The sequence below is a fragment of the Cololabis saira genome, chromosome 14, assembly GCF_033807715.1.
Source record: "Cololabis saira isolate AMF1-May2022 chromosome 14, fColSai1.1, whole genome shotgun sequence".
Classification (NCBI taxonomy): domain Eukaryota; kingdom Metazoa; phylum Chordata; class Actinopteri; order Beloniformes; family Belonidae; genus Cololabis; species Cololabis saira.
Genome location: NC_084600.1, coordinates 22,217,517 through 22,327,162, shown reverse-complemented (window position 1 = coordinate 22,327,162; position 109,646 = coordinate 22,217,517). Strand labels below are relative to the sequence as shown.

At 40.1% G+C, this 109,646-nt stretch overlaps 3 protein-coding genes across 3 annotated transcripts; 1 reads left to right on the top strand and 2 right to left on the bottom strand.

The window, feature by feature from the left end:
- Positions 1 to 3,630: 3,630 nt before the first annotated feature.
- LOC133460347 (vacuole membrane protein 1-like) lies at positions 3,631 to 61,946 on the bottom strand. The gene is made up of 11 exons (XM_061740969.1): positions 61,850 to 61,946; positions 61,334 to 61,472; positions 55,685 to 55,775; positions 54,316 to 54,426; positions 35,791 to 36,033; positions 32,773 to 32,904; positions 24,778 to 24,858; positions 24,280 to 24,396; positions 20,808 to 20,869; positions 5,470 to 5,572; positions 3,631 to 4,151 (listed from the first exon to the last, which is right to left on the bottom strand). Exons 1-11 carry the CDS (start codon positions 61,920 to 61,922, stop codon positions 4,008 to 4,010), a joined length of 1,296 nt encoding a protein of 431 aa, XP_061596953.1. The 5' UTR covers positions 61,923 to 61,946; the 3' UTR covers positions 3,631 to 4,007.
- Positions 61,947 to 66,829: 4,883 nt separating this feature from the next.
- Positions 66,830 to 68,166, top strand: ptrh2 (peptidyl-tRNA hydrolase 2). Its single transcript, XM_061740165.1, has 2 exons — positions 66,830 to 66,894; positions 67,440 to 68,166. The coding sequence occupies exons 1-2, from the start codon at positions 66,854 to 66,856 to the stop codon at positions 67,963 to 67,965; spliced, it is 567 nt and encodes a 188-aa protein (XP_061596149.1). The 5' UTR covers positions 66,830 to 66,853; the 3' UTR covers positions 67,966 to 68,166.
- Positions 68,167 to 69,189: 1,023 nt separating this feature from the next.
- On the bottom strand, positions 69,190 to 105,234 carry cltca (clathrin, heavy chain a (Hc)). Its single transcript, XM_061740164.1, has 30 exons — positions 104,907 to 105,234; positions 95,414 to 95,621; positions 92,261 to 92,529; positions 91,857 to 92,018; positions 91,632 to 91,745; positions 91,189 to 91,362; positions 87,983 to 88,180; positions 87,664 to 87,864; positions 87,065 to 87,217; positions 86,799 to 86,921; positions 83,970 to 84,107; positions 83,702 to 83,866; positions 83,381 to 83,561; positions 82,388 to 82,551; positions 80,528 to 80,653; positions 80,295 to 80,437; positions 79,205 to 79,439; positions 78,793 to 78,915; positions 78,557 to 78,702; positions 78,267 to 78,450; positions 77,975 to 78,167; positions 77,571 to 77,728; positions 77,210 to 77,482; positions 76,763 to 77,080; positions 76,458 to 76,589; positions 76,251 to 76,361; positions 75,984 to 76,154; positions 75,547 to 75,768; positions 73,031 to 73,106; positions 69,190 to 70,452 (listed from the first exon to the last, which is right to left on the bottom strand). The coding sequence occupies exons 1-30, from the start codon at positions 104,946 to 104,948 to the stop codon at positions 70,319 to 70,321; spliced, it is 5,037 nt and encodes a 1,678-aa protein (XP_061596148.1). The 5' UTR covers positions 104,949 to 105,234; the 3' UTR covers positions 69,190 to 70,318.
- Positions 105,235 to 109,646: the final 4,412 nt, after the last annotated feature.

The window sequence follows — 109,646 nt, the reverse complement described above, 5'->3', positions numbered from 1 at the left end:
TTCGAAGCTTTGACACCACACCTCTGCATATTATTTATTTATATTCAACTAAGAAATGTCTGGCCTTTGGTGAGTATTTCTAGACCATGTGATCTGCTCTCCTACTCTGCTATGGACCAATATGACCCTCCGGCTGCTACTCACAAAAACAAAAGACCTTAATGGGAGGTTGAATTCAAAAAAAAGAAAAGAGTGGAGGGAGGGGGGGATCCACATGGTCAGCATAATTTAATGAGACAGAGTGTGAAAGGAACTAAGTGGATAACCAAATGCAGAGTGGGCTTGTGGGTGGGTGGTGGATGAAGTCAGTAATATTTCAGCATCCCCTGGTGGTTAGCCTGCTGACAGGGGAGGGGGGGTGGAGTGAAAGACAGTGAGGGAGTTGGTGAGTGCAGGGGGCGAGTGGGTGGGACGATCACCGTGCCAAAAATTCAACCAGGCCCGGTGGATTAAAGTGTAGTATATGTGAAGCATATGGAGAGATCAGAGAGGGGAAGAGAGGAAGGACAAAAGCAGAGGCTTTTATTCAAATATCAGTCCACTGGCCTGTTTAGACAGGCAGGATTTGCATGCTGGGTTTACAGCCAGAGCCCTGGGGCCGGGCAGAGACGGGGTGGGTGGAGATAGCCGTCTTCATGTTGCTCTGGGTGTGGCTGCTCTGTGAATGGGACCGAACTCAGCACAGGTCACACACACACACGTGACCTCAGGACAAGAGATCACGCTGTGTTCACATGCATCAAAGTTCCTGTTTTTTTCCCCTTTCATAACCAAACGAAACTGATGAGGTCTGACACCTGCTGCATGGAAAACTGAAAAACTGTAAATGTACATTTACAGATTTATTCAAGAGTAGATTTTTTTTCCCCCTAATCGGTTGTTGTTTTTTTAAAGTAACTATTATGGCATATAAATATAGTTTCATATATATTGCTTCAAGCTGACTGGGAGTAAATATGTATAAGAAGGATCCTCAAATGGTTTAATGAAGTACACAAAAGAGCAATTAACTTATCTCAATTATTTACTAAAGCTAGTACCAATTCTCTTTGTCTTTACAAGTACTGAGTCTTGATAACTGTATAATTCAGGACTGAGATGACCTTACTTGGAATCTGAAATGGAGATGATGTCAGTCTAAAGAGGGTAAATCAGTAATGTGATAACTGTTTGGATGTGAAACATTAGACGTGGAAATTAGAGTTGTGATGGACTCACTATCCTCCTCGTCCCTCTTTCTTGGCTGACATGTGAGATTCTTTGGAGGCTCGAGGGTCAACATGGACCCAGAGTCATCACGCAATGAACAACGACACCAGTCCTCTTTTCAACAGACTTTATTAATACTGAAATCAGAGAAAAAGTTTGCATTGCATACATCTTTGAAACATCCAAGCTACATACATATATCAGATAAGATATACAGACGCTCTCAGGGGGAAATATAAATGGAATTTCGAGACAAACATGCACATACACTTTCAGACGCTCATACCAAAATGGGGCTCCCTTATGGAACAGGACATCCTGAAACTGCCAAGAAAAACATTCCTTGTGCCAACAAACCATTCCAGTGTTATCCAGTGATTTTGCTTTCATGATCAAGAAAAGGTTTGACTCTTTCGCTATAGGCTAGAAAAAGATGAATTTCAAATTAAACTGAAGTATTGTTGCTACTTGTCAAAGTGATGATTTTCAGCTTTGCATAATTACACATTTTTGGCCTGTAAAAAAAAACACACTCAGCAGAGTTGTTCCAATGAAATGCAGTCTCCTGCAAAAAAAGTGAGTATTGAGCAACAGAAGAAAGTTCTCAGTACAACAGAAGAGGGAAGTGTAAAAGGGAAGGGGGAGCTGGGGGAGCACTTTGTGTACTATACCTAGGACTGGGTGTCACGATGGGATGTGTTGCAATAAGGTGTGTACTGTCTGGATTCTCTGGATTTTCAAGAGGACAGAGCCAACTCTCTCACAGACTCGTACATATATGCAGCAGTAAACCACTGACATCACCCCCTCTGCGTTTGCAAAAATACACAGTTCCCCACATAAAGCCAAATGAAAACCCTCACGGACGTCTGCGTGAAGGAAATAAACAAAAGACCTACGTCTACGGTGTTTCACAAGCGGTTGGGATAAAGGGAAGTGACATCTCAGCACACACACACACCTCTGAATGGGAACTGATGCTAAATGAAACAATGACGCTAACAGAAGGCGGACAAAACAGGATGCTGGTCAGATGAAAGAGCCCGAAATGTCAGACAGCCTACAGACTGTTGTCGCCTTGCAATCTTAACAGCCAACACCAGTCTGATAAGCTATCTGACAGGCCGAGAGAGTGACGGACATACCTGAGACATGTACATGTTCATGTACAAAAATGGATCAAACAAAAAGTCAAAAAGAAACAAAACAAACAAAAAAGCAGAATCCTAGTCCTACTTACCATGACAGGAAAAAAGGGAAGATGTGAATGTTCTAGACTGGAGCTGGTGCAGAGCACAGGGTTCAGTTCACTCAACAGTACCCCTCTGTTTTGAATCTACTCGAGTGATTCGTCTCCTGGCTTCGTGACTGGGGCAGTGCAACGAGTTCATTTGAAGGTTCAGCTGAGGTAACGGCACAGGCGCTTTTCACTGCGTGCTTGAGAGCCCCCCCCCGCCCCCTACTGCTAGAGCCTGCTCTACTGCTCACAGCTCTCAGTCCTGCAAAGCACAGCAGCGGTGCAGAGAGGGAGAAGAAAAATAGCGCATTTCATTAGCAATTACGGGTAAAGGAAGGTTCTGAATACACGAACAACCAGCTGACATTATCCTCGGATAATTCCCCTTCTCTGAGGGAATAGAGGCTTTACGACAACGACAAAAAAAGATCCGTAAACGAGTGAAGGCGAAGAACAAGACGACAGCCTCTAACTTAAAGAGAACCGCTACCATCTCCCTCACTAAGACTGCCAGGCGGTGATCTATCATCGAGGCACAATCTGCTTCAATCCGCGAAAGACAAAAGAAAAAGAAAAAGAAAACAAAAAAACAACAAATGTGGCTGCCACGGAAACGCAAACCCACTGTCTCCGTCTCCCTCTCCGTCTCACCCGCAGGCACGCGCACACACAGTTGTAGATCTGATTCAGAATATAGCTGCATCTGGTAAAGTAGCCCCTGGCTGACTCATGCGCTCTCTTCCTGGAAGCAGAACAATGAGGGCAGACAAAGGGACCAGCGGGGAGATTCACGGCTGATTTATCATTTTTCATCGGAGGTACTACGATGCGCTATACTTGATACGCGATTAAAAAAAAGTGGTCTTCTAAAAGCAGCATGTACGATCGTCCCCACAACGACTGACTGCTACGGTAAGCCCACATGTGATGGCTGCGAGGACGACACTGTAAATTACAGTCCTGTTACATGTCTTATGTAACCACAGCTAATGTAGAGCAACAACCTACAAGACTGTAATAAATACATCGAGTCTTATAAATAACCTACCATACATAAATTATAAATAGATAAATAAGTTATTTTAGCTGCTTTTAAAAACACAGCACGATTAAAACAATCCTATCCTGCTACGGTAAAGTAAATTAAAATCATTAAATGGACATAAAATGATGTTACGTTCCTCTATTGGAAAACACAGCAGCTTAGCGCTACACTGGGGAGACTTATTCCCAACAGTTTCTTCTCACGTGCTCCGCAACTACTAAAAGGACCAAAAGAGAACATTTTACACACTCTCACACATCACAGCAAACACCTACCTTCTAGAAAATCAAATAAAAGCAATAAAACTGGAGAAAATCGCTAAGCGGGGAAAAGGCTTCTTAAAACAAGTAACTGGAAGTCCGAGTTGAACTTAAACGAGGGTTGATATTTTTCTTCTGAAAATGGTGGGGTGTAAGCCAAGAGGAAGAGCACATTTGAGGAGAGGAGTTGTGGAAACCTGGAGGAAGGAGGGGAGGCTTCTGAAGTTGAAGGTCAAGCGTGATCTCTCGCCGGCCTTCACTCCATCTTGCCCTGCGAGTACTTCTCCTGCTGCCTGCGCTTGGCGTAGCTCTGCGCCATGGAGTTGACAATGGAGCAGACAAAGAAGCATACCATGATGACCACAACCTTCTCGAAGAGCCACGACAGCCAGCTCTCCTCCTGCCAGGAACCGCACAGAGAACACAGGGGAGACGAGAAGAGTTCAGTCGGCGCGCTGACTGGGGGGGGGGGGCACCCCCGGTTACCCCCGCACCCCTGCTCTCCCCTCTGCTCCTGATGCTGTAGGCGAGGTGGGGATCCAGCTCCATGTGCAGGACAGATAGAGATCAGGGGTAATAAAACACGCGGCAGCCCCCACCGTCCTCCCTCCGAACGCCCCCACTGACCCCAGCCTGCAGCCTGCCTCCACCGAGTTAAATTGCCTCGCTTCTCTCCAGTAACTGCTGGAGGCTCAAGTTACAAGAAAAAAGGAACATTGTTCTAGAAAATGCCTTAATCTGTCCTTGTGCAACTCGGAATCTATGCTTTTTTTTCCTCTCTCTTCTCTTTCCTTGTAAGCACATAAAAAAGAAAAATTGTTTTCAATGAATCACGTAAGTACAAGAGGAGGGGGGGGGTGAGAAACACAGAAGACGGAAAGAAGCTTTGAAAAAGAAATAGGCTTCAGCTACAACTGGCTCTTTTTGTTCTAGACATGGTGGTGGTGGGGGGGGTTGATGGATTGTCACTAGCGGGGGGGGGGGGGGGGGGGGCACTCTGGTCTACAGTTAGTGCTGGGTTCAGGCGGGGCAGTGAGTGCAAGTGTGTGTGTGTGTGTATGTGGCACATAGGGGAGTGACCACACTCACACACACTCTCCCAATTGGTAAGATGGAGCATGAGTCAGCACGCCCCGTGCTACAGTAGTACAGTTCAATATAGCGAGTGAAGCCAGAGCCCACACTGGCCCCTCTCCTCCTCCCTCCGTTTCTCCTCCCTCCCTTCCTCCCTCCCTCCCTCCCTCCCTCCCTCCCTTCCTCCCTCCCTCCCTCCCTCCCTCCAAGCCCGCCCAAGGCAGTGCAAACCCACTCTGTCATTGTGGCCCTCAACAAGCCTCTGTAATTTACTGTATCACTACAGCGGACAGCGAAACCTATGACCTGCCGGCTTCCAACTGTAAACGAGTGGAGAAAAAATTCATTTCTGAATTGAACCTGTTTTAAGAACAGCATCGAAAGCATGTGACGCGGGCAGAGCAGGTGAAAGAGTACGATGTTTCGTGGCCCGTGACAGAAAAATGGGTCAAAGATTAAAAAATGAGCAGTCACGATAAAGAAGAGAAACAGATAACAACAACAAAAACAACACACAAAAAAAAGTGGAGGGAAAAGGAGCAGAAGAGGCTAAAGTAAAAGGGGCCACATTCTTTACTTGGCGCGCACATGTGATCAAACAGAAAGTGTGAGCTGTGGGGGGGGGCTCAGGCCCCTGTACTCACAGTTGGGATACCCTCTCCGGTGCGATGGTGCATCTTGGCCTTCTGGGCCTCCAAGTACTCCCTGAAGGGCTTCTGCAGTGCCGCACCCAGCAGTGGAACAGCCCTGTTTCCACCAATAGAGGAGGGTGGGGAGGTTGGGGGGGACACAAAAAGAGGGAGGGGGGGTACAAATCACGTCACATCATTGTTACTCACCAGCCCAAGGGCAGCAACAAAGGGAGACATGCTGTCCTATCTCCTGTACAGTGTCGGCCCGCTTCCTCTCTCCGAGGAGAGAGAAAGACGGAGAGGGCAACGAGTGCGATCCGTTCATTGCTCATCCCCACAAACACGCAAACACACACACACACACACACACACACACACACAGACAGACAGAAAAAAAAAAGAAAAAAGGACAGACTGTAACACGGCTTACAGGGAAATTAAAGAGACACCCAGAAACCAAAAAAAGGAATAAAAAGAAAATATCAAAAATGAAATCAGAATGAAAATAAAGTTGTCTGGTCCTCATACAGCAGCTGCGGCAGCAGCAGCGGTAGTCTCACACATTCTCCTGCTCTGCTCTGCTCTCCTCTCTGCTCGTACACACATACTCGGCTTCCTCTCCCGCTCACAAACACACACGCACGCACATCGGTGAACCCGTTCAACTCCCCTGCAGTGCCTCCTCTGCCGCTGCAGCGAGGAGAAATGAATGACTTCTCAGAACTCTCACATTTATCACTATCGGTTCCTGTAAGAACTGGTTTCAGCCAATTAATGAGGAAGTGAGTCGTACCCCGAGCTGTGTCATCACTGGCTGAGACCTGAAGGGATGGCCCACAGGGGGAGGGCACTGCTGTAAGACGGCCCATATTAGGAAACCCTTTACAAGATTTAGCCACAAAATACAAGTATACTACTGAGCCCCCTTTCCCTGCCCTCTTACACACACACTCACAGAGGGAAAAAAAGACACACACACACACACACACACACACACACACACACACACACACACACACACACACACACACACACACACACACACACACACACACACACACACACACACACACACACACACACACAGCGAAGAATTCCCTAGAATAGCGAATCAGTGACCCATCCCGGGCTGGAGTTAGTGATTAATCACTAAACAAATACATACTAAAGAGCTTCACTAATTTTCTTTTGTGGCTGCACTACTCCCCTGAGCTTTTGTTTCAACACATTCCCCGTCTTCCTCTTCTACATCTTTTGTTCATATCGGAGAGAGGTATCATCAGAGCTCAGAGAAACATCAAAGATTTTAGGGCAGGTTTGCGTGGGCAGCCATGTCACAAACGGTTGACTTTATGGCTGATAACTTTCTCTGAAGGAGGCAAATCATTTCCGTCCCTCCCCACCTCCACAGACAAAGATACATGAAGGCACACCTATACTATGGCGAGGGGGGGAAAAAACTGTTTGTGTTAAATGATTGCATCTAAAACAAGGAAGCATTTAAGTAATGATTAACTTAAAACAGGTAATGATATCCTAAATCTGAAAGGCCATAAAGCAGACGGAAAGTTTAAGAAAGCTGAACTCTTTAGGGTGAATAAAATGTATTTGAAAAAAGGGAAACAAGGATTAGTAATTTTTTTTTTCGTTCTTTCTTTTCTCTTTTTGGAGGGAAACGTAGACTATCACGTCCCATCCCCCAGTTCAGTAAATTCCTAACACCTCCACACACAGAAACTTAAAAAATAATAATATTGAACTCAGATGACAGACTAAACAAGAGTTTACACACAAATACATACTACAAAAAGCACATTAGAGACGAACGGGTTCAGCATGTAAGGCTCCACGGGCAGGAACAAAGAGCGAGAAGAACAGCGTTCAGAAATGGCGGGCGAATCATCTCCTACACGATGAGCAACACTGAGTCATGAGCCTGCATGGGCAAATCCACCAACAAAGAACCTCAAAGCTACAAGTCTAAAGCAGAAAGTACTGCCACACAGCCAGGACTGCATCCTGCTCTTTCTTTTGAATATCTGCTTTTCTGGTTTTGGGGAATATATTTTCACTTTTCGCTGAGGTGTTTGAAAATGGTTGGATTTTAGGAATTCCTACTGTAACTGTGTTCAGAATTTTCCCGTGAGTACCTGAGCTGAACATCTTTCCAGGTGTAAAAGAGGTTCATCAGATTATCTCTTTTGCAAGTCTGACATGACATTAACTTCCTCTTTGGTGGATTTTCCTTTCTTTCTTTCATCTTCTGGTCACCTCTGCATGCATTAAACACATGTAGAACACAATAAATGTTTTACAATAACTGCTGTAAAGGTTTGTGCTCATGTTTAGTAAAAAAGGTGGAAATTGAATCTTTTAATTTATTTGAACAGATAACAGAGGGGGAAATCTAGGATTGTTCAGATGTCACTGATGTTTGGCAAACAAAAAAATGGCTAAAATGTTATGGTCCATGTAGAATTAAAATAACAACTTTTCAGCTGTATCTCTTTGACCATAAACAGAAATGTATTGGCTTTGAAAGATAATTTAAAGAAAATGCAGAACTTTTTAAAAAGTATCCAGCCAAAATTTTCAGTTCTAAAATACCCTCCTAATTTTTCCATATAAGGTATGTGTTTATGAAAAAATAACTACTTAAATTCTGTGGTGATGCAGATTAAGCAAAAAAAGCTGTATGCTGCTTCAAATGTGGTCCTCTAAAAGTCAAAATGCTTAAACTCTAATCATATCAAATAAGGTGAAAAATCTGCAGCACATGTTCCATAAAATTACATTCAATATGAAGCTTTTGTTCCTTCATTTTCTCATCATTTCATCCTTTAAATGAAAGAAAGTAGTAGCAGATTTTTCCATAACTTAATTCGGTGTATTGCTTTTTATGATCATAAAACACTCCTGGTTATTTATATAACAATCCTCTGTAAGTGTTTGCATCAAAAAATAAAAAATTAAAATGATAAGATTTATTATCAGGCATAAAAATACATGTATATTGCTGACGTGAATGTGTGTGTGTGTGTGTGCGTGTGTGTGTGTGTGTGTGTGTGTGTGTGTGTGTGTGTGTGTGTGTGTGTGTGTGTGAAAAAGAGGGTGCTCAATTCCTCCTCAAAAGTACAAAAAAAAAAGAAAAAGAAATTAATGGATGGTGGAAAAGGGTAATAATAACAACAAGGAAAGCCCTGAAATGTTTTACAACAATAAAACCCTGCATGTGTGGATCCTATTAAACTTTAACAGTTGTTCTGCAATTGATTAAATTACTTCCAGAAGTTTTACAAAAAAAAAATGACAAGGGCTTTCACAAAGGTACATACATACTTCTATAAATTAATCAGCCACAACATAATGCTTAATATTGTGGCATCATCTTAGAAATAAACTGTGCAGGAGCTAATTTATCCACATATCAACACTGCACCGAGCAAATGTAAGCAGATCAAATAACAGTCAGGAGATTTTCATTTTATCTCAATACTGAAATTGCACCTCATTTTGTTATTAATCACTGATGTGTAGCGGACAGAAAAGGCATACTTTTATTTATTAATTTATTAACCAAATTGAAAAAAAAAAAAAAAACTTAGAGTTTTTTGCATAAAAAATCCACAAAAAGGGGGAAAAAAATAAAATCTTTGCAGTGTTGTAAAAAAAGTATTTTAAGAAAATCGACATGCAAAAATTGACGAGATGAGATAAGAAACTCAGTCAGCTGCTTTTCACTGATGATTAGAAACAGTTTGGTTTTGTCTGGAAATTTGAATTCAAATAAAAACAGAGCATTTGCCACCCTTTCACACTTCCTTCGTCAACACCTGCACCATCTGTGAGCATAATTACAGGGGAGAGCACCACCTCATCCAGGGAGACAATCAGATTAGCCCAACTAAAATTTGATCAATATTTGTGAACATGTGCAGCTCTCATCCAGAGGTTCAGGAAAAGTCAGGGCACCACCGCCCTCCTACAATACCAGCAGAGAAATCACTTTTTCCAAATACTCAGTGCGGTCGCACACTGCATCTGTGTAACATAAGCATGTGGACAAAATACAATAGTGTTTGACAATTTGTATCAGTGTGTTGTGAAATTCAGCAGGGCAGCTTATTAGTGGCCTTTACAGTCAAATTCACTTCTAAATTAATGCATCAAACCAACAGGGCACAGAGTATTCAGATTTGTGAAAGAAATTATTCAATTAATCAGTTAAAATACACAAATAATACTGCATATGAGTTATTCATGTACCGTTACAAACATTTTATATTTTCAAACATTAAATGTACAGTACTAAAATACCACTAAATATTTGAGGCGTGGCAAAAAAAAGGAAAATGTATTAATGTTAAAAAAAATATTTATAAATATGAAAATAAGCACACTGAGGAAATCAGAGTTTAGTATAACTTTTGTCTCACCTGATTTTCTGTCCTATTTTATTCCAATCCCAAAACTCAAACAAAAAGTAAATAAATAAATAATTAAATGCATGCTATCACAGTGCTTGTACGTTCAAATGGTATAGATACAAAGCTGCATCTTGTGCATTAAAGTAGAACATTTGAAAAGTCTAAAAAAGTTTGCTGTAGGAATAAAATCACCTGTGTTTGAGAGCGGGCTCATTAACAAAGATTTCAAATGTGATCAATAAGGACGAAAGACGCAGAAGGATGAAGGTTTTAGGTGAAACGAGGAAATAAGGCGGGAAACCCCCAAAAACATGCTTCCTGTCTCGATAACCAGTCTGAAGGGTTAATTTGTGACCAACATCTCAGCCTCTTATTTTTTAATTGACTATCATTTCCTGCTGCTGATCTTGGAGAGTGCAGCATGTTCAGACGTCCTGTGTTCGCTTTGTGAAAACTGAATTCCACAGGCCGTGAGTCAGAGGTGACCTTTGACATGTGTGCCCCTTCTGACAGCTGCCACCTTCAGTAGTCCTCCATAAACACTCGTGAAATTCATCATCTCTTGTTCTTTATTTTAATGAATTCCCAAAAACACACACACACTCTCACAAGATGAGACATGCAGGCACACACACACACGTGCCTTGACGTCCTGGGCAGGGGAAGACAGAGAACAAAAGCTCACATGACGGCCAAACCCTGGCCAGGTCCAACAGGTTACGACATCATCACAACAACTGGCTTAGGCAATAACTGGTGTTACCCAATGCGCCACAGGGCCATAGCTCACACCTAACACAACATTGTGACACACATACACACAGTGTGGTAGGATGGTGCTCTGACCTGTGGTACTAAAACTGTGACCTCTTCAACATCTCGGTGCAAAACCCCTTTCTTTTTTGTGGGTTCATGGTTGAATACATTCCGGCTTCAATTCCATTTGATTAAATTTTTGAAATTATTATATAATGCAATTGGGGTGTGAGTGTGTGTGGGAGGAATTTGTTTTACTTTAAAGTCAGGAAAATTTAGATTCACGTGCAAATGTTGAAAGGTAATATCTGTCTGTGTGTTTGCCTGTGGGTGAGTGTCTGTTCCTCCTCCAGTTCAACCAGGCTTTTTTCCCAATGACTTCACCACTAAAACATGGAGCCCACTCCTGCACGGAGATCCCCCTGCCCTGAGTGTTTATCACATCCTTGCTCCGCAGCCATCTGTGTTCAGCCAGCAAACACACTCACTCACACACACACACACACACATACAAATATACAATATGTCATATACACGAGCAGGGACACATGCATTCCTCCTGGGTGCCCACGGAGCTGCCACATGAACAGGGGGACGTCAGCTGTGTACGTTTCCTCTCACTCTTCTGACAGCCGCAGGAAACTACCTTTCAATCTTCAAGATCAGCCTATGTTTGGGTCAGCGTGCCCACACAGACCCTCTCAGGGTGGGCGTGGAGGAGCCGGGTCACTGGGTAACCACACCTGGACCCTTCCGTTTGTGCAAAAGCATTGCTTAGTGACTCAGATTCAACAGGAGACACATCCAGACAAGTCATCCTGAACGGCAGCAACAGGCAGGCTTGAAATAGAGGAGGAGGCAGATGAACAGAAAAGGACAAAGAGATGTAGGGCACCACTGGTTATTTATAATTTAACACCATTTGTTAGTCCTACAGGGTACGTTTTGGTTGAGAAAGTCCGACTAAGAATGCTGAAACATACTGTAGGCGAGGGGTTAGATGAACATATGACACATTAAATGTGATGAATGGACCATAGAAACAAGGTTACAGGGTGGAAAAAGACTGGAACGTGGAATAAATGAGAACTGTCCCATAAATGCATTGTATTTACGTCACTAATCCTACACAGTGGGTTATCCACTGAGCACAAAACTGTGACTGTGGGACTGAATTTTCAGAATACAGTACGCTGCATGACTGTATTGAGGCCGTGAGGCGCGTCATATATGCAATAACATACTACTCCTACAACCGCACAGGTTACAGTAGTGAGTTCCCGGCCGCATGTTGTACATCCTCCGCTTTCAAATCTGCTCTATTTGCTGCTCAAGCGAGCGTTTTTAACAACAAGAAAGAACTACGTTTCAAGGCAGAAAACAATATCACATGTATGTGTTTTTGCGATGAGCAAAAAATAGTTTGAACATCCAAACATGATCATTTTGACTTACTTTCTGATTAACTGCTTAGACGGGTATATCTGCAGACTTCTGTTTGAGTTTACACGCTGCAGAGGTTGTGGTTAGAAAGCTGAAAAGTGAAAGTACCTCACGTCTGACGATGTGCAATTCAATGTTTTAATAAAGTGAAATGACAGTGGAAATATTGAAAACACACTAAAGGATATAAATACATTACTGTCCCATAAAACACTTGTATTATGTGCATGTGACTTATGTTGGAGGTCTCATTCGGATAATAGCACACACAAACGCACCACAGCCTCATCATAGTATAGCTACAATAATCCTAAATGCTTGTCCTTGTTTTCAGGCTGACACCCAACAGAGTGGTGGTTGTTCACGCCCACTGACAATAAAGTGAATATTTACAGAAAGAATGATCCCAAACAAACCTCTTTTTAGTATCTGGCCTCCATCGCTATGATTTGCTGCTGCCGCTGCTGAAAACAGGGCTGACAGAGGACAACATGTCTGTTTTGACTGAGGTGTGATTGATGCGGAGCTGGGAGTGGGAGGGGTCCGGACATCTGCCCAGCTGGCCTCTGAGTCAGGGCTTGTCTGGAGTGACTCCTCACACACAACATAGACACATATCCTCATGACAACTACAGCAAACATTAGGGCGGCCGTGGGATTTACAAAACAATCCACTTCAGTGGAGGATGTTGATGAAGCGGGTGAAGTTACGCCGTGCTCCCCTGATGAACGAGCCGCTCTAAACATGTATGAATGGCTTTCTTTAAACAGCATACGGCCCATTTGCTATATGCTAGAAATTGCAGCGCTTGGCCCTGAGCGTGTGCAGGAATTGTTTGAGAGAGCAGCATATGTGGTGTGGCACAGAGTGTGATACGAAACAAAGGAACCGAGGATGAATAAGGCAGGAAGTGCTGGGAGACAAACTGTGCCGGAGAGGCACATAATACGACACCAGACCTGGAACACACATCTGACCTCTCTCTCTCTCATTGTGTCTTTCTCTCTCCCACACAAAATTACTTGGTGAAGCTACAATTATGTTCAGTTCTTTGTGTACCCCTTCTAAGTTCTTCAGTGTGCCATTAACTGCACAAATAGGCCTGCAGTACACGATCCGAACAATAGGTCTTCTTGCAAGATTGAATATTATTCTAAATAGCTGTAGTAAGACCTTTCTGGCTCGCAGTCAAACTTGTTACTGCCTCTGCGTTTCTGCCAGAGCTCGGGGGGCCAAGGTAATCAGAATTGAAGTGGATGAGATGAGAGAACGGACGCCCCGCTGAGCCTCGCATTAAACTTAATGATGCCATATTAAAAGTCAGTTGCTGCCCACCCTGCCATACCTCACTTGCTGTCTTACCCCGGTTGCCTCTGATCCTGTCGCTCAGTTCGCGGCCTCCGGCTGTGTTCGGGGAGAGTATGGGTCATGGGGATCAATGGCACCTTTGTCACGGTGCTCTCAGGTGACCAGAGCACCCAGTGCCTAACAGGATCAAAAATACTCCCTTCCTGCACACTGGGTTAACAGGAAGAGTTTGCTCATAAGGCTCTACGACGACCATGTATATGAGCAATGATGTTTGCAAATGACTTAGCTTTAACATTACGCATAATAGAGAGAAACATCCCTTTCACTCTGTTCAGGTGAAATCCATCACTGTTCACAAACTAAATCAATCACGTATGATGCAAAAGATGTTCATTGATAAAAAAAAAACAAAACCAAAAGCAAAGATTAAAAAAAATCCCCTCCTGCAAGGTGATTTTTAGATCTCACAGTCACTTAAAACAAAGACAAGACAGAAAAAGAAGAAGTCAAGATCGGTGAATTTCAGTAGAAAGAAAACTGTAACTCACTTTTTCCAGTTCACTAATTTTTACACGCACAGAAATAATTGCACTACTGTGAATAGTTTAACTTGCATTAAACTCAGCCTTTTTACTTCTCCAGTAACCCATGATTTTTTAAGTTTAGTGAAGAAAAAGACACAAGAAGCAAAAAGATTAAATTATCAGTAGGCTTATTACCAAACGTGGGAATTACAAGAACATGTTTAACGAGAGTTTTTACTATTTGACATGAAAGTGAGACTTGGACTGAAACAGAAATACATGAACTGATGTATTCTTTCTGCAGCAACACCCAGAGGGCTCACTCAAGCACCAACCGGCCTGCCCTGACCTGTGATTCTCCCTGCGGCCTCCTCCTGAGCGGAGCAGCCTGCTGTGTGCTCCTAATGTTGACAGCCTTCTAATGCAGGAACAACCACCTGGAAGCCCATTGTGCTGGTAATGGACTCCTGTGCTGGAGATGAACTCGCATGGAAATGGGTGCATTCTCATGGAGACGTGCTGGGCTCCCCCCCTCGGACCCAACACACTGGTCACTACTGGAGAAGATTTTCAGGTCTTGATTCTTTCCTACTGCATGTCAATGCCATTCTCCCCATGGGGCTGACAGCGATGGTCCCTCCGATGACATACTATATTAAGATTTATTAAGCTCCAGACAACATATGGAGAATGGCTGACTCAGTTAAGATAATGGATAATCTGAAATACTGCTGTGAATACAGGAGATAAGATACTGTAACAGAAAACCTATGTTGTCGCTCATTATATGAGTTTTTCTTTCTCTCTTTTCCATATTCTCATCAACAGAATTTCCCTTTAAGTTTACAGACACTAAACCCAATCCTTCTGCAATCACTGGCAACAGGGTTCCTGCAGATAAGAAGTCACAAATATTTCAACTGAACCATCCAACAGGCCTCATCACTGTTTTCTCATAGTTCGGGGAGACTCTTGTTTTGCTTTTCCCCCCTCAGCTGAATAAGTGGCACATATCAGATGAAAAAGTTCAGCTGAAAGACAGCATTTAACAACAGATCAAATGAGGAACCGATGGACTCAGACAGCATGCAGAACACAGCAGAGGTCTCCGAGTCCTTGCAGCATGCAGCGGCTGATTTCTGAGTGCTTCCTGCTTTATATCATCACCTTGCTGGCTGACAAAGCCCCCACAGGGATAAGAGAGAGCAGGACAGGGAGGATTGGGCACAAAAGAGATAAATCTGTGGCCCCCTGTGTTATATGAAGCATAGCAGCAGGGCACCAGCCATTCTCTGGAGTGTTTCTGGGGTTATCAGCCTCACTAGTATGTTGTTAATTAAAAAAAAATAATCCAGAGCTGCATGTTGTGAGTCAAATCACTGGTAGTAAGTGTTTATATAGGACTTTCTTTTCACAAATTTTAAATCAATTTCAAAATTTACTGAAGAAAAAAAACTGTGTGGCTATTTAGGAGATGTTTTTGTGGAAGTTTCTTCAAATAAATTACAGCATTGACTCTTAACTGTCTGCAATCTTTTTTCATGTTGTTTTTAAAAACCTTTTTAACTCTCAGTTTGCAAGTTTTTCCCATGGTTAGACACACTGCACATGCACAAGAGGACACATCTGTGGATTACTCACAGGATGCAAAAACATTCAACAAGTTTGATCAGACGCACAGAGCCACACAACTCCGTTATCTGCTTGTGTTATCAGACCAAAAGGCATCTGAAGAGCGTTTTACTCTGACTCTGCGACTGTTAAAAACATATCCATCTTCATTGTGAGTATACTGCTGCTGAGCATAGATGTTTACAGGAGATTTAATTTAAAAGTCCGACATCCATTTGCTATATAGGCACATATTTGGTTCTACAGTATTTTAGAAAAATCCTCAAGCTGCGATGTCCAACCTGTTTTTGTTCCAGCGAGTAATAATAAGAAAAACTGTTGAAAAATGCTTAACAGCTATTGAGTAATCATTAAATTATATTACTTCGTATTCTACTGTGTTTATCTGTGTTTGATGAAGCATTAATGGAAATTCTGAGTTACTTATCTTCTGCTGGATCAAAAAAGGTAATTTATACATATTGACTTTTACTTTCCAACTGGTTAAATTACTCTGAATTTGGTCATTTTTGTAGACATTTTAAAGAGGTGATGAAAATAGCAATAAACTGTAAATCGTGATGATGTCCACGCCTCAGATCCTAACTTGTTCTGTTAGATTGACATTTAGTAACCTCACGTTTAGTAACACACTGTCCTCCAGGGAAAAATAACTTCTCAAATTTAAAAAAGTGCTGATGTATGACAGAAAAACTAAAATAGCAGTAAGAATAGGCTTACTTTTGAAACAATGCAGCCAGACAAAATATAATTATCATAAAGAACAGCTCATAAAAATGTTAAAGTGCCAAAGCAATGAAAAAAAATAAAGTTTGCTTATTCTAAGTTTTGGCAAATTTGTGAACTCAATGTGCTAAGTTCATAAGATAACAATCTTTTATCAAAAAATCAAAGGAATAGGAAGCAAATAAAAGTTTTATGCCGCATTTTTGTATACTTTATTTTTATATGATAGCACCAGCTTTGCATAAGTTATATTTTCTAAATGAGAAAATGTACATTTGACTGAACTTTTCAGCACCTGTAAATGCACACTCAATAAAACCCCATAATTCATTATCACTGAAACTTAAGGTACGGTTGGTTGTTAAAAAAAAAAAAGGTTACTGAAGAGTAAAATTAGGGGGGATTTACCATGTAAAGTTTATCATAAACAGCAAGTTCTAATGAACTCAAATTTAAAAAAGGTTACTGTGTATTATCAGGAAGCTCAGATGCTGATCGAAATAAAAACAAAAATCTAAAAAAAAAATATTTAATAAAAACAATTAAAAAATAAAGCAAACAATTTTTTCAAAATAGTTGTAAATAGTTTAGTAAATATCAGGTTTAGGTGAAAATGTGAAATTATTCATGAGAACAATAATGTCTAAAACACAAAAGCCTCACAGGTAACAGCAGGGAACCTCTGTGTCTCTGTGTGCACTAACTAGTTCATCTATAGGAAAAGAGAAGGAAATAAAAGTTGTTTTGGAGTGTAGTATTGGGTTATATCATGTGAGCATGAGATCACCAGAGTCAAAGTCCAACGGCCGCTTCAGTCACTCACAAACACCAACATGCTCATCTCAGGTCACAGCGACTGAACCCAGAGCCAACCAAAATAAATACAGCCTAACAATTATAAACCCACAATTAAAACACAAGTTGTGCATTATTTAAAACCATTAAAGCATCCACATCTTGAAAATGAATCTAACAACAGAAATGAAAATAGGAATAACATTTAACTGCTAAAAGAAACACTTTGCAAGACACAACCAAAGAATCAGTGAACACATACAAGAAATAAACCAAAAAGCAAATTAAACCAAAAATCTAATTAATCTGGAGTTACAATTTTAATTTGTTTATTGTAGTTTATGCAATGACAAAAAACTGGAACTACACAAGAGAGAATATATGTATGTATATGTATATATATATATATATATATACATACATATATATATATATATATATATATATATATATATATATATATATATATATATATATATATATATATATATATATATATATATATACACACACACACACACACACACACACACACACACACATATATGTAGAAATACAAATGAGAGCGCATCAGTTTTCAAAATTGTCAAAAGTTCAAAAGTACTTAAAAGTATTAAAAATGTATTAATTATTAATGTAAATTGATGGGAGGTAAAATTCAGGGAAAACACTGAGGCTCAGAAAAAATAGTGAATATGACATGAGGAGTTGTGGAAAAGCCAATTTTTCTTTTATTATATGGACTCAAAGGATTCAAATGAAAAATTGGTTGTGTGTATGTGTGTGTGTGTGTGTGTGTGTGTGTGTGTGTGTGTGTGTGTGTGTGTGTGTGTGTGTGTGTGTGTGTGTGAGTGAGTGTGGTGTGTGTGTGTGTGTGTGTGTGTGTGTGTGTGTGTGTGTGTGTGTGTGTGTGTGTGTGTGTGTATGTGTGTGTGTGTGTGTGTGTGTGTGTGTGTGTGTGTGTGTGTGTGTGTGTGTGTGTGTGTGTGTGTGTGTGTGTGTGTGTGTGTGTGTTGCTCGTGAACATCCGTAAAGGTTTGGTGTGTGCAGGCAGATGCAAATCTACGCTCAAACGCAACCGCAGGTGCCTACCTCGATGTGAGAGTAACGGTGACTTTAATTTTTTCAATCATCTTAACAGCTAACTGTGGTCTGTCAGAACGAAAGGGGTTAAAGTGGAGAGTCTGTCACCCATTCATAAGGTGATATGTGACTGAGAGTGAGAGTGACACACAATTGAAGATGGAAAGACCTAAATGAGGAAGGAAGCTGACGGTTGACAAGTTGTAATGAGGGAAACTTCCTATAGAGAAGAAGCGAGGAGAGAGTCAGACTGAAACCTGCCAATAACCAATCATCGGTTGCGTTGAGCCTGCGGCTCAATGAGCTGCGACTGCCATAGGTTGCATTTCTTTTACAACACACTCTCATATATAAAGGTGAAAATAAAATATATGCACATGCATGAATTGTTAAAAGCTTGACTGGCCTAGTCCTCATTTTGAGCATAAAGGTGCCTGCAGAAGAGAATAAAGTGATTATGATGACCTTTAAACCCAGGAGAGAATCGCTCAGATCAAAGATCGGATTTGTAAAAACGTCCTGCTCAGGCTGCAGTTGTGGCACATCCACACCCAGAGACGTTTGCCAAACACATACAAATAAAATAAAGCTAACTCAAATTAAACAAATCGAAAATGCAATGCTATTTAATAAAACAACAAGATAATGTAACACAGGTCAATTAGTTGTCATTAAAAGATCAAGGCCAAGATCTTAAATGATCATCCTCAAAGTCACAAATTAAATCCTGTTTTGAGGATTATTCCATGTAAAAGGAGCAAAACCCTGAATTTGTTTTTGTGTTTTTTCGCCCCCCCAGTCGAGTGTGAGCTCTGGGCAAGAGATAGCGTCAATAAATCCTGACAAGACAATTAATCTTAGCTTCATATTTTTAGAAAAACATAAGTCTGTTAAAAATCGAAGAAGCAATCCAAGAACAGCATCATAAATAAGAACATGGCAGTGTCTGAGTCTACAGGTTGTCAAAGCTGACAATCCGACCTGAGAACACGATACGCAAAGATGTAGAAAGTTTGAATGATTGTGATAAACCTCAGTGCTTTGCGACAGTTTCTCTAGAAAGTACTGAAATGATGCATGTATGTAAAATAAAATAATAGGCCGAAAGGAGGGACAAGACTTTATCTTTCCTCAAAAACAATCTAAACTTTTTCTCCCAAAAAAGAAAAAGAAAGAAAACAAACAAACAAAAAATGTATTACATTCCCAGTATTTATTTGAATTTTGAAACAATCTAAATACCTTAAATAGAGAAATAAGTGGAAGATTCAGGAGTTTCAATTTTACAAGTTTAGTTTGTTGTTTTTTTTTATTTGGAGAAAAACGTTTTTACGAAAAAAAGAAGATAATGTTAAAAATATAATCATTAAAAAGAGCAAAGGCAGACTTCTGAATTTCTGATTTGATTATATTCTTCTGAAATAATCTCAGAAGCAGCCAAAATGCTAAAAGACACCATGACAAGACGGCGAGCTGATGCAATCTTGTCTCCTGATTTCAGCACAGCGGGCGTGTGTGAGGGGGAGAGAAACGGAGGGGAGAGGAGTTTAGCAGTATATTAATGTGTGAGACGGTGTGAGATGAGTGTGTGTGTGTGTGTGTGTGTGTGTGTGTGTGTAATAGATGGCACTCCCACCAGCAGGTGTGGAGGGTAGTTTCCAGCTGCGGCCCCTGACATCTCTCCAAGGACACCCATCATGCCATTCATCAACACTCACAGCACCTTCTCCTCCGTTACACCCTTATCTCAGGAAAGCCTCAGACCGCATCTGTTACAGCGATGGTGATATTATTGAAATTTGTCCTTAATTGTTATTGATCATTTTGTCGACTGTGGTACAAAAACTGGCCCCGTGGTCTCTGTGACAAGTAAAGCTTCTCAATCCTTCATGTAACTTCATGTGTAAAGTACGTTCAGCAGTCTGCCTTCAGTGCAGTGATGACGTTTCCAGAGGAGTCTACAAAAACACGAGCACGCTTACATTTCTTGTGTTAAAGCACCCTCAGTGAAAACTCACATGGAGGGGCTCCCAGGTGGAGACACATCAACACATCTCACCTGGATGCCTGAAACACCTGAAAGGGTTTATTTCAGCAGAAAGATTTAAGGTTATTTTACGGTGATTCACCTCTGACAGTCAGACTTGGACCCCCTTTGAGGTGAAGCGATGTACAGAGCAAAGAAAACAGGGTATCATGAGTGTTACAGCACAAGAGAGGATTCATAGGCAAAAGTGCATCCTGTCCTGAGAAGCAGCCAGAACATGTTCATGCCCATAATCATCCAACGGAAAAATCTGAGCTATTACTCATCTATTTCTGCAGAGTGAGGACCTAAAAGTGGAACAAAATGTGACAAAACCTCTTTCTCAAGATCTGAACAAATTACTTCAAGCAGGAAGAAGCCACGCGCTATCATCTAAAAAATCCCAATATTTAATTCAAGCCCACTTGTAAATGTTTCTGAGCTTAATCAGTCACGAACAAGAGTCAGAGCTCACGCAACAGCACAGCAACCACCTGAACGCCCCGCGATCAGCCAAAAAGGTACCTCAATAGTCAAGTTTAGCATCAAGTCTTTGAAGTGTGAGAGCTGCAACCCACGTGGGGTACTTTTGGAGCCTAAACACACAGAAGATGAGGCTTACTCACCCAATGAGGGACACCATCTGCTCCACAATGTGCTTGCTGAAGGTGATGATCACAAACAGTTTCTGTATGACAAAGAAGCACACAGAGAAAAGCACGAGTCAGTTGCTGAAACATAAGGTCACTGCTGGGGTGCTGAGCAAGGCAGCGTGTGCATCATACTTGACCAGTAATTCTTTAACCCCCTTCATGACGCACTCACACCCCACTCAGTATGCCCAAACCCATGCACAGTAAGCACAAGCCGGTGTGGGCTAAAAGCTGCCATGACAAAGCAAGACATTTTGTCATGGAGAGCAAAACAACAAAAGGCCCGGACTTTATGACGCATCCACGACACAACGAAGTGGGTCAAAATATCAAAGTGGCGGCCTTCAGAACAGAGAGCATATGTGTTTAAAGATCACATGAACAGAGGATCAGAGGAATCAAAGGTGATGTGTCACAGCTTCGGAGGGGATGCTGTCCAGTCTGATCACCGCTTAGTCAGCGAGACAGCAGGGAGAAGGAGACGACGGGCAGCCATTTTGGTTCACATCAGCCCCGTGTGATCCCGAGAAGGGGGGCAAGAACAACTAAATGGTCACCGTATTCTTATAAGCAAACGGCCTGTAACATTGACATTAGACATGTCTGACGCTACAGGACTTCAGACAAGTCCGTTACCACAGAGTACAGCTGTTATAACTCAGTGAGCCTTATTTTAAATTATAGTCAATAATTTCCCTCTAATAACACACATATGAAAAGGTCCTGGGCTCAATAACATATTGCCAACATAAGAGCTACTAAAAAAAAAAATTATAATCATGATAACACAATAACAAGTATGCAGTGCTGAATTACTGGGACTAGAGCAGAAGATAGCACACGAGAGAACAATGCTTTTTCTTTTTGTGGGTTTTCCATGATGATGGAGCCATCAAAGTGCCACCTGGGTTATGAATATTTTATAATATTAAATATATAGCTTTGGTTAATCCCTTTTAAACATATGCTTCAGTCTGAAACAGCATTATGAGCTTATTTTCCACAATATAAAATTCCTGACACACAGATCCGTGGAGCTTGACTTATCTATCAAATATCATGTTTTTATGCCAGTTACACCCCACTTACAAAAACCCTGAAAGCTGGTCAGATCGGGTTTTGGTAACAAACAGCAACAGTGGAATAAAAAATAGATAACTATCTAAATGGACTGAAAACCCACACTGAAGCACACCTTGGTAACAATAACAATACATACGACAGCCGTGTCGGTACAGTGAGAGCGACACCAGCGCTTACACTACAGATCTCAGCACCAGGTCGCCACAACGACAACTTTAATTTCATGTGACAGGGCGCGTTGATCAGGTCTTTGTTTGAGTGTTGGCTGCGAGCTTATGTAACATGTAATCCAGGTCATCCATGTATTATCATTGGGTTGTCCATTTCTTTGTGTGGCCGTTAAGCCCCGGCACGTCATTGTGGGTTAAACAGAATGAATGAGAGACTTGCTGTCAAAATGTTACAGCGCTGCAAGGTCTGAGAACTTAAAACAGACGTTTACGACATTAAATAAGGCAGATATTTCCTGTCGTATGGTTTTTGAGATGCAGGAAATGGACAAGCACAACAGCAGGGCAGTAAGTCCCTCCCTCACCGCCACTTTTTAAACCTGAGCCTAAATGAAGAAAGTTTGGAGTATTGCATGTTTCTTTCCTGTACCCGCAGCTCCTTCAAGAACGCTGACATGGGATCTACGTTTCTACACAAAGGAAGGAGGAAGGGACAGCAAGATGGCAGGAAAGCTGACTCAGATTCTTTTCAATGGGTCTGCTGGGAAAATGATGACAGTGCCTTGACTCGCTAATTTCTGTTAACTGAAATGTCTGTATAAGAGACGCACATCCTGATTGTGCTTTTCTTTAATTACACAAACACATACTTAGCAAGCAAGGTCATAACATCAGTTTGCAACCGCTTTCAACATGTTTGTGCAAATCTTGCAATCTGTGACTGAGATTTAAACGTAAGATCTGGCTCCTTCTGCTGAGCTGAGGTCCATCTCTGCTGCCACACCTCACACCTCGCAGCGCTTCTGTTCTCAGGAAAGTCAGCTGTCCCAGGGGTCCAAAACGTGCACTTCACTTGTGGGCCCCTAACGCTCCCGGCGAGCATTCAACGGTGCACATTCAGATGTGGAGCTTATTGAGCAATAAAGGCCAGAATGAAACAGACTCTCCTTGGAGACAGGTGAGGACAAACCTGAAGTACAGGTACAATGCTCTCAACCACTGGGGCTGCTCAATTATTTTACGCTCACACACATGCACACTTTCACAAGCCTCAAAAATCCCCTTTTGTTTCCTCTTGGCCCGTGGGGGGGGGGGGTGTCACCTGCTCTCCAATACGCTTTCTTCTAATACCTTTCGTTTCCTACTCACACACTTTAAATAACTGAGGAATCGGCATTAGAAGCAAATTTTGAGATGGAAGAAAATTTAAATAAGCAGCTACAGGAAAGGCTGGACGCCTGGCCATGCTGGAGAGCCGGGTGAAGCCTTTCTTCCAGCAAAGAAGAGAAGGACATGGCTCCGTCAGGAGGGGGGGGCCCCTGGGACTCCTGGGTGTGATCTGGCCCTGTTTGCGTGCGTGATTGTGCCTGTCATGCATGCAACTCCCTTTTACTTCACCCCATCTGTCCTTCTCTCCTCCTCAATCACTTCAGACAATATCTGTCTGCTTTAACTTGTACAGTTTGCTCATTTGTTTTTACTGTTCAATGCAGGACAAAGTTTTCTATGTGTGATAACATGATAGGTAGACAAAAGAAAGAAATGCTTTGCTCTTAACCCCCCGTTGTGTCACAATGAGCAAAGGCCTGCGTCTGCTTCGAAAACAAAAAAAAAGTTAAACCCCTGACGGTAATCACAGACATGCTGCAAATTCCTGGACGCAAATTGAGGATTTTCCAGGATTAGAAGAAACATCAGGGATGCCAAGTCTCCGAACGGCAGCTTCTAGGTTGAGGTTTACAAATGTAGCTTTGACTTTCCTGTAAATTCTCAATCTGCCGTTAAGCTGACTGGTCTACTGTAAAACGTATATAGGAGCTGCTGCAGCTGCAGTCACAAAATGGTTGACTCCCCCTACTACTGCTGCACAAAATGGCCTCCTCACAATCAGCTGCTGTAGTGCAGAGATGCTGCGGATGAGTGTCATTGCTTTAACACACAATCTCCCTTTGAAACTCAACTAAACTGCATTGATGTCTCTACCTTTGTTTCAAAATTAATCTGACATATCAAACAGAACTGATATGAAGCAATGAAGAGATATAAAAGTACAGCTGAGGCTAAATATGACACAAACACAGCTCTGATTTTTTTGAAGACATTTTAAAGGAGAGCTGGGGGAAACAGAGGGACTAGCTCCTTGCATTAACTAAAAAAGACACCATGACAATGCAGATGTCACTGTGGCTTACCTGAATATGCATCTTGATGACCGCCTTCCCAATGAGTGTCGCGCCAAAAAACGTCCAGAATGGCACCAAAAAATGTCCACATGTTATTCCTGCGAGGTCGAACAGCGGGTTTGGGATCTAGCCAGAAACAACATGCATCATTAGACCTGAATACATTTTCAATGAGAAATGAAAGCGAGGAAACAAAAAGAGGAGATGAACTCATGTGACAGAACATCAAAGTTCATTCAGTGTTTTTTCTTTCCTAATTTTGCCTTAAATCTTTATTCTACAAAGAAACACACACAGAGTATGTGATTGTGAAGTTCGACTCAAATCTGCATTTATAATCCTTATTCTTGCTCCCTTATCTACCTGCTCTGCACTGGCCTTGCTTTGGAAAAGTGCACAGATATCACAGGGCGTGAAGGAATTATTTTAGAAAATAATTTTAAATGATAAAAACTTCAGGTCTAGGAAAGGATTTCTTTTTTTTTTTTTTTTAGTTATTTGACTTACAGAAGCACACGCTAAAATCCCAAAGAACCCGACCTTCTGGATGAGTTTCTGCACAGCCACTTTTGCCCGGGTAGCAAAGTCCTGAAAAGGAGAAGAAGTAGGAAAAGTGAGCAAAATTAGACCTTGGGACTATTTAATATTCCCCAGATTATTTATTGTAGGCTTACTTTAAAACACACATTATAAAGTCATGGTCTTTATGACTGCTTAAAATGATGTGGCTGCCATGTGACAAATTATCTCTCTACAATTAATTTCTGGCACATTTAAAATAATTTAATCAGTTAAGGTGAACTAAAATAATTAAACAGGCTGCTGGAACTGAAGGAGAATTAGGACGAATATTTCTTTCATTGTTTTTAAGATATGTGGAAGTGTGTGAAGGTGTGTGTCGTCAGCTGCAACCTTTGGAAAGATTTTCACATATTTATTTTAAATCCATTATATGACACATTACAACAAGTGACTAGAAAAAGAGCTTAATCTTTGATGGTTTATATATTCTATTGTCAAAAGGTGTGCTTTGGGGATTTAGCAATACATCTTCTTTACACTTTTCAATGTGCAAACTAATGTTCAAACTCTCCTTTTATTTTTTTTCATCAAAAACCACAAAAATCTTTATCCAAATTTTATTTTTCAAATGTGTTTAATGAGTTAAATCTAAATCTTTGCTTGGTTTCAGATGAGTGGAAGGGAGAACATCTTTTATTTCATGAAAATCTTCTCTCAAAAAGACAATCTTTAATCAATTTCTGAGCTTAATAACAACTGACAAACTAAATAATAAGGCTTTCAAAAATTGAATTTAAATCAGTTTAGACGATCTAGAAGTTGAAGATAAACACATTTAGAAGAACTTTGGATCAGGGTGCTTTTATTCACTAAATCTAGGGGTTTATGTTTCTAAATCTCTTAAAGTTTAGGTTCTTGTTTTAGAATAATTTATATTTCTTAAGAAATGAAAATTAAACACTCAAGTCTTCACTTTTCTGAAGAATATATGTGACCTAATTCATCCACATTTATAAGAAACACATGTGAAAGGTCCCGTGAAAGTTTTTACAGCATCAAAAACAGAATTACTTACAATGATAATTTCCCAAAAGAAAAGTACATTTACAGTAAATGCTTGCTAGAAATTTAAATAGCAAGATTAAATTAGTTTCTGTACTAAAATCCTGACCGCCCTGTAACCATAAAAGCCTCTGATTCACCTGTCACATGCTTCCAAAAATATTACAGGACTTGTTTGTCAGCATGTTTCTTCATTTCAGAAAGATGCTGAACTGGTTTAAGCATGATGCTATCAAGTATTACATTAATGTTTTGTAATTAGGAATGTACTGTAAGAACAAGACAAGGAACTTTAGTCCCTGCAGTGACTCACAAATCCAGTGGTTTTCCGCTGGTATTGGCCTATCGCTCCTGACAGCTCAACAAAAGCCTCTTTTCACAGCAGTGACACAGATTGTTTTTCAATATACTTTTCTGGAAAGAAATGCCTCAACCTGGATTTTACTTGTGCTTTTTCTGGGAAATCCTATGAATGCAAAGACATTTTTTTTCCTTATTTTTGGAAAGGCATTTTTATTATCATTATTTTATTTCAACACCAGTGTTTTCAGAGGATACATTTAAACATTTAGGTAACTAAAGGAATAACAACTTGATTTGTCTCCTGTGATAATGATTCAGATGGGTATTAAAATGCTGGTAAGTATTAAAATTTTGAAGTCGTAATATATATATATATATATATATATATATATATATATATATATATATATATATATATATATATATATATACAATTTACTAACTGTCTGAAATAAATGTGTTATTTACAGGCCTTGATGTGTTCAAAACTCATCTTAAAAGGTATGAAAAATGATTTGAATGAAAGATTTTTTTTCTCCTTTATTATAGTATTTATACATTTATTTAAGCTTCTCTGTTGAGTTTTTGTACTGTTCTTGTGAAAAGCAGTAGGATTAGCACTTGTTTGCAAAGATAATTTGCAAAGATAATTTCATTATTTCCCTGGTTTTATATGGTTGGATATTAAAACGTTATTTAAACAACATTATATATCATATAATTAACATATAATTATTTTAACTGTAATGGTTATAACTGACCGGTGATTGTTTTAAATAAATATGTATATAGTAAGAAATCAATGTGAATAATTAGTCAGCAGAATTTAGCCCAAAAGGTGTGCCTAATATTATTCATTCTTGTACACACAATTTAAAAAAAGAGAGAGAAATTTACCTAATAAGATTTAACTCTAAATTTGCTGCAGAAACAAGTATTTTCATCAACTGTGCATCAGATTTATACATTTAAAATTAAATTTCTATCTGAATGAAGTTGAAATTAATGAGGCACTGACCAGAAGATTTTAGGGGCACACACAAAAACACACACACACACACACACACACACACACACACACGCACAAAAAAGTTATTTACAGATGTCTTAATAACTGGAGATCAATTACTTATTGTTACGAATCAGGGTTTTTTTGTTTTTACATTCAGAAAAGTATCAGTTCTGATATGGACACAAAGTTTTGTTTAATTATGATTGAAGAAAAAGTAAGGCCTCACTAGGCTCTTTTTTTCTCCTTTTTTTAATGAGCTGCAGGAGAGAAGCTTGCAATACATGATCATACCTTATATGGTCAACAAAACCAGTAGAGTGCTGATGACATTCTTTGCGGGGTGCAACCCAGTGGACAGGAAATTTGAGAGACATGGGAGGTCGCCTAATAAGGTGGTGGTGGGGGGAGCGAAGGGACGCAGACTCCGATTGGTTCGAGATTTGAATTTCTGCCTCTGCCAATGTCCAATCGTGAAGGTTTCTCCTTGTACAACCCTGTAGTTTTAATTCTGGCATGTCCCCTATGTGTGTCCATGTGTTTATGCATGTGTGTGTGTGAGAGAGCTGCTCAGCTGATGGGACGCAGGGAGGGAAGGAATGTGCGTGGTAGCTTTACAGCTGAACCACTGAGGACCGTGTCTGAACCCGGGACACCTGACAATGACTGTTACAGAGCGGACAGAGTCCTGCAGAATCCATCAGTGCCATGCAAATGAACCGGGACTCCCATTCGTCTCTCTGACATCAAGACCCTTCCCCGTCCTAGTAGGTGCTATAGTTGAACCTCTGGCTCATGCTGTGAAAGAGCGTGAACATATAACTGCGCTATGAACACAAGGTCCCGGAGGAGATGAAGGGAGGAAGCAAAAGTGTTCAAGTATTTGTATAATTCCACTCATGACACCGTGATTTAGTACAGAGGAACTTTACTCGGATTCTCTGTCTATTCTGGGTTTCTGGTCTATGGGAGCATGTATCTGGGATGGCCGGGACACAGACATCCAGACTCTGTTGTTGGCGACTTACGGAAAATCACCATATTTGCCTGGCCACTTGCCAAGGATTTGTCCTAACATACATACTCAAACCCACTACACTGCCCCACCCCAGTCGCCCGTGGCCTATAAGGCTGCGCTATAAGCAGTATTTAAATTTGATAAGATCTGGTCAAGGGTGCAGCATAAAGAAATGATAGTTTGGTTCCACATTTGACTTCTTGGTATATGACATTTAATCCTCGGACTTCACTCAGCCACAGGAAATAGACTTTTACTGACATAAACTGACATTTAATTCGTTATAAGTTTGAGGATTTTTTTTGTAAATCAATGAACACATGTGACTTTTCTGTCAAAATAACTGAACACTATCTGATGAAAATTGAGCATCTTTGACTCCTGATTAGAGTATATGTGCAGAGCATGATAAAAGTACAAAATGTACCACATTTATTCGAGAGCACTAAATATAGCGCAGGTCCATTCATGTTTTACAGGATGCCTATCACAAGACCACCACTGATGTAAGAAGTATGTCACCGGGGTGATTATTGGAAATGAGATTATGTCCAGAATTAAAATTCATGAGAGGGAAGGGCTGTCTATACAAGTCATACTTTACATATCTGTGGTCACAGTTGGGGGTGATCGTTGGAAAGTTCAAATGGAAAAACCAGAAACAAGGAAGTATTTTTACTTGAAACAGAAACCCAAAGCATTTATTTCATTTTTGACGCGGCTTTGAAATGGTCACAGTATATAATCTGCATTTGTAACCAGAATCAGTTTTTATTTTTAAATGTCCATATAAATATATATAAACTATGTATATGATGATGGTGGAATACCATGTGAAATCATTTTATTTAGGCTCTGTTGGCAACTTGCTGGTGACCATTTAATGTGGGATGTGTTTATTTTATTGTTAAGTTTTTGAATCAATAACCAAGTTCACAGAAAAAAAATCAGGCAGCGACAAGGTACTCTTTATTTGGAAAACTAAAGTGTCGGACAAGGGAAAATCTATGTACAGCCTATACACAAGTCAACACCCACGCATGTTTTTTTCCCCTCTCCCTCTCTCTCTCTCTCCCTCTCTCTCTCTCTGTTTTCTCTTTTTTTTTCCCTCAATGAAAATCTTTCACACGGAAGACACACATCTCAGGAGCAGTCGCGAGCCCCCCGACACGAAGACGGTTAAAGTTCATCTCATTAACTCCTGAGAAGCCTGCACCCGCTCCGTCTGCCACAGGAAGTGGACTGATTAAGGACTTCTGATGCCACTGACGCTACTGCCCCTTTCAAGGATGAAGAAAGGAGAAGAGGTTCACATTCAAATCTGTCCGGAGGCGCGCATGCACGCAGACACACACAAGCACAAATGCACCCCTGAGTCCACGTTGACAAATTCTTTAACAAGCTGCGGTTAAAGGGAAGCTGGTTTTACTCTGACTCACCCCCCTCCTTTCAAACAGTTTACTGGAAATAAAGAGGGAGGAGGAGGGAGGGGGCACTTTCAGAGAAGTCACGTGACGGGGCTGGGCAAACCACAGCACAGAGAGCCTTTGAGTGCAGTAGGCCGGGGGGCGGGGGGGCGAGGAGGGGGGCATACGCCCAGCGCAGATGGCCCTGATTTAAGTTACAGGAGATACGATCCTGGGAGTTGGCAATCAAGAATTCACAGCCTTTTAACTCTTTCCGTACCAGTTTAAAAAAAAAAACACCACAACAAAAATGGAAAAAAAAAAAAAAGAAAACCAAGACAGGAAACAGTCAACTTCCTTGCAGGATCTTCTTAGACGATCTGTGTCAGGACTGAGGATTCCTCTCTGGCATGTAGAGCGTTCTCGAACCGAGTGAAAGATTTAAGAGGGGGGGGGAGAAAGAGAGAAAAAAAAAGCTGATGTTCATGACATCAGCGTCTGGAGCCGTTAGAAAAAGCATGACTTCATTATTCTTGAATAGCTCTGTTGAATGAAAGAGAGAAGAGAAAAAAAAAAACCCAGAGGGCTTTGCTGCTGTGCATCACGTGCACTTGTGGCAGGAAGCTGGCACGTGCGGTACTGGGAGAAACACCACTGGGTTTAGGTCAAACTGCTGGCACCTATAAACCTCTGTGAACGGTCCGGCGGGGACAAAGTCAGCATCTTAATCAAGCCACAGGATGAAAAGTGTGTGCGAGGTGTGCGTCGGGAGGGTGAATATGGATGTGGAGCCATGTTAGGTTCAAGAGGGGTCACATCCTTGACGACAAAATTTAACTGCTTCCTGTCTAATACAAAGCGATCCAACGATAACACATTTTCTCCATTCCGATCCCGGCGGAGTCTGTTTTCACTTTGCTCTACAACTAATGCTGCTCAGCTTTCCATAAAAAAAAAAAAAAAAAAAAAAAACAACAACAAAAAAAACTAAATCCAATATAAATTTTCAGCTGATGAATATCTCATCCCACTGGACAGAATGTGAGAAGGGTAAAAGGTAGACACTTGGAAAAAAAAATCTGAAAAGATGTTGCGAGATCCCTTAATAACATCCGAGTGATAGTCAAAGCCCCAGGGAGGGAAAACCGTTTCCTCAAGTCACAGGTCCTCGTTGGTGTAAGTAACCTGCGTCCGGATGCTGTTCAAGCACACAAGCGCTCATCACATACATTCACACGCGCGCACAGCTGCAAACAGAGAGAGAGAGAGTGAGTGAGAAAGGGAAAGAGAGAGCGATGCGCAGTGAAGATGAGGTTGTTGTGAGAAATTGAATAAGTATACGAATGCAGGGACAGAAAAAGAAACAAAGTCAATAACAGAGCGAGGCTGAAGCTGCAGCAGCTGCGTCACTTCCAATCTGCCTTTCCAAGGATGCGAAACATGCAGGCGATGCTCCTCCTGCATCATACGTTTGGGTTGTTTCGGAGAAGATACACACGTGTTCCCTCGACACTGGGATGGTCATTTAGAACAGAAGCTCTTCCTCGCATCAACGTCCGTTTCTCTCGCTCTTCCACCGCCTCTGCTACCTCGCTGCCCTTTTTTTTTTGTCTGAGAGAGAAGCAATCCTGTATCTGCAAGTGATGTCAGAGCTGCGCTCTCGCACATGTGGTCCGGACTCCAGGGCTGATGTTGGTTCGCAGCTGTCCACAGCTTTAAAGGCAATGGATCTTTAAGCAGGTGCAGCATCCACGCCTGCCGCTAACCAGCAGAACGGGTTCTTCTCTATGCTCCATCGTGTGACTTCCTTGAATCTGCTGCAGCAAATCTCGAGGACAGATTATGTTGGCTCCGTGCCTTTAGGGCTCCACGTGGTTTTATTTTGAAAACTGGAAGGGTTGATTCCAGTGCCATTTCAGCCTATTTCTGGTAGTTCAACTTCGATAGTAGCGAGAAAAGAGGACGAAAGGTGTGTGACTATGTGTCCTATCATCAGCGAATGTATGGCTCCACTTTAATAAAATAAAAATAAAGAGGAATAAAGGAAATATAAGAAAATAGCTGCTTAAGTAATAACTTTGAGAATTAATCCCATCAACCAGATTTAGGAGAGCAGCAACGTGGGAAATTCTTGTGGTGTTTCTCATTATTCAGTCTTTTCAGGAACTTCTTTCATTTGGAATATTTCAATTAAACGTTCCCATCAAAACTAAGACGCAAGTCCTATTAATCATTTCTGCTGAACATTAAAACACAAGTCGTAAACAGCAGGAATGATTCCTCTGAATCGCTCAGTAATGTCTTATTATGTGGGATAGCCTCATAAAAACATGGGACTTCTCTGTAAAATGTTTGGTCCTATCTGCAAAGGAAAGAGCGAGTGTCTATGGAAATGTTTCAAACCACTGATGGATGCAGGTGTTTCACTGGATTTGGACGGTCTGATCTACACTGTGAGAGTGTAAGAGAAAAATATTAGGTGTTGATAAACACTGGACTGGCAGGTCTGATTAAAATACCATTTCATAACCATGTGCACTTTTGCCTTCATTCCTCCTCCATTCATAATCATAGGAGGGTGAAAAAAAAGAAGAAGATATTTACAACATGCTGTCAGGCATTGTCAAAACATTTTCAGAGACGTTATAATATCGCAAAATTTTTTGAGGGGAAATTTCTTAATGGCCGGAAATGGCGAAAGCATTTTACTGGAGTGCATCACTGTCGTTTTCTGAGTCATGATGTTGGGAAAGATTGAATTCTGGCGGCTCCGTTGAGAAATTGAGGTGCGGCACATTCACTTGTTGTGTTTCACACACACACACACACACACACACACACACACACACACACACACACACACACACACACACACACACACACACACACACACACACACACACACACACACACACACACACACACACATTCATATCATACAGTATGTCACAATGTTTAGAAAATCCGTTACACCAGATTTCAGATTTGAGAAGCCCAAATGGGCATGTGTGTGTACAAAAAGAGAGAAGTTAAAACTGAAATGATAAAAGCGGGAGAGTGAGAACAAACTTGAGATGAGTCTTGTGGGGGACTTAATGAAAAAGGAGGAGAAAGTGTGTCTGTTTTGGTGACAGAATGATGGCGGGGTGGGGGGTTTAAAACGACCCCGTGCAGCGTGTCACCTGGGCAGACTCCGTCTGGTCCAGGATTTCCTCAAACTTCTGGTAATCTTCATCTTCAGGGTCGGCACCGGACAGCCGTGCTGCCCGAGCCATGAAGTAGGGAGGAAGTTCTCCAATAGCGGTACCAGCACCCTGTTCATATAAGCACAAATATGAGCACACACACACACACACATATATTTTAAATGACGGATGAATTTAACTTGACATTAAGAACTCAACTCTTCATGTTTGCACAAATACATTCATCGATCATTGTTTATTGATTAATCTTTAAATGCTGATCTTGATTCTAGTGTTGCTAAATCAGTGTCACAGTAATGCCATGATTGATTTGGCAGTAAAGACGCCTTATGAAGAAATGCTAATCATTATGACTTGCAAGTTACCATGGTGACTATGAGGTTAACGGCACCAAAATATCAATATCCACTACCCAAAGCAGCTTGAGCTGTTAAATGCCTGGGATTGCGCAAGTGGATCAATTAAGACGAATAATAACAACAAGGAAGGATTTACAAGAGTGAAAATCCCACAGATATTTAAAGGATCATGGATACCCTGTGTAGGTGAAAAGCCATATGCTACCTCTAAACAGTGCAACTGCCAAAGGGAGCTTGGAGCTATAAAGCGCTGGAGCCTGTGTGATTGAAGACGGCTTAACAGGACGAAAGCGGAAGTGATTTGAGGTAAATAAATCCTCAGCGCCTTGGTGGGTTCACCAAGTTCATCCACCAAAACATGAGAGCAGGGTAGGTATGGGGGAGTAAGGAGGTGAGGGTTACAGACTTAATTAACACAATGAAAACAGCCGCCAAGAAATGCAATGTTTTCGGAGTTGCTCGCAGCTCATTACTGTAATGCTTCCAGGCACAAGGAGGGAAAGCATCGGTTTGGAGGGAATGAGAAGGTACAGTTACAGTAAGTTACAATTACAGATTATAAATGCATGATTGTAAGCCTCAACTAATCCCAAGCACCCTGTGATGCAGAGACAGCAATTAAAAAAATGACGCTGAAATTCAGCGTTAAGGTGGAACAGACGAGGATCACAATATCAATCTCACTCCCAGAGGAGCAAAACTTACTAATCAGAGGCACATAACTCATTACTGAATGGGTGAGCCAGAAGATGATTAGTGAGTAGTTAGCAACCATGGCAGCGACAACAAGCCCAAACAATCTTTCGCAAGAGGCGGCGCATTACCAAAATCTGGCAGCCTGCATCTTTAATGTGGACACCCCGTTCTTTTGATAATACTGCACTCTTTGATGAAATCTGCCAGTTTTCTTTCCTTAATAATGGAGACGCATTTTAATCTCGCTGGCAGCTGTTCCATTCAAAAGCTCTGCCTCTGTTTGTGAGCGTGCGGCTGCGAGTGTTTGTGTAGTGGGCAGTGAAATATGTCCACCTGCACAGTGGTCATGTTTGAAGTGGAGCACTTAAGGGATCTGCTGCAGTGGACCTCGATGGGGGAACGGAGAAAGACAAAGAGAGAGGAGGAAAGAGAAAGTGGGGAGGAGGAGGAGGAGAGGTACTGGTGCTCATGAGGAGGAGAAGGAGGGGAAAGTCTCATCATCGGTGCATCCAGAACCCCGGGAGGAGGAGGAGGAGGAGGAGGAGGAGGAGGAGGAGGAGGAGGAAGAGGGGAAATGTTGGCGTGGGTGGTTTGGAAATGTGTGTGCAACAGGTGTCTCCAACTGTTGAGCTGCCGAGCCTCGTGGGTGGCTGTGAATCCAAGGGGATTGGGTGGCATAAACACACCCACAAACAGAGTCTGTGATAGCACTCCTAAGATCGTCACACTCTTGTTTGTGTGGTTTTCTGTTTCGTGTTCAGGGGAAATTTGACTTCATCCCCCACAAATACAAAATGCAAAAAAAAAAAAAAAATCAAATCAAATTTGCAATTGTAGATCATGAGAGTGTGTTTGCTAGTGGGTGTGTGTAGAGTTGACATACAGTATTACATTCTAAGGAAGCCTGAAGGGGTTGTTACAGTAGGTAGCAGTCTGTCTGGTTCCTGTAAAGGCCCCAGTAATGAAGAAGTACATGTAGATATGTATTTCCCCTTCAACGCAAGTCCTTCCACATTATGAAGAACAAGGAAACAGATAACAAAGATCGAAATTACATTACCACTAAACCCATTAAGTATCATCTACCAAGTTCTGTTTTTTAAAACATTTTGCAGTTCTGTAGTCTGCACAGGAGGATGACTTCTCCACCAGAGAGACAAACATTTGTTCTTGTATTTTTATTTGCCGTATATACCGGTAGGTGTGTAAGCGAACCGTCAATGGTTTCACGCATGTGAAACATGCGAGTCATTGATAAACCGCGAAGGCCCCGCTGTAAACTAGACATCCAAATATAGAAGACTGCTCTGTTACGAGACTCAAGTAGCAAAGTTTAACATTTTTTACTATGAAGTGGAGTAAAAATGTTTCTGCTCAGGCTCTGCAAGAAAAAAGATAACTGACTGAAATATTTTAACTCTTATCTTATCTTAGTAGTGACAGGGTTGGTTACGTGTGTGAAACTACTGACACTGTTTGGGGGGAAATTCGTGGCAGGGAACTGGGGTTTTCCAAGTAAATGAGTTGTCAAATGTCTTCATTTGAAGAAAATGCAAATTTAGTGGTATTTCTACCTTGAAAAAAGAAAGAACATGATGAGACAAGTGAGTAGTGACATTCAAATTGAGTTGCAAAGCCTTTCAAATGATCAGAGTGGAATGTAAAGGAGTCCTGTTTTGTGCTCAGGTTTTAACAAAACATAAATGATATGATTAAGTATAGGTTTTTACACGTTTCCCTGTATTGTAAAAGCATACATTGCATATACTGTTTGACTCGGCTCTTAGCTTGAGTCCTTTTTATGTTCCATCAAATAAAATCTTTAAAATTACACTGGGTGCATTTTTCTCTGTCAGTAGAGCTACATTCTTCCTTTGGTTGCTCATTTCTTCTGGTCAGCTGCTCTACCTTTAGTATCCAGGGTGCTACTGGGACTCACCCACATACAGGCTTCCAGACGAACTTTTGAGATGATGGTCCACAGGGAGATGCCTCCTTGGAGGGCTGCTGATGCTGCTACCGCATCTGCCCCCGCGGCCGCAGCGCCCACCTGCTCCAAGTCAGCGCTCAATGCCGGTGTTTGTCGTGGGGGACAGACTATTTGGTCCGGATAGGGGGGCTCAGGGAAATCCACAGAGTCACATTCATAGGCTGCCAGGGTGACTGATGCTATGTGTGGTCCCTGAGAAAAACAGACACAGAGAAAGATGGAAAAAAAAACATGATTAATGGAGAAAAAAGAGACAAGACTGAGTAGGAGGGAGTCTACCTGTTGGAGGTTTTTGAGTCAGAGGAAGACCCCTTCATTGTTAGCATAGGAAGAAAGTGGTAGCAATGATTCAAATACTGACTGATAACAAAGACAGTTACATGTGGGCCAGTATTGAGAATGCGCATCCTAGATTTGGATTAGCATAAACTCTGAACCTTCTTTCAGCTTCGCTTCCAGTACTGAGAAAACAGGCGATTCAAATATAACGATAAATGTGTGACAACTGAGAGATCTGGTTGGAATATTGCCCAAAAGGAAGCGCGTGGCCTTTCAAATCCCACAAAATCAGGATCAGTGTCAGCAGATGATGAGTGGAGACCCCCAAATGGAAACAATCAAATCTGGAACCCATTTAATGTACACACACCCACATCCATTTGTATACTCATTCACCCATTTTAAATTGCCAGAAAAAGTAGTATTAAATTGACGGAGATGTTTTTAAGCCTGATTCCCCACCGTTTCCAGGTGACATGCCGACTGAAGCCACATCAGAACCAAATAATCAAAAAGCAAAGCAATGCAAAAAAAAAAAAAAGCAGCAAGTTCTTAATCCAGTTTCTCCTCAGATGAAATGCATTAATGTGGGACTGTTCCTACTTTGTGAATGAGGCATGAGCATACTTTTCAGGACTTACTGACTTTGATATGGCCTGATATGGTTTACATGTGTAGCTCTTGTTTATTTACTGTTTCGGTTTGGCTTCCAGTGAGAAAACAGAGCGAGAGAAGGAAGAGTGGTGCCGGTTTGATGTCTGCTGCATGGTGAAAATCTGTTGGGCTGCCAGCTTTTTGTTCTTTGCTGTGGAAGTCCTGAAGCAAGTCAATCCCAGGATCCACAATGCCGTGGCGAGGAGAGACTCTGAGGCCACACACACTGATGATTAAGCTCAGTTGCAGAAAAATGCGAAAATGAACACATCAAGATGGTAAATCTTTGTTTCAACAGACTACTGACATGCTGAAGTGAAGGAGTAGCACCGGTTGTTGGAAGTTTCCTTTCCCGAACTGCAACTCTACTACTTCAAACATCAGCAGTTAACTCTCACTAGGCTCAATTAGATTGACATTAAACAGTTTAATGTCATCTCATTACTGTTTGAAAAAGTAACTTCTCATGGCAAAGTTGTTCAGCCTCCCTCCTCGATGACAGCTGCATGAATATTATACCTGCTAGATGAGCAGAAGAAAAACGGACTCATTATGACTCTATGGACATTGTCTGAGAATACAGTGTTTGATTCAATTTTTATAACACTGAGCAGGACCGAATCAGAGAGAAAGGGTCACGCAATTTTGTATTTTCACTGCAAGAACACATTGCACACTCGACAAATATTGCTATGAAAGGAGAGGATCAAACAAGTCTGGGGTATGAGCCCTGTAAATAAAGGCAGGTCTGAGATGATATATGAAGGCACTTTGTACTCTGTCTATTCCACGTGTTTACATTCGTCTGTGTGCGTGTAGGAAGGGTGCTCCCAGTGACGCACGGAGACAGTTTGGCATGACACCCTGCAGCGCCAAACCAATCGGCAAACTCGGGGTGGGGCTGGAACATCTGGAGCGGCATGCGACGAGGCAGGACGGGACAGGATGGGACGTGGGAGGTTGGGGCAGTGGTGTATTAAGCAACAGGAAACTGCAATGTCTTCACAGGGAAAAGTCTGTTTAAATGACACAGACTATTTGCTATATACGTAGTGTGAGTGAGCATCTATATAAACACCTTCACTGATATTGTCCTGAAAAGCCTCCCCGACCCAGTTTTTAGCCATAAAAAAAAGATGACACAGACCCCCCCCAAACAGGAAAAGTCGAAAAACTCCCAGCATTGACCCAGTCAGACTGGCTACTCCTCAAACTAATATCCTCCCAAATGGCTCCCCAGTGGGATCAGTCTGTCCTCACGTCTACACACACAAAGATGCAGTTCATGCTCACAGACAAACTCATCAAAAAGACAGCTTCATGGGCAGGAAAAAACCTATATTCTTCTTGTTCACACCTCTCAGTTCTGTCACAGGCCGTGTGTGTGTTTACCAAACACACACGCGGCCTGGCGAGAGCATGTTGCGTGACTCAGAGTACCTGTTCTCGCTCCGACTAATGCTGCATCACTGCTTCTCACCTTACACAGAAAATCCGGCTCCGTCATGTTGTCTGGGCGGCTCAACATCCAGTTAGTCGCCCTCCTTCTCATTCTGTTTCCCCACTTGATGACACATGAGGACAAACACGCACACAAAAGCCATCCCCTCTACCAGGAAGGTGTAGTAAATGATTAAGAAGAACACACACAGGTATCCTTAGGACAACTAGCTTCCATTCAAATCCTGACCCTAACTGTCACCTGCCTAACTCTGTCCTATCCTCAACCTCATGTCAGTTTTGCACCCTGGAGACTTTGCAGCTGTAGATCCCAAAAGTTAAATAAAAAGTTGTTCTCTGACAGAATAAGAAGGAAACATATCGGACCGTCCTCTGTGATCTGAACACGATTCCCATCTGATAAGAGATTCCCACTCCTGCAAAGGAGAGGGAAGTGGTACACAAGCAGCCAACTGGAGCGGAGAAGTACTGTCACGAAAAGAAAATGTCTGCACAAGAGACGTTAAATAATAATTCATCTTAAATCTAAATGAGTAGCGATTATAATCATGTCCGGGCAATTCCTTTCAAAATATCCTCGTTATAATTGAAACCACAATCATCATCATCATCATCATCATTATTTTTCCACTAACTGCCTAGCCCACCTGATCTAAGTAAATGTTTCCACTCAAAGCAAAACTGTTGTGGAGATGGGGGAGATAGAAACAGGTATAAAAGCACATCATGAGGGCTGTACAAAGTCAAAATCTGCCTTTGTGGGCCACCTTGTGTTTCACAGGGAAGTGTTTTTAAAACTCTTGCAACAAAATGTGTAATAGCTGTGTTTGACCACATGTGTGGCAGTGTGACCACGTACATCTGTCTAACCCCAAACATGATTTCTTAATTCTAATCTGAATCCTGTGTTTTTAATTCAAATATTTAATTATTTGCAACTGACAGCAAAATATGAACGAAATTGAAGGTAAGTTAAGGGATTTTAAAACAAAACCTAGAGAGCTAGTTGCCCTTTAAGAAAGTATCCTTCACTAATTCACGTGCATGAGTATGAGCATGAACTCTCTCCCTCTTGTTGATTGGCTGGAGCAATCTATGTTATGTTTTGGGGGCTAATCTTTGTTATGTTTTGGGGGCAGATTGCCCCAGCTCTGTTTTACTGTGTTTCCCTTAGCAGGGACCTGGGGGGGTTTTACGGGGCTTCGGTCCTTGATGTGTCTGTATTATCAGGAACAACCCTGCAAAGAGAATTTTCAAGAATATTGAAAACTCTTGTGGCGTTTCCATTACCCCCAGAACTGCACAAAACCTGAATATCACAAAGAGAAATCTGCTATGAGAACACCAAGAATTTGATATAAAACTGTCAAATGTCGCAAAAACCTTTTCACGCTTTTATGAGGTGACGATAGTCCAGTTTAGCCCCCCCAGTGGTACCATTGCCGCAATGTCAGAATTGTTGCTTTTGTTTGCAAAAGCGTGTGATGGAAATCCACTTCCTGTCACAGGGGACACTGAGCGGCCCCAAAACACTCCTGGGTGGGAGGGGATTGTGTTGACTCAGTGATGACTGGATGTGCTGTGGACAGGAGATGACCTTGTTTAATCATCTTAAAGTCCTTTCCACCAGCTCCTTAGGAGTGGTAGTAGGTCTTACTGGCTCTTTCACCATTCAGGGAGTGGAGACGGGATGGCTGAAAGGGCAGAGAAGAAGGTCAGATCTCTTACAAATTCATCCTCTGAGAGTCTAGATCAAACCCCCGCTAATGGAAACGCACTATTTGGAGCCAGGGCCGTGTATCAAGTCTGTTTTTGGTTTATTTATTTATTTGTTTAAAGTGAATTCATTAAATGGGCAGCGAGCAGAAAGTGAGGATATATTTACTGAATGTGTCAAAAACAGTTTTGGGTTGGATGTCACATGGAATCACTTACGCTACCTTTAACTGAGAGTGGGAGTTAAGTATAGGAATTGTTGTGTGGTTCTCAACGCTGTGCCAGCCCCCAGTCGAGTCATAGATCTGACATCACTCTCCATCCTTCCTGTCCGCTTATAATCAATGAAATGAAGAATGTGAAACATATCCTACAGTCACTTGATTTGGCCATGTCTGTGACCGACAAGTGAAAGGAGTCATAATAAAATGTACAGTAAAAAAATCTAACAAATTCAAACTTATAAAAACAGTCATTATACAAATTTGAAACCTTTATAACTATTAAATATCCTTTCATGGGATTCAGTGAGTTTTTTTCTGTTAGTTCACACACATTGGAAGTGCTATATGGTAGAATAAGCATGATAAATGTGGGGGGATAGGCCTTGGAGATCATGTATCATGTGAAATTTCTAAAACAATCCAAACAGGAAGGAGGGCCACGTGAAGTCTGTTTCTGTTACATACAATTTTAAAAAGCAGAGCGTGTTTGTGCTCGTCACGGGATTTCATTCCTAATTTAAATCTTCTTAACTATGCAACAGACTGGAACTTCTATGTAAATGAGAGACCCAGGCAGATATGGGTAATAGTCATCCCAGTAGTCACCCACGGTGTGAACTTCTCCTCCTAGTTTACAGTGGCAGTTGCTTCCCAAGCCAGACATTAATGGGTGACCATAAACTGACCAGTTCTCAGTAACCCAGACCACAGGATGGTCCAGTCATTAACAGGTCGCTGTGGTTGTCAAGGGCCATTTAGGCGCATTAGACACGGTCCAGCTAGCATAACCTGCTAACCACTTCTTACAGTGGGAGACTGCTGGAGGCAAAGTAGGACAAACATTAGAGGTTAGTTCGTTATGAAGAAGCCCTGGTCAGGATCTCTGAGGGAGGTAAGAGAAGTCTGGAGCAGGTCCAGGGATGGAGACAGCGAGGAGGGGCGGGGTGTGTTTAGACACACAGTGCGGAGGTTTGAGGGGCTGGTCCTGGTGATTTATCCATGTGGTTTCACTGTATGACTTCATGTTCAGAAACCTCTCCCCAGGAGTCAGAAACAGTCATTCTGCCCCCCGACTGCAACGGATGAGATAAAGCCTCTATTTCAGTCATCTTAGATGATCTTAAACTGGTTGAATGCTTACTACACAAATGCAAATCCTGACCTAACAAATCAAAGAGGCAAATATACAGAAAATGAACATTTATTATCATTATATTAGAGTAGTTTGCATCTAAGTGCTAATTTCTGATTGGTAGTTACTATAGTCAATTTTCTATCATGTTTCTGTTTAAATTAAATTGTAAAACACTGTTTTTCCTTAATAAATTTTACTGGAACGATATAATTTCCTTTTAGGGATCAATACAGAATTATTCAATTCAGATGAATGCATTTCAAATGTATAGGCATAAAACACAATATTACTGAGAAAGCCAAATTTATTATTTCATGTGCTGTTTCTGCTTGTACCTAAAAACACACAAAATACTGAAAAATGATATCACTGCGATTTATACCCAGTAAAATAATGTCTAATTGTTGCAGTTAATGTAAATGGTTATTTCTTAGCATCAGCAGCAACGCTGCTCGTGTCTTCATTTTTACATTTAACCAGTATTTAGGGATTTTTGCTTCAATCACAACTATAACAAGAATTAGAGTAATAACAACACTTTCTTATCTACGTCCTGCTACGGGGGAAATTCAAACTGTCTGCAGCAGCAAAAGCCGCAGAATTTGTAAAATAAAGTAGTTAGTAAAGAATAAATAAAACCCCTATGGAAAATATAAACCACAGAAAACAAAATGCGTGCATATGTATTCAAGTGTGTGTTTAGACTGCTGACTGAACACTTGGATGGCGGCAGGATAATAATAGCATCAGTTGAGCAATAAGAAAAATATTTTTCTGTTTTTTTTTAGAAAATAAACTTTCTCCTATTAACATGATCTATTTAATTATAATTAACAGAAGTATAAAAACGGTGGTTAGAGGTTATGAATTTGGAATATGTCCGTTTGTAATTTTATGCTGTGCTGTTTTTTTTTTAAAAAGTAGATGGATATAAATGATTAAAATGATGGAAGCTCAAAACTATTCAGACTAAGAAAAACTAAAAAACTAAGAGACTCTTTCAGTCTCTTCTAGTGTCTTGATGGTACGAATGAATCACATCAAAACAGAATATGAGCGTGTTCGTCTTTCAAATATTACTACAACAACTGGCCCCATTATTAAGTCCCTAAGAAATTAAAAGAGGGATGATGGAAAGGTTGGTGTAAAGAAGCACCTGTCGATATCACGGGTATGTGGAAAAGAGTGATCCAGTGAGGACAAACTGTAAAATAAAATATAGAGATATAATCAGTGGGCAGCAGTCTGGTTTGGTCTGATTTGATCTGGATTGTTCTGGGGGGGGTAGTTGGTACACATCCAGACTGGTGACACACTAAGCCCTCTTTGGCCCAGGGTGTGCTCCATGGTGGATGTGTGCGTGATTTTCATACTGAATGGAGATTGTACTCCATATAAAGGGCACTCATGGGACATTCAGAATCCGCGTGCCTCGGATGGCTGAGGTGTGACACTCCAGAGTGAGAGGTCCTTAAATAACACCCACCCAAAGACACAAATCCCACATTTACACATCCCTCCAGTATTTATCTTTGAAGGGGTTTGGTGAAGATGAGTAAGTCACAAGATGTTCAGGCACACTGATGCCGCTAATCTTATGAGCAAGAAAATGAATTACTTAGTAATCATGAATGAAAGCAATTGTGTCATTTTTTTTCTCCTTTTGTTTACCACAGGAAGTAAAAGCCCTTTTTTTGCATTTAAGCTCTGACTTCGACCCTGTCCCTCACAGCTGCACCTCCACGTGTTAACGGCAGAAAATTCCCAACATATCTTTACGGTATGTAAGTAATACAGCCTTTTCAGCAGTGAAAGGATCAAACCCATGCGATAAAGCTCTGACACACTATCTAGAAGTAGTTAAAAATGAATGGCTTCAATTGGAATTTAAGAAGTGTTGAATTTAAAGCAACAGAGATCTGTTACTGCCAACCAGTGGTGAGTCAGGAGCAGCTTTTCAACTTTTCAAAGAACGACTAAACTTGATCCTGATGTGTCACTCATGTTCTGGGTAACACATATGCAAAGTATCCGTCCTCACTTTGGCGAACAGAGGGATGATTGTACTTCATGTTGAGCCTTGTTCATCTCTGTGTCCATGCTAAGTAAAAAACCTCTGCAATTATTATTATGGTAAAGTTGTAGACAATAGGTTCCCACAAACCACACTACCTGTAACAATTTCTAAAGAACCAATTCTGGTTCCTATCAGCCCAGGGCTCACAAATACCTTCCTCATCAAAAAGTTTAATTGAAAAAAGGACATAAACAAATGAAAACAAAAATAATGACAGGAGAAATATAAAAACAATACAAGCTGAAAGAACTACCCAGTCAAACTTAGTCAGTGGTCTTGCCCGAAAACTAAACTACACTGAATAATACTTTATTAGTCCCCAAGGGGAAACAATAAATTGAGTAAAGAAAAAAAAAAAAAAAAACTAAAATTGGTAGTCAGAAGTATAAGAATATACATTTCCACAGATTATCATTGGCACATTGGTGTGTCATCTTTGTTGTCTGGCAACAACAGAGCTGATGTCACAGGCAGCATCGGCAGGTGATACAGGTGAACAATGAGTCTATTAACTATAGGATCCAAAGTTACTAAACACATTGTTGCCCATAAATTTGGGATAAATGTTTTTTTCCTTCTTACACCTTCTCATGAAATTATTGTAAAAAAGAGAAGGAATAACCAAAGTTAAGTCTCTAAATACACACACACAAAAATATATTCTACATTTAAAATGGCAGACATAATGTGAAGCAATATTGCCGAGACCAAGTACAGCAAAGAAAACTTTATGGTGACAATAATAATAATAATAATAATAATAATAATAATAATAATAATAATAATAATAATAATACCATTCCTTTTACTTAATCAGGAAAATGATTTCAAGGTTTTGAGAGAGACAGGGAGACAAGAGATCATCTCACTGCAGACATCTTCTTTACCAGGGAAACTGGTGGGTTTAACCGAACCTGATTTGAAGCGGGCGAGGTTTCCAGCATAAGCTGCCACACCAATACACAGTAAGATGTAAAAAGCGATCCACCTTCGTGACACTGAAAACCCAAGGTTGAACCTGAAGTTACGTCACTAAACCACTAATCCTGCTTTGTAGTGTGGGCCCCTCGGTCTCACAGACCAGCAGAGAGTGTGAGTCACAACTCAAACAAAGCAAACAGGTTTCTGTTGATGTCAATGCAGGGGTGCCCGATTCGCTCATGAATAAAAGTGAGGCTAGTCACTGCCAAAGACACAGAATAATCAAAAGTGTAAATCTGTGGTACCACACACACACACACACACACAGAAACATTCCAGTCCTTTTGTCTGATAACCTCAATACGGCACGAGTTTCCTTCGCCCACAAGTTCTTCTCGGTGAACGTGCGAGTAGTCTGAACTCTACTACGTAACAGCACCTGATCCAGAGAAACTTGAGGACCCAAGCAGAGGTGAAGAACTACCATGTTGTACGTAGAGGCCACATTCTCAGACCTGCTCCTCGCTTACAGTGATAGCTGGCTGTAATTAAGGCTGTGCTTCTGGTAATTACCAACAGTCAAAACTTAATTTCAGGGGGGCTGCTGGGAAAAAAATCTGTATATTCTACACAAACGTTCCTGCAAACCCGTAATTTAGCAATCCCAAAAGAAACTCAATACAAAAAAATTACAAAATGTCCCTTTATATAGGTAAGTCGCTTGTTTACTGTTTAAAGGAGAATGGGCTGCAAATGCCTATGCACACGTTTTTAACTTTTTTATTGTTACTTGATACATTTGGAAGTGACTGCTGGGATCTATGCTCATAGAAAGACACTTCTCACTCATACAAATCACTTAAAGCCAAAAGGGAGAAGAAAATAAGACTACCCCAGTTGCTATTATGTAAACAGCAACATGCACGCTTTCAATTATAATGACTTTAATTCTTTGTTTCTGTTGATTTAACGTTGAGCACAACAATTTTCATGGTGCCCATAATGACTTAATAGCAACAGCCATTACTGAAAGTAATTTAATGGTGGATGACTCAGATGAGCTCTCTTCTAAAATATTTACAGCATTCCCAAGATTTCAAGAGTCACACACATTGCTAGCCCCTTCTCGGTTAGAAAGAGGATTTATGGAGAACCTTGACTCTAGTTGTCCCTGGAAAACAAAGACTGAAAAGCCAAAGTGGGGATTAAAGTCAACTTCTCTTATAATGTTGTTCTTAATGGCAATTGTGGCAGACATGAGCATTTGTGTAATGACCCTTCTCCCTTCCCAGCTGAAATTGGAAGTCTACAATTTTCCGTTACCGTTTTATTGTGTTCAGAGTCTGATCTGTGAGCGTTCACCCACTACCTCCACTAACAAAGCAGCTGGATAAAATACACTTGATGATGTGCCAAGTGCGCCTTTTTTTCTTCTCTGTGCCTCAGCCGCAGCATGTTATCTTTTTCCATTAACCAGTCCTGAACCGTGTACAATGATCCCCCGCAGTCCCAGCAGGATGAAAACACAGAGAGGACACAGAGCTGCAATTGCCCATGTCAGAGAACAGCAGAGCTGCCACTTCTGCTTTGGTGTCATTGACTTGGATGGTTTGCATTTAATCGGCTCTGTAGCCCCCTCTGCCGGGGATCCTGCAGTACTCTCGTAGAACATTTACTGCTTCCGAGCAGCTACTTAAGGATGTACGTAACTAACATGTGATGCGTGGTCGTTTATTTCTTAATGGACAAGGGTGGAGCAGTTCAAGATTGTTATTACATTCATAAAAGTTCAACAGAAATGTTGTTAGATACAAGTTGAGCCCAGTTACATGGAGTCTACTGCGTTAGCTACATATTTAAAATAAGTATATATGTGCAATAACCAGGACAGTGCAATAGATTTGTGCAATATTACACAACCCTTTTCTATCCATATAATTCTTTTTTATGGCACTGCACTTTTTATTTTTATTTTTACCTTTTATTTCTATTTTTATCTTTATTTTTAATTTGTTTATCTTTATATGGGTGTTTGGCTTTTGGGGTGTTTGATTTGTAAATGACAGTGCTGTGTGTGTGAGATGGAGATGTCAATTTCCCCGAGGGAACATCCCAAAGGGATTAATAAAGTCGTCTGAATCTGAATCTGAATCTAAATCTAGGAGAGCGAAATTAGAGAATCTGTCTAACTCTAGAAGTTCATTGAAAGAAGTCAGAAAAAGTCCTTTAGGGGAAATAAAATAATGACAATTTTGGGATTTGGTACCCCTAACAGTCAAGTACTGTATTTAATGTCAATTCAGCACAGACGATATTTACATATTAAGATCAATGGCACCCTCTACTGAATCTTTGTAGATTTTACCAACATCTAGCTGCCAGTTCAAAGATATTCTAAGACATATATTTTTGCTTTCACCCAAATATCTGATCAAACTGCTTGTTTTAAAGAAGGTCTTGAAAACCGCTCTCTTCCACCAACACCTCCTATCCTAAACAATGTTATCTCTAACTGTGGTCCAGTTACTGACCCCAGACTCCATAGAGATGCTGTAAAATGACCACAAGAGCACCGTTGACTCTAGGCATCAGCAAATGTATCCAAGATGAAGCAGTCCTGGAAAGAGGAATGGACAGAAATTCCTCCTGAATGTTAAGGAGGTCGTATCCAGACAGGCAGAAAGTACTGGCTCAAAGCCACTGCTGCCAAAGAAGGTTTGACCGGCTATTAACTCCACGAGTTCATTTATTTCTTCATCCAGGACTGACTCTTGTGCTCAATAAAAATACAAGAAATTATTGCGTTATATCAGCTTAAATTCATTCATGAGCCATAAGCAGAACGAATAAATCCCATAAACAGTGTGCAGAGCGAAACCTGCACATGTTTTGGCATTCAAGATAATGTTAGCAGTACTTAACTTTTTTATGGGTAGCAGCTTCTGTAAAAAAAAGGATAAAAATATTACAACATTACAACATTAATGCATTAGATCATCTATTATTTTCACAATATATCTTTAAATCATGCGTTTAAATTATGAGAATAAATCTTAATTGATGGGTATTCCCACATTTAAACTTCTGATTAGGTTTCTCAAAATGTGTGTTACAAGGAAAATATCTCCTGACTGCCATAATGCATAACTCTATAAAACACACAAATAGTATAACAAGTATACGTTTAAATAGGTCTCACCAATAACAGAGGAAATACAGTTGTCTGCAGGGCAGATTCTAATTTGGGATTTCCACCGACGTTACTGTAGCTCCGGTCAAGATCAGATCGGATTTTATGGCAAATTAAAACAGACAAACAGTGAATCCCAGGCAGCTTACGCACTGTGGCTCCATTTCTAAGTTCAGGTTTTAGGACTGAAAAATAGAAACTTCAAGTTGTAAGTATTAAACTTACAAGTGTGTGCAGGCATCTTAGCAAATAAGTCTTCTGAACTTGTTTGACCCAATTACAATCACTGATCCAGTCCTAGTTACTAAAAATGGAGCGACCCCAATGTTCACTTACCACATAAACCCTTCTACTCTCTGTAATTAGAAATATCCTGCCAAGACCCAGAAATGCACAACATTATATTAAGCTAAAGGCTCCAAAGATGGAAGCATATACTTGACTATACACAAAAAAAGGTCTGACCAATTATCAAAATTCCTCATCTTCAAAGTTCATTTCAGCAAGAGGATTGACGAAAAAATTAAGTCTATGATAAGTTTCAATCAAGAGGTTCAAGTTCATCAGTCAGCACAAACCAGCAGTGAAATACTGCTGTAGAAGTATTTCTATCTGTGGTTGACTGTGTGACCTTTCCAAAGGCAGATACCATTCACTTATTGAGTGTTGAACAGACTGATACATGTAGATCTTACAGGGATCTATAGATTTACAGATCTATCTAAACTGAGACTGTCTCCAGTTGGAGAGTCTTCCAGATACCTGGGTATTGAACTGGAGAGCAGACCAGGCCATACATATTCAATTCAGTTCAGTTCAATTCAATTAAAAACAAGACTGACAACTAAAAAGCAACATTTTATATTTCACTCCAGTATATGAAATAGTTACGTCGTTCCGTGTCACAAAACATGGGAATTTTACAATAAAAGCTAAAAAAAAATTATAACATTACTACACTTGCTAGACTCAGAAATATGTGTCTATTCATGTTGTCTGCCTTTTAAAAACGTTACACGTCACACATGACAAAATATTATGCAAGATATTTAAGTTGAATGGCATTATTAAAATATATATAGTACATAATAAACTTACTGTTTTTATCCAAGGCTCCAAAATTGTTGTCTGTCTATTTTCTTTGCTTTTCCAATCCTGTTCAAACCAACGTGGTCCAAAACTCTCCGTTTTTGTGTTAATTGTCATCATAGTCATTTAAAAATGCAGGGTTGGACTTGGTAGTGGTTCGGCATAAAAACTAATTTACTTGGTTTTAAGTGGCACAAAGGGAACTTTAGCACTTTATTAGCTCAGAGGCTCCCCCTAGAGGCCAGGAGGTTCAATCGCTTTTGCAAAACTGCCCAAGAAGATATACTCTTTTTTACTTTCCTGTTTCACGACTCTTTCATTTTTCCTTCCCTTTTCTTACTTTCTTGATTCTCTTAGTCACACTATAGTTTCGTTGTTGCTGATGTGCCGTAAATCAAAATGCAGCTGCCAAAAGTTAAAGTGGGTCCAAAGTGGGAGTCCAAAGTTACTTTAAACTATTTTTGTTGATAGAAAGGACAGGAGACCGCGAGAGCTAGAAATCACTTCGTAAAAGTAATCACATATTCCTCCACATGAAATTGAAATTGATACTTTAACATGAAAAGACAAGGAAACTCATTAATTATCCTTTAAATATAAATTAATACATTGTTATAGGTTGGTGACAAGTTGCTGTAGACAAAACAAGCAGCGCGTTCCCATTTCAGAATTTCTGTGCTCTTATTATGACACAACTATGTCTTCAATATTTAGACAAATGCAACAATTAAACGTTTTGAGAATGGCTGCTTCTATAATTTTCTTTAGGCATCGTGTTGTGGTACCAGTGTCAAAAGCAGTGATTCAAAGAAACTAAACAAACAGATGAAGAAGCTGGCTGTGTGCTGGCGGCATCTCCGGAGGTCCTTGTCCAGACTGCTCAACTGGACAACACTACAGACCTCCTAGAATTGATTAATGAAACAATGTCTGCTTGTTCAGGGTCTAAAATAAGGACCAGGGGCCTCATTTATAAAAGAGTGCGTAGGATCCATACTAAAAGCGCACGTGCGCCCAAAAGCCGAAAATGGCGTGCGCACAAAAAAATCCGGATTTATAAAACTGTGTGCACGGACACTTGCACGCAATGTTCGCTTTATAAATCACAGTCCAGCTGGAAGGTTGCGCAGGTGAGTTCGCCTCATATCCCGCCCTCTACACGCCCACTTCATACCATAAATGGTCAATGCAAACTACATGATAACTGTATTTGCATATAAATGAGCCTGCTGAGCATGCGCAACGGCTTCCTGCAGCCTGTTTCTGCCGCGCGTCAGGATGAATGAGACGTGTCGAGCCAGGCAACCGTGCCACTAAATTTTCGCCAGGAAAACGACATTATTTGGTGGTCACAGTAAAAGTATAAATAGTATAAAATAAAGCGAGTGAGTGGCAGAACCATAATTTATGCTTTACGCGCGTGCGTAAAGGTTTCACGCGCGCGTAAAACTCATATATATTTTTAAAAATCTGTGTCCCTTTAGGGGCTCCGTAGAGTGGCCCGGCACTCATTTGTTCTGTCCTCAGTCACTCTACAGTTGGAAGCGGTGGGTGACGAGGAGGTTCCCGGCACGGCGTGTCCTGCACCGCGGCTGCAGCAGCAGCAGCACCAGAGCGATCTGAGCGCTGACGCTGAGCTTCAAACACAGAGGGACACGATCAGCGCTATTATATTATAAGTCTGATATGTGATGACATTAAAAGTAGGACATGAATCTGGCTTAATTTGACCACCTCACCGCCTGCGTCGCCAGTTCCCCATATCTTCAAAATGTTCGTGCACTAGGGTCAGGCCAACCTTTGCATAGAAGTTGGCGTGCGCATCTTTCAAGCCCTGTTTTGTGCGCAAGCAAGCTTTATAGGGGCCTCATTTATAATTTGCCTTGCTTGTGTGAATCTATGTTACAAATAGGGCTTGGTCACCAAGGTGCATTCTGGGACGCGGCGGCCGTTGTTTACAGCCTCTTGAGTTTAAACAAACAGCAGTGTAGTAGCAGCGTAATAGCACCAAGTGAACAGACGGAGCACAAAAAAAGATGTTAAACTGCTGGAAAGGAACTGGAATTTACCGGGATACCTTAAACAAGGAAGCCAAGGACCGGTATATGGAGAAAATAATGATTATTAACGGTTTGGATCCATATGAAATCCCTACTAAAGAGTGGAGCTCCTCGTCGGAGCTGAACTCTTTAGTAAGGACTTACTGCCGCTTATCTGCACAACCCACGTCTTAGGCTACCTTGTTTAGGAATGTTTGGCAGCTGCTTTGGTAAACGTTTGACTCGCCATGTGTTTCAATAAATTAGTATAATAGTACAACATACAGTAAATGTCTTGTATTACTCTTACTTTTTTCTTTTTTGACTGCTATATTATGTGGAAGAGGCATGAGCAATATTTTTGTTTTCCTCGTGGGATTATTTTTTTCCTCTGCAGCTACAAATAGAGTTAATATTTTTTCCTCAATAAACTAGTTTTATCTGAAGATTGGGGTTAATCGCACCGCAGAGAGCTGGCCAGCAACTGCGTTTAGCTCGAGAAGTGTGGAATAAAACCCGTGTGAATGATTCAACCCCGGTCTGTGTGAGTGTTTGTTTGTGGTTTACTGTGGAAGGTCATGTTTGGTCGTCTTACAGCCGCGATCCAAGCGAGCTGACGACTCTTTCACTCTGTTATCTCAGATACTTGGCCTCCGTGGTTCTGCCTCCGAGCAGGAAAGCGGTGAAAAGTTAAACCATTAGCAATCTTTTCCCCACGTCTGTTATGTGTGGAGCTGCTGCAGCTACAACACAGCAACAGGTTACCATGGTTTACAGAATAACGGAAAGTAACGATTACAAGTACCGGTAGGCTAAGACAAAACGAAGAGGGAGCACGTCCTTACACAGTGCTCAGTGGTCCGAAGAGCAGCTCAGGTAGCCTCCAACAGGGCGGCTCCGCCAGGTGATGACGTCAAGACGACCAAGCCCTATACACAATTATTGAAGTATTTTCCTCTTTTTTGTACACAATTAAAGACACCTAATAAATAGGATAGGAACAAAATCATGGTCTCTCTTTCGTTAAGTAAAAGTATATTAACTGACTAAAAGGTCAAGTGTCATCAAAATGAAAACTGTCGCATAACATTTTTAAAAACTCTAAACCACAGGCTGACAGAAGGGATGCTGTACGAGAAATCTACTTCACTGTTTATTTGTTCTAAGATTTTTACACAAATAGGCACAAACTTGTAGCTTATACCACCAGGCGATGACAGGTTGTTCTCATGTGATCTTGTAATTTTCCAATAATATATATATTATGTATTTTAGATCAAAGCTATTCTATGGAGCAAATCCTCTTCTTACCACATGGGGGCAGCACATCACAAGACAGTTAATGGGTTAGCCCCCCAGGGTATGTGAACGAAAGTGCACCTTCAGGGGGGCAAAGTGGTAATGGGTATTGCACATTAGGTGCATTAGTGGGGATTCCGGGTCAACCCACCAGACAGGAACCTCTAACAGGACCGACCCCCTTCTCAGCCCCTTCAGCCGGCCGGTCTCCATTACACTGTAGCGCCACACAAGAACTGTTGACCACACAAACAATACAGCTTACCATGTGTGCATTTTTTGCTGTTTGCAAACACTGGAGCAAAAGAAGAAACAAGCACACAGAAAGGTTTTTTTTAAACATACATCTGTGATTGAGATAAAAAGAAATACTTGTGCTGGACCTCTTCATCGAAGTAAAAACCCAACAAGGCCTGAACTGAGTCGTTGGCCCATCTATCGTTTTTCCTTGTAATCTCGATCTTCAACAAATGTGCTTGCAGCTAAATGTTTCTGGTCCAAATGGGTCAAATGAGTTATTTCACGGGAGAGGGCTGAATGTAATCTACAAAATCCCGATCAGCAGAGACATCCTGCCAGGTAGTTCCTGTAGGCCAATCTGAATACCTCTCCTTGTACAGGTACATTTTTCATCCAGTGAAGGCTCTCAAAGGCCACTTTTGACTACCCGGAGACCTGCTAATGGAAACCCACCTATTACAGTTAGTGGGTCTTTCAACCCATCAGATTTATAGGCCCCCGTGTGGTCAAAATTGGTATTACACATGGCCTTATGTAATAGTCACAGCAAAAACTAATACACATGTCCTGCATTAAATTATGGCTTCATGAAGGTTAAAATATTTAGTTTATATTAACATTAGGAAAGTTGCTGATTCAAGTGTGTGTCTGTGCAGCCTGGTGTCACCTGATCAAGAAGGTCCAATAAACTGACATAGCTGTGCAGACAAACATGAATAACTTCAGTCATGAATAGAAATTAATTCATCTAATTTTACTCACATTAAACAACAAATTTGCTGTTTAACTATGCAGTCTTATGAAATTACAGGGTGTTTTCCCCCAGGTCATGCTACAACCAACACTTTCTAATGGTTGTCTGTAGAATAAGAAAACTGAAAGTGCTTCATCTTTTGTTTATGAGCCTTGTGACTTCATCACTGTCCGATGCTGACTATATTAAAATGGAAAATATGTATTATATCTGCCATTTAAACTGAGATTAACCTAACTTTCATCCTGTGGATGTAAACTTGTTGCATAATCCACAATACTAAATTGTCTTTTTTTGTTCAAATATACCACATAATCTGAAAATACATAAATAAATCTTGTTTTTCAATATTTACAGTAAAAGGACATTTCACCATACAACACATGATCCAATAATCAGCATTAGAGACAGAGATTCTGTCAACCTCCACACAAAACACACAGCAGCAGAAAGTGCAACAAGGTCTGCCATGAACTCGTTGACACCAGCGCCTGCAGTAGCGCACGCTCCCGCTAGATGGCGACACCCTGCTTTAAAAAAAACCTCCCAGAGAAGCGAGCTGGGTCATGAAAGCAGATTATAAAAATACTCTCAAATTACATTCTGGAGCATCAGAGTTTGGCTTTTCAGAACAGCCGAATGGAGGACAAGCACTTCAGAGTTTCCAGTTCAGCCCCACTGGGTGAGGGCACCAGAGTGTAACAGAGGACTCCCTGATGACAGATGGACTCGCAGCACTGAAGACCAGCAGATGTTTTGGGACCCTGATCTGATCAGCAGTACAGACCCAACAACCCCCAGTGTTCCAGATGAAGCAAAAACACTTCGAGATGAAGGCTGGAGGGAGGGCAGAGGGGAGGAAGAGAGATGGGAAGGGGGTGAGTAAAACTGGGAAATTAAGTGGGGGGGGGGGGGGGGGGGGGGGGTTGTCAGAGAAAGTGAGAGTGAGCGAAAGAGTGGGGAGAAAAGGAAAGAGAAAGAACTCAGATACGGGGGAGGGAGAGTGTTTTTATCCTCATGTGCACTCAGTCAGAGGGGTCAGTGAGTGCGATTGTTCCTGGTCTGCCTGTCAAAACAGTGTGGCTACCACAGCGCCCATTCATCTCCACCCCACTCTGAAATGCATGTGCACGCAAACGCATACTAACACGCTCACATGTGCAAGTGCAAATGCATAAGTAGCCTGCAAAAAGTTTTCACTCCCATCAAGCCCTTAGCAACAACCCAACAACAGCATCAACACGGGGTTTAAAGAGCTGCGTCACAACAACACCACCATTATTCACTGCGTGCGGGTTTGAGCTGTGGCACAAACGTGCACAGACTAGTGAATAACTGGAGTGTAGAAAGGGTCACGCAACTTCTCAAGAACAGTCACACACAAATTCTGCCTTACCAGGTAGAGGAGGAAAGTGTGCAGGCCGGTGCCAAGACCCACTGATGACAGGATACCCAGGCCAACCCAGTAGGCGCACCACAGTGTCTTCTTTTCCATGTAGCGCACATACTGCAGAGGCCAGAGAGAGGGACAGTCAACCACATGGCAGAGACACATGCACAGTGTGAGGAAAGCAAGAGACAGGGTGGAGGGTGGGAAGGGGGGCACAGTGTGAGGAGGGGAGGGACAGACTGAGGGAGAGAGAAGGTATGAGAGTGAAAGCGTGCAAAACCGAGGGCACTTTAAATAGTGAAAGAACACAAGTGAGTGGTAGAGAGAGAGAGGAAGAGAGAAAGAGACCTTGTGAGACAGGGGTTGTTGTTGAGTTTAGAGGACAGAGCTGTAGGGTAGGAGTACACAAAACACCAAGAAGAAAAGCACCATTATTCTTTCTGGTGGCAGACAGCTCTTATGCAACTGGTAAAGTTAGGCAAGCAAGATCTCTCTGTCTCTCTGGTGCTGTATCACTATCGCTCCATCACTCCATTTACACCTCCTCCCTTGAGCCAGGGCAGGTTGCTCTGAGGAGGAAGGACCGAGTGTGTAGATTACGGGAAGAGGGGAGGGGATTAAAGGGTGGGGGGATTTAACTCCATATCCCAGGAAACCTAGTGGAATAAAACAGCACATACTCCCTGTCTCTTCACTGCCAGAGTGCTGGGAAGTGTGGGGCCAGTCATGGGCAATTGTTACGTGTAGTTACTCAGAAGTGATTACACAACCCGCGTCTCTGTACAAAACACTAGAAAAAAATAAATATTTCCTGGCAGCGGACTCTAAAATACTACAGCCAAAACAGAGCGTGGAGACAAAAACAAAGCGGCTGGGCTCTACTCAGAGCTGGACACAAAGTTTGATGTAGTTTACAGACTTTACTCTTGACGTAAGACATAATAGGCAGGTAAAACAGAACTGTGTGGGAAGTTAATAATTAAACTAATATGATGAAGGCACTTCTACGCAAGCACACACCTGTTACAGATTATGTTATTCAAGAATCCTTTTATAACCCTTACAATAAAACAGATTGTACTTAAATAACGTGGAAAAATGTCTTGGGTAGGATGAAGTCTCTGGGATAAGCCAAGGACAAACATCACTTCCTAAACCACAGCTACACTGTAATTCAGCCCAATCTTGAAAAACACTAAACACTGGAAAAGAAACAAAAAGGTAGAGCGCTTTAACACCATGACTACCACAAAAACAACATTTGACGAAGTATGAGCCCCTTACAAGATCCTTACAAACTCTCTGACCTCTGCAACGCCAGCTTCTGATGCCTATTATGACATCTACATCCAATAGTACTAGAGCATGCAGTCACCTTCTGATGTGCTCCTTCAATACGGTAGGCAATACAGAGCAGGATAAGGAGGATCAGCAGGCCAAACACAGTCTGCCGTTGTTGCCAGAGCCTGGGAGGAGGAGAAGAGAGTGAATGTAGACAAGGATGTGAAGGGGAAGAAGTAAATACAATATGAGGAAATTGTGGTAAGGGAGGAGAAAATGTGTAGGCAGGGAGGAAAACAAAGATGAGTAATCCGGTAGTAAGACTGGGGAAATATATTTGAAAGAAAAATAAAGAGAGAGAGAGAGAGAGAGAGAGAGAGAGAGAGAGAGAGAGAGAGAGAGAGAGAGAGAGAGAGAGAGAGAGAGAGAGAGAGAGAGAGATCTGCTGGAGAGAAGTCAACAATTCCTTCTGAGTGTGTTAAGGAGCACCGAAACCTAAGTTGAATTCCATTCATCCATCCGTCCATCCATCCATCCACCTATCCATCCATCCATGCATCTATCCCTTTTCATCCTATTCAGGGTCACAGGGGTCTGCTGGAGCATATCCCATCCCAGGTTAGAGGTGAAGTAAATCCTCGACGGGTGACTGGTCCGTCATGATACCACACCTGCACAGTTCCCTCACATTCACAAAGTGCTTTATTAAAAACGCCTGAGCAATGCAGCAAGTCCTGTACAACTACTCTGCCATAAATGTTTCTGTTGTGCAAAAGTTAGTACCCCCTCTCTTAACTTAACTTCTTTGCGTGTGCTTGTTTTTTGTTGTAAAAATCTTCTGATTGTAGTGGAGTGAAATATTGTGCAGATATAACTTCAAACAAAGAACAAAATATAACCCTTTTCACTGTGACATTATTCACATGCTTTGCTGGTGTGTCAACACAGTGCTGAGAGGGAAAGACTAACACTGAAATATCCATTATGTATATTCTGGTGCTGAGACAGTAAATTACTATTTACAAATAGATGTACTTTCAGTTAGACTGATTTTTTAGAATTATTTTTCTAACATAAATCAACGTAATGAGATTCCCAGGACCTGCTGGAGCCTGAGATCTCTGTCCAGAAAAACGCAGTCCTAGAAAAAGCAAGCTCAAACTCTCAGGCCTGTGGTCAAGGACTTGGGCTTGAAGTGGTACGTATTTATGCATTTGGTAACAAAAATACGCTGTGTTTATTTGTCCATCGTATTACCACAAAAGAATAAATAAATTGTTTAAATAGTTTCATACAAAAACATGACTGTAATCTCAAAAAGATAATAAATCAGCATTACCTGGATAAAGTGATGCCAATACAACCCCACCTACTGATTGCATAGTTGTATTATTATACCCAGGATTTGTCTTAAGTCGAACTTTTGACAATGATTTTGTTTAAGTGCTACACTTGGATCTGTCTTCCTGACACCAGTGTATTTATTCCTGTCCTAGATTCCAAAGACCTACACTAAAGCAACCACAAAGGAAAGAGGAGAGGCGAGCCATCGCAGGGGCAATCCTTTCTCACACAAAGTACAAACTCGACTCACAGGAACATCGTCACAAAGAGAAAAAAAACTATAATGTACCAAAATGTACCTGGACAAAAAGGGAACGCTCAAACACAGACTACGGCTCGTAAAATAACCATTGGTTTAAACATATGGACGAGAAAAGGGCTCACAGATTCCCTCTGGCAGTCAATCCCTGTTATCTTAACTCCCAGGGTGATAACACTAAACACATACTCCCGAACTTGAAGGTGGTGTCTGTACAGCACAATATCTACTACACTGTGATGTTGAGAGCAACAGCTCAAAAAACATATGCAAATCTTAACATACTCTGTGACTGGATGTATTTCTTAAAGGGATAAAGCTTACCCTAAGATCAGATTGCTGGACCAGAGACTTAATGCAAACTTGCATTCCTTCATCAGTAAAGAAAAACTGAAATATTATGAAATATAGTCATGAGTCTAGAATAAGAAGAATTTAAAAAAAATAAAAATAAAAAAAAAAGGCTGCCAAAATGAACACTGGTGGGTCAGAGAGCAGTACTGATGCAGTCCTGCACCAGCCACATGGAAGAGCGTCTTCTTCGTTTCACTGGGCGCACGGGCAAAATTATCATATGCAGACGATGTGGGACCTTTAGATATCTCGAAATCCAACATCTAAGTCAGCTGAGAAACACCTGGTAGCTTGGTATTTCAATATCCAGAAGCAGATTGTGATATCACAGCTAGAGATTGGTAAGACACAACAGAGGTGCTACGGCAGGGAGAAGCCAGTACTACACATCAACATCCCCACCCTCAGATATTGGGCACTAAGCCCCATCGATACGCCCTAATAACCTGAACACAAGCGTGAGTTGTAGACAAAGAGAGGAAGAGAAAAAGTGTGACACAGCTGACCTGAGATGCAACGTCATAGCTAAGATCCTGAAGAGCCCGATGAATGGGAAGATCCAAGTCCAGGTCATCTACGTACCGGTACACTCACCGGCCACCTTATTAGGCACACCTGGTATACCTGATAAAGTGTCTGGTGAGTGTTTACGCCCTGCCAGTAACCAGGTGCCCCACCGGCGCAGCAGCCTGGCCACTGGAGGAGATGGTAGTCATGAGATACGTAACGGATAATGCCCGACGAGGTGTACATTAACATAAATATATGGACGAAGCAAAGTCCATATATTTATGTTAATGTACACCTTGAAGGACATTATCCTGCTTATACCACAGTCACTTACCAAAAAGATAAATATGAAATCAGTTATTCATGCTTTAATGTGTTTTCAGTTGAAATCATTAGTTTTATAACAAGCCACAGCTGAGCGGCTGAACGGACTATTTAATCTCTCGTCTGCAGCCGTTGGAACCTGGTAAGTTACAACGTTTTTTAACAAGCCATAACTCAGTTTCCTTGGTAACACCTGAGGGTCTGACTAATACCTGGAACAATCACTGCCGTCCCATAAGGTCCTTATGCAATGGACACAGTGTTGATTCTCCAGTAACTAGGACGGACCAGAGATACTACTTAACAACACTGCTTCCGACACAAAGAAACTCCTGTGTGGAGGATTTCACCCTGAGTCCAACACCATGAGACTCTTTATGAGTGAGGGGATTAGTTGACATGATCCAGAATGAAATAATAAAGATCGTGCAATACATCCAGAAGAAAATGGTCCCTAATGATGAACTGCTAACTGAATAATTAGGAAGGATATCCAGTGATGAGGAAGAAGAGAAGCCAATGTAGGGTGTGTATGGGTTTGAAGTCCCAAAGCCAAAGTGGAGATTCCTTCAAGAGTGGTGGAGAATGAAAGAGCAAAGATCCTGTAGGACTTCCAAATCCAGACTGATAACCTGGCGATAGCTGACCAATGAGATGTAGTGGTGGTCGACAAACTCCAGAAGAGAGGAGTGGTGATAGATATAGCAATCCCAAGGGGCAGCAACATCAAGAAGGCCGAACATGAGAAGCTGGAGAAATACCAAGGGTTGATGGAAGAGACAGAAAACATACAGAAGATGAAGACAACAGTGATGGGAACCGCAGGATTGGATCTGTGACCTCCAAACTGGGGGAGAGAATCCAGCAGATACTAACAACATGAGAGGTCTCGGTCCAGATGTTAGTAGTCATAGGAACAGTAAAAATACTGCGTAAAGCCGTCAGGTTCCCAGGACTCTGGTAGAGGACCTGATCTGGAAGAAGCCAACAGACTATTGTTTTTTCTGTTTTATACCATGAAAAACAAATGTAAAATCTGCAAAAACTAACCGAATTATTCCAGTTGTGCATAGGTTCTAGACACTTTTTGGATCTAAATAAAGTAGGAAATACTAGGAAAAACAAAGTCACATGCAAAATTTCACAAACATGAGAGCAGAATAGCCAGCGTTAATGCTAATTTCACTGGTTTTATAAGTGAATTTAATGAATATGTTAAAACTTTTAAATGTATTGACGCTAAAAAGAGCAACAAGGTTTTTCAAATATATAACGATGTCTTCAGGGAAATTTATCCCTCCCTTTTTTCGGAAGTCATTCATCCATTCAATGTTTATTTTGTTTTTTATGTATGTTTTTATCTTTGCAATTACCATTCTGTGCACGTATCTGTACTGTTTGTACATAGATGGTTCAGTTACATTTCTTAAAAACAAAGTTGTTGCTATGCACTGTTGCACTTCAGTAATTTCATGTACTAATTGTACTCACATAGCCAAAATTACTCACAGACTACAGACCAGGCCTTGTTCCAGTTCCTTTATTTTTTAATATGTCACAAGTGAGACTAAAGGAAGACCAGGCAAGACTTTACACAGTTATGTATAATATATTGAACAACAGAGGAGCAAAGCAACCACTTTTCTAGGTCTCTATTATCCGGACGTGACAAACTTGTAGTATATCATATGTGGAGAATGTCCACAAAAAGTATACTTTTAGTGGACAAATACCCCCATAAAGCTGTTTTTAACTCTGGAAAAGCTTCACTTCAACTATTTTAAGTACCTCTACCTGATTTAAAATTGCAGGGTTTCCATTAATTCGATGTAATTAATCAATTAGATTTTCTTGATTCGCTTGTTTACATTTTAAGAGCCACAGCACAAGGACTCCCTCTACATGTGCTACAAATCACAGACCATTTTTAAAGATATTCAAAATAATCCCTGTGCGCTTGTATGCTATAAAGCGCTCACATGTATTCAAGGGCGGCAGTTAAAACGCCATGTGTTTTGAATGTTGGGTGAATAGCAGTTTCTCTCAGTCAGCACGCTGCTCGTGGTGCTTGTGGTGAGCCACATCCTCTTGTAGTTTTGGAGTAAACAAGTTGTCCTGACACAATTTACCCGCAAAGGCCCCACCGAGAGTACACGCTGACCTTCTTCTGGGCCCTTTGTGTCAACAAAGATTATTAAGTGAGTTGAAGACTTATTGTACAGCATGTGGAATGTGGTGTCAAGGCAAACTGTGACGTCGTCTGGTTTTACGCTGTTGTTCTGTGAGTGGAGTAACTTGAGTTTAGGAGGTGGGAACACCTTTTTCTAATCTTAAGGTACTGAGGGATATGGATTCATGAAGAAAATTATAAGAAAATCCTGAGATGTGCTTCATTAAAGGGATGTGAACGAGTACTGACGTGTGAGGGTGACTGAGACAATCAAGGTCAACTTCTGTCTGGTGCTGTTTGTGTCTTTTCTAGTGAGGTGGAGTGTGAAGAGAGCATAATGGATTTTTTTTCATACGTTTACCTCAGAATGGCTGCAGCGCTTCAACTTTTGTATGTATATAAAGCAGATGTTTACAAAACCTCACCATTACACAAGTATCGGTAGACAAACAATACAAACTAAAATAACTATTTTTATGTTGATTTTTCAGTCAAACTTAAAACAAATAACACTTTACTCTTTAACACTGATCACTCTGGATAGTTTGAACACGTTTCCTAAATGCTTATTTTCCCAGTTTGCACAGCATATCCAGTGAGTTTAGCCAACAAAAATCCAACCAGTAATTCTGTCGGTTTTCAAGATTTATGACGCATTTACCGGGGATGCCTTCCATCTACAAGAAAGCCGAGGAATCATCTGTTTGTGTGTGAGTGAGTGCCGCTCTGCAAAAAAAAGGCAATATTTTGGGAAGGAGGTCACTTCCCAACCTTATCCTCACCTCCCAATCCACCCTCGGAGGACTGCGAGCAGCTCCAGGGAAAAGTAATGGAGTGTGAGCAGAGGTTTCTTCCACAACACAAGGCTTTCGCGCTCCTCCATGTCTTCCCGCTTCCTCTGGCTCATCGAAGGCTCCGAGTCTAAACACACACACATACAGATAAACACAGGTACAAATTATACATTTCAATAATAGATACACAGAGGAGCCATTGCAACTTTTAAAAAACATATTGGCACTGATGCACAAAAAGAATGATCTTTAACCTGTTTAGACTCAATGTACCCTTCGCAAAGAATCTACTAAAACCTGTTTTGTTTAGTTTTTTGGGGGGGTTATCTTCTGACTCATACATATAATAATAAAAAAAAAAACAAATTAACAGCTTAAAATGTTAATCACTGCCTTACTGTTCATCAACATTGCACAGATTTTAAGACAAACACCTAAATGTCACATCCGGCCTCAGTAGATCCAACATGTATATGATCCGTTGGTCAGCTGTATAATTGTCACCTGTCCACTGTCCATTTTTCTCCTCCTTGACACCGTGACGCCTCTGCTCACTTTCAACCTCACACTCTGCCATTTTTTTCCACCTTCAGGCGATTCCTGGAGAGACGAGAGACAGGCCCTCAGCTCAGCATCAGGCACGGTGTCTGCCAAACTGATTCCAGTCGAAAAAACAAATACAGACTCCCATGCAACCCCAAACCCTCTCAGACTTCTCCGGATCCACTCCCACACACCAGTCAGGCAGAGTTCCTGCTCCTGCATCCTACAGTACATGTTACCGGTGACTCGATCTGGCCTGTGCGTGTCTTAAGAAGCATGTTGTTGACGCTGCAAGCACATACAAGTCTTGCCAGTCCGGCTATGTTTACACAGCCTTAAAAGTAGATCTCACATGGATATCAAGAATTTCAGGCCGTGGAAAGAATGGAAATATTCCATGCGTAAATAGATGGGCAATCACAGAGCACCCCATTAAAGATAACTCCCTCTCTATCCGGCAACTTAAAACACACTTTAAGAGATTTGCAACAAGTTAACCAAACCAACTCCAAGCCAGGTTACACAGAAATCAGCTTGGTGGCTTTGACGTATCTTGATAAAAAAAAGATAAAAAGTGCTGCACATATGCTTCCACCTTGGCTTGACGGTGAGGTTAAGAGTCTAAGACAAGATTTTATATTTAGTTTCCTTACTGTCCCACTATAAAGCCTCTGATTTCCCAGGAATCTGTCAGTGGACGGTGAGACGCCGACTCTGACACCGAGGTATGCAGCTCACCATCTGGTGGAATTGTCAGTTCCTCATGCAAACACACTAAACTTAAATCCTCCACCCTGTGCCCTAGGTTTGGACCTCTAGCTCCAGTCTGGAACCTCTCACAGTCACTGGGTTTTGAGGCTGCAGACACTGCACCTCACTGACACCATAGTGGAAAATGCATCAACTTTTGAAAATGTCAAATATGTCAATAAGTCAATATGTCTCTTTTAAAACATCCTGGAGTCGAGTGTATGTATATGATGCTTCTTTAAAGGCCTCATAATTAAAATGTCTTTTGTAAAGCACGTTTGGTTGTCCGAAGCGACCACCAAGTTAAACTGAACTTCAAGATAACACAACCCCAAATCACTCTTTCAGTGAGCTGTTCAAATCTGTGAGGTGCTGTGACATCACAGACCCAGATAGGATTCAAATTATGCAGCTTCCAATTTTTATTTCCATCTCTCTAGAAGTAAAAAATAAGTAAAAAATGTGGTTGAAAAGGGAACCTTTTTGGTACTTTAAACTTGACATTTCATTTCAGACCTAAGGAAAATAAATCAACATTTGATAAAAGGATCATAATATGTCTCCTTTAAAACCTCCTGGAGTCCGTTTGAGGCATTCCGAGATTTCTTCCATGAGTTTAGGTTTGAGAATGATTTGAGTACTCTGTGTCCACCAGTGTTTTCCTGAAGGACATGTACACACACATGTAGCTTGGAGGCGGCAATTACTGTTCAGTCAGGTTAATACAAGTATCATGAAGAGGAAAATAAATATCCTCACAGACAATTAGACTACAGGGCCTTTGGAGAGCTGCTCTTGGCTTTCTCTGGGAACTGCAAACACGAGCTTTTCATCACAGATGTTAAACCTGAAAGGCACGCACACAAACACACATCTAAACTAATCCTTAATATACCCTGTAATTTGTTCTCATGTATTGGTTACAACAATGCATTGTGCAACACAAGGGCTCTAGATAGGGCATTAATGTGAAAGGTCCTTGTGATGGAATCAGTTCAGAAGGTGCCAAACACACATCTCAGCTGCAGGTGCACAATATGTGATTTATGCTCCAGAGCACATTTAATAAATTAAGATTCCGTTGCTATCTTCGTGACCAATGTTGGTAAAGAGTTTCACAACAACACTCTCTTGTGTGAGACACAGTAGCGCAGCACTGCTCCAGCAGTCGATTGCGCAATATTTCCTACCAAAACAACACAGACCAGCACGAGGGACAAAAAGGGGCTCAACACACAGCACATACACTCCAACATGAGAAATTTGATCAGTTGCAATTAGTTCCCACATTGCAAACAGAGAAAGCCACAAAACAATGGAGAGAGGATATAAATTCACAAAGTGTAAAACAAAGCAGGGGCGTTCCAAAGCACCAGTGTGGGTTTTAGCAATGTATTGTGGAGAAAGAAAACTCACCGTTCAGCTGATGCTTCATCCACAAGCAGCTCTGGACTCAAATAAATGCTTGTGGTGGAGCCCTGTTTGCAATGTAGGGCAACAGTACACTACCCATGAGCTGCATCACAACTTGAGTGCAGGGTGTGGTGATGAAGGGGGCCAGGGGAGATGGAGGGGGTTGATTGGAGTTCTGGTTCAGGGGTGACAGGGGAGGGGGAAATGACAGAAAAGAGACACAGAAAGAGGCAGAGATGTCATCATTTGCCTGGTAAAAACCCCAAGAGAGGCAGTCTAATTAAAGACCTATAAATAAGTGGATCACTTTCCTGGATCGCACTTCAAACACTTCTCAGCCCTCTATAGGTTTCACAAACAGAGCAAGTGACTGGCGTGTCGTCAAAGAAAGCTCAGGGAATCTGCAAAATGACCGCAGGTCCTCACACTTTTCAGGTCATAACCGCAGAAGACAGCAGATGTATAATAACCTGTTTGAGTGCTTCAAAGCATTTAACGTTCCCCGGCAGGCCCCACGATGGAGGCTGCGCCTGACCGAGTACTGAGTACAATCACAATTCAGCCTTTCTCAATTACAGTTGACTGGGGTCTTTATATATTTTACAGTAGATACTGAGATGAACTGGTAACGTATCCAGGACGCACCTCTGCCTTTCACCTGAAGAGAGCTGGCATAGGCTCTAGCAGAACGCAAACAGGTAAAAACAGACGGCTGAATATACCTATTAACACATCTGTTTTCAGGTACTACATGGGTATGTGACATACATGTCCATGTCAGCAGAAGTTTATATTTTTATTTGTTTTCAAAACATGACATACCTCAGCTGGTTGCCTATAAAATTGCACCACTGAAGACATATCAGTTACATTTTGCTGGGTCTTGACCTGTAATATTGCTGTTTTTTTAGGTCATAGAAGAGATAAATTGGATTTAAAACAGAGTGTGAGTCACAGCTGAGAGTGATGGAGAAATGAGCATAAACAGGACACTGTCTACATATTACACAGTATGTTAGAAATTCCAACGTACTCTGCCTCCACCTGGCTGGGAATACTGGCATAGTTGCATGATCTGATATAACTCTGCAGGATATAACTGCATGTACAGGAACAAGAATAACTCTGCTCTCTCAGTTCTCAGCCAGCTGGCTTCACATAGTTGTCTCAGTTTACTGCCCAGTGTCAGCACATATTCAGCTCACTATCTGTAGGATCCATGTTGGCAGGGGACTGGAGTACCTGTTATGTTATTTATAGTCATTGATATGGATATATTGATACTCTTTATTTACCCCCTTCCACACAAAGACAGCTAGGCTTCAGCAGACCCTTTAAAGAAAGAAGTGGGTATAATGGATGGATGTTAATTTGTTTTTTTTTTTTTTTTTTTTTCAAGGTTTTCTTGTTTTTTTAAAGAAAACCTTTTTGTTTTATCAGCTTCCGTTTACATACTATAGCACTTGAAGGGTGTTCTCTATAGGGTGCTGTTTGTGAAGCGGCTCACGCTGAAAATAAAAGCAATTTTGTTACATTTATCTTCAAACAATGTTTAAAAAAGGTGTGTGTAGTTTTGACAGTCACTTTTTAGCACATGTATAACAATATTTAACTTAGAAATATGTCAAATAAATAAATATAAATATATTATCACTTTATATTTTCACTTTATTTGAGGCCAACTTAATCTGAAAATATGTACATTAGTAAATGGATCAGATTTACAAGGTACTGTGACATCACGGACGCATGTGAGAGTATAATTGTCCAGCTTGCCGTTTAAGTCTCTGATTTTGCCTCATAGTGGTATAGAAACTACAACATGAATCCAAAAATAGTATAAACTGGGACAGGGGGAGGACTTAGATCAAGGGTCTGACTCCACCCCTTAAAGCCAACATTATTACCAAAGCTGTTCAGTCATGTTTGAAAAAAGAGCTTTTGGACTACAAAAGCTCTTTTTTTCACTGAATGGTCTTGGACCAAAATACATGGTTGATCTGTTAGTTCCCTATGAAGCTCCCAGACCCCTGAGGTTCATCTGGATCTGGTTTGTTGTGGTTCCCAAGAACAAGAACCAAGCAAGGTGAGGCAGTTCAGTTATTCTGCTCCTCACCGGTGGAACAAACTTCCTGTAGACCTGAGGTCTGCTCCAACTGTCAGCTCCTTTAAATCAGGCCTAAAAACATTACTGTTTACTGAAGCGTACTCCTAAATTAAATACTTACCTGCTGTACTCTACTGCCCTTACTTTTAACAACTTGTGATTTTTATTATTTTACCTCTTTTCTTATCATTTTATTTAATTGTATTTGTTATTTACTGTTTAATTGTGTCTTGCAGCTTTAAATGTTGATGTAAAGCACTTTGAATTACCTTGTGTTGAATTGTGCTATATAAATAAACTTACCTTGCCTTACCTTACATTCTTTTGGTCTCTCCATTATTACCTTGTGATATTGTGTCAAAATGTCTATCTTTATATTGAATTTATCTGGGAAGTCTTTATGAGTTCCAGCTAGCTCCTCAGAGGTTTATACATACCTGGCCCTGAGGACAGAAGCTCCTCACTGACATTGCGTCAGTGAGGAGCTGTTACAGATGCAATACAGTTTTTAATTTTAATTTTAATTTCTATCTGACTTGAAAAAAAAAATAAGTCAATTTCCAGTGTTTTATTTGTTTGAGCACACTTCTTAAAAAACATAATAATACAGAAATGGTTTAATTTGCAACTAAATTTGTAACTAAATAACACGTCATTGTCCTATCTGTGACGTCATTTTCAAGCGACTACAATAAATGAACCTTCCTTCATGTCGTGAAAACGTCGAACAGATCAGGTATTAAAGTGATTCTCTGTGAGATTACGTTCAAACTTGGGTTTTTAAGTGTTTGATCGTACGTTTGTGTGTTTGTGGAGCGATCTGGTGTACTGAGGCTGTTTTACGACGCTCGTAGGCGGGAAGCAAAACCGGCTTATGTTAGTTTCACGTGTAAAAGTTGGTGAGCTACCTACAAAGTCTTCCATAACAACTATATACGATTATATATGTAAATGTGTATATATATATATGTGTGTGTGTATGTATGTGTATATATATATATATATATATATATATATATATATATATATATATATATATATTACTATGTAACAAGACTTTGATCAGAGATGTTAACAGGCTGAAATGTGTTCAAATTACTTTGATATAACCACTTGTGAGTTTTAGCTGTCTTGCATTGGACAACAGACGTTTCTATGACAACTGCAGATGATGCATTAAGTGTCTCATCAGTGAATTAACCTGACTCTTATGATACTGCTTTTGAGATTTCAGTAGTAAGTTGCATTAACTTAACTCTTTTTTTTTTGTTAATTTTGCAGGTTTAACAGGATGGATGTGATATATGGTCCACTGAGCTTGGGTGCAGCAGCTGGGCTGGGTTGTGGGCTCCTCCTTGGTTGGCACTTTCGGGCTCGATTCGCCCCAATATCCAAAAGCGTGATACAGGCGGTGGGCAGCGGTACTGGGGAGGCATGCGTGATGGGAGAAGGCGGTGAGTTCAAGATGATCCTGGTGGTCCGAAATGACCTAAAGATGGGCAAAGGCAAGGTCGCTGCCCAGTGCTCACACGCTGCTGTGTCAGCTTACAAGCAGGTCCAACGCAGGAACCCAGATCTACTCAAACAGTGGGAGTACTGTGGCCAGCCAAAGGTGGTGGTGAAGGCCCCTGATGAGGACACTCTCATTGAACTGTTGAGTCATGCCAAAGAAGTGGGACTTACTGTCAGCCTCATCCAAGATGCAGGAAGGACACAAATTGCACCTGGGTCACGCACCGTGCTGGGCATCGGTCCAGGCCCAGCTGATTTGGTTGACAGTGTCACTGGAGACTTAAAGCTGTATTAGAGTTTCTGCATCCGTTTCCTTGCAGTTTGAAAGTTTCTGCAATGCAAAGTTGAGCAACCGTGAGCTGCTTTAAACAAAAAAAACAAAAACAGTTTGGAAATCATTTTACTCTTTATAAAGTTGTCATGATGTTGTTTGGTGGATTTCTTTACTCTGGTCAGTGAATGTACCATAAACAAATTAAAACATTTTCACGCTTCAGTTCTCTGTATAATTCTGATGCACAAAGTATCTGAGTTAACTATTACGATTTTAATTAGACTGACGCATGTTTGCACTACGTCAACTATTACGTTTTCAAGACAGTAAAACACAGTTGCAGGTTTTATTGAAGGCTCCACTTGACTGGGCATCACTGCCTGCTCAGTTGCAACACGGTTTGATTGTATGTGCTACTGTTTGCTGAGACATATAGTTGGATCTGCTTAACAGAAAGTTTCCATAATTACCCTTGTATTTTTAAAATAAGTAGTAATATACTAGCTCCAGGTTAAAGGATACATCTCTTGGGATTTTCTGCAGAGCTGAAGTATGCATTTTGATTTTACTTCCCCTTTTCCTTGACTCAATGACAATTTGTTATAAATTCTGATTAAAGAAATGAACACTTAAGTGTAAGAATTCTGCAAAGTTGGTGCAATTACAAGGAGTTTATTTTTAGTTCAGAAGCCCAAAATGTTCAATATCTCAAATATTGGATCCTTGTATTTCCTCAAACGACTTGTCATCTCCCCTTTCCTGAAAGTTACATTCCCACAATACATTTAAGATGTGCTGTTATACGGTTCAAGTCTAAAATGCTGACTGCACATCTGTTAATTTGATTCAACTGTAAAAGAAAAACTTCTGGAAGATCTTGATCAGTTAAATGTATTGTAAACTTCATGGAGGTTCCTCGGTTGTCTGGAAAAAAAAGCTCAACCAAATTACCTCATATCCTCCTGCAGAGGGTGCTAGTGCTGCAGATTTTTGTTGAATGAATCTGGCATCAGAAACTGATTAACAATCGACTTGAGACCTTCATTTTATATACAAACTAAATTTCACATTACATTCATTGCATTACACTCTTAATGTGTTATATAACAGCATGATAGTAATTAAAGTGGAGTTTCATCTTGAACTAATGTGAAGATCCCTCAGTGCAGACCTCTTGTGTAAACCAAAGAAAACATTCACTGCAGAAGTTACATCATGAGTGGATTTATAAGAAACATCACACTGTTGTTGACAAACAAGAAGCCTTTATTTTTAGTGGAAAACAAAACCGCTGTTTCATTCATTTTGATCCTGTATATGCACAATCAAGTATCATAAGTGCACAAATTTAAATCTAAGGTAATTTAGGTAAGAATATAAGGAGTTTATGGTGGATTTTCTGTATACACACAAGCCTTTGATTAAAAACTTTAAACCTCCACACGTGTTTCTGATTTGGATGAGCACGTCAGCTGCAAAACTTAAACGTGACCAACAGGACAAAAGGAAAAGGAAGAGTGGAAAATAAATCGCCTGCACACTCAGTAAGTGACCTAAATGATGCAAAACACAGCACGAAGAAGGGGGCATGTTAGTCACACAAACATGTCTGCAGTCCCTCCTGAGGTGGAATGGTCCCACGTTAGAGCAGTGTGTAAAGCACATGGAAATGTTTTCTGATGGGAAATTAGTTTGAAGACTTCTGCATAGGCTTTGCTGGAAAGAATCAAACTTTCCGATAAGTCGTGTGTAAAATGCTCTCTGGTCTTCCTTCACAAACAGTCCTAAAGAGTGAGATCCTGACTAATAAAACGTAGTGTTTCAGGACTGTGGCCATGAAAGCTGCAGTCGGATGTTGCAATATAAAAGAACACGACAGCGGTTTTTGTGTCTAAATATACAATAACTGAATGCATTGTACAGCCAGACAGGAAGCTGCACAAACATGAAAGACAGGTTCTACATTAATTTCTTCCGAGTAGAGTGCAAATCAAATGCTTCAGATCAGACCTTTTCTTTTTAATCTGAGAAGAGAACTGGCTCTTCCCACAAACCCCCCTCCCACCCCCGTGAACATAAACCATTTCCCATTCAAATAAAATAGACATAAGAAAAATTAATCTAGTCAATATGGAATGTGAGAAAATTACTCTTTTTGATTCAATCTTTTAATCTTTTTGTCAGCAAAAATAAAACTGAGTCCTTCATGACAGTTTGAAAAAGGAAAAAAAAAAAGAAAACCAAAAAAAATAAGTCAGTATTATCCCCCTGTTCCATGTAGATGGCAGAAAGACAATAATGGCGTGCTGAAGGACAGTGGGACATGGATGGATGTAGCTCCAGACTGGTTGTGGAGAGGAAAGGGGAGGGGTCTTTACATGCCGTAGCCAAAGCCTGGCTGAGCTGCTGGTTGGCCGTATCCTGCGGGGGCCTGGTAGCCGTAGCCGTAAGCTTGCTGAGGGGGCACAGGTACGCTGGGACCCGCCGTCAGCATCAACTGGGGTGTTCCTGCAACAGACACACAAACACAAATGCTTTCATGTAGCTGCTCATGTTTTTGTAGATCTTGTTTTTAAACCCATGTAAAGCTGAACTTGCATAATTTTTCCTGATTTCCAGTTTTCAAAAACCTTAGCCGAGCAAACTATTTAGGCTAAATTAATTAAATGTCCACTGGCAGAGGTTCATAAAAGCCCTCAAAGGAATGTTATCATTCTTACTACTGACAGCATCCTACGCTTTAAATTGTGGTTATTTGACATAAGATATCTACATCAAGCCTTACTATTCTGGGACTTAAACTTTAATAAATTAAGTCCAGGTTTATGACGACTGCAAAAACAATCTTGGAGAATCAAAAGCAGCGAGAAGGAAACTGCTCTTCTAAACAATACTCTAAACTCTAAATAAGCATTAACACATATTCTCAGCCCTTTCCAAACCCACCCCTTGGACCTCAGCATTGGATGAAAAAAAAAAAAAAAATTGATAATGCAGAAAAACGGATACTACAAAGATAATAGAACAAAATAAAACAAAGGCAAAACATAATATCAAAAACTGGACAAGGATAGCTGCACCAAGGTAATCTATGTCAATTTTAAATACATCTTTCAAGTTTAGCCTTAATTTTATCTGCTGCCATAAACCAAAATAAAATATTTTGTTGTTTTGCATTATGGATTCGGGCTATAGATATTTCCAGGTAGATAATTTCAAGGAAGTTCAGATACAAATGGGAGATGTTAAGTGTGTGTGGTGGTTTCCATCTTACTGCAATTATCTCTTTTGCTGCTGTTAGGCCAGCAAACAAAATTCGTTTTTGACATAGTGAAGTATTGATTGTTTATAAATTATTTAAAATAAGTGTTTGAGGGTTTATTGGAATATTCTGTGCTGTTATCGAGGATAATGCAGTTGCAACCTGTTGCCAGAAGTTTGCAACAGGTTGGCATTCCCAAACCATGTGCATGAAGGTTCCCGGTTTATTCTGAAAGCATAGTGTACAGAAAGAGCTAGCCAGGATCTTCATATGGTAAAGCTTGCGAGGTGTTAAATAAGTTCTATGTACAAATTGAAAATGAATAAGCTGATGATTTGGGTTTCTGGAAGATGATATTATATTGGTCCATACTTCATTCCAGTTCAAATTTGGGTTCCAGTCAGGTATATCCCTTCTCCATATTTTACTAGGGCTAAAGGTTTATATGACATTTTTGAAATATATTGATATATAGTTGTGACCACGTCCCTTGTTTTTAACTTGTCTATTAGCTCATACAGGGGATGTTCGGATAACTTTACATCATAAGGTACACCTTGCGCCTTAAGTGCAGCCCTAATTTGCAAGTAGAAAAAGATGATGTGTTCTGTAAAGTAAAACTAAATTTTATATCTTGAAATGTGCGCAGGCCATTTTCATCATAGATATCACTATGTAGATGAATTCCCTGAACTCTCCATTGTGGGAATTGGATGGGTCTACCCCCAATTCGTAGACTAAAATGATTAAAGATCGGAGTGTTTAAGCGCCACTGAGTTGTAAAGTTACATAGCTTTTCCACAGAATGCCAAGTTGAGATCAAGTGAGATATAATTGAACCAAATTGTAATTTGCACATTTTAATTGGTAAATTAGATAATAACACCTCTCTTGGAGACCAAGGATGCACTGTTTTCTTCTAAAGAACGCCACGAGACATTGGCTGTAGGATTAAACCACGTAGTGAGTGGGCGAAGGGAAAAAGCCCAAGAATAGAATTTAAAATTTGGCAATGACAATCCTCCGTCCCTTCTATTTCGCTGGAGAGTAGGAGTTTTTAATTGAGGCCTCTTGCCTTTCCAGATAAATTTGTTAATATCTTTTTGTAATTTTCCCCAACTTCCCGCTGGGGGAGCAAGAGGAATCATCGAACTTATAAAATGAACTCTAGGTAGCACATTCATCTTTATAATAGCTATACGAGCCTGTAGTGAGTTTGGTAAATTCATCCATCTGTCCAAATCATATGTAATTTTCTTAAAGACATCTCCAAAATTGTTTTTAACGATAGCCTCCAGAGAGGCATATATTTAAATTCCAAGGTAAGTAAAATGATGCACTACCGGTAATGCGAGAGGCAAGTTAGCCGCCACACTAAAGTTATTTGAAAAGTGCTGATTTCTGCCAGTTAATCTTAAAGCCAAATTTTTCAAAAATAGTAAGCAATGGATAGAATTAATTATATCCTCCAAAAATAATATGTCATCAGCATATAAAGAAATAGAATGTTGAGTATTATGAATCGTGACAGGACAAATATTGTCAGCTTGACGCACTGCTTGAGCCAACGGTTCAAGTGTAAGGCAAATAAAAGTGGACTTAAAGGGCAACCTTGTCTTGAGGACCTAGAAACATCAAATAAAGAAGAGCAATTTTTCCCTGTCAAAACCATTGCAGAGGGATTAGTATACAAAACCTTGATCATTGATATGAACCCCTCTCCCAATCCCATTTTCTCTAATGTAGACCACAGATAGGACCACTCTAAGCGATCAAATGGTTTCATTGCGTCTAAATACTCTGATAATCTTGAAGGACCGTTACCATAGACGATGGGTTGTGTCTCCGTTGCCTGCTCCTCTTCTTTTCTTACAGACTCTGAGGTTTCAAGTTTATCTACCTGTATTGGAAAAAGAAAAAAAAAAAAAGATGAAACATAGTCCCAAAAAATAAACAAATAAGTGACATGCTTACATGCTGGATTTTACAACAGAAATAAATACACTCCAAAGGTTTAGGGTCCTGATGTTCAGATTCTTATTCAGATATTTAACCTATCGTCAGCATCAAAAAATCTGGGCACAAGGGAGCTGGGATTCCTGGATTCAGTCTGGAGGAACCCAATCATAAAGGCCTGGGGCAAGTTGTACAAGATGCTCCAAACCAAACAGCCTATCTGGCAAGTTCCTTAAAAACCTACGTTAGAATCCACATGCACTCCTCATGAAGTTAGCTGTAAGTCTAAACCTTTAAAAGTTCAACATTTTGGAACTGTGTTTTTTTTTAGTTTTATACAAGAAAGGTAGGAATTAAAGAGTGTGCGGATTTCTCTCGTTTGTACTGATTGTAAATTACTACGCATTGTTTCTAACTCTTTTCAACTTCAGGCAGCAAGTCGGATAAAGCAATAAGCAACATGTAAATATCAAGTCCTGAGATGTGAAGCAGCAGCTGGATGAAGGTTATACCTAAAATAAATAGTGGTGCGGTCCTGCTTAGGGGTGCAATTCACATCTCAACCACATACTGTATATGGTCATTAGCCAGTTTGTCCACTTTTATAAACATCAACTGTTGACTCGCTCCAAGCAGACGGTCTCATGCAGAGTGTTACACTGCTAGTCATAAATAAGCTGCAGCACTGAGATGAGGTGTGGTGAGCAGAGGAAGAGCGTGACTCTCTGGCCAGATGCTCCCTACAGCGCACAGACTCCAGCAGGCCGCCAGGCACTACCAAGATGCATGTTCACACATGCATCCTCCAAATTCTCAGACATTTAAACACACACCTTACAGAGCACATACAACTTTATATTATAAAAGTCACGTGAGGAAATGCACTTTTAAAAAGATAAACATATTTATACTTGAAGCTACAAACTACAGGATACATATTTTCATCAGTTCAGAAAAAAAAGTGTAGTAAAGTGCATTTCCTTCAACAAACCACAGTAAAGCAGATACTAAAGTTTTACTCTTTCTTGCAACAAACTGCTGAAGTTTAAGATAATAATAAATAATAGTTTGTGGAGCTTAATATTTCCCCAAAATTACAGTGTCCGCCCAACCAACGCATCAGTGGCTATGCCCAAGTGAGAGTGCAAACTGCATTCAATCAGCTAAAACCATGCACACTCAAGGCTGCAGTCTTCCGAGCTAAATAACAGATATACACATATAAAAAATAAATAAATAAAAAAAAAAAAAGGTCCTTTAACTTTCACCTGTTGCTTAACTGCATCAACCTGGAACAGAAGAGGTGCGGCACAGGAGACAAAGAATAAATACTTGACAAAGAAAACTGGCATAGGCAGTAAGCAACGCCAAGCCTTTTAACATAAGCCATCATACAACACTTTAGCGATGCTCTGAAATGTATATATTTTTTTTAAATTTCTTTCTGATACCACGGGATACCTGGGTTTTGGGAGCAGCATACAGAGAGTTCTGATGTGATACCTGTTATTTTTAAATAAAGAAAACTGAATGAATGAATGGATGAATAAATAAATAAGTACAGGATTTAATTTAAAGTGCAGCCACAAATATTTAAAATAAAAAGTAATTTATATTTCAACGATTGAACACTTTGAAAGCCCAAGTGTCTCATCTAAAACCGATTGTCTGCACTTATTTTAGTAGACATGAAATATTTTCAGTCAGTCTCCGTCCAGAGAGAGAAGTTTCAAAGATTTATTTTCTATCTAGGAAACTGTAGTGCAGCTCCAGATGTTCGGTTTTGCAGTGAAATCCAATGTTTTCAACAACTGACAGCATCTGGTCATTTAGGACAAGACATTCTACAGTTTTTCTCTTTACTCTTTGGGAAATGTCTCCCATTTGTGAAAAGCAGACTGCAAAGTTTACTGCAGTGGCATTTCCCTTTGGACATCGCAGCCTTGTTGTAGTTTTCCTGGAGGGATTTTCCGCCCTAAAATAATGTTGTGTTGCCAACAATGTTAACGCTAGATAGCTGGCTTAGTTCCACACTCTACTTCCCCACCTGGCGAATCAAAACAGAAATGTGCAGAGTTTCCTGTCTTGGCTTTCAGAGTCACCAAGACAGAATTGGGATTCTGTTTGTAGGATACATAGAACTAAGTACTCATCAATACCCTGATTTTCACAAGTATTGGAAAGTATTTTCAATACTGGTATACAATCTGAAAACCTACAATTTAGAGTGGCTGACAGTTTTTATCAAATAGACCAGTAACTTTACTTTGTTCAACTGAGGAAACAAGTATACTCATTGTATTTTGTCATGTAGGAGGAAGGTTATTTGCTCAGCTCTTTTTGTTTCAGTTTGCTAAATGTAAGCCTGAAAAGAGAGGACCCACCTTGCTGAGGTACTCCCTCATGACCTGAATGAAGTATGGCATAGAAAACTCCATGATGTTGTGCCTCCAGGCGGTCTCCAGAACCACATCGGGCCGCAGCAGGTCATAGCAGGTGAAAAGGCAGGCGGCGAAACACTCATTCTTGCTCTCCTGTAGGAACCAGGAGAGCAGATCCTCTGCCAGCTCTGTGTCTTTGGACTCTGACGCATACTGCATGGCATCCTGCCAGAGTGAAACAACGAGGTCAGGCTCGAGAATAAATAAACACACGCCAGCTCCAAAAACCACCTGTCACTTACACATCACTATCTGACGTGTGCTTTCACACTCCCCCCTCATCTTAAACTTACCGTTAGGACAAATAGAAGCACCGTCTTATAACTATTCCCAATGAGAATCTCAAACTAATTCTGTGTTAGAAAACAGAAAAAACCCACCTTATAAAGCTTGTCTTTCTTGCAGAGCTCCACACTCTGTTTCCAGCGGTTGTTGCCTTTAAAGAGGTAGGCAGCAATTCTTCTGAACTCAATCAGCTCATGTTTCTCCAAGCGCTGGGCCAGCGAGATGTTGTCAAAGTTGTCATAAGCATCTATTGATGTTCTCAGTGCCTGAAACAAGTGAGACAGAGAGTGAACAGTGACAGTTTTGAAACAAGGCAAAAAAAAAAAAAAAACTATTCCCATAACAATGTCAAAGACGCTCACCTGATAGTCTTCTTCTGAGATGAAGAGGTTGTTAAGTGCTTCGTTGACCGATTTGTTGTTGTGGTTCTGTACTGACCGGAGGTAAGGTTTGACCAGAGGCAGCTGTTTCACCTGTTGGACACATGCAGTAATTATCACAATTTAAACTACAGGGTCATATTTTCATTCCAAACGCATCTTTATTAGATTGAGAAAATGTAAGTGTACCTTGCTGAAGAAGTTGACAGCACGTGAGTGGTCCAGTCGAGGGGAGAGCACAATGAGCAGATCATTCAGTAACAAAGGCTTGAACTCCAGATAGAACTGTGTGGCTTTGTAGTATAGCTCCACATTGGCCACCTGCACAGTAGAAAAAGAAGAGAGCAAGAAGTTAAACCCTGCTCACAGGTTTTTCCGAAAGCTATTAAAATTCATGTAATTTATCTGCGAAAGATGTAAACAACTCTAAAAGTAATCCAGTCCTACAATCAACTACTAGACCATCCTCATTTGGATATTTAATCAATGCATACTTTGGTGATGATGTCTTTGAACTGTCCCTCCTTCCAAGCATCTGTTGGGTGATTCATCATGGTGATGATAGCATTGTCAAACTCCTCGTACTTGTCGTACAGGAAGACCAGCTCGGCCCACAAGTGAGCTTGCTCTGCTGCTCTCAGGACTTTTGGGATGTTAACTCGTGACCAGAAGAGCTCCAGATGCTCCCTCATCTTCTGGGGCTTGAACTTGGAGTAGAGGATTGCTAGCTCTGTGAACATCCCCATGTGAGCACGCTCCAGGCCAAGGGCTGCTTCCAGCATAGTGATCAACTCCTCAAAGTAGCCGCGGTCCTGAGAGAGAGAGAAATCAGGAGAGCACATTATACATGCATCTCTGTATGACAGTTAATATCTTGTACTGGTATGTTCAAAATGTATGAACTCTAAATGCTCGGGGGAAATACATTCAGTTTTTCTTACTTGGTAATAGTTGATCAGTTCCTCCAGCTCGTCAGCATGCACCACAATGTGGAGGCCGCACATCTGGGCGAGTCTGAACTCTTCTCCATCCACACAGGCGAAGCACACCTCCTTCCACGTGCGAGTGCTGTTGGCCTTACGGGCGCCATCCACAGCAGCCTGGTACTCCCCGAGGTGCACCAGCGTTGAAGCCAGGCGGCCAAAGTTGGAGACGTTGTTGTAGAGCAGTTTAGCCGCTTCATACATTTTCTCGTCATAGCAGCGGTCACCAACCTGAAAGATGACGGCATAACAACGAAGAGTGTTTCAGTTGTGACCTCATAGATCAATAAAGTAAGGGTTTGATCAGAGTCAGGCAAACCTGCTGGATGTGAGCATTGTTGGGGCCATTGATGAACTCTTCCAGTTCAGCTAGACGATTAGTTTTTGCCAAAGCAAAGATCAACTCCGTCTCCACGTAGGATTCACGGGCCTTCTTACGAGCCATCTGAAGAAATTTGACCAAGTCCTCCCAGTTTCCTGCAACAAGTTAAAATAAACAGTTTTAATTTAAAAGCCATGTTACTCCTCTAATGCAGATGGGGAATGCTGCTCTGGCTGCCTTTGATACAGATTGGGTGAACTTTCAGTAATTACTACACAAGCTTGCCTTAAGTGTCTTCCTAAATATCAGTTTGTACAGTAGAACTGCATTACTTTAAACACAATCATCACACCAAGTTTTTTTCCCTTTTCCCCCCCACGTCATTTAACAAATCCTCGTACCGCTCTTGTCAGCAGCCTGTACCACCTCCATGTACGCAGAGGGATCATCAGCTTTGATGTAGGAGTCAATGGCCTCCTTCACCAGGCCTTTCTGTAGCTGAGCTTTGGCCAGCTGGCTCCACACTGCTGGCTCATTACAACGTTCTGCAAACTCATAGGCCCGGTCCAGGTTACCAATATGCTCGATTAGCACCTAAGGAAAAATAAATAAATACATTTTAAAAAATGGACTCTGAAGTCCTACTTCAGTCTCCAAGGCAGCATTTAAAGTGTTAAAAGACTAGCGACAGACCTGCACAGCAGAGGTGTTGACATCAAACTTCTTGAAGATGGCAAAAGCCTCCTCGAAGAGCTCATTGCTGATGGCGATGTTTGCGATATCTGGAGCATCATAGTTGTCTAACCTGCTGATATACTCCATCACACGCGTGCGGTCAGCTTTGATAGCCGTCAGGATTAACAGATTCTGCAGATTTCTATGGCAAAAAAGAAAGACAACCTCAGCATCCTCACTCTGATTATCGGCATGACACTACAATCACTTTGTGATTACAGCTGCTGCATCACATTACTGCTAAACACCTGTGTTCACTGAAGACGGAGTTGTCCAAAACAATCTTCTCCAGCAGTTCAATAAGCTCATTTGGTAAGTCGGCAGTCATGAAAGCCTTGACAGTGACCGATACCTCCTCTGGATCCTGGGTTTCTGACAGTGCTGTTTGCACCACCTGATAACATGAACACAGAGGAAGAAAGGCTTAGAGGAGCACCAGAGAAATGCACCGAATAAGATGCAGCTTCATTTGTGTAGACAGTACCTGGTCAATGAGCTGTCGTCTGAAGGGGTTGCTTTCGAGCAGGACACTGGCCCACAGATCGGGATCTTTACGTCGGACAAGGTAGCGAGAAAGGCTCTTGAAAAGGGAGTTCTCATTGCAAACCTGATTTGACAAGGTCAAAATTAAACAATGTTAACAGTTGCAGAGTTTCATATATCGCTGAATTAAGGTTGCCACAGTAACAGTGTTTTGAGTGGTAATTAATGTATTGTTGCCAGGTTACAGAGACGTTTTTCTTATGCCGGTTAGTTAAATGTTGTGTGCTTGTCATTAAATAAATATTACAAGCAAGCCGACCCGCAATCATTTTACACAGAGGGCAGTTGGATAGATAACCATAGCATGTGGACCAAAACAGTGACAGGAAGAATAAATCAGAATTTGTTCTCACATTGATAAGCTCCTGGTCACACTGCCCTCGCTCATATGCAACACAGGCCAGATGAGGGTCTCTCTTCTCGCAGTACTTTCCCACGACGCGGCTGTCATAGAAAGGGTTTTCACGCAGGAAGCGTTCAGGGTTGTTATTGCTGTCAATGTAGATCTTTGCAAGGGCATTGTGGGTAGCAGGCTCTTCACAGCCTTCATGGATACGAGACTCAAGCCAGGGCAGCAGCAGCTTCAATCTGAAAGAAATTATTAATGTCAGGACTCAGCTGAGCTCCTTACACAGGTCGCCCAACAAAAGAGGCTAAGCTAAAATTTTACTTTCAGTACTAGACATACAATATTCTACACATGGTCCATTTTTAGTGCAATGGATGGATCCAACTCCCCTTTGTACAATGTGGTAATTAAATCAGAATCCTGGCATTTCTTTATGACACTATGATCATATTAACATTAAAAAAAGATTACCCCTAGAGAAAGTTAATAATGCAACACTAATAATACCATTAAAAAAAACATCAGAAACTGTGTCTTTGCACAAATTCAAATAGATAAATATTAGGATAATAATCCTGCACTCTATAAAACTACAACTAATTACTGGCACCACCCTCTCTCCAAACTCCACCTTTTAACCAATCTGGAATTGACAGACGACGGCATGTCTAAACATGACAAATTTAAAGATGTAGCAGCGAGTTTTACCCTCAGACGTTTTACAATTGTTTCCATCCTAAGCTATAAAAATGGTTCATTAAACATTTTTGCCCTTTACAATAAAAAAAAAACTTTTTTTCTAACTCAGAATTTAAGTTTTTGTGTGATTTTAATAGCATGTCCAGTAAAAACATGTTAATACAGTTTGTCAAAAAGAAATAACTGTAAATTCCCATAGAGGATGTACTGAAAATGATTATACCAAACATGGCAAGTTAAACAGTTTTAAGTAAAATCTAGATCTAAATTCAAAAGTAGTTATACCCAACACTCTAGAGTATTACAAATATTATTCACTTCCATGAAAAAGTAATTTTGCTTATTTCTTTTTTTAGACTAATGTAAACAAAGCCATGGGCAAAGGAATACAGCACCTGTTCCTCTTTTCCACCTCAGCGACCAGCTCGTCAGTGGAGAACTGTCCCCTGACAACTAAGATCAGGCTCTTGATGACATCTTCAGAGCAGTCCACATCTAGGAGCCCACCAACGACAACAGGCAGACGGCTAGGATTTACCTAAAGCAAAATTGCATCATAAATCTCTGAAGTCCTTGATAAAATGATGGGATGAATGTGTGATGTGAATGTCTAATCATTCAGCCTCACCTTCTGAACATAAATCTCAATGTACTTCTGCAGGTTGTTGCGGTACAAGTAGAGGACCAGGTCATGGACAAAGTCAAAACGGTCACAGACGATGATCAGCGGTAGCTGGTCAGTGAGTTTGGCTTCCTGTGCATCACACAGAGTGGAGGAAGAGAAGAATATAGTCATTAAGATAATGTAGCCTGCAAGATAGCCTTGATGCAAGCCCAAACATCCCAACCAAGTGCAACAGCGTTGATCTTTACTACTTTTCACTATTTAATGTTTTGTTAAACAGAAACAAAAAATAATGTTACTGCTCCTATAATACAGCCAATAAAAACTACATTAAAATGTCATTTTCCAGTGACATGAGCCATTCTTAATTGATTTGAAAAAAAAAAGAAAAGCATAATAAAATCTATATGAAAACAACATAAAAATTGCCACTGGAACAAATGGGCTATGTAGCACATAACCAATCTAATTCATAGTAAAATCATGGAGGGGGAGAAACTATAAAAAAAAAATGTACTTACACTTTAAAAAAAAAAAAAAAGCAGGGATTTAGTGGTTACCAAGTCATTTCTACGCAGCTATGACAATGGATCCTACGTGGAACAATGAACTGCTGTCATCCACAGGATTAACAAACTGGGATTGTGCACTATTATTCAGGAACATGCTGCACTGACTACAACCTCCTATTACAAGACTACACACAACACACACAGACACTTAAACTTCACATTTAATGTACAGTATCCTTAACCTACTAGCCAACATTTGCTGTTAAGATGAAAATCTCCAATGATTATCTAAACCTATGTAAGATTCAGATAGCACTGGCTGCACCCAGTCATGTATGGAGTGGTGTATGAATATATACACCTCCATACGAATCCCAGTTTCAATCCCAGATTTTTTATTTAAGTGGAGTGGGTGAAAAAAAAAAAAAAGTCCTTTACTATGGGGATGGACAGATTTACCTGATACATGTCCTGCCATTCCAAAGATAATAAAAAAGGAGGAAAAGCACAAAATAAAGCTGCCATCAGGTTTGTAACTAGAACATTTGTAACCAATACAGGCAACAGCTTGGATTCAGTCTGATAAAGACTCTCGCTGCGTCCGAAATTGCATACTTCCACCCTAATGAGTATGCGAGATTTTTTAGTGCGTCCGAAACATTAGAACGTACTCAATAGTAGCTCTATCCATACTCATTCCGGAGAATTTTTTTAGTGTGGATTGATGGACACTAGCCGAGCAGAAACCTCCCACAATGCAATGCAGCGGCGTTTGGTTACTAAGTGATACGTATATATCATAAGTATAATATATTAAGTATAATAATATTATTATATAATATTAATATGATAATATTCGTATTTAATAATATTATATAATGTCATCTTGTTTCGGCCAGAATAAACGGTAAAGAGCGGCTGTGACAGGTTACCATGGTAACAACTCCCCCCCCCCTCCCTACGGCAGGAAGTGCCGTGTGGGCTCTTAATAGTACGTCCGAATTAATGCACACTACTGATATTTACTCAAAAGTGTGCCGAATTTAAGCATACTTTTTAGTATGGCATTTCGGACGCACCGTCTGTCTTCTTCCTTTAAATGCATAAAGTGGTTGAAATATATGACAGAAATCAAGATTAAAGAAACTATATCACCAAGTACTTGCCTCTTTCACGCAATGGGACAAAAAATACTCAACACTGTTCAATTTTGAAAAAAGGTGGTAATGGATAGGACAAATATTAAAGATCATGAGCAACGGACTTAGTATATCCAGGACTGAGTGACAAAAGCAAAAAAACAAACAAAAGTGCCTGTATTTAAATACTTCAGACGCAGCTGTGGCTTTACCTTCAGGAAGTTCTTGACACGCTCAGGATCATAACAGTTGCTCTCTCTGCAGATTCTCTCCACCTCTTTGATTTGGCCAGTCTTGCAGGCAGCCTGAATATATTTGAAGTGGACCTCAGGATCCTGACTAAAGTTTACGATAGAGCCCAGGAAGTAAAACAAACCTGAGGAAGGAGATGTACATGTATATGAATTTTCAAACAAGGGCAATGTTTACTTGCACTCCCGGTCTAAATACAGAAAAATAGGGCCAATAATACACCTTAAACATTTAAGTGACATTACATTTTTGTTCCATGCCGTCTTTTTTTTTTTTTAATGAAACCATTTAACTTTTCTATTCCATTATTCCTATAAATGAGATCTACTGATCCAATATTTTCCTGTTTAGACCCAATTATCACATGCAGTGTGACATAAGGTTGTACTTATCAATTACACACACACTGAGTGTGTGTGTAACACACACACACACACACACACACACACACACACACACACACACACACACACACACACACACACACACACACACACACACACACACACACACACACACACACACACACACACACACACACACACACACACACACACACACACACACACACACACACACACACACACAGATAAACTCACTCACACAAACACACACACAATATAATAATGATACTATTGATAGAACTGGCTTTGCTCTGCAGTATACATCTCATTTATAGTTGGGAAAACTACAGATACCAGAACACAAGCTGGAATAATGGCACAAGAACTTTAGAATAAATAAAATACTACTCTGAGGTACAGAGTATAACATTTCATTAGATGAATCGACTCGTGTTAAAGGTCATTTTAATCCTTTTCAATACTTCCTTAAATTAATTAGGTTTCATGTACAAACATTCCATAAAGGTTTATGAAATGTACATACATCAGCATTTTACTCGTGTAATTCTAGGTTCCCAGCAGATACCAAAATAAAGACTGTGTTCTCACCCTCAAAGCTCTTGAAGGACTCAAAGAGTTCAGTGAGAGACTGTGTGCTGAGCTGTTCATGGTACTTGGAGGCCACCTGAACACAGATCTGCAGGTTCTGGCGGATGTTGGCTGAGAGCATGGCCCTGAGACACTCCAGAGAGTCTTCTACTGACAACGAGCCAAAGTAGTTCACCAGCCACTGGAGGTGAGATAGGACATGTTTAATTCATACATTGTTAAATCTGCTCAAGAGTTGAAAATAAGAGATGTTATTCTAAAAATAAATAAAATTAAAACTAGGGTATATTTGTAACTATTCAATAAGTAACTGAGGCCTACCTCTGGGTTGAGCAGGTGTGTGTGCACCACAGCACGCTTGATGTCATACAGGTCTGTGTAGTGCTCCAGGGCCCTTTGTAGGAGTCCAGCCTTCTCACACAGCTGGGCAATGTGAGCGCGATCATAGTTGGTGAACATCTGGTTGCCCAGAATAGCATCAGCAACCTACAATCCAGAACAATGTTTAGAAAATGTATACAAAAAATTACTAGAGCTGGATCAATTGAATTCCCTATAATTTAATTTCAGTCCGTGCAGGCTGGCCCACCTGGGGGGCATGCATGAGATTCATCTCCAACAGACGAGTCTGCAGTGGCCCTTCTGAGGGTCTGTTGTTCTTTAGAGCATCAAGCAGGAAAGAGGTGCACTGCTGGATCAGGTTGTACTCCATGAAGACATCCACAATCTGGGTAGTCACAAATACACAGGTTAAACAGATTAAAAGGAGGTACTTCTAATTAGCTTAAAAAAAACATTATTTCTTTTTAATTTTAAACACCAAGTATCTTTCTTGTAGATTTTGTCAGTGTGGTGTGGAATGTTTATGCTTTTCCCACATGAAAGTCCAAACTATCATATACCTATTTCTGTGCTTTATTACTATGCTATTATATAATGCTGTTACCACAGTCAATGCAGTAGTCCTGTTTCAGTGAACAAAAAACCTTCCAGACCACTCTGTATAAGCCTATTTAGGACACTGTTAGGATGGCACTACAGGCCATCGATTGTAGGTCAGCAACTGGGGAGGACAAGCTAGATCCTTACTTTTTAAAACTCGGTGCCCCTTTTATTTCAGAAACGCTTACTTCTCTTTTTAACCTTTCTATCTCAAGTGGAATTGTCCCTCTAGTCTGGAAATCTGCCCATGTAATACCACTGCATAAAAGGTGGGGATAAAAATGATTTAAATAACTATCAACCGATTTTCAAACTACCTTGCCTTGCTAAAATACTGGAATCTCTTGAGTCCAAATCATTCTGGCTTTAGAGCCCAACATAGTACCATCACTGCCACTACCATGGTTTTAAATTATATTATTTCTGATTGATGATTGATGAGGAAGTACTGTGCTGCACTTTTTATTGATCTTACAAAAGCGTTTGATACTGTTGACCATGCTCTGCTCCTTCAGAAATTATGTGACATTGGTTTTGATTTTAACACTGTCAAAAGGGGTTCCTCAAGGGTCTATCCTGGGTCCTATCCTGTTTTCAATCTTTATAAACAATATTACATCGGTTTTGATGAGCAGTAGCGCTCATCTCTATGCAGATGATACAATTCTATACTGTTCTGCCGATACTGCTCAGTCGACTATTGAAACCCTTCAAATAGCTTTTGTCAGCCTACAAGATACACCTTTCAAGTTAAAATTATTACTGAATCCAAAAAAGACTAAAAAACTAAAAAAGACTATGTTTTTTTCCAGAAATGATGTTGACATCGACATGCCGCTGGGCATCAGGACCCAGGAGGGTCAAAATATTGAAAGGGTTCCAGAATATAAATATCTTTGTATTTGGCTGGATCAAAAACTCACTTTCAAGCATCATATTACCATACTCGTTACAAAGCTGGGTCAGAAAATTGGGTAGTTTTATAAATACAGAGAAAATGTTCCTATGTCCTGCAGAAAGCGGGTTATTGAGGCAGTCTTCCCGTCAGTTCTGGATTATGGTGATGTTATTTATCAACACCCATCTGCTTCCACCCTAAAATCACTTGATGCTGTTTATCACTCAGCTCTAAGATTCATCACTGGTGACAGTTATTCTACTCATCACTGCATCTTATATAAAAAAACTTGGGTGGACTCCCCTTTCTGTCAGACGTGATAGGCCTTGGTTTCTCTTTGTTTATAAAGTCCTAATTGGAAGGCTTCTTCATTACCATAGCTCCTTACTGAGGTGGCATAATGGTAGATACTCAACCCACTCCTCTGATTTTCTTATGCTGGAAGTGTCATGTCCACGGACTGAATTTGGAAAAACTGCATTTAGCTACTGCGCGGCTCACAGTTGGAACATTTTGCAACATGCATTGAAGTTGGAAACGTTTGTGCAGCTTGGTCAATTCAAATCCTTGATTGCTGACCATTTTACTCATGTTTGTAATCGTTTTTAATTTTTCTCTTATTTTTATTGTATTCTTTTTATATGGTTGTTGTACATTCGGCATCATTGTAAATGAGGGCTTGCTCGCAATGATTTCTCCGAATTCAAATAAAGGTTGATTGATTTGGCTTTGGTGCCATCTGCCAAAACAATGTCTTTCTCACGGAAAGTGAAGGAAAAGGTTCTTTTCTTTTATGCTCTAAAACAGCTGATGTTTGTAATTTTTTGCCTGAGTTATTTTCTATGTCATAACTATTTATTCGGGGCTGACTATTTCATTGTAGGTTGGGATTATGTCTATGTTCAATAGAAAAATATGGGTTGGCCTAAATGTATTGCATTGTGAGGCGGTGTATAAAAAGGGTAATCAACGTCTTTTTTTGCCTGAGAAAACTGTCGTCTTTTCATATCGACATAACACTGTTGACCCTTTTTTTTTTAAATCAAGCTTTTATTGAATAGGTTTTATCCTTTTGCATGGTGTCTTGGTTTGAAAATCTGTCTCTTAGAAATAAGAATAGTCTATCTAGTAAGATAACGAGAGAGCGGCAGATGAATCCGGACATGCTGTTTTCCAGACAGATACAAAGGTTATCTGGATCTATTTTAAAAGACACCTCTCATCCACAACCACTTCCAGCTACTTCAACAAGGGTGCAGACAGAGTACCAAAATGCAAAACAAAACGTTTTAAAAAGTTTTATACCTACTGCTATAATCCTCCTAAATAAATAGATAAGGTTTTAGCCTTTTATGTTGTGATTATGGTTTATGCTTATGTTGTATGTATGAACTGATGATGTCTTGTTGCTGGACTCGCGAGACCTCCTTCTTGCAAGGCAAATTTAACTTCAATGAAGTTGAACTGAACTGCATCCGAGGTAATAAAAGAGCAGGTAACTTCCTTTCCATAACCTTAAAGCATTTCATTAACAAGCGTCTGATAGACTGCAAGAGATTACTCTCATTTTCTTCTGACCTGTGTGATGTCAGCCAGTGGTTCTTCATCCTGGACCAACATCTGGGCAAACTGCAGACCTTGTTCTGGATTGATGCGCATCACATTCCGGAGCAGGAAGATCCAGTCCGGAGTATAGCCCACCTGGGGCAAACACACAAAAAAACAAATAGCATTAAACTATTGCTAGTTTTAAGGACATTATATCATCACCACAGAAGAACAATACATTTTTAATACTGTGATATGATATTCAGAGAAACTCATGAGGAATTAACATATCATACCTTCTTGGCATACAGAACAATCTTGGGGAACTGACCAGTCTCTGCAAAGCACTGAATAACTTTGTTGGGGACATTGGCCCTCAGGTAGACACTGAGAGCCAAGGTGGGATCCACAGCCTTCACCAGGTCACCGAGTTCCTCCGAACACTCCAACTAAAGTAAAAGACCAGCAAAAACAGCCGTTAGAAAAGTATTTAGGACAATTTCTAAAGAAATCTAAAAAAAAGTAATCTCTCCTTTGTTTTTCAAATTCGTGTTTAAATTGTCCTTTTTTGTATGACCAAATACACAATGCTCATGATGCACATTAGTATCACAATAAGGTAAGTTTGGATAGCTTAACCCTTCATTTCATATTTGTTTTTAGTTTAATTCATCAGAAGTCAAATACACAATCATTTTCAACCCCAGTCTACAATTAACTTCTCTTCGGCTAAACCATTCACTTTCCACACACAGTTTAAAAGGGAAGTCTACACATTCTTGGCATATCAGCTGGCCTAACGTAATTCACAAAAATAGGCAAGTCAAGTAAACAAGCAGGCAACTCAGGAAGTCCATCTTTGTGCGATGGGAGGCTAAAATAAATACTTCAATACCTTGTCCTCCTTCAACCACTTCTCCAGAAGTTGCTTTCGTCCCTGCTGGAGGACAGGCCTGCAAAGCTCCAGGGACTCAAACTTGTTTAGCTGGCCCTGGTCCAACAGGATACCGAAGTATTGCAGCAAGGGAGAGGTCTGTCCTGGCTGAGTGGGAACAGTCTGAAAGCGTCGAATAGTGTCTGGGGTGCGCAGGATACCCTGAGAAGTGAATTAAACAGGCAATATATGGAGGGAAAAATTAATAAATATCACAACAAGAATAAATAGAACTGTGTAAGAAAGGTGTTGCTGGGATGATTGGTGAAAGAAAAAGTACCTTTGGTGCATTAGCAGCAACTTTGGCAGCTTCGGAGTAGTTGCCGGCAGCAAATAGGTTGTTGAACTTGCGTGCAAAGAGCTCTTCAGCACCTGCAAGGTTGTTGCGGACAGCCAATCGGAGAGCAAGATCTGGATTCTGGAGCACGTTGTTGATGTACGGAATGATGTTTTCCTCTTCCACACATACAGACAGAACCTGCATAAAAATGGAGAACGTAGCAGTACAGAGCACCAGATACAAGACAAATCATAACATCCTAGAGTTTCTCATGAGCGCGCAACCTTGAACAAGACATCACGTCAGGCACCAGGTATCCTCTTGGAAAACAGGGCAACGACGTACCAGAGAATAGGTACACTTATTATCTTAAGATAACTCATAACAGATTTTACAAGTTAAACAAACGATATCAAAATATTGACAGTCAGCTAATGTTACATAACAAATTTGTAGCTTAGGTTAATTGCGCCCTGGTGCCAAGTCAGTGTTGCCAACTTGAGTAAACTAATCGATGGCATTAGGCTGCCAACTTTACAGTGTGAACTCAACTGTGAGAGGGAGTTTTCAACAATGAATAGGGTAAGACATGATAATATATCAGACACAAACTACAAACAATTTTAAAATTTAGTATGTTTAAACTCGCTCACTCTTTTTAACCAGTCACTGTGCACTACACCAGTTTGTTTTATTTATTGATTTATGTACCTTTTGATTCTGTCTCTTGCTGCTTTTTTTGGGGGGGGGGGGGGTTAATTGTATTTTAACTTATAAAATGTCTGTTGTATCTTTTGTAAGGTAAACCTTGGGTGACCTGAAAGCCGCCTCTAAATAAAATTAATTGTTATTATTAAAATGAGTAGGGTGTAGGAAATTGAGATTTAAAAAATCTTATTGTTTCTATTTGCAGGTGAAGACTAACTTGAGAAACAGGCTGCAGGAGGATCACTTTGCAGCTGGATGCTACAAAGCATCAACACGCCACTTATTGAAGCATTTCCATACAACAAAGCCTTAGAGCTGTTTTACAAAAAAATCCAGAAAAATCCAATGTTCTGAGCCTGGGTGCTAACTTTGCTGCTGATTCTCGGTAAAGGAATTATTTATTGTTTTCATTTTAATTTTTTTTTTTATGTATTTAGTTCTACAGTCAGCCTTGAAATGCCATTTTCAACTGGGCATTAAATATAGTTTGTAACAGTAAAATCTAGAGTCAAGTGTCATTTCTCTATGCCGCAACAGCTCCCCGGACAGCCGACCCCACTGCTGAAAAAAAAAAAGGAAACACTAAGAACCCCTTTACTACTTCCATTGCAATTAAGTGGCTTGACAGCAGCCAGGTGCAACTAACCAAATACACTTGAATAATTGATGGATCAATGAACGTGAAGTTTTGTCAGTTTCCTGACCTGTTTCTTTTCATACTACACTTAAAATCATCCCATTGAAAAGCTTGAATGAAACAGAACTGTGAGGACGAGCATTAACCTCCACACAACGCTGTCCGCCCTTGGGATGTGGAAGGTGAATACAAATGTTTTCTCAGTGGGTCAGTGTTACACAGGGCTTTTTGAAGTGCTCTAGCAAAAAAGGGGGGGGCAAAGTCAAATGAAAAGAGTACAGCGGGGGAAAGGGGGGGCCAAAGGAGAAAGACAACCAGTGTTGGCCACTCTACAAACAAGCCCAGCTGGTCAGTGCCCCTGCTTTTGTGTGCAGGGTGCGTTACTCACTATAATGCAGTAAGACTAATTGGAGTTAACTGAAATAAGTAAATGAGCAGAGGATATGAGTAAATACATTCACTAGATACTACGTTCTACAGAAGATATAAAAGATGTGGTTACAAGCAAATCAGAACTAAACCCCAGTCTGGCCCAACATGCCTGAACAACTGAAGACACCACCAAGAATCAGACGACACTTGAGATGCAGTATCAAGTAATTTGTTAGCTGAGATAAACATACAGAAAACACTCAGTTAAACTTCTTACTGCCAACTCCCGTTCTGATAATGGAAAATAAGGATAAGACTAATTGAAAGAGAGGACCTGCGCAAATAGGATTGAGGGCACCAGGCTGTGCTAAAAACTTAATGTCATGTGCTCAGGGGGTGCTCACTCTGCCACTTAATTTCACAATGTTTCCTCCTCTCTTCCCATCTGATTCATAAATGCTGCAGATTAGTCCTGCACAAGTCCAGATGGTACACATGCACACTCTGTAGAGCGAGTCATGTTTCAAATATTGATCCCAAGACTCCAACTGCTTCCAACTGCTGACAAAAATGAGCAACTTGCTGACGGTTACAGAAAGTACTTAAGGCAGTGTGTGAAACAGGAACGTTTGAGATTTAACCAGCTTGTGAAGACCAAGTTTCCTCTAAAAACGTAAGCATTTCTGTAGAACATCATCTTTCTATTATTGAAATTTGTCTGTATATTAAAATATACATCATTGTGCTTTAATAATACAGAGGAAGATGTTTATTTAAAAGTATTGACCTCTGTATAAGAGATATTTACTTCTCTACGTTACCCAATTAAAGACATTATATTAAAATTCTTAGTTTCCAGTCATCTGGCTAAAGATGAAATGAAATGTATGTAGCATTGTAGTAACACACTAATCAGTATCACATTACCAATTTTGTTGGTAATTAACCCACTTATTGGACATCACTGAGGGGGCTAGTCAGTAGCCTATTATCCCTCAGATCACTGTGTACATGTGATGTTTTACACACACCCCACAGAGACAGACACACTCAGACACTTGACTGCTCCAGCACACAGAGAGATCTGTCACAGCTCAGATCAGTTTTCCTCTCTTCACTCAATTATTCATGCACTGTGTGGCCTGGCTGGAACATTATTCATCAGCTGGTTGTATCAGTTTTCCTCTCTGGTTCAGCTTTACAAAAACAAGAAGACACAACCCACTCCACTCTGTGGGTAAAACAACACCTTGGATTATTTATAATGCTTCCTGGCAGTGTGTGAGATGGCAGATGACTTGATGTTGTGCTTGTTAACATTCAGTGACTTGTGCCAGATGCCGGACAAATTACTGCTGATGGGGACGGATCTTTGAAGGACGATTGAAGTCATGTATATTTGGCATCAGCAAAATATTACTGCAATTATAACCAGTCATGATCATGATTAATGCTATTTCCACAGTACTTGGAATGGTAGTAATCTTACCTGTCCCTTCCTGTTGACTCCAATAATGCCTGAGGTTGCCTCATGTGGAGCAGTGACAAAGATGGTCTCTCCACTGATGCGGTTCATGTAGATGCAGGTTCCTGTCTCCAAGTCATACAGGTGAATGTAGCCGTATTTGGTGATGAGGAAAACCACATTGTGCTTGGCGCTGATCTGTAAAGAGAATATGGCGCTCTTACTAATTCAAGATGTAAAAAAAAAAAGAAAAAAAGTTGTCAAAGCGCTTTCCAGTTCTTTATGTAAATGTTTTAAGTATGTTTGAAAAAAAGCTACGGATTCATTGATCAGCTGGTGACATCTGCAGGAGAGAACACAAATCTTCTAGTGACAATGTTATTTACATGTATACTGACAGTGTCCACAGGTGACTTATTCACCTTATTTTAATTAGTCAATGTTGTCTGCTCATTTAAACAAAATACCTGCATGGCCACAGGAAAGTCATTCTGGGCTTCTGGAGGGAAGAAGACATCCACTGCTTTTTTTGGAAATGGCTGGTTACCAGTTGCTGGGGTCCCAACTTCAATGATATGCAGCTGAGTCAAAGAAAGAAAAACGTGTGAGGAACAGTCAGACTGTAGTTTTCCCAAGACTCCAAATGAGATCAAATCTGTAATGGCTCTAATTAAATGTTATTAATCAGTTACCTTGCCTCCAGCCTGGCCTCTGACAGCGAAGCAGAACAAAGTTGACTCTTCAGAATTTCCTTCTATCTTAAACTGGGCAAAGCTGGCAGCGTGACCTTCAATAGGCTGAGAAACCTTTCTGTCCACGGAGTAGAGCTGCATGGCTCCGACCACTCGATTTTGCTGCATAAGGGGGGATATATTAAAAAATAAAAATATTGTACAAACCAGCATAAAGCAGACTCACAAGCTAACCAAAATCTTCTATACATTGGTAAAACATAGGTACATATCTATATAGATAGTGACTTACAAATGCAAGCCAGTCATCTATGCTATATACTATGTAAAATGAGCACATTTTAAACATTAAAATCACTGCCATGAGCATGTTTTGTCTTAATTTGAAAGAACAATAAAATTACCTGAGCCGAGATCCCAATGAGCAGGAGCCATTTCTGCTTGGCGTCAGTACGGTAGTTGATGATCTGACAGCCTGCAAGGCTGGAGTGGCGGTCAAACACCTTCACAGGCTGCGAGTCGCCCTCCATGCTCCAGTGGTAGACAGCATTGTCAGTCACAAGTGCGACTGTGTTTAGGGAGATCCACTTCCAAAAGGTAACGTCGTCCGTCATGGTGTGTGCCTTCATCTTGCTCTTCATCTCAATGTTAAAGATCTGTAGAGTTTTGGACGCTATAAAGCAGAGAGTGAAGGACAGAATGTGCCAAAAGGAAAATGTTATAGCTTTTGACAAGCGCGTTTGCACGCACACTATACATCCAAAGGAGAGGAAAAACTAGGTGTAAATAATATCATTGGATACAGGAGATTCAAATTGAAATCTCAGGCATTTGCAAGAATGCCAAGATTGATAGACTAGGCATGCTGAACATGCTTTAGTTAAAAATAGTCTCAAGTGCAGTGACAGTAGCAGTCGAAAGTGAAAGAAATGACTGTTTGTCATATGCATTAAAAGTAAATACATCTTCTCATTCTAGAGTCTATGTGTATATAATGTGACAGGTAAATAACATCTGTAGTTTTATTAATACAACTGCAGACAATTAAGAGATTAATAAGTTATGATGGTAAAAAAAACAAAAACATTTTCATAGGAGTTTAAGGCTATTATCTCATGCCATTTGTGATTTGCAAGAGTAAACTGTCAAACAGATGCATACCTCTGGGCTTGGGCCAATAAGTCCTACATTTAGTCAAACTGGCTACAGCTGTAATTATTTGAAGAAATATACTAGACATTATGTTGTTGTAGTAAGGCTAAAGGCCTAACCCATCAAATAGAAAGAGGTCATAGGGGAACTAAAAGCAGAGCATGAGGGAGAAGGGAAAATATCTGCATTCAAGACAAAAAGATAACAGAAGAGTCACACAGATGTAGAAGATCAATTAAGAATATTCTTCAAGATTCATAGACAAGAGATGAAAAGGTTAAGTAATGTGTGGATAAGCTAGATACTAGAAGGAAAGATTCACTCACCTGCATTTTCTGTTTATTAGTTGGGACTAATTTAGTGAGCTAAAGCTTTATTAAGAAGCAGTGTGACTTGTTTGATTGTTCAGTATTAAATGAAAAACATGTTAGCAACCATCAACATTATTTTCCCATCACTAAGCCGTGGGATCAAAGTATATAAAGCAGGGCAGCAAATCGATCACATGAAGCAGCAGCCAAATTTTAAAGAGTAAGCATTGGGATCTTTAATGGAATCACATTGAACAGTCTGAGGTGTGCATGCGTACTATATCCATCCCTTAGATGTGGTTATGTAAATATGTTAAGAATCATACAATGTCACATGGGAAGAAATCATTATGATGCACCGGTGAAGAAAGACGGCAGGTGGTAAACAGGAGAGAAGGTTCTACACTGACACTACAAAGCTTTAACAGCGGGGAATAGAAAGTTACTACAACCTAAGTCAATACAGATCTGAAGCTCTCTATTCATTGTTGAGCTTCCAGTTCCTTTAATTGTATCATTCTCCACAACCACAGCCCATATTTGCTGCCAAACGCATGCATTGCAAGCACCACCATATAATGTGTGTATAATACAAAGTTTAAAGAATAAGCTTCATACGTGCAGTGCCTAATCTGTCAAGATGTTTTACCATTATCAACCCAGTATTATTACCACCAACAATGGCATCTACTATAACCTAGTTCTAATTCAGGAAAGACATTTAACCGACTATATTAGATATCATTACACCAAAAAAAAAAAAAAAAAAAAAGGATTTACCCATCAAATACTGACATCACAAAACAGCACAAGCTTGTGGCCTTATGTAATATTGTTACAGAAGACAGATGGACTCACAAAGCTAATGGGTTCTTAAATTGACTGGGCAGCAAAAGCTTCTCATTCTTAATAGCCATTAAATATATAAAAGCTTTTTTAAATTTTAATGCCTGGGAATTTTTGCTGAGTATTTGTCAGCAGTTGACTGGCCAAACAGATTTTGAATCAGCACATTTATTCTACTCCCCCTCACCACCAATAGCCAATTGGCCAATATTAAGAACTAAAAGTTTGTAAACAGTCACAAAATAAGTTAAATTTTAGGCATAGAAAGACGAGTGAAAACAGGTTTGGGTAATAACTCCACAAGGATGGAAGAATACATGGATTTCAAATGGAAACAGAGAAAATGTGAATTAAACTGAAATTATTTTTACCCATGGTATAACCACATTAACAAATTCTAAATCACTTGAACATAACAAAAATGATGGAATGCCAGCAAGCTGTAAGACTGAAAGCTAAATCCTGTTTATGAGAAATATTTTCAATTGCTCAGATAGGGTAAACGCTCTGAAAAAGCAGGCACATCTTGTTTTAAAACCAAAAAATGTCATAGAAAATACATATCTAAAAGAAAAAATGTAAGTTAGCTCAGTCTTAAAGAGCTTTGTACCACAATCAAAACTAAAACTTTAGTGAAGATGGTTATTTAACTGCTTAGGAGCAATAGCATCCAGAATTATTTAAGAGCTGTTCAATTTGCTCATAAAACAGGATTTTCTTTCTACAATAACGTATTTAAATTTTAACTCACCGTCTGCAAACATAAGAAAGCAGTAAAAGGAAAAAAAGAACAAAGAAAAGACAAAAAAAACAATACAAAAGTCAAACCAATCATGGATGCTGGACAACATGATAAAAAAATTATGCTAATCTGAGTATCTATGAAACAAATATTTAAAAAAGAATATATGTAGGCCATTAAAAAAAATACTACACAGCAGAAACTAAAATATATGGACATAATGTGAATGAGTTAAGAAACATTCTAGCAAAATCGACAGAACTGCTGCAACCCCCTTTTAAGTAGCTAGTTAAAAAAAAAGAAAAATAAATGCATATACATATCCCCCATATACATACACACACACACACACATATATATACATATACACATGCATATACGCACGCACACACACACACACACATTTATATGTAGTCTTAAATCTGAACAGTACATCCCTCTTTGTGCCTTTCTCCCTACACCAATTTATAGAAACGTGGCCATTAATTGCCACCACACCAACATACCTTTGAGAGCAATGACTTTGCTGGCTGGATTCATGATGGCGCTGTCGGCTGAGATGGGCCTGCGGATAGGTGTATTGGGGTCGGCCAAGTCAATTATCACCACCTGAGTCTGCTCGCCCACTTTCTCCCGGACACAGATGAACTTATCAGACTCCATAGTTAAGGTGCTGAAGCCTATGTTGGCCGGATTTATTCCTAAATTTTGGAGCTACAACGAGAAAGAAAAAAAACAGGGAAAGACAAAGAAAATATGACTATTAATTTGAACATAAATGAGCAGCAAAACGTAGTAAAGATCACGTGCATAGACGACAATGAAAAAACTGACATTCACTGAACCACGACTTCGTTTCAGAAACAAGATGTAAAAGTGTACAGCAAGAAAGATGTACATCATCTTTCGCTTCAAAGCAGTACTGAATTTCCCAGGAAATCTCAGGGCAATGATAGGGCAAATGAAATGGGTGCCAGGTATAACATGTGAAATGTTGCAGTTAAGAAATGAACGACTTTAATAAACTAATGTTAAAAGGAAATTAAACCCAACAAGTCACAACTTTGTGTGCTGCTTGGCCAACAGAAAACATTCAGAATTCTTATTTTCTAAGAGATGTCTGCCTAATTAAACATAATTTACTCTTGGGTACGCAAGGATTCTTTTATACTTTACTTACCGTAGTAGTTATTGATATACAACCTTTCAATGCACTGCAAAAAATGATCAAGGACAAGACAAAGACATGCAGTCAGGATAGACGTACTGTAGTTGCAAAATAAAAAAATAAATACACAAATGTTAAGGTGGGCATGACTTTCACCCAAGTCATTCCCACCAGATGACCTCATACAAAAATCTCTTCACAAATCTCAGCTTGCCTCTCTGACCCGTCTCCATGGAGCACTGACTGGCTATGACCTCTCTTCACACAAGGCGATCTTAGTCGAGACTGCTCTCTCATGTGGTTCCTCAATGATGGAACAAGTTACTAGTGGCCACAAGAACAGAGTTGTCTGTCTGCATTCAAGAAGCTCTTGAAAACTTTCATCTTCCAGGAACATGCATCTATCATTAACTGCACTCTAATTTCCTAAAACTTTACTTCACTGTTGTCTTAGCTGCACTTATTTGAATCCTGACTTAACAGCACTTACTTTGAATTAATCTGTTTAGTGCTGCCACTAACGACTAATTTTATAAACTATTCTTAGACTAATTTTTCAATTACTAGACGACTAATTTCAAAAGAAAAAAAAAGGCAACCACATAACAGAATATAATAGTCTCACTAAAGACTAACAAAACATTCTAAAAAGGTCAAACTTGAATCCATATATTTCCGCACTTTCCAGGGAATTCACAGATAAGGGCGATCATGATACAAGTGTGAAAGAACTGAAACTACCAAAAGGTTAGGTTTTGCTGTTGCAACTTCCTTCTACTTGCACAAAGCGTTAGAATTATACCACAGTTGTACAACTTCTTTATAATAACTTCATCTTATTTCATCATCTTCTCCAGCTATTTTTCTCTTTTAAAAAAAAAAAACCCACTTCTTTAATAAAATTTTTGCAACCTTAGAAAAGCATCTGATATAATAGTTGCATGGTATAGAAATAATTCATTTATTGAAATTATAGGCTTGCATTATCATATCAGGATTTTAATTGAGACTTGATTTTAACTGAACAATCCTCACACTCCTAAATATTTTTTCTAATCATAATCCATTTGAGGAAGAACTGCCATGTGTGCACACAATAAAATAACAGTTTTGTAAAGCCGGCATTTGTTCCTACAATTGAAAAAAATAAAATGCTATTAAACTTTAGGTGCAACTGAAATTCAAAAGGAAGAGTCTATGAAGAGGAAGAAGTCAACTCATTCATAAATATGATTAGCTCAGAGCACGTAGGAGTAGGGTGGAAGCCAAATGTTGCACAAACCCAACTGACTCAGAGTTAAGCAGGAAAAAGCAATGTCTGGGAAAAAGATGAGGGTGGAAAAAAAGAAACAAGAAAAAGAAATGGATGAAAATAAGTGCGCATAAAAAAAAAGTGTACTTATGTTTAAGCAAGCAAATGTGAAAACATTTCAAAAAGCTTTTATTTTTGTAATTTATCTGTACATTGGCATTTATATGGGTGTCTATATTTCTTCATCTTTGTGGCACTGCTATCTTTCCACCAGTGGAGTGGTTTTACTGTCATGGTCATATTTTAGCGCTAATCAGCAAACAACATAGTTCCAAGAAATGCTTAACGAAACAGTGGCACATATTATCAATGACAGTACACATCTTCGTCACACCCCTGTCCCACCCACATTCTTTCAGTGTAACCTGTTTCACTGCTACAGACCATCTTACTACCAACTACAAGGAAAATAATTAAAATATTATTGGAAAAGGCAGATCTTGTTGTGTATGAAGGCATTTTTGTTTAAACATTAGACAAAAGAAAACCACCAACTGAAAATATATGGTTTTAAAAATATACTAGGTTTTGAGAATACCACGAAAGCCATCATCTTGCTTGAAAAAAAAAAAAAAAGGTTCAACATACCTTCAAGAACAATCTGAAATTGTACACAATTACTCTATGCATGCGGACTAAAAACTATACAAATAGTTTTAGATTTAATTAATCTAAGGGGGAACCAGACCGAGACACATCAATTTAAAAGAGGAGGGGTTTCCTGACCTGTATTATAAAATACCTCTCTGTATACATATTGTGTGTTCTTTCTCCTTGCCTCAACCATCTGTCATCTATTCTGGGATCAGCAGGAAGCCCTTTCATTTACAGAGAAAAGCATTCGTTAAACAGGAAAGACCAGCATGACTAAACACAATGAATATTTAACTCTGTGCCTTAGTATAAAGAATCAAACTACAAAACTATAACTAAATGATTTTATATTGCGCTGGTGGGATGCGGACTACAGTTTTTTCTGGCAAATGGGTTTGCATGTTAAACTTTATAGGAAACCACTAGAGCCTGGGCTGAAACGTCTGACATCGATGAGCAGGAATTTGTGTGAAAGCAGGTCAAACCTGCAGAGCTACAACCAATGTGATAGTCCTATCCTAACCTTCATGAGCTGATTTTGGCTTAGCTGTTAACACAGGTGTTAAACAAAATATTAGGATTTAATAAAATTAGCATATTATTATCATCAATTAAGAAATTACCATTTTGAATGTTTATCGTACGGAACAACTACTAGCACCGGTAGCATCAGCAGATGAAGTAGAGGCTGGCGCTGGAACAGCATGATATTTCATACTTCAAATCCGAATTCCCACACAGACATCTTCAGTGGTGGACTGGAAGTTTGCAGTGAGCACCGGACTCCCACGCAAGTTTTGTTTTTCCACTACCAGGCGTCATGGCTGATGCAAACAAGAAGCTGGAGCTTGAAGACCCTCCCTTATCTTTAAGTTTGGGAACACCTCGGTTTCCCGGTGAAAAACAACGGAAAGAGCCATGTAGATAAGACGAATGCAGTGTGCAGACATTGTTCAACAGCAATCGGGTATGTTTCTGGCAACACGTCCAACGTCATGACTCATTTGAAACGGCACCACATAAATGTGAATATCACTGCTGAAAGAGCAAAAAAAAAACAGCACAGTGTCGACACAGCTACCTTTGGCTTTTGCCAGTAATTCAGATCGGGCTGAAGCAATAACTAATGCCATCAGTGTTTTTATGATTACGTTTTTTTTTCCAATGTTTCATTTTTATACATAAATGCATAAACCGTTGTTTGCAAAAGCTGAAAATTAAACCAAAAGCAATCTTTATGTTTTGTATTCTTTTTCCCCCTTACTGTACCAAAACTGAACCAAACCGTGACCTCAAAACCGAGGTACATACCAAACCGTGATTTTTGTGTGCCGTTACACCTCTAGTACCTTTTAAGGTAATAAAACAGGCTGGTTTGTCCCGTCTTCATTACCACAGAATGCCAGTATATTTAGCAGACTTTGTTAATCTGCTCCACATCTGTTTTCAGAAAACCAAATATTTTCAGACAACTAATGTTGTGTGTCCCTTTTTAATCAACAATGTTGTCGGCTTGCAAAGGTAACACAGGTTTGCTATAGTGTGCAATAACAATTAGGCTGTCCTCTGCGGCAGGTTCGATCATTTCTTTAATTCCAAGATTAACAGCTGCTCACGGAAAGTCCTCAACTTGACACATTCGTAGCTTTGCACATTTCATAGAGCCTTCTTCTCTGAATTAGCCATTTCCAGTAGCTACTTCCAGGTCAAAGCCTGGATTGGCAACTGTGGAATGCAGGACAGTTTCAGTCCAGCTGAAGATTTATGTGCGGCAATTAGCCTGATTTCCAGCTGCATAATCTGGGAGTGTTACTCCGACTATACCAAGTTCAATTTAGTTCTATTCCGGTGAGACTAAAATGGTTACATGCATTTTAAAACTATGGTTTCAGTCAGACTAATGTACTGATTCCATTTTTTCCCCTGACATGTGAAAATACTGTGGTTGGGTTTGTATCTAAGACTTGGAGGAATTACTTTTCATGGCTGACTTAATTTTGTTCTCCGAGACTGACCCGGGGACTGGAGTAACCAGAGCTGATTCAGCCAGCATTTAGAAGTTGGTGAACATTCCTCTCAGAGAAATGACCATATCAAGAAAAAAAAAAAGTCACTAAATGTTTAGTTTAATTAAAATCATCATTTAACAATTTACCAACATATGCATCTTAAGTGTGGAAGCATTCTGTTTAATCACACCAAGTATCCTGGGTCTCATTACGTATTATTTCGGTTCTAACTCACTATATTTAATTTTTCCACTTTGCAACTGTAATTTCAAAAGTTTGCATATAATGAACGCTGTTACAATCAATCATTTTAGCTGATTGATTGTAGTAAATATTCTAGCTTATTCATCAGCCACTATATTTAAAATGTTATCAATGAGTTTATGCTGGTTTATTTAACCCGCATGCTCTTCCTTTAAAAGGAAAGCTGAATCTTGCTCAGCAGAAAAGAAGTCCTGTTAATGTCTGACATCTAAAGTTCAAGGCAGGGCAGAGAAGGATGTGCAATGCAATGTGCTGAGGTTTGCAGTAGTTTATTGCAATGCTCGACAACAGGAAAGTAGGGACCCATTGTACATCAGAACTGAAACAACAGCTTTACCCAGTGCTGCCTCTTACACCACTGGTGGGGAGCATGTGACCACCTCATGGGCAAAAAAAGCAAAAAAGGGTTGCCTATAGATAAGAAGAGGGGAACGTAGGAAGGAAAGCTTGTATTTCTGCAGCTCATGCATGTCCACTCAAATCCAGTTCTTGCTGAGGTGGTTCATAACCAGCAATTTCCTTTTTCTACAGTTTATCTCATGCTGCTGTAGAACATCAAGTGCTCAGCAGATCAGCATCCTCACCAGCCGGTCACGAGTTATCAGCTGGTCATTTACAAGCATAGTTCAAAGTGCAAAACCTTGTCAGGTGAGATTTCTATAGCATGGCATAATAAACTTGCACACTGCTCTCTGGGCCAATGGTTTGTATGAGAAGTGGATTAAACTCGCTATGAAACACTAATGGAAATAAACCTTAAATCAAATCCATTTAATGACAGTAAAAGCAGGGCATAATTCCCATATTTTCAGCTTTCAGAAAAATAAATACTCTTCGAGCACAAACATCTCCTTTTCATTTAGCCATAACATTAATTTTTCTTTTTTAAATCACTACCATCCATGCTTTACCTCACACTTTGGCGTAGATAATAGATTGATGGGGTTGTGATACCAAACAAAAGCACAACAATTAAGTATTCAGGTAAATAGGACAGACAGCCTTAATAGTAGGAAGGTGGATCTTTTTTTTTTTTGCGAAATACAAAATATTGTAATTTACATAAACTAAACACTTATATTTTAAAAATGTAATTTCAAATGTTTAGGTATTTTGGCCTGCTCCAGTATCTCTTTCTTCTATGTGTTTCCATAAAAAAAAAAAATACTTTTTTTACGCATAAAAAACTGTGTATAAACAGAAGTTGTCCATATAAGCACAGACGGTAAACTGACTATAGCAATTAATTATAGATTTGTACGTGAGAGCTATGTTGAGTAAAACACCATCAATGATTTTCTTGCACAACAGTTTTATCTCTATGCACCAGAAAGGGAACATACTTGTCAAAGCCTGATTACTAAATACTAATTACCGTACATGGAAAGCCTTTGTTAACACCATGTTTGCCATTACATAAACCAGATTCACAGACAGCCCAAGTAAGTGATGGGTACTGAGGAGCAGTCTTAAATTAACACAGGTTTTACAAATGAGCTCCAGAGCTGTCAACCATGCATTTAACACAAGCTATTCTGAATTTTTACCAAGTTTTAAAGCTAGTATAGCCTTCCAAAGGGGTGCTGATACTGTGCCATGTGAGAGTTTTGTGGGCATTTATGTGATACTAGTGCAATTAAATTTATTCAACTCCAGGTAACACTACACTATATAAATGGATGATATATAAAAATGCAAGCCATGCAACTTGAACGGATGACAGAGGACAGATAGTAGCAGTGATTTAAGGGAGAGTACCAGAAGAGAGGAAATGGGAGAGAAAACATCTCCAACACCACTTTTTGCTGACTCAGTGGATCAGCTTTCTACACTAAAAACTACAAAAGCTGTATGCGTGAAATGCCAGCAAATTATTTTTCCAAATTCATAAATATCTTAATACAATGTATAATCATGAGCCCACATGCCTAAAACAGAAAAAAGTTGTCAAAGAAAAAACCCATGAGCTGTTCTTTTATTTTATAAGATCAGGTGACTACAATACAAGTCATGAAACAGACCTTGGTGTCTGCTCTCTTTATACTTCCTGTAGAACCTTAAAAAAAATTATGTTGATGTGACAATACGTGCAAATACAGCCCAATTCCATTCTCCTGTATGAGTTGTTCAACTCATGTATGTTGTAGAACACACATGAAACAGAATATGCACATCATGCATTAGTGATTGACACTAGAGATCCCTTTGGAATGAAATCGTCACACCAAATAACCTTGCAGCCTGAAACTGACATCAGGATGACACAGCCTGGCCATCAACGTAATGGCAATAAGTAATAAATAAATTGTACAAAAACAAGACACAGAATCCAAAGAAAACTTGGAAATATGAGTCATTTGAATTTAAAAATAAGTTGAATTTAAAAGGGTATCAGTATTGAAGAGTTTCAATGTAGTGGCAGTGTAATGCAGTGTCATAGCAATAATGCACAACCCTTTCCTTTAGAGGAAGATAAAATATTAGTTTCATCTCCATCCATAGTCACACAACTGCATTGCTCCCTTTGTTCACTCCCACTCCTACAACCAAAGGCTCTTAACAAGGCATTCAAATCATTCTATAATTTCACTGCAACTGCAAACACAAAAGGCCTTTGCACAACTTTGCAAGACTCAGCCTCCATACAATCTTGTGATTGGCCTACATATTAACTCAGCAGCTCCTAGTGCATTACCTGAGATGTCCATATTAAAGAGGCCTGCTGAGCGCTGATGTGACTTCAGTTATTTTTTTAAGATGTCAAGCATCGGTTTAGCTTTAAGAGAGAGAGAGAGAGAGCCAAAAAACAAAAAAAACATGGCCTTCAACCTGCTTTAAAATGTTTATAGGGCAGTCAATAAAATGCTTGAAATTTCAAAATGTCAACGGTCGAAGATTATTGGAGAACAGGAAAGGACATCTATTAACATTGTATTTTTTTTTTGACTGCAGTTCTGAAGTGACCAAATATTTGCCTTTACTTGCCCAGTAAAGGGTTCATGCAACAACCCCAGGACTACTTCACCTTGCTGAAATGGCGCCATCAGCCCTGAATTAACAAAGTTGTCAGTATTGAGTGTTATGCAGAAGCTTGTAGAAATTTAGATAAGTGTAAAGAGAAAAAGTCTGACAAGGACAAGGGACACAAAGCTGTTGGTATTTAGACATGAAAGATATCTATCAATTAAATTTTAGGCCAAGAGGAAGGCACATCCTATTTTCCATTAAATTGTTAATCAAACTTCAAATCGTCCTATTTTAAAACGTATTACTTCTTCATAATTTCCCCTTTTCTTCCTTAAACTGGCCACAACATAAAATGAAGAGTATTATAATAAATGTGTGGCAAGGCAAGAAAACAAAATTCTGTCTAATAGCACATATGACGTCACAAGGAAGGACTACAAACTAGGACAAATGTGTGTTTATTTTATTTCAGATTTTTAACCAGCCAACTCAAAATAGTAATTAAGAGATGAAATACTAATTAATACATAAATATGTCCTGAGTGGGTGCTTGAGCCCCAGCCAACTTGTTAAAAGTCATTCAACATAAGTCGACGTAGAGTTATGACACACCACATGACCTCTTCTACCACCAGCCAACTACACCTCCTCTCGAGGAAGATAAATTAATTTCAAAGAAACACAAAAATACATATGTGAAAATAAGTTTGCTATAAAGATTCAGATGACTTTATCAATCCCTTTGGGAGGTTTACTCTGGGAAATTGACATCTCCATCTTACACACACACACACACACACACACACACACACACACACATACACACACACACACACACAGCACATTTAAAAATCAAAGACCCCAAAAGCCAAACACCCATATAAAAGATTTAAGAAATTTAAAAGATAAAAATAAAAAGTGCGGTGCCATAAAAATAATTATTTGGAAAGAAAAGCTGTATATCCTGTTTAAATATATGGCATTCCCAAGGATCTACACTAATATATATATATATATATATATATATATAGTGTCAATCACTAATGCATGATGTTGTGCATATTCTGTTTCATGTGTGTTCTACAACATACATGAGTTGAGCAACTGCTACAGGGGAATATATATATATATATATATATATATATATATATATATATATATATATATATATATATATATGTATGTATGTGTATGTGTGTGTGTGTATATATGTATGTGTGTACACACAAAATAGTACATTCCTGAAATATAAATCGTGTTGCAAGTTAAAGTCCAGAAGTCGACTCAATTATGTTTGTATTGTGATTGCATTCATAAATCTGACACTTGTCCCAACACGGTATTGATGGCAGTACTTTTTTTCCCAGACAACATTAACAATGACCCTAACATCATTCAAAAGCTGCTAATGCACACTCTGAATTGCAGTTTAATTGCCTGACCTAAAGGAGCTGGTGTTTAGTCGTGCAGAGCTTTCCCAGCCAGCCAGAGCCGAGGCTGAGTTAGCCCCAGATGCTAACCAGGATAAACGTCATCCACCCTGTCAGGCTAGTTAGCATCGCCTCCCACAGCTAGCTCGCTACCGATCTCACACTCGCGTTAAAGCCTGCACAGCGACATCGCAGTGATCGTGACCGATACGCAAACTCGAGCAGGGCACATAAAGCGTCCATTCATCCACGTACCTGCAGGTGCTCCTGGAAGCGAATGGGCAGGATCTGAGCCATGGCGGCTACTCTTGTCACTCTCCTCTGGTGTCTACTACAGCTAACAAACTACGGCTGCTTCTCTCGGGTCCGGCCAGCCAGGAAGCCTCTAGTCTAAACTCCAATTGATGATTGATTATAAGCCTTGATTAAAACGTGTTGTCGAGGTTATGGTTGCTTTTTAATCCTTCCCCCGGCTAATTACTGCCTACCTACACCGACTCGCTGGACCCGCAATGGCGCTGGTCAGTCGAGAAAACATCCCGGAAATGAAAGTGCACCCAAAGAGGCGGATGAATACGTAGTCTCACTTCTTAAAAACTGTATACAATTATGTATTTAGTCAGGTATTCAATTTATGGAATATCTAAAATGTCAGATTTTTAAATATGTTACTGAAAAATCACACGTTAACGCGCAAGTATGTTAGAACAATGTAACAAAAAAGAGGGACTACTTCTTTATATTCGCCCTCTGATTTTTGCCACATCATTCGTAAATTGACGTCATTCCTACGCAGCTTGGAGTGGTTGTACACTTGTTCCTCGCAGCCAATCGGATCTCTCTCCACTAGCGTTGCCAACCGTCCCTTGAAAAACGGAATCGTCCCGTATGTATAATAACTAAAGTACGCGTCCCGTATTGAGCTGAAAAGGGACGCACTTTGTCCTGTATTACTGTGAGAGTCATGTTATTATAATATGTTTACAAGTTTTCTACAGACTTTCTGTTTGCACTTTTTGTATTGTACTTAAAATGTGCACTATTACAGAATGGATGTTCTGCTTTCTTTCTATTGTTTTATATAAATGTATACAATTTTAAGTTAAGTAGGACAGATTTCTGTTTAAGAAAGATACTTATTTTATTCAGTTCATTTTGTTATTTTGTATTAAAGTGACATGCTGGATAATAATTTGTTTTCCATGTGTTCATGGCATTCAAAAATATGCATCTAATTCAATTTAGGTTCGAGTCAAATAGTTAAAAAATCGTTTCACTCACAAAAAAAAGGAGCTAAAAAAATTCACCATGCCAGGAAAGGTGAAGGCAATCGGGTTGGCCGGCCCTGCCGATGAGGTGTATTTTTCAGGGAGTTGGAAACTCTTAACCGATGATAGACATGCACTTTTCTTTTTAAATTATTTGTGCTTAAGGTGGACATTATTTATATCAGACTTTTTATGCACACTGTGACGGATACATTCATGTGACAAGGTTTCATTTTACACTGCTGAATGACTTAAAGTCACTATAGAAAACACTGCTAGAAAATCATTTTTGATTCAAGGAGTTTTTATTGTCAAACCAGCACACATTTACACACGAGATGGCACGAAATGTAATACTCAAGATCCTTAGTTTCAACCCAATATACGAGACTTGCATGAACAACTTGGGTTTTAACATTAAATTTAACTTTGTCATAAAATCTGTAAGCGGATTGTTGTTTGGACATACCCATGCAATATCTCTGTTGTGTGGGTGCCTCACAGTATTCATTTCCTTTTTTTACATCCACAATTTCTTTTGGCAGAGGATGTAACCTTATTGCTCAATGTAAAACTGAGTGCTGAGACCCTTTTAGCTGAAATCTCATTCTGTTGAGCCAGCACTTATGGCTTCTGAGGAAAGAAAGATTGCAAGAAAATGAGTCCAAGATATTTGTCAAACACACATGACCAAGCGAGGTCCTCCAAAAATTTTCATAAAAAGAAAGATGTTTTATATTATACACACTTCATTTAATTAAGTTTAAATCTTAGCGATGAACATGCTATTATATTATTACTGAGTAAAATTGTCATACAGAATATTATTTTTTACATCATTTATGTCACTATCTGTTGAGCAATAATACAAACATTAACTCAGCTCAGTGAGTTAAATATTTTTATTTGAACATTATAAACAAATGAAATAAACTTGATTGTGACTGCAGTTATAATAGCAAATTAACAATAAACTGACAACTGTTTCTTTTTCTTACTAAAGAACTTGATAATAATCTTCAAGCTAATAAACTTGATATATCTTTCTAACTCATTTATGCAGTGTCGCCTGGGTCAGTGTTTTGAGCAGTGTCACACTTTATAATTAGCTAATTGGTAAAACACAAATATTTTGAGGTGGTTTAGTAGGTAGAGTTGTTTGCCCACCCAACTTAAAGGTATTAATTGCAATCGTATTCAAAAACATTTATTGTTTTACTAGGTGAAATGGTCCTTCCATCCTGAGAGTAGCCAGTGAATAATGTGTTCAGAAAAAGGAAAGAAAAAAATCAATCCTCTCTGAAAGCTGTAATCCTGTAAAAACTCTAACCAATCAGTTATTTGCGCACCGAATGGCTCGGATTGGTCAGAAGACCAGAGGCTTGGCAGGAAGGGAAAGAACCAATCAGATGCCTTCATTTTAAACCCCCCCCCCGGGCTATGGCGTAGAGTCTCTATGGCGTAGAGTCGCCGTAGCGTAGGCTACGGCGTAGCCTACGCCGTAGACACCGTAGGCTACGGCGCACTGCCAGCCGCTCTCCGCTCTCCACTCTCGCCGGGATGGAGACGCCGGTGGGCAGGATGCACGTTTGGGTGGGCACAGCCCCTCCCTGCCCCCCCCTAAAACCGGCCTCGCTTACAGGTGAATGCGACATGGGGTAGTTTTGTTGAAAATGTGCTGTCCAAAATGTCCTGGAAACCTCGACTCCTGCAAATGCGCGTTCCCCAAAGTTTGTGGGGGCGTGGCTTTGGACGGAGCGCTGACGGGAGGGGGAGGGAGGGGCGTGGCTTAGAGGAGGCGCCACTTTCAAATCTTGCTAGCTCTCAGAAGTTGCTTATAATACCTTTAAAGGTCAATGGTTTGATGCACAGCACTATCAAGTGAGAAAGTGGCATTTGACACTGAACTCCACGGTGCTCAATAAGACAACAAAACAAAACAACAACATTTAAATGCAGTCATTTTACCAATTGCCCAGCCATAGCATTGATGATTGATTTTACTTGTGGCATATCTTGTATCAGGAGAAGATGGTCGTCCAGTGGTTCCTACTGTCGCCTCACAGACAGCTTCCATGTCAAAATCCAGACCGGGACTTTTTTGTGTTACGTTTTATGCCTTCCCTTCTACAGTCACTCTGCTGTAGATTTTTGACATGCGTATATTTATATATTTTTTTGTACATAAGGAGACATGCCCTGTTCCTTTTTATTCTACTTTATTTCTTGTTCTATTTGAGATTTTCAACGTCTTGCTGCTCAGTTGTCCTGCAATTGCCCCTCGGGGATGAATAAAGTTTTCTGAATCTGAATCTGAATCTTGCAGGTATGTTGACTTCCTTCCACAATCCACTTGCAGTTCATATCACTTTGGCATTCATATTATCTAAAAAACCTCTTTTCAGTTTAGTTTTTTCACAAGAAACTTTAATCTGTTTTATACAAAGGTAGATGCTGCATCATTATGTAACATTCAATTAATAAACTCAATGAATTAATTGCTTTCAAAATTAAATGTCAAGTTGTCACGTGGGATAAACCTTTACCAAACTGACTATGCAGCTCGTTAAATGATATATAGTCTCAGAGGCAGAGTGCAGTGGAGGCTGCCTCAAATAGCCCATTCACACTACTGTTGCCATGGATTCACAAACCAAGGAAACGCCAGACAGAAAGACTCACAGAGAAGCAATGTGTGTCACCTTAATAGGGTGGCTTTCAGACTGTGTACAAGGATGCAACATGACTTGTTGCAGCTCAAATGAGCCTTAGATCTCATTCAAAATCAGGGGTAGTATTGATCATTTAGATTCTCATAAGAAAAAATGGGATTATGTCACTTAGATAGCAAGATTAGTACAAAAAGTCTTAGCAGGTTTTTATTTATTTTTTGACAGCCAGTACGTTCAAGTATTTCATTTTATTTAAAAAAATAAATAGTGTGAGAATCCCTTCAGGAAAGAGGAAATGGGACTGACACTTGGATCCACAGCCAGAAACAGGACTGAAAAGAGACAGCCCTCTGCACTTCCTTTCCTCTCCCTCTTCTCTTCATGTTCTGTCATTCCACCGTAGGGGGGCCTGTAATCTGTCTAATGTACATATGCATATATATATATACTCCCACGTGCCTATTGCAACCCAACCTTTGAACACAGCAGGGAAGTTACTTATTGACTGCATATGAGTCTTGGTTCTGTTGAAACAGCAGAGGAACAGGTTGTCACTCATCTCAATGTAAAAACTTAGAGCAATCCCAAAAATGTCAGATAATTTTTACGTGTATAAGCGGTAAACGGCTTAGTTTTTGCCTTTGTGCAACGAAGACCAAGGTTCAAGGGCATCAGAAGGGTGTTTTAAAAAAAAAATCCTACTTTTCTTCAATATTTATTTACTTCTGAATTTTATTTTCATAATTATTCAGACAATATGAGAAAAGAACAAATTCAGCCAAATTGTTGTGTTTGATTTAACCAAAAAGAAGGTTTGCTGCCATCTTGTGGACAGGTTAAGACATTAATAAATATAGTTGTCAACATTGAAATGCCACCTTAATTTGTTGAAAAAAAAAAAAGCATTGTACATCGTAAATTCTCTTGAAGTTTGAAATTATACATTTTGGATGATGTTCATTAAGCTGTTGTAATTTGTAGGAAAAATAAGAAATAGATCTGATGCTAAATTTATTTGACAGTGAGTCATTTTTTTCTGCCTCAAAATAAGTTAA

Coding starts and splice junctions, on each gene's coding strand:
- cltca (XM_061740164.1), bottom strand. CDS start 104,948: ATGGCTCAGATCCTGCCCATTCGCTTCCAGGAGCACCTGCAG. Junction 77,729..77,974: donor ACAGGCTGCTGACAAGAGCG/GTACGAGGATTT, acceptor AACTTGTTGCAG/GAAACTGGGAGGACTTGGTC. Junction 76,362..76,457: donor CTGTCAACTTCTTCAGCAAG/GTACACTTACAT, acceptor TGTGTCCAACAG/GTGAAACAGCTGCCTCTGGT.
- ptrh2 (XM_061740165.1), top strand. CDS start 66,854: ATGAACCTTCCTTCATGTCGTGAAAACGTCGAACAGATCAG. Junction 66,895..67,439: donor GAAAACGTCGAACAGATCAG/GTATTAAAGTGA, acceptor TTAATTTTGCAG/GTTTAACAGGATGGATGTGA.
- LOC133460347 (XM_061740969.1), bottom strand. CDS start 61,922: ATGGCAGAGTGTGAGGTTGAAAGTGAGCAGAGGCGTCACGGTGTCAAG. Junction 24,859..32,772: donor ACCAGACGGAGTCTGCCCAG/GTGACACGCTGC, acceptor TCTCCTTTTCAG/GACTTTGCTACCCGGGCAAA. Junction 24,397..24,777: donor GGATTTTAGCGTGTGCTTCT/GTAAGTCAAATA, acceptor GTTTCTGGCTAG/ATCCCAAACCCGCTGTTCGA.